Source organism: Camelus bactrianus, chromosome 3 (genome assembly GCF_048773025.1).
Source record: "Camelus bactrianus isolate YW-2024 breed Bactrian camel chromosome 3, ASM4877302v1, whole genome shotgun sequence".
NCBI classification, from domain to species: Eukaryota; Metazoa; Chordata; class Mammalia; order Artiodactyla; family Camelidae; genus Camelus; species Camelus bactrianus.
Genome location: NC_133541.1, coordinates 24,320,749 through 24,464,927, shown reverse-complemented (window position 1 = coordinate 24,464,927; position 144,179 = coordinate 24,320,749). Strand labels below are relative to the sequence as shown.

Below are 144,179 nucleotides of genomic sequence, written 5' to 3'. Positions count from 1 at the left end.
AACTGACCATCACTGCAGTTCTAAAATCCTACCTGGTGGAATAGGACTAGATTCAAGAGGACTTGAATCAGAGCTCAGGTACGGGTAACCACCTCTAGGGAGCCTCTCTGTTATGGGCTGGACTTGGGGAACCCATGGGTAAATGGGAGGTTCTGCCTTCCACACACCTTCTCCACTCCCATCTCATTCAAGCCCGCGCCACCACTCCAACTCCTGCTGGAGTGCCCCCGTTTCCTCCCCAAGTGATCATAACGCCTGCACAAGCCCCTCCTGCATGAAGGCTTGCTGGGTTTTGTCAGTCATTCAAAGTCAAGAGGGTCGGCTAGACCCTTCGAGTGGTCTAGACCAAAAATCACTGCAGTGCCAAGGTGGGGAGCCGGGAGCTATTCTGGGATGAAGGGGCCTGGATTGGGCTCACTAGCCAAGATAAGTGCAACGTAGCAGAAAGACCATTATTCTGGGAGCAGGGCAACCTGGCCCCAGATTTGTCACTGACAAATATCGATTAAGCATTTTACATCTCTAGGTCTCAGTTTCCTTGTTTGTAAAATGATAGGGTTCAGTCCAGTGATCTGTATGGTCTATTCCAGCTCTAAGTTTCTTCGATTCCATTAGCCCATTGGCATGCGGGCTCTGACTACCAGATGCCCCACCCAGTCCATGGCCAAGCTGACCCATATTGTAGGAGAGAACATTTTGGAAGGCTATTATTCATTTTTCTATCAGTTCATGTATGAATTCAATAAATGTGTGCCTACCCTATGGATAAAAGTCTTCCACGGTATTATGACAGATACAAAGAAATGAAATACAGTATCCCTGCTTCAAGGAAACTAAAATCCAGCTGGAGACCAATTCAGTTAGGATGTATTTGACTGCAAATAACAGAATTCTTGACCCACAGTGGTTTCAGCCTTGTAGATCTTTGTTTCTCTGCAATAGCAAGAGGTCTGGAGGCTCACAGGTCCACAATTGGTTCTGGGGCTCAGTGACACCTGGTGTCATCAAAGAGATAGCCTCTTTCTGAACATCCTTTTGGCTTCTTGTCCTTAGATTTGTCACCTCATGGTCACATGGTGGCTGCTACAACTCTAAGCTCTACATCTTCATGCCCGCGCTCCAAGAATGAAAGTAGAAGACATAAGGAAAAAAAGCTTTTTGCATGATAGGCTCCAGTCTTTTTCTTAAAGGAAAAAAATTTTGCCAGGTGCCCAACAACAGACTTGCCCTTTATCTTCTTAGGGGGAATTGGGTCACAAGCCCAGCCTTAGTCTAACCCTGAGGAAGGGAAGTGGGAGTCCATCAGGATTTATCTCTGGGTATCTCATGATAACTGACCAAAGGAGGAAGAAAATGGCTCACAGGGTGAAAATGTGCGTATCAGTTTAAGAATGGATCAATAATACACTCCTAGAATAAGCCAGAATCAGCCTTGTCGATAGGCCGGCGTCCAGGTCCTGGTCTCCCACGTCTCCTTGTATCCATCTACATGACATTGGTTAGGACATAAGCAAGAGGCCTGGAGTCCTTTTTCTTTCCTCTGTAAAAGTAGCAATGGATGGAGGGCATCTGGGTGAATTCTCCACTCCTTCCTACTTAAAAATAAATTCTGCTCTAGTTCTAGACACTGGGGTAAAAGTATATGATAGCAGATAATTAATGTGTCAAATGTGGGCCTTGGCACTGTCTGTCCTTTATCTCCGAAGGCCAGGCCGGTCCCTCCAGCCCTGCAGCCTCATCCTCTGAATAATAAAGAGGCTTCAGAGTGAGAGGAAGCTCACCTAGGCTTTCCACTCTGGCCTGGAGACACTGGGGAAATCAGTGGGGTGTCCCATTTTCCTGCCGTCTAAGATGCCAGCAATCGTATCTACCTCACAGGGCTACTGGAAAGACTAAATGAAAGAAAACATACAAAGCACTTAGCACTGTTTGGCACATAGTATTTGCTTTAGAAATGTTGCAGTTAAAATTATGATCTTATTTCTCTAAATGGATTATAAGATTGAAGCAAAGACTGCGTTTACTAGCCTGTTTACGTTCTTTCTTTCCTGACAGCCCCCACTCCCCATCCACCTAGTTTGAAATGTCAGATGTCATATGAATGAATGCCATCTCACACCCATTAGGATGTCTATTATCAAAATAATAATAATAATGATGAGTGCTGGAGACATGTAGGTGAAATTGAAACCCTTCTGCAGTATTGGTGGGAATATAAAATGGTGCAGCAGCTATAGAAAACCGTGTGGTGGTTCCTCAAAAAATTAAAGATAGATTACCATCTGATCCAATAATTCCACTTCGAGTATATACTCAAAATAACTGAAAGCAGGGACTTAAATAAATATTCGTACACCCGTATTCGTGGAAGCATTATTCACAATAGCCAAAAGATGGAAGCAACCCACATGTCCGTCAACATGGATGAATGCGTAAACAAAATGTGGTACATAGATACAATGGAATATTATTCAGCTTTTAAAAGGAAGGAAATTTTAACACATGCTACAACATGGATGAACCTGGAGGACAGTATGCTAAGTGAAATAAGCCACTCACAAAAGAATACATACTGGATGATTCCACTTATATAAGGTACCTAGAGTAGGCAGGTCCTTAGAGACAGAAAGCAGAATAGTTTCTCGTAGGTGGTTTCTCCTGGTGGTTGCCAGGAGCTGGGAGGAGGGAAGAATGAAGAGTTGTTGTTTAATAGGTATAGATTTTCAGTTTTGCAAGATGAAAAGTGTTCTGAAGATTGGTTGCACAAACAACATGAAGCTAATTAACAGTACTGAACTACATACTTACAAATGGTTAAGATGGTCAATTTTATGTTATATGTATTTTACGACAATTTTAAAAATTGTTTAATGAATGAACCTTGTAAACATTAGACCAAGTAAAAGAAGCCAGTAACAAAAAACCACGTATTGTCTGATTCTGTTTATCTTAAACGTCCAGAAGAGGCAAGTGCATAGAGGCAGAAAGTAGATAATCGGTTTCCAGGAGTTAAAAAAAAACTACTTAAACTAAAAACTAAAACTATTAAAAACTCTTAAACTGTATTCTTTAAAAGGGTGACTTTTATAATATGAGAATTATATCTCAATAAAGCTATTTTTTAAAAAAAGAATGAACAAATGAGATTCTAATTATATCCAGATCACTGGGATCGTTTTAATTCAGTGTCAATTCCAGAAGGGAGGTTTGTCATGAATAATTTGGGTCAGAAATATGGGTAGCAAGAGGTTCAAATGTACTCTTGGCAAAGCTCAGCCTGGCAGTCCTGTCAGCCTTTGAGATTTGTTGCCTAATGGCCTGGTGAGAGTTGCTAGAATCCCCGGGCTTTAGCAGTTGACCACAGAGCCCTCATTTCCCCGGAGCCACTGGCTGTCTAACCGTGGAGTCTGGTCAGGGCACTAGGTCTACAGAGAGCACATCTATTCCCCCAGAAATGCCCTGCTGGGAATTCAGTTTACTACTTGCCATTATAGCGATGTAATTGCATGCTACTCATTGATAATGTGCAAAACAATCACTAGAGAGTATAAACAAACAGATGGTGAGCAACCTCCCTGCAAAATGCTGAAGGCAAACCTCACAAGGGTTTTTTGTTTCATCGGTTTTGCAGACCTGATGCAGTAATCCCAGATGTGCAGCAGAGCATATGCGGCAGTTCGGAAGTGACAATGACACATTCTGTAGAATGGCACATTGTCAGAACCATTCACGGGAGAACACCCGAAGGCAACCAGGAGCCAGAAAGTGGAATTAAGATTCACTGGCAGGCCTCTATTGCCATCAATGATCCAAACTTTTCATGCTGAAAAACGCCTTCTGTCCCCCTAATGCATTTTCATACAGCATGTAAATTTCAAGTGGCTTCTCCTGAAAATGCTTTCTTCACCCACCCACAAGGAGCCTGTAAGACTTGTTCAAGGAGAGGTACACCATCAAGGCCTGTGTGCCTGTTACCTGTGGGGCTAGTGTGCAGTATGTGGCCTTTGGGGACTGGCTTCTGTCACTTCCTGTGATGTCTTCTAGGTTCATCCATGCTGTTGCATATTTGAGGATTTCATTCCTTTTTTAAATAATATTCCATTGTATGCTAGATCATGTTTTGTCCATCTATTCATCACTTGACGGACATTTGGGTTCTTTCTACTTTTTGGCTACTGTGAATGCTGCCGCTATAAACTTCGGTGGACAGCTTTTGATGGGGACATGGGTCTCGCTTTCTCTTGGATGTATAACCAGGAGTGGACTCGGTGCATCATATGGTGACACTAATGTTTCACTTTTTTGTGAAACTCCCAGACTGTTTCCCACAGCAGCTGCACCATCTTACACCATGTTTGCTCCTTGCTGCATTAGGGGCTGGGCCGCTTCTTGGCCTCTGCATTTTGTGCCCCTCCTGATCTGCAGATCCCTCTTGCAATACATTTCCAGGTACTATGTTCTCATTTCCTCCTCCTACTTTCCCTCTAGATCAGGTAACCTGCCCTCAAGCAAAGGCGAGGGAAAGAGAACAAAAATGCCACAAGGGCCCACAGCGGGCCACGTGCTGTACCCTACGCTTTATGTGCACACAATAAAGCAAGGTGTCTCCACCTGATCGGCCAGGAAACTGAAAGCGTGTGCTCCAATCTGCTTCCCAGGCCGCTGGGGCAATGGTTCTCAAACAATGTGCCACAGAATCTGCTGGTGCTTCAGAGGTTCAGCAGAAAACAGCATTTTCTGCCAAACAATGAATATTTTAAATTCCTGAAAAATCCACTCCTCACTTGGATCTGTTTCATATTTTGAAATTCTAGGAATCCATCAGTGATCTTACCCACTAGGACTTAGAACGATACATGGCATGTAGTAATTGTTCAATAAGTATTTATCTGGTAAATGAATTTTCTGCTAAAAATTTGGCAAATCGTGTGCTAAGGCATTAATTACCAAACCTGGCTGTGTGTCAAAAAATTGCCCAAATAGTATTTTTTTTTAATATAATTCACTGGGCCCCAATGAAGCAGCCTTTCTAGGGTAGGCGTTGGAGTCATTGTTATTAAATTTCCCCAAGTGATGCTGACAGAGCTTTCTGAAGACCCTAGTCTGGGTGCCACTGCTCTCAGGTACTGTTTTTGTCCAGCCGCAGGGTCAGTGACTTCCTTGGTTACCCTCCCAGGTCTAGAGGATCTCACTCTGGTCCAGAGCCCCTGGTCAGTAATCACATGAATGAAGTCTCTTTCTAGATCCATTGGCATTACAGTCCATTGGCCACTGCTGGCTTCATACCAACCATTAGATCATCCAATGTGAGTGATGATTCTCCACGTCTAGAGTGCTCCCATGGTCAGTCTTTCCCTATACATCTGCTTTAGACCTGCTTTCTTATTATTAAGCAACAGAGATTAATGCCATGCTAGTTTGAACACAAGAAGTTCTCCATGGCTACAGAAAAGAATCTCACCATTTCTTTTTTTGTGGGGGGGGGAAGGTAATTAGGTTTATTTATATATACCTATTTTCATGGAGGTACTGGGGATTGAACCCACGACTTTGTGCATGCTAAGCACGGACTCTGCCACCAAACTCTGCCTCCTTCCTCACCACTTTTTGTATTCCATAACTCTCCCCCAGTCACTCCCTAAGGACTTGAGGGTCAGACATTTGCCATGCAAGCGTATACAGGGTTGGTTCCCCTTTCCCTCCACCTATCAGAAAGCAGCAGGAGTTCCCACAGACTCAGTTCTTCTTTCAAAGTCAAGGCTAGAGTAGACAGTTGTACATTTTTTTTTCTACTGATGATGGACGTAGAGAGAAACAAGAACTCCTAACTCACCTCTATGTGCTTATTCAAGTTTCACATCCCCTTTTCTCCCAGAAGGAAGAAGAACTTTATCATATTAGGCACATTTCAAAATTCTCTAGAGATGTTCAGTTATTTATCTACAGGCAGAGGAGACCCACGGGGTGAGGAAGACCAGGGCATGGCTGTGGAGTTGCCCTTTAAGGCAGAGTAGGGGTGGCAGCTAGGGTGGGAGTAGCACAGCCAGTGAGGGGAGGGAAAGGGGAAGAAGGGGGCCCGAGTGGGACTAGATGACCACCAGGTATACCCCAGTCAACAAAGTATCCATGAGGACAGAGCAATATCCAAACCCAGTTCAAGCAAATCACTGCCACCAGAAACTTGCGAGGTCTCAAGATAGCCTCAAAAAGGTCTGCAAGGGATCAATCAACACCAGCTCTAAAATTCTGCCACTCCAAGTGTGGTCCTCCAACCACCAGAGCATTTGTTACCAATGCAGGATCTGAGGTCCCACCACCCAAATTAACAAGACCCCTGTGTGATATAAACACGAATTAAAATGCTCAGAACAATCTTCGGAGCAAGCACAACCCAGGAGTCTTTATTTTTAGCAAGCACATAAGTGATTCTGATTCCAGATGTTCCAATTGGTTTAGTTCTGGGCAGGTGACGTGAAGTTCCCACCTCCTTGAGGGCAAAATGACATTTTGAAGCCTTAACTAATTTTTTGCATGCATTTTTCTCTTTTGCCCATTCCCCATTTCCAGCAGATGGTCTATTTTGTGCCCGTGGTCATTTGGCAGGGATATGAGAGATAGAAAGCTAAAGAAAATGAGAGAAATGGACAGACTTCTTCCCAACTGTTGCTTCCAAAAGCCTGAAGCCCATCCTGGTACTTAGAGGAGCTGAATGTTTGGAAGTGAGTTTAGGGGAGAAGGAGACTGACCCACACTGGAAAAAAAATTGCTTCATGCTAGGGGAAAGGAGGGACAGGCCGAAGGACAGATGTCACTGTGGCCCAGAGACTAAGGCTCTGTGCCCTAACAGCTGCAGACAGGAAGCACCTGTCTTAGGGGATTCCTATGACCTCATGGAATAGAGTGGGAGAGGTCCTGGGGCTTGAAGGAAACAAGAGGCCCTGGGGCTTAAAGGCCATTCCAGGGGCAACCTGCATGCATTGGTACATTAGAGGGACAGTCTTGGCAAGGCATCTCAGGACAGGTGACTTGAAGATCAAATGGGCTTGTGCTGAAACCGTCACAATGGTGATGACAAGTTCTGCGGATGCAGATTTGAACTCACGTAAATGGCAAGAGCCAAGAGAAGGGGCAGCGTATTCAGCGTGCAGCCCCAGAGGATGAAGATTAGGCCCTTGGAATTAAGTTGTGATTGAAAAGAAAGGAAGCCAGAATGTGCAGTGAAAACTGTACAGGCGACATGGGAAGGCTGGCGGGACTTTAATTCAAGAACAGTCTCCAAAATGTCCTTCTTTGGGGGCCCCTCCTGGGCAGCTGCCCCTCTCACCACTACCTCCAAATTTTCTCATCAGGATCCCCAGCTCTGTCCCCCAAACACCCTATTTTCTTTAGTCTTTCTTTCTTTTATTTATTCTCCTCAACATTGCTCAGCACGAACAACCTTTGTGAGCCTTTAAAATGAAGACCCTTACTAACAGTAAAGAAACAGGGGTTCTCCCTTGACCCCCTCTCCCCTGGGACAGAGAGAAGCCAGCTTTTCCAATCGCACTGCTTCACCTTCCCTCCCAGGAGAGTCAGGGACTGTGTGAATTCCTTCCCAGGTGAGGCTGACCTGAGGCGCGCCTGAACCTGCAGAGAAAGGAGGAGACAGTGCTTCCTCATGGAAACAAGCTTTCCCATGATCCTCTGTTCTTACCATCGCCGTTTTTAAGAAAGTCGAGGTGAAGTAGGTGTTAGCTTTTGGGAGAAATGACAGCTAATGACAGCCAAGATTGCGTCTCCATTTCTACCCCCTCTCACCTTCTCCAATGACGAAGTTCAGCTTTCCTAAAGATTCAGGGCCTTTGCGACCTGAAATGTTGACCCCCCAAAAGACAATTTCTGCTAAAAGCATTTGCCCTGTAATTGGTTCTGGAAGTGAAACTTTTAAACAAGCCAGGAACAACAGTGACCTGCCAGCGGCAACAGCGCCCCAACCTCCTCCTTCCTGAAATGAGACCAGGGTGGAAGTAGAGACGTGCTGAGGGTGAGAGAAAAGCCCACACTCATTCTCCAGTCTCTGTTATTTCTGGGCAGGAACTTTTCCTACTCGATCCAAAAAAACCACAGGTTCTGGCTTTGCGCCATCCCCACGTCTCGACACCTGCCGGGAGCCTCTGCGTGGCAGCCTGAGCCAGTGCTCCCTGGAGAGAGCGGCGGGCGGCTCCTCCCTCCTCCAAACCCAGCAAGGCCTTCGTTCACCCTTTTCCAGGCTCAGAGAAGTGGAACGAGTTGTCTGAAAGCGGGTAGGAGACAGCTCACTTGAATAACTCAGATTACAACCACCACCTCTGCCCGCATCCCCCTCCCCACCACTTCCTCTTCCCTTTCATCATCTCTGAAAGGTACCGGTGGGTGCATTTCAAGCCTCCTACTTTGGCTGTAGCATCTATGTTATAGTATGACCTCATCACACTGTAGTGGGACAGCCTACTGCAGGGGAGCCCATTAGTCGTAGGGCAGCTGGCTTCAGTCATGTGGACAAAGAAGGAGAAAGGGAAAGATGGCATGGAGGGAAGAAATGGTGAAATGGGACAGTGAGAGACGATCAGCCAGTCCTGGCTCCTGATACTTCATGAAGCTTAAGAGTGCTTGGCTTCCATAGAGCATCATTGTGCACCTCCCAGCATCCTGTGTCTCCACCAGAGCAACACCATTCCTTCTCTTAGACTGCCTGTCTCTCCTACAGTGATCCAGGATCTCCTCGACACCAGAGATCTTTTTTTATTCATGTTTGTAACTTTAGCCTGTGATAGAGAACTCGAAGAAGGCCAGAAAGGAGTAGGAGATGGCACAGTTGGCTGGGGTCTAGAAGATGACAAAGACATGACACTTAGAAGATGGACAGGATGATAACTGGGCCTTCAAGAACAATTTATGATAACCAAATATATAACCTTAAAACAGAATGTGTACCTAAATACCCAGAAGCAACCCCCTTTGTAACATGTGTAACCAAAATTAATATGAATGGCATTAATAGTTCTAATGGAGTGGTGGACCCAAGAGCCTTATCAGTGCTAGCCAAATGGCAGAATTCATAGAGTATCAGAGTTGTCCTGCAGGAGCATCAACGCCTAATGGTGTCTAAAGAAAATGTGATACTCCCTCAGCCACCCAATGGACAGTGTTACAGCAATTAATTAAAAAGAAAAGCCACAGGCCCTCCCCTCCCTTCCATTCGATTTAAGCAGTCTTCATTTTTCCACAGTAGTAAATTTTCTAGTTACGTCTTGTAGACCTCAAAATACTGGAAAGGAAGCTACCATTCAAAGGCAATTTATCTTCAGATACTGTAAGTGATACTCATTCTTTGTCCACTTGAAATATTTAAGTTCTGCAAGTAAAAAAAAAAATCATCTTCTCAGTCTGACACAGAGAAGGGGCTTCAAATGTTGGCTGAATGAATAAAAGGACAACTCAGTTATCACACATTGCCCTTGTGTTTCATGATAAAAGTTGTCAGACGTTACGTTTGGTGCTTTGCGTGTGCACACACACACACAAGTATTGAGTATCTTTCCTCCCATCCGTGGTTGACAGTTAAATGGAATGTTATTTTGTAAATACAGTAAACATGATTAACTTCTTGTCACATGTGCTTTTTACTGCTGCCTAGAGACAGGGGCTCCAGGAGGGCGCTCATGCCCATGGAATATCCTGCAAGACTTTCAAGAGTGAGTAGCTGCCTCCCTAGCTGTTATCGTCCCTCTTGGCAGCAGCATCCATGTCCAGCTGTCAGTGTTAAAAGTGCCAAATCAGCAAATTATCAGGATCGTTTGCAGCTAGATCGCAGGCAGGTGACCCAGTCCTGGCTCCAGGGACCTGCTGTGGCTTCTGCTGAGAAGTTCTTGGAAAGCAGGTCCTCCTTAATAACTGCAGAGGCAGGATGGGAACACCCCTGCCATGTTGCTGGAGACAAGGCCTCATGAGGATGTGGAGCTTGGAACACCAAAGTGATTTTAAAAATATGAAGGCATGAAAAAAATGCTTAATATCATTAATTATCAGAGAAACCCAAATCAAAACTACAATGAGTTTATCACCTTACACCAGTCAGAATGGCCATCATTCAAAAGTCCACAAATGATAAAATGCTGGAGAGGGTGTGGAGGAAAGGGAACCCTCATACACCATTGGTGGGAATGTAGTTTGGTGAAGCCACTACGGAGAACAGTATGGAGATTCCTTAAAAAACTAAAAATAGAGTTACCTTGTGATCCAGCAATCCCACTCCTGGCATATTTGAAAAGACATATGTGCCCCAGTGTTCACAGCAGCACTATTTACAATAGCCAAGACATGGAAGCAACTTAATGTCCACTGGCAGATGACTGGATAAAGAAGTTGTGGTGTATACATACAATGAAATACTAGTCAGACATAGAAAAGAAAACATAATGTCATTTGCAGCAACAGGGATGGATCTGGAGATTGTCATGCTAAGTGAAGTAAGCCAGAAAGAGAAAGAAAAATACCATATGATATCACTTATGTGTGATCTAAAAATCTAAAAAAAGGACACAAATGAACCTACTTATAAAACAGAGACAGACTCGCAGACATAGAAAACAAACTTATGGTTACGGGGAGGGGGAAGGGGATGGGGAAGGATAAATTGGGAGTTTAGGATTTGCAGATACTAACTACTATATTTAAAATAGATACACAACAAGGTCCAATTGTATTGCACAGGGAACTATATTCAATATCTAATAATAGTTTATAATGAAAAAGAATATGAAAAGGTATATATATATATATATATACACACACACACACACACACACACACTCATATATATATATAAAACTGAATCACTATGCTGTACACCAGAAATTAACACAACATTGTGAATCCGTTAAACCTCAATTAAAACAGACAAACAAACCATGAAGGGAGGTATCACCAAAACACTGAGAACAACAGAGTAGGAAAATAAAAAATATTACCAAGTCTGGACTCATTCTGCTCTCTACACAAAGGTCAGAGCAAGGAACAACAACTTTCTTCAGAAAGCTAGCAAACTAAGGAGATGGTGAACTAATGTCCTAGAAAACCATCCTCTCCGAGTTTGAATTCAGGCTTCTTTTGTACTGAAAGGGGAAGGGGTAAAGTCCTGGTTCTGGATAGACTCTGGAAGGGAGGTGTTAATTTCTTCCTTCCTGCAGTCACTCACGAATGGACCAAGTAAGGATGTTTCCTGTGGGCTAAACAAAGGTATTTTAGCTTAAAGCTCATTACCTGGGAGGCAGGATTCCCAGAGGTGGGCCATTATGTACAATTGAAGCTTACAGGCAACATCCCTTTAGTGATTAACAAGCAATAGAAGACAAAGGTTAAAGTAAAAGAAACAGATCTAATATAGAGTCAGATATGTTCTTCCCCATTCATTACAAAAAGAGCCTGGGTGCTTAACTGCTGTGGTAGGCTGCGTAAAGACCTCGAAGATATCTGTGATCTAATCCCTAGACCTTGCGAACCTTACCTTGTATGAGGAAGGGGATTTTGCAGAAGTGATTAAGCTATGGATCTTGAGATGAAGAGGTTATCCTGAATTATCTGGGTGGGCCCTACATACAATCACAAGGGTCCTTAAAAAAGGGAGGCAGGGGGAGATTTGACTACAGAAATAGGAAGCCAGAGGTTGGAGTGATTCAAGGAAGGGGTCACGAGCCAAGGGAAACAGGCCTCCAGAAGCTGAAGGAGACAAGGAAAGAGATTCTCTCCTAAAGCCTCCAGAAAAAACCGGCCGTGCCAACTGACCTGAATCCAGAGAAACTGACTTCAGCTTTCTGACCTCCAGAACTGCAAGAGAATAAATTTGATTGCTTTAAGCCACCAAGTTTGTGATGATATGTCATAGTAGCAATTTGTCAGCAACAACCTAACAGCGAACCAACCTGGGAACTCCCTAACTTTTTATTTTCTTGGGGAGCGACATCATTTAAAAAATTCCTATGTTTTTAAGTTACTTTTGAGCAGAAGCTGGTTGTTACCAAGGCATCCTAAATAAAACTTCTAGCATAACCAATGGTAGCGTTGGTAGGGGTATTATAGGATATTGGTTCATTCAGAAAGAATTTAAGAATTTATATATATTTAAATATATAGAGAGAGAGAGAAATTCACGTTCAAGAGCTTTGCGCAGAACCAAGCTTCATCTATTTAGTATATTGGGTACCTCCCACTTAATTTTTTATAGTAGTGGTAAAATAAGTAGCAATATTTTTGAATTACATTAAAGTATGTCTTATTGCTCCATGGTCCCTCACCTCATGGCCCAAGTGGTTGTCACCACTGCAGTGAAAAACCAGCCAAAGAGACGAGGGGCAGGTCCAAGGATGAGGGCACAGTCTGGAAAACTGCACGTCCACCCACAGAGCAATGGTGTGAACTGGCCACAGGGCCATGCCTAAGTGTCATGGAAGCTGCAAGTCTTTATTCCCATGTGCCCAATTAGAAACTCAGAAAAAGAAGGGAGATCACATATCAGGGACGCCACATGGTCTGTGTCAGGAGTTCTGTTGACAGATGAGTATTCAAGTTAAAATCAAGAAGGAGGCATCAACATCTCAGTACAATGGCCTAAAAATCAATCCTACTGATGGAGTCTGAGTCATTCCAGACCTCTCCAGGCCTGCTGCCCTGCTTTATGGTTTTGTTTGTTTTTGTTTGTTTGTTTTATTTTGGGAGCAGCAGAACCTTCTGCATATAAGAAAGATACCAGTGGTAGGGCCCTTCCCCCTTGCCTTTATAATCATCTTGGGAATCTCTTTGGAACATGAGTGTTCTGGGAACACACTTTGAAACAATGCATTTGCTCTAAAAGGAAGCAAAACCATACTGCTAGACACAGTGATGCTTGGGGATTCCCAAGGCTGCTGAGTTTATTTCTCCTGTGAGAAACCCCCCAACCCTTGGTAACGGAGCTGGACGGGTCCTATTTCTGCACTCAGTGCTTGATCTGTTTTAGAGTCACTCACTGCAGGGGAAACAGAAGCTTGAACATTCTGCTCAGCAAGCGAGAAACCATTTTCAATGACACTCCATAGCTCACAGTGCTGTCTGGGGCCAGAGTGAATGCTGGTTGCCATGGCACTGCTTTAAATTATGTCCATGCTGACACACTGTCACATGCTGTTCCCATGCACTGGGGCCATGTCTATCTCTTCCTACTGTTTGCTGATTGATGCTTGAGCTCGGCACCAGGAACAGAGATGTAACAGCAAGAAGGCAAATCCATGGGGTCACCACACCATCTGCCTAAACAATATATAAGATATCAGGGATTGGAAATATTTGAACTAGGAAACTAGAGATCCGGCTTCTGCTCACAGTTCTCCGCTGTGCAGCTTTGGGCCAATCCTTTCATCTCTCCATGCCTTGGATTCCTCACCTGTACAATGAAAGAGATGGAATAGCATGTGTCCAAGGTCTCCTCCTGATGTAACCAGCTCTAGTTCCTGCGTGCTGTTTTGAAGCCGCAGAGATGAGCAGAGTTCTGCAGAGGATGAACATCAAAGTGTGAGTGAGGCAATTCCTGTAAGCTGTTACACAGTCCTCCCCAGGCTGACTGTTTCTGAAACGCCCTTCCAGCGCCTCTGAGCTGCTAGAGATTTGTTTTGAGTCAATTCCCTGGCAAGATGCCACTTGCCAGAGGTCCCTTCTGAGGTACTAAGGGGACTGTTTTCAGTTTGAGTTGAGTCATTATTTGCCTTGGAAATGATTTTTTCTCAGGATGGTCCCTCTTCAATGCTCAGGACTTTGATCCCCCAAATTTTTATCCCCCTGAATAAAGTAAATTTTAAAACTAGAGAAAGATACACATGTGAGGCAAGCCTCTGGACCTTTTTCACAGAGCAGCGTCTCATGGGATCAAAAGAGCTGTGAAGTAGCAGCTCTGATACTTGGCTAACCATTATGCAGCTGGTTTCACAAGGTGTGATTTGAATGAGGTCATTTTTAAATTTCTGCTTCCATTGTCCTGAGCCTTACCCAGCCTTCATCTGTAGATTTTAGGGACAGGGCTCCCACCTTCAAAGTCTCCTCCCTACCCCACCTCAGTTATTTCCGAGAATCCCCAGAGGGTGTCCCATGTATATGCACAAAACAAAAACACAAACTAGGAAACAAGGATTACAATGGGTAAGGGTGTCTTGGTATAAATCAGGGCTGCACATGTCATAGAAAAAAAAAATCTAGGGCCTCAATTAAAAACCACTGTCTTAATAACAAGGATTGAGTACCTTAGTTTGCCTGCCAGGGGGCAAGAGAAAACTCTAAGCAGACTTCATAGAGAAAGTAAAACACTGGCTGACATCTTGAACCGTGGGTGCTAGATCAAACGACAATGGCTTTCAGGGAAGATAAGATGAAGCAGATGTCTACTATCTTGCATCCCAACTGACTGAGCCCTCCCCTTTGCAACTGGAATATTTCTTCATTCATTTGTTGGGTTTTGTAAAAATTGTCCAAAACTTAGGATTAAGGCAAAAAGATAATTGCACATCTTTTCAATGTCATGCTGGAGCAATGCTTAACAGACCTACCCCAGCAGTAGTCCTCTAAAGAATATATCTTTGTTTGATTCATTAATTATCATTAGGGTCCAGATTCTGTGAAGCTACCTGTTAATTTCTAGGTTTTCCTCTCTTAGAAACACAAATGATTCCTATTCAGTGGAAAAGACAACCCCAAAGATGACAGTTTCTTACCCCAAAGGACACTAACCAGATTTATCTCTAACCAAGCTAACACATCTCCACATATCTCCTGACTCTACATAAATCTCTGTTCTTAGAATTTTCCTTGGACCAGCTTGTTTTGCTGGTTCCGTCAATAAATGAGTTAAATAAATATTTGAAACATGCTCACTATATGTTTGATGAGAATCATGTGTTTGACTCGTGGAAAATTATCCTTTGGCATTCATTTAACAAGTGTGTTGAACAACTATTAGAGGTAAGGCAGCGTGCCAGGGGCAGGGAATGTAACAGAGAATAAGACAGATCAGGCCTCTGCCCTCACGAAGCAAACATTCTGGAGGGGAGAAAACCATAAACAAATCAATACCTTACAGATTGTGATTAAGGCAATGAAGAGAAATACATAAGATGCTGGGACAGAGATTAATGGGAGAGGAGGTCAAATGAGGCTGAACGTGACATTTAGCTGAGACTTGAAGGAGAGAAGCCAGCCCTACAGAGAAGCAGAGGAAAGGAGTTCCAAGACAAAGGAAATGACAAGCACAAGGACCCCGCTGTGGGGTCAGGTTCAACGTGTCCTGAGAACTAGAAGCAGCCCATGGTGGCTAGGGTAGAGTTGATCAAAGGAAAGATGGCACAAGATAAGATCAAAGAAGTAACATGGGACTTAGTATTTAGTGTTGAGATGTGTCATTTACTAAGAACTAAGGAAGGAAGAAGGGAAGTGTTCACCATCCAGATGCTGAGTGACCCCCGTGTCTTAGTTATTTCAGTACATCACATTATGGGCTGTCTTTCAGCTTTCTCAATGATAACATCTTACACACCATGGTACAGTTCTCAAAAGTAAGAAATTAACATTGGTACATTACTATTAGCTAAACTACAGTTTATTCACATTTTCCCAGCTTACTACTAAATCATTTCTTCTGTTCCAGGATCCAGTCCAGGGAGCCATGTTGCACCCTTTGTCATGTCTCCTTAGTCTCCTCCAGTCTATGACGGCTCCTCCCTCTTTTCTTGTTTCTCTTGACTTTGACAGTGTTCAGGAGGACCGTATTTTTGTGGAATGTTTCTTAATTTGTGTCTGTTTGATGTCTTCTCGGGATTAGACTGAGGTTATGGGAAAGAACAATAGCAATGAGGTGACATGTTTTCTTTTAACATAGATACAACTCAAGAACCTGGCTGAGAACTGTCCTGTGATACTCCGAGTAGGAGGGGATTTTGTGACACTTGGCGAAGAAGGAGACGTTTCATGAAACTGAGGCTAGGAACAAGAAAATCATGTTATTCCCCAGTGGTGGGGAAACATGATTACAAGTTAGCAAATTCAGAAGGCTGGGTTCAGTAAAAGATGATGATAGAATGACCTGTCAAACGAAACACCGTGCTCAGTAAAATCTTAAAGATCTGAGGCTTTCCTGAGATGTCAATGTTTCCTCCGACTGGCAGCTTAGGTAATCGGAACCTTTGTTGCGGGTTGGTTTCTTCATCAGTAGGCAAGAATGCAGTCATGCATGATTGTGTTTGAATTTTATTCCAAGACTAGTGGGAAGTTAATGAAGGATACTGGGCTGGAGACACATATTCCAAGTTGAGAGGACAGCATCTTTTTTCTTTTGGAGATTTAAAAATATTTTTTAATCTTATTTTTTATTGAAATGTCTATTTACAGTGTTCGTTCCAGGTGTACAGTAAAGCAATTCAGTTATACATATACAAACATACATATTTGTATTTTCAGTTTCTTTTCTGTTACAGCTTTGTACAAGAAATTGAATATAGTTCCTTGTGCTATGCAGTAGGTTCTTGTTGTTTATCAATTTTATATACAGTAATGTGTATCTATTAATCCCAAACTCCTAATCTATCCCTCCCCACCACTCTCCCCCCGCCCCATAACCACAGTTTGTAAATAAAGCTTGTATTTTCTGTTTGTTTTTCAGATTCCACACGTAAGCCACATCATATAATATTGTCTTCCTCTGTCCGACTTAGTTCACTTAACATGATAATCTCTAGGTCCACCCATGTGGCTGCAAATGGCATTATTTCATTCTTTTTTTATGGCTGAGTAAGAGAGAACAGCATCTTGAAAGGCATGAAGGTGTGAGGGAGCACTTGGCACAGTCAGGGAATCAGACTGCCTGGAGGGAAAGGTAAACATAAAAGAACCATGAGAAATACAGTTAGAAAGGAATCAGAGGTCAGAGCAGGAAGGGCCTTATATCTCATTTTAGGGCATTTTTGATCCAATAAATGATTCAGAAGTCGACAGTTGACTTCATTCTGGACCTTGGTTCCAAACCCAACCTATCCTATTATCTTGCAGGTTCAGGGCACTGATTTTAAGGAATCATCAGGCTAACGAGTAGGTGACACGCTACAAATTCATCATCTGCTCAACAACACTCTTTATCACTGAGTCGAGAGTGTTAGCTAAGTGTTATGAAGAACAACACATCACCACCATTAGGAGTGATTGTGCAGCTCAGACATCCGCACTCATCTCCTTACTTTAATTGTGTGGTTACCCTGTTCTCTTTTTCTTTAGATCTACCTGTTGCTTTGTTACTGTCCACTAACCTTTAAATGTTGGTTCTCTCTCAGGTCCTGTTCTCACTCTATGCTCTTTCTCTCTCCTATCACTATCCTGAAAACTCCAAAATCTATACATCTGAATTGTCACTTGATCTTGGCTATATTCCCGCTGTCCCTTGGCCTCTGACCTTTCCATGACACATGCACCTCAAATTCAGCACATCAGAAACAAAACCTCTTCTCTCCCACCATCAATCTGCTCCTCCGTTTGTGTTCCTTACTTTAGCTATTGGGACCATCATCCACCTAATCCCCTGAACTAGAAAACTTAGAGTCATCTTTGACTTTTCCTTTTTTGTTACTTGTTATGCATAGAAATATCCCATGCACATCTAATCTGTTGCTAAATCTTGTCCATTTTTAAACCAGTTTTCTCCCATTTGCCCCAAATACTTTACTTCATATCAGCCCAAACTAAAATTATATTCCATCTTCCTTGTTTAGCCATCCTCTGATTCACTGTCAGAAGCATCACTGGGATTTTTTTAAATGTAAATAAGCAGTGGGTTACCCATGTGTAGAGCTACTGTTCCCCTCACTGCCTTGGTGCCTGGGTGGGGGCTGGGTGAATGGAGCCCTTGGACTGGTCACCCAGCTGTCAGCGATCCCATCTGTTTAAATCTCATCATTCTCTGTTGTCACTTCCTGGCTCAGTGCACACCCTCTCTGCCCAACCCTGCTGCACTCCAGGCCCTGCTGCATATAGACTGTGGTTACTGCCAGAGCAAAAGGAGAAGTAGGGCGTGAAAGAACTCCTACTCCAAGGGAGGGGCTGCCTCCTTAAGACAAAGGAGATACCCCCTCCCGAGGGAGGGAAGGCTCAAACGTTGGGATACAGAAGACTTCCAGGGTTCAGATATTCTTTTTTTTTTAAATTGATCTCCTTGATTTTTCTTACCACTTTAATCTAATCCATTGCTTTTCAACTTTTTGTGTGTGTGTCATGGCGTAATCTAACCCATACAGCCTCCAGGCCATCACACCAAAGAGTGTGCTCTTACCCAGAAGCGCCAAGCTGTCATGTCCTTGGACGCTTACTGTCTGTGCCATTTCCTCTGGATGATGTGTTCTTACCATCAGTTAAGCCCCATAAACACACGGGTACCTACTACACACCAGGCTCAGGCACACTTTCCACCCACCCAGCTGATCAGCCCTGTGTGGCCTTGCCCACGTGTCACCTCCTACACAAGTCTTTCCTTTGACTTTACCCAGGTAGATACGATTTCCTCATTCTCTGTTCCCATGCAGTTTTTAATACATGAAACAAACCCTTGGTATTCATAAATTTAACATTCCTGGTTTAACCAGTTCAAAAGTTACTCCATAATATGAGTCCGTAAACTGTCGTCATTTGTCATTTTGCCAAAGCACAAATGGGAACCATCCTCCCTGAAGAGCTGGGGAATGAGAGCGAGTCACCTCCTCTTGGAGGCTTTTCCTGCTACTCCATCCTGCTCAGGCTCAGGCTGGCGGCCCCTGAATCAGTGGGGATACTTCCCACTCTACGTGAGAATAGGAATAACAACGCTTAGTTACTTCACACAACAGAGCGTCTGAAGGAGGGTGGTTTCCAGGTTTCTCAGCTCCTCAACACTGTCAGGGCTCTGGGTCAGGATTTTTGCCAAGTCACTCGGCCATGTCCACATGGTGACAATATGACAACAGTGACTTCAAACAGCATGTCCTCACCTAACTCCACTCAAAGTGGGATGAAAGGACAGGGCTCCATTGCACTTTTTTTCGAGGAAGCAAAACTTCTTCCTGGAAGAGTCCTCCACAGGCTTTCTCCTTCCCTTCACTGGCCAGAACTTGGTGGTGTGTCCAGCCATAAACCAAACACCAGAACAGGTGAAACAAGTAACCGGGCTTGATTTAGATTTAGTGGTCCTCAGGCTAGCAGCAACAGCATCACCTGGGAACCCGCTAGAAATCCAAATTCTGGGCCCTCACCTAGACTTACTGAATCAGAAACGTTGGGGATGACATTCAGGAGTCTGGATTTTGAAAGCCCTCAATGTGATTCTGATGCAGACCAAAATTTGAGAATCACTGGCTTAGGTCTAACATGGTTCATCCTTGAGCCTGGGGAAGGGTTCACCTACCTGAGCATCTTGCCTCCTCAAACAAAATCAGGGTTCTATGAACTAAGGAAGAAGAGAGGGATGCTGTTGGGCAGGCATCCCCCTTCTCGTATTTCCATTTGAAGATCACTAATTACATTATTTATCCATCAGTTTTCTTGCCTGACTCCCCAGCCAGCTTCTTGAGAGTATGAACTTTGTCTTTTATTAGTGTTTCTATCCCTCGCACAAAAGAAGGCACTCGATTCGTATTTGCTGGACAAACTAATGGATACGAAAGTGACCTCTCCTTCCTAATTGCCCGTCCCCTTAACAGCTGCTTCCTGCTGCCTTCCACTCAAGGAACATTTTCACATTAGCTCATGTCAGTGAGCCAAGAGCAGTCCCTTCCAGGGGATCTGAGAACAATTATTCCTTTGCACGTGGGTGCAAGTGGAAACTCTGGCTTTCTGAATGCATGTTGGGTCTTTATGACATTCATTTTTGTTTGGGGGTGTCCTCAGAGAGCACTGCCATATGATAGCACAGAACTGAATGTGTCAATTGTTCGGCTGAGTTCTGGCTGCCGACTCCTGGCTGGCAATCTTTCTCGGAGGCAGCTGTGTCCTCTGAGTTAAATACGACCTGGAAATAAGCCTGTGAGCTTCATCCTCCATCAGAGCTGCACAGCAAGAGGCGATGGCAGAGCTGTGACATTCAGTTTGTTCTGCCCGGCAGTCACCTCGACAAGCCACTCTCCTGGGCTTTCTGACGCCACTTGTATTAGGTAGGACCCTTTTGGTTGTACATGACAGAAACCCACATGCGAAATGATGAAAATAAAGGGGAAGGAAGAAGGTTGCAGGCTCATACAACTACAAGTCTTAGGGGTAGCATCAGTTTCAGTGCTTCCCCAAGACTTGCAGCATATGCTCCCACAAGGTCCTCAGAACCTTCCGTCTTCATCACACAACTGGGTGTCTTCTACATGGCCTCTGGCTCAGGCAAGATTTCACAGAACAAGCCAGGAGGCACTTCAGGCTCACATCCCCTCCATTCAGCACATGCAGCAGAAAGCAAGCCCCTCTTTCACAGAAGTGATAGCAAATATCCCGGGGTTGACCCTTCCCATCCTAACACAAGCCACCTGGACCTTCCATTAGGATCCCATGACCACTTGCTTACGATGGTATAAGTGCCCAGCCTGAGTCAGATGAGGGTCAGTCCCACTGACCGTATGGACGGGGAATGAGGAAAGATGCCTCCAACGCAAAATCCCAGGGCTGTTACCAGGGGAGTGGGCAATGGCTGCAGCGGAGACAAAATCCACACATGCCCCATCTACCACTGCTCCGTGGGGTGAGTCTCCCAGTGACACTTCATGGAAAAGGCACCCACAGACGTGCAGAGCTGGGCCTCATTTTCTAAAACGAGGCAGGAAATGAAGTGCCCCCTAAAGACAAGGAGAGTGGACTCTTTCTCCTTCCCACTGGCTTGAAATAGCAGGGCTGGGAGGATGGTACCCACAACCTCCTTCTCTGTCATTTAATCTCCGGAACACCTGCCCTGAACATTCAGCTCAGCCAACACCCCCCTCTCCCCATAACGTTTCTTGGCCTGCTTTACCGTCTTTTGTAATCACCCGTTAACATCTGCGATATTTTATGTGTGGCAGGAAAGATTTTTTTTTCCTCCTTTACCCTTCCTCCTGGGGTTAAATACAAAATAGATTAGAATAACAAAATGAGGCACACATGCTTCTTAATGGAATTACCTAAAGATCCCTTAAGCTGGGAAGTGTCAGTGGTTCCCTCTCTCCACTCCCAAGGGCAGGTCCATGTAGAGGCCTCTCCTGTTCTCTTCCCGGCACTCTCCTGGCCTAAAGCCCTGGATCCATGCAGAAAAGAACCAGATGAAGCTGAGGGGGTGAATTCAAACTGAGGGGGAGGGTAAAGGCAGTAAGGGAAGGCAGAGCCACGGTGGGGAGGTAGAGGAGATAAGAAATCCAAGGGGGTAGAAAGTAAAAGCAAGGATTTCTTTACCATCTTCTCGGGGACCAATATTTTTCTATTTGCAAGGAGACAATGCAGCTAGATGCAGAGATACAGTCTTTAAATCAATGATAAAAATCAAGGACTTGCCCCTCCTCCCATCTAGCTTTTACCAGCAAAGGAAGACCCAGCAATTTGGCTCAAACGATTCTAAATGAAGATTTTACATAACAGGGAGGAAAACCAGCAGGGAAGCTGGAAAAATGAAGCAGAGAAACCATCTCCAGAGCTCCAAGCTGCCCCCCGGGGGGGCCCCTAAAGGACATTCTTCCAGACTCTGTGTCTGGGCTTCATCACTGGATCCATTTGTGGCATGGATCAGACAGCTACTTCCTTTCCAACATGGATAAACCGATGGGATCATGTGTTTATTTAGGTCAAAAACATTCAACTAGTACATTGCAAAGCACAACGCATCAGAAGAAGGGATGTTTTGCTGACTGTAAAATCTCCAGTGAATTCATTTCTCAAGTAAATATATTTCTTCTCCTGTACCAGACCTATAACCCTCCCCTACCTGTGTACATTATGAGTTCTTTTCGAGGAACTCATTGCCTTCATGGCAGGTAAGTGAAAACTAACTTCTCTATTTTGTGGTTTCTTCCTTTGGGACCCTTCCTTTCTTCCTACAGACCCCTAAGACTCATTTCATTTTCTTCCTCCCTTCCTCACGGCTGCTGCTTTCTCTGTCTTTTGTGTATGTCTTGGTCAGTGTTGTTTGTGGCCGACAAAAACCCTCTCTAGATAGTTTCTGCAGTAAGGGATTTATTGAAGGGTGTTAGATAGTCTTCTGCACCCTCCCCAGGGGGAAATCCACCTGGGACTAAGGAACCACTCCTATAAGTAACTTCACTATTGCCACACAGGCCACTTGGCATCTCTGACCAGGATTCTCTTTATAATCCCAGGGCTTACTTTTCACATCATAGACATCTTAGATTTGTCTATTACAATTTTCAGCAGATGGTGACTGATTCTAATATTTGTATATACTAATGACAATTTTTAAGCATTTCTTCTTGAGGTATAATCGACATACAACATTATATGAGTTCCAGGAGTATATATGTATACATACATCACAAGTCTAGTTAACATCCATCACCATACATAGTTACAAAAAAATTTTTTAGTGTACTAATGACAATTTTATTTTTACAAAAGGAATTAAAGTGTTTTAGCAGGAATCAGTATCTTTTTCTAATTAATACCAAGCTGCTATATGGGTGAGCAGTAACCATGCCCATGATAGCAGATACTGAACAACAGAAACCTCACCACAGCTGTTCCAGAAGAACTAAAAATGTCCGCGATGGTGCTTTCTGAAACATGCAGTCTCCTCACCTCTCTAGCACCCTGAAGTGTCACCTGGGCGAGTTGTCTGAGGAGCCCTAGCTGCCGAGAAGTCTAGTAATCCTAGGCTTCTCCCGCCCCTGCATACAGGAGCATGTGGAATTTGTATTGTGAACCCTTCTACCGGGCCATCTCTGAGTTCTGCCATCAAGCATATCATGTCTCCCCATTCTCCCATCTTTGCTGCCACTGAAAAACACCACACAGCCTCTGATCTTTAAAAGATTCTACTGATCCCAATGGTGAAACTCTGAGAAGCCATGCAAGAGGGAGAGATTTGGAATCAGCAAAAACATCCCTTTTCATGGTGCATTATGCTTTGCAGTTTACTAGTTGAATGGTGTAGGATATTTACAAAGCTACTGACATCTCAAAAAGCTTTCTCTGAATTCTTTCTTCAGTCTATAAAGAAATGCAAATGGAGCTTCTGTTCCAACTAGGTAATCTGAGCACATATGTTAATCTACCACCTCCCAAACCTGACACCTCATCTGAATGACAGTAAAGAGAGTGGAAGGGAGGCATCCACAACTAAGAGATTTCAGAGGCGTGAAAACGGAAGAAACTGCTGCCTTGAATGTACAGGGAAGGTCTGAGCCCCAGAGAGGATCTGTGTCCAGCAGTCAGGCTGTCCCTAAACAGCAATGAGCACACAGCTGCTGGGTCTGCCTTGCTACACTTCTTAGGCAGTGAGGGAACAAGCAGCCCAGTTACAGAGAGAGTCTATTTATTACTCATGGAGCGGCAGCAGCCGTGTTCGCATCATGCCCACCTGCCCTCCAGTCTCAGGGGTGAAGCAGAGCCGACCAGGGTGAATGCTGCCCACACAGAGATCCACGTCACAGCTGAGGGAAACCCCAATTCTCTAAGGAAACCCCACCTGTGCCCTAGGGGAAGTCAGTGTCTTTATTACACTGCTCGGAAACAAAACTGTCCCCCAAACCAGACAGACTTTATCTCCAGTTTCCAAGGATGTTTGCTACACAAACATTCTTGAAAAGGCTGTCTGGACAAAAACGGTCATAAAATGTGTAGAAATGCCATGGAAAATGTCCTCCCAGCATTCTTGAGGAATGACAGAGGCTGACGGAGAAGTGAGGAGGAGAATGAGTCAGCTGAAGGCCACGGGGGAATGTCTAACCATGGCTCCAGCCCCAGAGGTGGTCAGTGAGGCATCTGAAGCTGGTACCTTGATGCCCCCTCAAATTCCAGGGCCGATGCAGGGCATTTCCCCTGATGAGTTTTAGGGCTGCTTTGGGGGACCTACTGATGTTCCAGGATGTTATGGAATGAGGGTGAGCCATATAGGGATAAGTCAACAAGGGCCTGAGCAAAGGTTTAGGGACAACAGGCGTCACCAGGTTGCAACAACACTGGGTGAGGTGCTGGCTACTGTGGAAGAGAAGTTCTCAAAGCTCAGCCAGCCTAGCCCTTGGGCGCAGGGAGTGACCACTGCCCTGCAGGTGACGACTCAGCTCACACTACTTCCCAGGCCCTTGAATAAAACCCATTTAATGAAAAGCCCCTTCAAGTCCAGCTCTGTCTCAGGGGAACTTCCAAACCTCTCCCCTCATTCCTCTCCTCCCCCAGAGATTTTCACCTTTTAGATTCAAGCTTGATAAAGTATGGAGGAACAAATTACGAAAACAGAATGTAAACCTTCCCAGCCTTGATGGGAAACGGGATAGTAAAGTTACAGGTGTCAGGAACTGGGAAGTGGAGCTTGGAGAGAAGAGTTTAAGGGAAAAGCAAGTGTTTTCGGGTTTTAATAAAGGGAGGTGTCAAGACGATATTGCTTAAAATCATTGGAACAAGAAAGAAAGATTGAAGTCCATTGCTGAATGTTAAAACAGTAACCACCAGAGGAACTGAAAATAACAGTATACCTCTACCAGGAGGGGCACGTGAGAGGGCTACATCCTTATTATTCACAACAGGAAGTCAAGAGATAACGTCTGAAAGTTGATAAGCCAAGAAATAGCAGTGTAAGCATAGTATTTAGACACACAGAAGTAATTACCTAAAAAAACAGAAGCCAAGTAACTGCCTCTGGGTAGCAGAAAATATTCCTGCTCTAGGAGTCCAGTGTTACAGAATTTAATTTTTTTTTAAATCATGTGCCTATATTACTTTGTTTAATACGTTAAGCAATTTTTAAAAATATCAGTGGAATTATACTTGTCTTCCCTCTTCTCCTATGTGGTTCTGTGAATAAAATGTTTCTTAAGCTTCTTTTCTTCTTCTTTTCTTCTTGGGAAGATTCATCAGTCTTCTTCCCGGTTCCTCAAGAGCTGATTTTAAGATTGTTCAGGGTATAAGACATCTTTCAGTGTGAACTAAATGCCTGAGACCCAAATGAGAAATTTCCATAGTATTTATTTATTTGCTTATATGCATATTCATTCATTTATTCTTTCTTTCATTCAGTATGTATTCTGTGACTAGGTAATATGTGCTAGGTACTCCGGCTACAGTGGTGCGTTTCACAGATTAACAGACACTGCCTTCAAGGAGATGACACTCCACTAGGAGAAAAGCCTGAGTAAATAATTATACATATATATTTACTGTGATAACTGATATGAAGTAAAAATAAAAGTAGAGGGAACCCTGAGAGCCAGGGGCAAGGGGAGATGTTGAATGAGAGAGGAATTCTAATTTGGATAAATTACTGTTTCTGTACTACAGGGGACTTACAGCTCAACCTGATCTTAATTAAGACAACTGTCTCAGGTACAACTCTATCAGTGAAGCACATCTTGTAACAGTGAAGCAGAATAGAGAGCCCAGAAATAAACCCACACACCTACCATCAGTTAATCTTTGACAAAGGAGGCAAGAATATACAATGGAGAAAACACAGTCTTTTCAACAAATGGTGTTGGGAAAGCTGGACAGCTGCATGTAAATCAATGAAACTAGAACACTCCCTCACACCACATACAAAAATAAACTCAAAATGACTTAACAACTTGAATGTAAGACATGACACCATAAAATTTTTAGAAGAGAACATAGGCAAAACATTCTCTTACATAAATTGTAGCAATGTTTTCTTAGATCAGTCTCCTGAGGCAATAGAAATAAAAGCAAAAATAAACAAATGGACTTAATCAAATGTATAAGCTTTTGCAGAGCAAAGGAAACCATAAACAAAATGAAAAGACAAGCTGCTGACTGGGAGAAAATATTTGCAAATGATGCGACCAACAAGAGATTAATTTCCAAAATATACGAACAGTTTAAGCAATAACAAAAAAAGCAAACAACCCAATCAAAAAATGGGCAGAAGACCTAAATGGACATTTCTCCAAAGAAGGTTCACAGAGGGCCAATAGGCACATGAAAAGATGTTCAACATTGCTAATTATCAGAGAAATGCAAATCAAAACTACAATGAGGTATAACCTCACACCAGTCAGAATGGCCATGATTAAAAAGTCTACAAATAACAAATGCTGAAGAGGGTGTAGAGACAAGGAAACCCTCCTACACTGTTGGTGGGAATGTAATTTGATGCGACCACTATGGAAAACAGTACGGAGATTCCTTAAAAAACAAAAAAACAGAGTTGCCATGTGATCCAGCAATCCCACTCCTGGGCATATATCCAGAGAAGACTCCAATTTGAAAAGATACATTCACTCCCCAATGTTTATAGCAGCACTATTTACAATAGCCAAGACATGGAAGCAACTTAAGTGTCCCTCAACAAATGAATGGATAAAGATGATGTAACAAGATGTGGTATATACATACATACACACATACACATACAATGAAATACTACTCTGCCATGAAAAAGAATGAAATAATGCTATTTGCAGCAACATTCTAGAGATTATCATACTAATAAAGTAAGTCAGAAAGAGAAAGACAAATATCATATATCACTTATGTGTGGAATCTAAAATATAATACAAATGAACTTATTTATAAAACAAAATTAGACTCACAGACATAGAAAACACAGTCACCAAAGGGGAAAGGGGAGGAGAGAGGGATAAATTAGGAGTTTGAGATTAGCAGATACAAACTACTATATATGAAATAGATGAACAAGGTCCTATTGTATAACCCACAGAACTATATTCAATATCTTATAATAACTTATAATGGAAAAAATATGAAAAAGAATATGTATATGTATAACTGAACCACTTTGCTGTACCAGAAACTAACACAGTATTGTAAATCAACTATACATCAATTGTTTTAAAAATTAAAAAAAGAAAAAGGATACTGTAAATAAATAAATAAATAAATAAGCAAGTCATGGGGATGTAACATACAGCATAGGGCTTATAGTCAATAGCTTTGTACTGCAGATTTGAATGTTGCTAAGAAAATTAATTTTATAAGTTCTCATCACAAGAAAAAATGTGTAACCCTGTATGGTAACTAGATTTACTGTGGTGACCATTTTGCAATGTTCACAAATGTCAGATCATTATTAAGTATGCCTGAAACTAATAGAATGTTATATATCAATTACACCTCAATTTTAAAAATTATTTTTATTTTAACATCACATTAGTCTCATACATAAAATTTATCTTTTTTGTTACATTATTCTGAGTTTTTGTCATTTAAATTTGTGATTATCTGGCGTGTTTAGTAGTTAAGGGATGTTCGCGGTTCTCGGGTTTCTATTTTTCGTGTTTGGTTTTGTTTTGTTTGGATGTTGTCCCTGAAAGTCAGAGAGAGCCTTGTTCCATGAGGGGAAAATCAAATTTAGGAGTGAGCTTATACAGAATGACTTCATGTAACTTTTGCCAAATAAATTATGAGGGGGAAGGAACTCAGTGTCTGAAAGGGCCTAACAGTGCCTGACACTTGAGAGAAATTCGTTTAATATGAATCCAAGGCATGAAAGACAGAAACCATGTTCTGTTCATGCTGGAAATCCAGGAGCCCTCAATACCCTCCTCGATTTCCCTTATTCAATCATTGCCCAGGCCTACTGAGTTTACATGTTCACTCTCTCTTGTATCAGCCTTTCTCTGTCTTCAGCACTACCCCCGACCCCAGTCACCATTATTTCCCACATGGACTATGTGGTAGCCCACAGCCAGGGTTGCTATAGGCCTGATGTAAACAACTCCACCAGACTTACTGGGGAACAAATCCGAGAGATGACAAGGGAGGAGCTGGGGAGATACAGAGCAACCTATGAGTGTGTAAAAAACTAGTGAACAGAAATCTTAATTAAATTGAATCCAGAGACCAGAAGGGGGAGCTCTCATGCCCCATGCTGATAGCAGAGCCCAATAGGAAGAAGAAAGTCTTCCTGTTCTTGCCTGGCAAGAGCTCGGCCAAAGGGAGACTGTCACAACTCAGCCAATGAAAATCCTCTCTGTTTCCTATAGTCCTCCCAACTTCCTTTCCCCCCTCTATAAAAGGGTTCTCCTCTCCATTTTTGCAGAGGTCTTGTACATGGCTCACCATGGTTGCAGACTCCCAATTGCCATTGTTTGCTGATCCCCCCAAAAAAACATTTTTACTGGAGAAATAACTGACAGTCTGTTTTAGGTCCACAGATGCATTGCAACTATGAAATAAACTGTCTTCAGTATTAACCATGTTGCATGACTTCCTGCAATTACCTAGCATGAAGCTCATCCAAGAAAGGGGCCATTTCACATCCAATACAGAAAGATGCGATCACGGCACTTTGGAGAGAAAGAGCCCTAATGTTCTTTGATCTTCAGCATCAGGAGTCAGAGGGAAAATAAAACCCAGAAAAGCAGGGGGAGTAAAATAAAATCTGAGTTGGAAACTTGGAGCTTGGACCAACAGACATTTCAAGGAGCCCTACAATTTACAAAGTGTTGCAAAACACCAAAGCAGCTTGATTCACTGTTGCTCAGGCTCCCGTGCATAGATAGCCGTGTGCTCAGTTAATGCTCTGCGGCCACCACCTTGGAATTCTTAATAATTTTTAAACATAGGCCCTGTATTTTTATTTTGACGAGGCCTCACATAGTAAGTACTGTGTCCTGGCCAGGGCCATTTACGGTAGGGAACCTGAAAGATAGAAGTTCTCAGGAGTCATTTCATGGCTTCAATTTAAGCAGGGAGTAGAGCTCAGGGTAGAACATTTGACTGTAACTTAAGTAAATTCCTTTCTCAAAGGGGAGATTCTCTTTTCCCCTCCTGGGATGGTCTGATTTCACAGTAGGGAATTCACTGGAGGAGAGTCGGAGTGGACATAAGTGCCCGCCCACATCCGTTGGCGCTCCCTGTTGTGCTCTGAGGGCTGCTTACTGCCAACACCCACCTGGAGACTCTTTTCCGGCCACAGGAGGCTGCTTGGGCTGCACGTGGGGCATCCCGAGTGAAGAGGAACGGAGAGTGAGTGGGCATGCGCCTCGCCCTCCTCGCCCCGCAGGAACAGGGATGCTTGCAATGATTCCCAGGCATGGCCACCCTAGTCCCAGAGCCCCTCAGGGAGGGAGGGAGCTCCAGGTGCCGGGGTGGAGACTTTACGTGATGCTCACTTGATAGCTCTCTTCCTCTGCCCTCTTCACTTCACCATCCCCCAATTGGAGGTTCCTGGAATTACCTCCCGTGTCAGCTCTGCATACCCAAATCTTCATCTTCAGGATACTTCTGGGGGAACCCAAAGACAACAAGACATTTCTTCAAAATCCAGCACAGGTTCAATAAGCGACATGAATGATGACTTATTTACAGTTCAGGAACTACTCTCTCCTCGGTTTGTCTCTGAATCGGCAAAGAGGGCAAAGGATACATACTAGGTAAGGAAGTAGGTGAGTGGATGGCTCGTTAGTTCTTCTCTGAACAGTGGGGGTTTTTTTTAATTACTTATATTTTTATTTTCAGAAAAAACGTATTGATAGTTCACTTAAGTATATTTCTCATTAAAACTAAACAACAAAAAAGTATATTTCTCACTAGTTAAATCACAAGTCATTTTATAGTGAAATTATTTCCAAAGACAGTCATTTCCCTGTATCGTTTCATTTTCTTAAAAAGCAAAACACTTTATTTTCAGTAGATATGGGAACCTGCCAGGTCAGAGGCATTTGGAGCTGCAGACTGGTTACCTTTATTTTTAAATTATTATTTTTTTCTTTTTAACTTTTAGAGGGGAGGTAGTTAGGTTTATTTATTTTTTAGTGGGGATACTGGGGATTGAGCCCAGGACCTCATGCATACTAAGCAGGCACTCTACCACTGAGCTACACTCCACCCCTCCAGACTCATTACCTTTTATGCCATTAAGTTGAAGGAGAGGCCTCCTCAGTCTCAAGGACCCACCTCCCACCAGGTAAGGAAATTCTTGTTGTGCTGTCATTACTTCATGTTCTTCAAGTCACAGAAAACCTAGGAATGCAGCTTAAACAAGTAGGAAGTTAATTTATCTTTCCTATAGCAGACTGATGGGAGGTTGTCGAGGACTGGTATGGCACTCATATGTTTTGCTTTACTCTGCATGACCTCCATCTCCAAAGTTTCCTCATTCTCCAGAATGACTGCTCATAGTCCAGCCATCTCATCCATGTCCCAGACAGCAGGGAGGAGAAAATAAGGAACAAAAGCACACCTTCTCCCTGTAAGTCTCCTTGACAAATGTTGTACATATTCTCTTCTGCTTCTATCCCAATAGCCAGAATCTAGTCTCATGACTCTACCAAGGAAGTCTGAGAAATGTAGTCATTACTCTGGACAATATGTGCCCAACTGAAAATTAGGTGTTCCACTTCTATAGAAGAGAAGAACAGACACTGGGGGGCAACTAACAGTCCCTAGCACTCCAGCCTCAAAGAGTTTCTTGGGCCCTAATTTAGCCCAGTAAGGGCAGAATAATTCCCATTTGCCCCAGAGAGGCACAGATGTGGCCACAAAGTACTGGTTCTGCTGATGGAGCCCAGCAAACTGGAACGGGGTGGACAGACAACTGCAGACCAGATGGATGTCTCAGGAGATGCTAACTTGAATAGATGATGACTGCAGTCCAGATGCCCTCCTCTATCATGGTATATGTAAGCCCCTGTACCGTGCCATGGGTGGAACCCAGGAATGAGAGGACCCAGTTTGGCTTAGATTGTATATCTACTGCCTTAGTGAAATGAGGAGTATGGTGGTCATTAAAGCTATTTATAGATATTCTGGTTCTCCTCCTCCTGGGTAGATGGTAGGATTTGCATTTCCCTGCCCCTTTGAAGTTAGCTGTGGTCATGTGATACACTTTGGCCAATGATACATGAGCACAGTAAGATGTCTCCTGACTAGGCTGAAGGTTAAAAGCTCATGATGGTTCATTTTATGTGTCAACTTGGTTAGGTCACAGAACCCGGTTTTTGGTCAAACACCACTCTAGATGTTGCTGTGAAAGTGTTTTTTAGACGTGATTAACATTTAAATCAGTAGACTTTGAGTAAAAGAGATTACCCTCCATTATGTGGGTGGGTCTCATCCAATCAGCTGAAGGCTTTAAGAGAAAATGACTGGGGTCCCCTAGGGAAAAAGGAATTCTGCCTCCAGAATGTCTCTGGACTCATGCTATAACATTAACTCTTCCGTGGGTCTCCAGCTTGCCCTGCGGATTTAGGATTTTCCAGCCCCTGCAATTGTGTGAGCCAGTTCCTTAAGGTAAATTTCTCTGTGTCTGTCTCTCTCCGTACACACACACACACACACACACACACACACACACACTCCATTGGTTTAATTTCTCTGGAGAACCCTGACCAATGTAAAGCCTGTGTACAATTTGTCACATTTTCTTTTTTTTCCCTGCCAAGGTGACCTTGGAAGCACATGAGGAGATGGGGTCTCCAACCTGGATTCTTAAGTGACAAGAGCTAGTAGAGACCCTCTGCCAACCCACAGTGGACAGGTAGCGTAAGCAAGAAAGAGCTTCCATCGTGTTAAGCCACTGAGATGTGGGTACTGCCGTGGATCAAGGCAGGCGGGTACTGCACTTAGTAAGAGAATCTACCAGAAGCAAAGCAAAGTGAAAGAAAAGTTTATTAGATACACTGCTACAGACAACAGTGGGCAGGCAGACGAGAGTTTTCCCTGCGACGAGGACAGACCTTATAGTCTTTTATAAGGAAGGGTCTGACCATCCACGTGCTTTAGGGAAGGGGGTGTGTTGAAGGTTTCCAGACATTAGTTGATCATTATCTTATCTCTAGGAAGAGGTAGGCAGTCTGGTATGCTTGAGAAAAATTTTTGGAGGGAGTTTGTTAGGTCATAACTCAGGGTTGTCAGTTAAGCTAAAACAATTACATGTTGGGAGAGGAGTGTTCTTTGTGTTCTTTTAAATTTATATCTTCCTGACCTGAGTGATCAGGGCGCAGGCAGACATCCTGTGACTGGAGCCCCTTTGGCTCTCTATGGGGCTCCTTACTTGTCCTCAAACCCCACGGGGACTGTTTGTTGTCACACATAATCTAGTCTATGGACCAGTACAGGAAAGCAAAATAGAAATTAAGGTGACACCGAATAATAAGGAAAGCTAAGATCTCCTTCCCTACAATAGGTCCTCACTAGTTCTGATTTCTTCTGGCCAGGATTATCCCAGGGCTCCCCATCCTTCCAGACCAGAAGCGGTTCTTGGAGTTTTCTCTGCTTAGAATGTCCCTGGAATCAGTGTCCTATTCCCACTCTTCCAGCCTTCATTTAAGCTTCCCTGGCTCTAAAATTCCTCTTTCCCTCAATTCAATACAAATGTTCCCTTTTCTTCTCGGTGTGAGAGATCACAATTATGCAACAAGAAGTAATAAGCAAATTCCCTCCACTGTGTGAATAGAAGCTTCATTTTCCCAAGGGGATTTGCATTTGAAAAGGAGATTTAAAAACAAAACAAAAATCCCACACAAATAAAGCAGTACTTGGTGAAATTCCAGGAAGCACGATTAAGGGGGGAGATTTCCTATAGTAAGAGAGGCACTGGGGGACAAGAGGAATTTCTCACAGGTGCTCTGCAGATGGTACCAATATTGTTGACTTTTATTTCTTGGGATTTCTGAGTGCACCTGAGTGTCAGAGAACAGGAGTTCCTCAGGGACGCTTCAGAGCAACTTCCTGTATTGTCCAATCATCCCCATTTCTCCTTCCAAATGCCTCCCAATGACTACCGTAGGCCAGCGCTGCAGCCTCACAGCCTCTCCTGTCCTTCCTCAGGCCACTTCGCTTTCCACAGGGCAGCAGCTTCCTGGGATGTATGACCTTTACCACAGGGTAAGGTCTTAAATCCGATACAGAAATACCCCTGAGTGCCACATCTTCCCCTCTTACTTCACCCATGAGGCTTACCTCCGATCCCAAATATAATGTATATTCATAAGAAACAACTAGGCAACTTGTTTAAAATGCAGATTCTGATTCAGCAGGTTGGGATGCAGCCCAGAAAGCTGTGTTTTCACAAGCCTCCTTCCCCAGGTGGTTCAAATGTAGGTGGTGGGCAGACTACACTTGGAGAAGTAGTGCCAGGGGGAGACAGGGTGAGCTGTTAGCCCAGCCTGCCCTCCTGCATCCCCGGCTCACTCTTTCCTAGTAAGCTCTGACTTTATGTGTTTTTGATGTAGCTGGGCCATCTGCTCACAACCTTAAAACAAAACAAACAGACAAAAAAAAAACACAAAAGATGGAATGTTGTTTCTAGGCGGTTCTGTGCCATTTTTCCCTTTCTGTTTGCAAGGGGATAGGTCTTTTCTGTGATTTAGTCTTTGCTGACAAAAATGAGGGCAAATGGTTGCCTCCTCTCCCACTCAATTTTTGCCATATTTGCAGAGTTAAAAGTTAACATGTAAGAAGGAAGCAACCAGCTCCAAGAGCTCTCAAATGAAAGTTGGGATACTGGAGAGTTAAATGACATTTGTTAATGTGGTGTCTTTATAAACCTGGCTTAGAGCCAATAGCCAGAGAGCAGAAACCAATACTCAAAAAGACAGTCCCTTTAGCCAACTGAAGGGTTAATTTCTATGGCCTCGGGGAAGAGGCCGAAGAGTCCCCCCCACTTGGAAGTAATTATCCCTCCCAACTCCCAACACCACCCCTGCTGCAGCCCAGCCCCAAGCCACATCTCTGACCGAAGTGCGTGTGCCCCCTGGTGGTTTGAAGGTAAACTACAATTTTCCTCGGAAGAAGAAAATCCGGTCCTTGCATTTTATTTCACCACTCAACACCCACACAGAGCTTTTTCAGGGGCAGATCTTCAGGTGCAGAGTCCTCTTCAAAGGTGCATCAGGACTGACAGGTAAGGATACCATAGCTCTGATGGCATCCTCAGACTTTATTCTACACACCTCTAACAGGTGGGTGCTTTGCTACTTCACAAATGCAGACATTTAGCAACACTTATAAGCACAGTTCTTGCCTGGCCCAGCTCTATCCATGGAACCAGGCCAACCCACCAGTGCAAGTCACAGAAAGCAATCAGTAAAAATCAAGCCCCAGGTTGAGTGTGGGCTCTCTCATTCCACCAGCACCCACACTTCAATTCCAGGCCTGCCTGCCTGGCCTCTCCCTCCTTTCCAGTGTCTGTTTTTCTAACCATTCACCCCTCATTATGGACCCCAGAAACTGTTTCCGGAGACAGACCTTGCCTGCACCCTGTGGCCCCTGGCTCCATCTGGTTCGCATGCCCATTCCATCCCCACCACCCTAATATGTGAAACTCTTGACAACTCCTCATCAAGAAGTGATAGAAAAGGGTCTCTGAACCTCCTAAGTGGCTTCGGGCCTTTAGCCAGACACTCTATACACACGCAAGATTCTTTTTATTTTTGACCATAAGTTATACAGATATAGTCTATTGTTTAAAAAAATCAAATACAACACACAGAAGCCATTGTTATTAATTCAGAGCATGCCCTTCCAGAACTTTCTATATGTATTTACGTATATAAGTATATATGGACACATACACAGATTCATAAGCCCGTGGAGCTTTTTTAAAAAAACAAATAGGATCCATCTTCTTTTGCAGAGCGATTTTTTAAGTTAACAGTAAGGTTTCTTTGATTAACAAATCTCTGTGCTTACATATGGAGCCATTACGCTCTTTTTAACTGCTGTGCTCTATTCCATATTACTGGGAGTTTAGAAAGCCAAAATAATACTCCTTTCTTTCATTCCTAAGTCAGGGCTCAATGGAGAGAGAAGGAAGCAGAGGCAGACAGATAAAAATTTAAAAAAGAAAACAGACAGAAATCAAAATATCCATGTTATTAACAAGCAGATTGGAAAACATGGCCTAAAGGCACATCAAGAAGAACTTGCTAATGTTTCACCCCCTGAATGAGTATAGACTGACTTGCTGGCTCACAGACATCCCCAGACACTCAATGTGTCCTCCTGCTTCAGAGCTTGCCACTGAGCACAGCACAGGCTGGAATGCCCTCAGCACAGGCACCTTGCAAGATGGCAATGAACTGGCTGAGCTAACTAAGGTGCCCAGCCCCTTCTACCAAACTCACCAGCTGGGCAAACCAGTCCTTTTCTAATAGGGATGAATGAGGGGTGAGAAGGATGACAGGAGTGTAATCTAGAATCTAACTGAGGCCAGGGAAATGGAGATTCCCCTGAACATTTTCTAGCTTTTTGTTCTTGTAATCCTTTCAGCCCCAAATCCACAGGGACATAACTGTCTCTCCCTTCCCCACTGAAGAAGAGATCAGGCAATTATCAAAGCACTCCTGGTCTCCACCATCATGCTTCCATTCCCTCAACACCAGCTACTTCTCTTTTGTAGATCTGTCTTGTGAATCATTTATATTTTGGCCTCAGAAGACTCTAACATGGGTTAGGACAGTCCACTTGATATTAACTCCTAGACCTTGATGTTGAGTAAACAAAAGTGTGTTCCATATTCTGTTTCTCACCAAAAATATGCCCAATCACAGTGGCCAATGAGAATAACCAATGGTTATATAGCAAAAAGGTACTCCATTCAAAAATGCAATATCTAACACAACAAAGGCCACATATTAAAACCCAGATCTAACATCATACTGAATGATGAAAGACTGTAAATTTTTCTCAAAGACCAAGAACAAGATAAGGATGCATCCTTTTGCCACTTTTATTCAACATATTGAAAGTCCTAGCCAGAGCAATTAGGCATGCAAAAGAAAAGGCAATCAAATCAGAAAGGAAAAAGTAAAACTGTCACTATTTGCAGATGACATGATATTACATATAGAAAACCCTAAAGACGCCACCAAAACACTGTTAGAACTTACAAATGAATTCAGTAAAGTTGTAGGGTATGAAACAGTGCACAAAAATCTGTTGTTTCTTTACACTAAGAAAGAACTATCAGAAAGAGAAATTAAGAAAACAATTCCATTTATGATGCATCAAAAAGAACAAAATACCTAAGAATAAATTTAACCAAGGAGGTGAGACTCAGTACACTAAAAACTATAAGCCATTGATGAAAGAAACTGAAGACACAAATAAATGGAAAAGTAGTCCATGCTCATGAATTGGAAGAATTACAATTGTTAAAATGTTCATCTATAGATTAAATGCAATCCCTATCAAAATTCCAATGGCATTTTTCACAGTAGAACAAAGAATCTCAAGATTTATATGGAAATGCAAAGGACTCTGAACAGCCAAAGCAAACTTGAGAAAGAAAGAACTGGGGACATCATGTGCCCTGATTTCAAACTATATTATAAAGCTATAGTAATCAAAACAGTATGGTATTGACATTAAAAACAGACGCTTCATTCAATGGAGCAGAATAGAAACCTCAGAAACAAACCTGCATATATATGGCCAATTAATTTATAGCAAAGGAGCCAAGAATATACAATGAGGAAAGGATGGTCTTTTCAATAAATGATGTTGGTAAAACTGGACAGACAAATACAAAACAGTGAAACTAGACCACTGTCTTACACCATACACAAAAATTAACTCAAAATGAATTAAAGATTTGATGATAAGATCTGAAACCATAAAACTAGAATAAAACAGTCTCCTTGCTATCATTCTTGGCATTTTTTTTTTTTTTTTTTGGATTTGACACCAAAAGTAAAGGCAACAGGAGCAAAAATAAACAAGTGGGACTACATCAAGCTTCTGCACAGCAAAGGGAACCTTCAACAAAATGAAAAGTTAACTTACCAAATGGGAGAAAATATTTGCAAATGATATGTCCGATAAGGGATTAATATCCAAAATATGTATAAAATTAAACAACTCAATATCAGAAAACCAAACAATCCAATTAAAAAATGGGCAGGGGACTTAAATATACATTTTTCCAAAGAAGATATACAAATGGCCAACAGGTACATGAAAATGCTCAACATCATAATCATCAGGGAAATGCAAATCAAAATCACAATGAGATATCACCTCACATGTTAGGATGGCTATCATCAAAAAGATAAGAAATAACAAAGGTTTGTGAGAATGTGGAGAAAAGCAAACCCTTGTGCCTTTGATGGGAATATAAACTGGTAAAGCTACTATGGAAAACAGTATGGAGGTCCCTCAAAAAAATTAGAAATAGAACTATTATATGATCCAGCAATGCCACTGCTTGGTATTTACCCAAAGGAAATGAAAGTGGCATATCAAAGAGATATCGGCACTCCCATGTTCATTGCAGCATCCTTCATAATAGCCAGTATACGAAAGCAAGCGAAGTATCCATGAACAGATGAATAGATACAGACATATACAATGGAATATTATTAAGTCATGAGACAGAAGGAAATATTGCCATTGGTAACAACATGGATGGACCTTGAGGGAATTATGCTGAGTAAAATAAACCAAACAGAAAAAGACAAATGCTGCAGGGTATCACTTACATGCAGAATCTCAAAAAAAAAAAAAAAAGGGAAAAAAAGCTAAATTTATAGAAACAGAGAGCAGAAACATGGTTGCTAGGAAATAAGGAGAGGTTGGTAAAAGGGTACAAACTTTCAACTACAAGAGGAATAAGATCTGAGGCTCCACTGGAATTTGACTCAACATTATAAAATGACTATACTCAATTAAAAAATGTTTTAAAAAAAAAAGATCTGAGGCTCTAATGTAAAACAGGTGACTATAGTTGAAATATAGTATTGTGTAATTCGTATATAGTATTGTATAAATTGAAATTTGTGAAGAAAGTAGAACATAAATGTTCTCACCAATAAAAGAAAAAGATAAATATATGAGGTTATGGATGTGTTAACTAACAGGATGGGGAGAATCCTTTCACAATGTATCTGTACATCAAATCACCACAATGTATTCTTTAAAGATCTTAAAATTTTATGTGTCAATTATACCTCTATAAAGTGGAAATTTTTTTTAAAAAACTTATTACAAGGCTACAGTAAACAAAAATAGTGTGGCATGGACAAAAAGACAGACTTATAGACCAATGGACCAGAATAGAGAGGGCAGAAATGAACCCTAAAATGTATGATTAAGCAGTTTTCAACAAGGATACCAAGATCATTCAATGGAGAAAGAATGTCTTTTCAACAAATGGTTCTGGAAAAATTGGATATCCACATGCAAAGGAATAAAATTACACCCTTACCTAACACCATGTACAAAAATTAACTCAAGATGGAGCAATTGCCTAAATATAAAGGCAAAATTGTAACACTCTTAGTAGAACACATGGGGAAAGGTGTTAGACATTGCATTTGGCAGCAATTTCTTGGATATGACACTAAAAGCACAGGCAACAACAAAACTAAAAATGGATGTTGGACTTCATCAAAATTAAAAACATTTGTGCATCAAAGGACACTATCAGCAGAGTGAAAAGACAACCTATGGAAATCTCACAAATCATATATCTGATAAGGGATTAATATTCAGAATATACAAAGAACTCCTACAACTCAATAGCAACAACAAAAACAACCCAATTAAAAATGGGCAAAGGACTTTGTGATTGTTAAAGTTATGTGTCAACTTGACTGGGCTAAGGGATACCCAAATAGCTGGTAGAACATTATTTCTGGGTGTGTCTGTGAGGATTTCTTCAGAATAGATTAGCATTCTGGTCAGTAGACTGAGTGACGATCAGCCCTTACCAATGTAGGCTGGAATCATCCAGTTCTTTGAGGGCTGGGAAGTCTGTCTTCTGCCACCAGACATGAGAGCTCCTGGTCCTCAGGTCTTGAAAGTCAGACTGAATTACATCACTGGATTTCCTGGTTTTCCAGCTTGCATATGGTAGATCATGGGATTTCTTGGCCTCCAAAACAGCATGAACCAATTCGAATAATAAATCTCTTCTATGTATCAACCTATCTATAAGATCCTATTGGTTTTTTGTCTAGAGAACCCTAACTAACACAGACTTGAATGGAAATTTCTACAAAGAAGATATAATAAAAGACAAATAAGCACATGAAAAGATGCTCAACATCACTAATCTTTAGGGAAATACAAATCAAAACCACAAAGAGTTACCACCTCACACCCAGTAGGATGGCTATTATAAAAAAAAATTTTTTTCTAAACAGAAAATAAGTGTTGATGAGGACATAGAAAAATTGAGACTTTAGGCATTGCTGGTCAGAATATAAAACGGTGCAGCTGCTATGGAAAACAGCCTGCATTTGCTCAAAAAACTAAAAATAGAACTACCGTATGATCCAGCAATTTCATTTCTTGGTATTCCCAAAAGAATGGAAAGCAGGGATTCAAACAGGTATTTATACACCCAAACTCATAGCGGCATAATACATAATAGCCAAAAGGTGAAAACAACTTTAATATCCATTGGTGGATGAATGGATACACAAAATTTGACATACACATACAATGGAATATTATTCAGCCATAAAAAGGAAGGATATTCTGAAATATGCTACAACACAGATGAATCTTGAAGACATTATACTTACAGAGGAGCTCTGAAGAAATAGGTCTGGAGTAGGGCTGTTGTATTTGTATTTCTTTTTTTTTTTCAATTGAAGTGTCAGTTTACAACGTTGTGTCAATTTCTGGTTACAGCATAATATTTCAGTCACACATATACATACATATATTTGTTTTCATATTCTTTTTCATTACAGGTTACTACAAGATAAGTATCTCTTGTAGTATTCAATTCCCTGTGCTATACAGTATAAACTTATTGTTTATCTACTTTATATATAGTAGTTAGTATCTGCAAATCTCAAACTCCCCACTCTCTTCACCCCCTGGTAACCATAAGTTTTTTTCTATGTCTGTGAGTCTGTTTCTGTTTTGTAAATAAGTTAATTTGTCTTTTTTTAGAGTCATGTAAAATGTATTTGCATTTCTAACAAGGTCCCAGTGATGCTCCTGCTTGTCTGGGGACCACACGTTGAGGCCGCAGCTCGCAGACCTCAACCTTCTCTGAAGGGAATCTCTCTTTATTTTTCTTGTGTTCTTCCACTGCTCCATCCTAAAACATATTTTTCAAACCTACGCCAGTTCCTCCTTGACTCTCTGACTCCTAGGTACAGGCGCTTTAATCGCCGCCTTTGCCTTTTGCTTTACAGTAATTTTACTGAGTTGTTTCTCTGCCTCAAACTGAGAAATTGGCACTATTGCTTATTAATAAAACACATTTCTGTTTCTTGATCTGGTGGTGGATGTGGGTAGTGTTACCTTGTAATCATTCATTGCATTGGTACTCTTAGGATTTGAGCATTTTTTTGCATGCATATTATATTTAAATTTTTTTAATGTTTATTAAACACCCCTCTCCCCTCCACACACACACATTCATTCTGTTAAGGAAGCTGTAATTTTTGATTCTCTAACATTCAAAGTTATGGCCAGAGGTTATATAATTGGTCAACATGGTGGGCTGTGACTCAACTTGTAGACAAGCCAAATGAATCAGAAAAGTTAGTTTCCTGCTTGGCCCTAAAAGCAGATGTAAAAAGTGGCCACATTTCAAACCATATTTCAAACAGCCAAGGACAACCCCCGCACATCCCCTGGCTCAGCCCTTCCTACAGCAACAACAAAGCCTGCCACCAGCTGCCCTGGCCCTGCCAGCAGCATTCTCTCTCCACACATTCTTTCTGTTCTCAGGGCCAGGCCTTTTCTATTGCCCAAGGTTCCATGTGGTTGGGTTTTTAGAAGGCCGCTATATCATAGTTTTTATTCCCATCCCAAAACAGGACCAACTTAAAAAACAAGCAGCAGATCATAGTGTCCACTTTTTTACTGATAAGCATTAGCTTGAACATGGATTCAAATCTTTGGCTAAAAACATTTCAGCCTACATTTAGACAGGGTCAAATTAGATAGGCTCCCTCACTCGATCACAACTAGTCCTAGAGGACTGGAACCTGCCACACTGGAAAACAGGTCAAAATGCAGTGCCCCTGAGAGTCATCAAAAAAGAGAAGAAGGAAAGGACTTAGCTGAGCATGCCCAGTTCCGTCTCCCGAATTCATTAATCCTAGATCTCCCCTCTTCCCGTAGAGAGGTGTGAGTAAGGACATTACTCGAATTTAATGTCCCCTCATTAGAAATATGAAAACAGGAAAAAAAAAATGGAGGCTCCCCCAACATATAGTAAGGCTTTACCAGAGTTTAATGATTCCCCTGGTGATGGATAATTAAGTTGTTTCTAATCTTTCCATAATGAATATCCTCAGGGAAGATCTTGTGTATGTTTCACATAGCACATGTGTGAGTTTTCCTCTAAGCTAGCTACCTGGAAGTGAATATCTAGTTCAAAGTATAAACATGTAAAATTTTAATAAACACTGTCAATTTGCTTTCTAACAAGGCTGTACATGATTTGCTCTTGAGCTGAAATGTGTGCAAATACCTATTTCCCCATATCTTCATCAATATAGGTTATAATTGATCTTTTAAATGTTTGCCAATATGGTAGGTAACAAGGATATCTCTGTTTTGTTTTGCTATATATGATTCTAATTCCTTTTTTTGTTTGTTTTTGGGTGGGGTAGGTTTATTTATTTATTATTTAATGGAGGTACTGGGGATTGAGCCCAAAACCTCATGAATGCTAAGCATATACCCTACCACTGAGCTATACCCTCCCCCTGCTGTATATGATTCTGTCACTGGAAAGAATGAACATCTTTTTATATGTTTGCCAGCCATTTGTACTTCCTCTCTACAGAATTTCTGGTTCATTTCTTTTGCTCATATTTCTATTAGGTTATCTTTTCCTTATTAATTTGTAGGCATTCTTTATGCATTTTGGATACTAATGTTTTGCCTTTTGTATTTGTGGCAACTTTTCTTTCCAGTCTTTTGCTTCCCTTTTAAGTTGAGTGTGTATGTATGGTAGTATAGAAAATTTTATTTTTATGAGGTTGTCAAAATTTATTTTTTTACTTTATTGTGCCTGCATTTTGTTTCTTGGCTAAGAAGGTCTGCATTATTTTAAGATTCTTCCACATTTTATTCAAACCCTTTGTTGTTTCATTTTTGAAAAAATGTAAAAATCCATCTGGAACTTACAAAGGAGTTGTCGACTTAAAGAAAAATGCACAACATGAGAGTTGTGAGTTTAAGTTTTATTCAGGGGCTTACTGAGGACTATAGCCTGGGAAACAGCTCTGAGGAACTGCTTTGAAGAGGTAGGGGAGGAGTCAGTATATATATATGAACTTCTTGGGTGATATCTCAAGTTAATGATTTTAAGTGCTTTCCTACATGTATGAAGATGTAAGAATCTGGGGTCATTGAACTATTTAGGGGCTCATTTATCTGAACTCCTCTCAGGGTGCACTGCCAGTGGGCCACTCTAGTGGATTACAACTTACCCCTTATGTAACTAGTTGATTAGTGATGCTCTTTTGTTCCTTTTTTGTTCACAGAGTTGTTTCATTATTTTTTTCCCAAATGAATGGACAATTTTCTATTTGTTCCCTACTAATTTTTTTTGGTTGGAGGAGGTAATTAGGTTTCCTTATTTATTATTTTTTTAGAGGAGGTGCTGGGGATTGAACCCAGGACCTTGGGCATGAGCTCTGCCACTTGACCTATACCCTCCCCTGTTCCCTACTGATTTAAAATGTCTTTATCAAACACTGTCTTCCCTTACCTACATTGATCTTAACATGTTTCTAATAAAGCTGGATAACTGAATTCCTGTCTACCATTGATTGGAAGCAAGAAAATAAATCGAGGGCTTTTTAAAAAAAAAAAAAGAAACAAATCAAATGATACAAAAGGAAGTGAAAGCTGAATACAAAGAAGAATACAGATAAACAGAGGAGAAAAAAGTATGCTGTCTCGCATAATAATGGACATAACAATAGATATTCTGAATCTTTTTCTTAAAACTCTTTCTTAGAGTTGAATTATGGTAGGCTCGCTTGATTTTTAAGACAGGTAATAAATTATATATTTTAGAACAAATTCTATTTTTAAAAAATGGTAAAAGTAAACACTGTTTTGGCACCTTCCCATTACATGCAAATATCAGTCATGCAGAACATTGATTCCCACCCAACGTCAGGTACATTGAGTGTTGCTATAATTCTTTGGTATAAAAAGAAGTCACTGCAGAACCAGGCTCGTAAATGCAGAGCAAGGAAGATCTTACCTATAATTTTAAATGAACCTGAAGAAGACCCTGGTGCTTCTTTTCCCACGCCAGACCTGGTTGCTGCATTGGACTGCATGGGTGTGCAGCCCTTTATCTCAGAAGTTGCAAGCTCTGTGTACTCAAGTTTTCAGCCTTGTTGCTTCCTGCCAGAGTATAGAAGTTCATGGTTCTGTAATTTGAGCTTCTGCAGGCTTATTGTAAGCCTCGGGGTAAAAATCAAGGAGGCTGAAATTTTAGCCCAGAGGGTGAAAATCGAGGAGTAGGCATCAAAGTAATAGTAACAAAGGAACAATCTTAGGCTTCGTATCCTTACCATTGAGATATCAGTCTTCTGGCTCAAGACGTCTCCATGGTAACTCACTCGTGCCTCCAAACAGTCTTGATGGGCCCTGTGGGAGACTGGGCTACTCCTCCTCCACTCCCTCCCTGCAGTAGAATGAAACATCCTCAGCCTCTGCTTTGTAGCATTGGAGGGTCTCCCACTGCAGTACATTTTCATGCCCATTGATGTGGGGCTTGACTATGCGATTTGCTTGTCAATGGAATATTAATGAATGTCACCTAAGCAGAGCTTATAAACATGCTTGCACGCTCTGGTTTCTTCTTTTTCTTTTATCCTTCCAGTTGTATTGAGATGTAATTGACATACAGCACTCTATAATTTTAAGGTGTACGGCATAATGACTTGACTTATGATTCAACTTCTTGAACCTCTGTCATCCTCCACCAGAAGCTGCTGGTCCTGGCAGGAGAGTTGTGAAGCCACAGCCTAGGCAGAACCACCCTGGCCGAGCTGAAGACCCAGAGTAAGAAACGCAAACGTGGTGCTAATGTTGCTGTAAGCCACTGAAATGGTGGAGGGAGGGTGGTGTTAAATAGAATCAATGCAGTGAAACCTGACTGGTCCGGTTCCCTTCTTTGGCACGCCCCTAGTGTTGACCGTGCAGCTCCCCTGTCATTTCAACAGTGTATCAGACATACACTGTGACTCTGGTGCCTGGGTCTCCACTCTCCCCACTGTGCCTGGTGCCCCAATCATCCCGTGTAATGGCTCCCACATCTCTGGGGTCAAGGGCAAGTTACAGCTCCCCTCAGTTACTAATGAAGTGAAACCCTTTCTTCCAACCTAGGTTAAAATTCATGAAGCCATAAAACAGAACTACCCTGTATTGTTATCAAGAGCTATTAAGCTTGATGAATTTTTTCATTTTAGCACAGGATTCATCTCACCAGGAGTCTGATATAAGACAACTTGGCTAAAGATCATTTTGTGACTCTCCCCAGAGATGCACTGGCTCTTGTTGGGGTGAGTTGCTTTCCTTTTAGAACACCACTGACAAGGTTAAGGTAAAGTCAGTGTTCTCTAATTGGATGTGGATTAGGGTTAGCTGTCAGTCCTGGGGGCCAGCTGTCAGTCCTGGTGCACCAGGCACCAGGCTCTTGCGAGAAAAGAATTCGTGGAATTTCCATGTAGAAAATCACATGAGTTCTATGGCTTCTGCCTGCACTCTGGGGTGCTAAGTAGCATAAGTAGCTGGCAAACAGTATTTTCACTTTCCTATTGTCTAGAGAAGATAAGTGTGTATCAGACTAGTTCCAGAAGACTCATACATTCACTCATGCAGCCAATACTTACTCAAATACTGTGCTAGACACTAGAGATACAAAGGTGAAAGAGACAAAGTTCTTGCCCTCGTGAAGCTTACATTCCTGGGAGGAAGAGGGGAAAGAAACAGAAGATAAAGAAACACTACATATATAACTTTGAGTAGCAATAAGTGATTAAAAAAATGACAAAAAAAAAAAGGAGAGTAAATGGTGGAAAGAGGTAGGGCTCTTTACCTAGGGCAAAATGAAGGCATCTATGAGAGCCTAACATTTAAGTAGACCCCTGAATCAAGGGAGGGAATAAGCCATAAGTTCTAAGAAAGAACAATCTAGAATAGGAAGAACAAATATAATGATCCTGTGGCTGGAGCAAATATCCAAAGGCCATCTTGAAGGCCAGTGGCTAGAGGACTATAAGCTAGGAAAAGTGGGAAACGGTGGGCGGGCAGGAACCAGGTCACAGAGTAGCCTATCTTCCACATAAGGAATTTGAATTTTGTTATAAATGGAAAAGTTGAGCAAGGGAGTGGCTTGAGAAGGGATTCATATCTTGAAAACCCAATCTTCACTGATGTAAAACACAAGGTGGAAACAGCAAGACCAGTTAGAAGGCTACTGCAGTAGCCCAGATGAGAGAGACTCCTGCAGCAAGCCACTCCCCTGCTTCCTCATATTCTATGAGGACTCTGGAAGACAGTTGGCTATGTGAGTCGGGACAAAGGCCAGGGTGGAGGTATGAAACTGGATGCGTTTGAAGCTATGAAATAGGATGAATTCTCAAGGGAGAAAGTGTAGTATGAGAAGGGATCTGAGGACAGAGTCCAATATGTCTGGAATCTCACAATTTGGAAGATGCCTTGAGAAATGTGAATGGTTCTCCCTTTGGATGTAACGGTGGATCCATGTTCTTGAGGGTGGTAGCCATGTCTTAATCATTTTGGTCACCCCTCCAGATTTTGCATAAGCTTGGTGTCTGGCCCCTGTCTAAGTAGCAGCAAGTCTCAACTGAGGCTTCAGCTCTGAACCTGAAGGAACACAGCCAAATCAGTCTTGAGTTACAGCCAGAAACCAGGAGTGAGTTGACAATTTACTTCGAATTGTGTGTGGTTTCATAAGAGTTCTGTGGCCAGGATGTCAATTATGTTGTGTGGGAGGTGGAAAATGGAGATGAAAATTTCTTAACATTTGAAATTTTCAACTATCTTTTGAGTGAACCTCTAAGTTCTTAAAATAAATCTTTCACAATTGTTGGGGCAGAAATAATCACTTATAATTAAATTGTGCTGACCATATAATAGTTTTTTTAACATTTTTTTATTGATGTATAATCATTTTACAATGTTGTGTCAAATTCCAGTGTAGAGCACAATTTCTCAGTTATACATGAACATATATATATTCATTGTCACATTTTTTTCTTTGTGAGCTACTGTTAAGATCTTGTATGTATTTCCCTGTGCTATACAGTATAATCTTGTTTATCTATTCTACATTTTGAAATCCCAGTCTATCCCTTCCCACCCACCACCCCCTTGGCAACCACAAGTTTGTATTCTATGTCTATAAGTCTGTTTCTGTTTTGTATTTATGTTTTGTTTGTTTGTTTGTTTGTCTTTAGATTCCACATATGAGCAATCTCATATGGTATTTTTCTTTCTCTTTCTGGCTTACTTCACTTAGAATGACATTCTCCAGGAGCATCCATGTTGCTGCAAATCATATAATAGTTTTAAAAATCTTTTTACTTATGGAGAATGTCTAACTTACACAAAACTAGACCAAAGAGTATAATGAGCCCATGATGGACCCATCACTCATCCCCAAAACCATCAATCTGCCCCATCCACACTCTGATCCACTTCCTCTCCCCCTAAACGATTTTGAAGCAAATCTCAGACATGACATTATTTCATCCATAAATATTTGAGTATACTTCTTTAAAAGATACATTGAAAAAACATAACCACAATGCAATTATTACACTTAAAAAAAAATCCCTTAGTAGCGTCAAGTGTCCTGTCAGTATTTACATTTGTCTCATAAATGCTATGAATTTTTCTCTTTCATTTTGTGGGGTTTTTTAAAAATGGGATCCACATAATGTTCACACATTGCAAATGGTAGCCATGTTTTTCAAATCTCTTTTAATTATGGGTTTTTCCCTCCACTTCTTTTTATAACACTAGTAACTTATCTGTTGAAGAAACCAGGTTGTTTATCCTGAATAATTTCCAATATTTATAGATTTATCTTACTGCATCATGTGGTTTGTTAAATATCTTCCTCTGCCCTCTGTATGCTCTATAACTGGTAATTGGAATTAGATTTTTTTTTTTTTTTTTTTTTTTTTTTTTTTAGTACAGGCATCCCTCAGTAACTGCAGGGGATTGATTCCAGACCCCTGTAGATACCAAAATCCTCCAACGCTCAAGTCTTTAATATAAAATGACATAGTATTTACTTATAACCATGCACATCCTCCCTTTATACTTTAGATCATCTCTAGATTACTTGTAATAACTAATACAAAGCAAATGCTGTGTAAACAGTTATAAATACAAAGTAAATGTTATGTAAATAGTTGTCTATGTGCAGCAAATTGAAGTTTTGCCTTTTGGAACTTTCTGGAATTTTTTTTTCTTTTTTAAAATATTTTCTATCTGCAGTTAATTGAATCTGTGGATTCAGAACCCTCAGATATGGAAGGTCAACTGTATAGATAATTTGGAAAAGCACACCAAAAAGGGTAATACGGAAGAGCACCAAAAAAAGAAAATACAATTTATTTAATGTTTTACCACTTTTAACCCTCTTTTTGAATAGTAAAAAGTGAAAATGGAAATTCTCCTGTCCTCTCCTGGAATCCCGACCCTCAAGAGTAACCACAAGTCGTAAGAGTTCAAATTAAAAAATAAAGAAAGGTGTGTAAATTAGTTTTTGTGTCAACTTGACTGGGCCATGACGTACCCAAACTTTTGGTCAAAACTTGTTCTGGATATGTCTGCCATGGTGTTTTTGGAAGAGATTAACAATTCAGTGGGAAGGGTATAGCTTAAGTGGTAGGGCTGCATGCTTAGCATGCAAGAGGTCCTGAGTACAATCCTAGTAGCTTCTCCAAAAATAAATAAACCTAATTACCTCCTCCCTCCACCAAAAAATAAAAAGTTAAAAAAAATTCAGTCAGTAGACTGAGTAAAGCAGATCCCTTCCTAATGTGGGTAGGGCCTCATCCAATCAGTTGAAGGCTTTAAATAGAACAAAAAGTTTGACCCTCCCTGGAGCAAAAGGAAAGTCCTCTTGCTTGATTGCTTGCTGGGACAGCTTTTTCCCAGCCTTTGGACCCAAACTGAAACATTGGCTCTTCTTGAGTCTTGAGCTTGCCAGTTTTTGGACTGGAACTTAACACAGTCAGCTCTCCTCGTTCCCAGGCCTTCGGACCTGGCCAGGAGCTACTCATTGGCTCCTCTGGGCCTCTAGCTTGCTGACTGCAGATCTTGGGACTTCTTACCTTCTGTGATTGCATAAGCCAATTCCTCATTGTAAATATATATATTCTGTTCCTATATTCTGATTCTGCTCTCTTGAGAGCCCTGACTAATACAGAAGACTAAGGAAGATGATGGAACTTGAGCTAAACCATGAAGGATCGGTGGCATTTAAATGGTTAAAGACAAGGGGAAAAGGCATGTCAGGAAAGCAAAGTGGGAGAATCTGGAACATGAATCTGTTATGTGGAGCTCAGTGGGGAGACTGGGTAGGCTGCAGCTGAGACTTAGGGTTGTTGGGTTATGCAGAAGTTTGGAGGCCAGGGTAAGAAATATGTACACAGTCTTACAGGCAAAGGAGAACCATTGTCTACTCTCACCAAGATAGGAGGCAGGTGTTGAAGGGGTTTGATGTGTATGTAAAACAGCTCAAAGAAGCAGGATTTGCTGGGCAAGTTCCACTGTGGAATCCTGAAGGAACCCAAGATTCTCATTATCATCCTGGGTGTCAGAAGTCCCATATGGCACCTTTCAAAACCACATTTGGGAGCCCTCCAAAAGGGAGGTGCAACGTACTCAACACAGCCACACCCTGACTCTGACAGTTCCTCCTGCTCTCCATCCTGTTTGACTCTATGGTTCTCCTCCTTGAAATGCACCTGTATCTGCATCTCCTTGACTTTTTTTGATTTTAAGGGAAGTACTGGGGATTGAACCCAGGATGTCATGCATGCTAAGCATCCACTCTACCACTGAGCTACTGCCCCCTCCTTGCCTTCTGATGTATTCTGGTTGCCAGCCCTTGCTCAAAGAGTCTGCTTTGTGTCTATGTTTATCTGCCTGGCTTATGTAAGAGATAATATAAGGTGCAGTATGTATCTCTGGAGCCATATTGCCAACATTTTAATCTTAGCTCTGCCTCTTTAAATAGCTGTGTGACCTGGGGCAAGTGTCCTAAGCTTTCTGAGCTTATTTCCTCATCTGTAAAATGAGGAGAGTAATAGCAATTTACATGAAAGTTATTAGGAGGATTAAATAAGATGGCACACATAAAGAATAGGCCTGGCACAATAGTAATAGCTGTTTCTCATTAAAGCATAAAGCACAAGGTCTCTGCTTCCACTCCTGTAGCCCCTGTTGAGGTCACCAGTGGCCCTGAATGTCAGCCTCTGGACCTCAGAGTTGTGTACTGCATGCTCTCCGAAAGCTCCATCAGGAACACTGGATTTCTACCCTGCTAAGCCCCATGCTGGCTCCTTATCCCTTACCCCAGTTAGTTAAGCACTTTATTGGGAGAAGAGATGCATGAGCCCCTAACTGCTCCTGCTCAGCTGTGGGCCCTGAGGCCCTTTGCCAGCCGCTGAGCTGGCCCTGACCAAGAAGGGAGGTGCGGTGGGAAAACCTGAGCCACAGTAAAAGGGATCTGGAATCCTTCCATGGCTGCCATGAGCCTGATATCTGCTCTCAAGTCCCTAAGCCCCACCCTCCAAGGCTCTGGGCTCTGCCTCCATTTCCCATTTCTGGTCTAGACCAGGAGTCCTCCCTTTGGCAAGCCTGGCTTGTGTCTGACACACTGCCCTGCCCACTCTGCCCCAAAGGGGCTCTCTTCTGTTTTCCTCTAAAGGCTTTATTGATTTTCTTTTCACATTTAAATTTGCAATCCATCCGAAATTGATTCTGCCTCCAGTTTGAATGTTCTGCAGAGAACTAAATTGAAGATGGTTGGTTCTTATTCTTCAGGCGGTGGTGTCTGTCCAGACTGTTCCAATAGCTCCTGCTTCCTTATCCTCCAGTAAGGATGAGTTTGTTCCTGCCCATGCCAAGCCTGATTTTCCAGCCTTCCTGTTAAATATATGAGCATTCTAAAATCTCTTCTAAAGTCCCTTATTAATTGCATCAGCCAGAGTTGGTTTCTATAACTTGCAATCAAAATTCCCTAATTTTTTCACCACAGAGAAGTGCAGACAGCTCAGGTCTAGCTATCTGGGGTAAAGGTGGTGGAAATGAAGAGCTTTGGAGTATGAAAGGAGGAGGTACACAGATTACTATTGATTAAATAGTAATCTGGTGAGGGGTGGTTTAGCTCAGAGGTAGAGCACATGCTTAGCATGCATGAGGTCCTGGGTTCGATCCCAAGTACCTCCATTCAAATAATTAATTAATTAAAAACCTAATTACCTCCCTACCCCAAAAAATTTTTTCAAAAAGTAAATGAATACTAATCTGTCATATTTACTTCCTTAATGCAGGAGACTAGAAATGCACATTTCCAGGCCTTGCCCAGAAATTGGGCAATATGGCTAGCCATAGAGTTGTTTGTGGTGGAGACAGGCCATAGGCAGACAAAGATTGCATGTGTGGGGCATTCAGGAAATTGCCAATAGGCTACTGTACATCTCCACAGATTCTGGACTCTTTGGAATAAACCAGGTCTTGTTCCAATGGAAGCAATGCTCCACCCACACTCGGCCTGCCTTTTGATGGCTGAGATGATCAAGGACACCCTCTGTGCACAGAGCCTAGTGACTAGTCATTTCAGTCTCTAAAGGTCTGTGAGGGAGAATGTGTGACAATGTGTCAGAGCTGAGCGGCTAGAGACACATGATTTCACTGTTACTGAGAGTACCATAATCACATCTTTGGTGTCCCCTGCAATCAACATAATCCCCAGTCGGCTACCCAAGCTGGGACCACCCAATCATCCCACAGAGAAGGTAAGGCAGATATTGTTTATTGCCCACCTGGCAGTTGTTATGGACTGAATGCGTGTATTCCCCCCAAAATTCATATGTCAGAGCCTTAATCCTCCAATGTGATGGTATTTGGAGTTGAGGCCTTTGGGAGGTAATTAGGGTTAGGTGAGGTCAGGAGGGTGGGGCCCTCATGATGGGATTAGTGCCCTTATATGAAGAGACACCAAAGAGCCCACTGTTTTTCAGCTCTTCCACTCTCTCCTAGCACACACCTCAGGAAAGGCCATGTGAGCACACAGCAAGAGGGTGGCCATGTCCAAATAGGAAGAGAGTCGTCACCAGAAGTTGAACCCTGCTGGACCTTGGTATTGGATTTCCCAGCCTCCAGTTTTCTGTTGTTTAAGACACCCAGTCTATGGAATTTTGTTATGGTAGCTCTAGCTGATTAAAACAGTAGCCATTCCCTTTCTTTCCTAACAGAACCATTATTGTATAATGGGTGGAAAGCTCTGGCAACTGAATCCCAGGGGATGAATAATGATTTGCCTAAGACAGTCACTGTAATACCATTCCCCTTTTCCACGAATGGGTTTAAGAGTGGGCATATCAATCAGTTATGGCCAGTGAGAATCAAAAGGAAGTCAGGATAAAAAGCTATAAAAAATCTCTTTTCCTCTACCCATTCCTTTCTCTTGTGCAGTTGGAGCAGCAGCAGCCATCTCGCACCCAGGAGGTAACACACATGAGAAAGAAAAGCTAATACTCTGACAACGGTGAGGCCAATATCATACTTAATGATATTACTGAGCCATTTAACCAGCCCTGGGACTTCATGTTGGGTAAGCAACAAATGTTCTTATTGTCCACACTTACTAGTCAGCTTTCTGTTATTTGAAGCTGACTGCAATAATCTCACTGATACAAGAGGTCACTGGACTTCTCCCCAGGCAGGCTGAATTCTGAAAGGCCTTTAGATAATGGCTGTACCATTTCTCTATATCCAGGGTACAGATTCTGGGCAAAAGGGTGTTCCCCCAGCTTGGAGACAGAATACCGTAAAAGTTAAGAGCTCCAGCTTTGGAATCAGATGCACAGGTTTAAATCCTGCCTTTTAAGCTGATTAACTCTGTGACCCTAGGAATGTTATTTAACCTCTCTGTGTCTTAGTTTCCTTCCCCACTGAAACCTAGGAATATTAGTGACTACCTCATAGAGTTTCTGTGAGAATATAATGAGATAATACCTGTGAAATGCTTAGCACAAAGTTCATATATAGCCTAGGATATAATAATCACTCAAATATTTGCTGTGCTCCATGACAGAAGATGAAGTATAAGGTCTTCAGTATTTAGTAGACAAGAATATCCAGCATTGATTCATGCAACTCTCGATTGTACAGGCTGACTAATCAAGGAGGGCCTCTGTTCTGGAACAGCTGAGGGGTCTTATTTACAAAAGGGAGTGAGGCTCTTAAGGCAGACGTAGGATAAAGCTTGAAATTAAAGGCGTAATTTCCACCTGTTTGTCTATAAACTTTATTCATACCCCTGATGGACCTTTAACTTCAGGCATCAACTATAGAACCCTTGAATCTTCATCAAGCTATGACTCCAAGAAGCCTAATATGGGACAGATCAGCAGTGCAATGAGTAGAGAAGCTTTGAAGACCTGAAAGAGTCTATTCAAATTATTATGCCCATCAAATTATTTTGATCACATAGATCTTCAAGGGTTTCATGAATGAGAACATTAATGGTTTATAGCCAAGAAGTTATCCTCTACACAGATGGTTCTCCACCAAAGTGACACTGTCCCCAGGGGAATATTGGAAGTGTATGGTTGTTGCAATGACACCTCTGACACTTAATGGTCAGGGGCCATGGAGGTTAGACATCCTGTAATGCACAGGACAGTCCTATATGAGAGTGGATTGTCTCAATATCAAATTGGACATTCAGGTACATGTAAAGTGTGTTTATAATGATCCAAGCCTAGAGTTTAAGTTGGCTTTGATATATAAAAGCAAAGTATTTTTGCATAGTTTTAACATGCTCTAGATTTGAAAGCAATGTCATTATTGTGGAAATGGAAGGGTGGTTACATTGCGTTCTGTTTAAAACGTTAGCCCAGATTGTTTACCATTTCAGAAAAATCCCATCACCAGTGCCCTAGTAATTAGCTAGTATGTTACCTGATGCCATCTGCACTTGCAAATGTTGTATTCATAAAGATTTTCACAGTAGGTGCAAGCACCTGTTGTACTCAGGGTCTTCCAGAGAAGTCCTGACCAAATACCAATACTCTGAAATACACATTATTTTATTATAAAGTTTTGCCCTCTTCTTTTTTTCTTTATACTTCTACTAAGGCACTATATTGCTTTTTTTAATTATAAAATTAAAAACTTTCAGAAGAGTACAGAGGATATTACAGAATATTTGTTATAAAAGGGGGGCTTTTGGGTTTGATAAAATGGAGAATTACTGCTCTTATGGGGACTATTTTTTCAAAGTAAATTTTAAAATCAGACAGAGAAAGACAAATATTATATGATATCACTTACAAGTGGAATCTAAAAACAAAAAGATACAAATGAACTTATTTACAAGACGGAAATAGGCTCATAGACATAGAAAACAAACTATTGTTACCGGGGGTGGGGGGAAGTGGTGGGGAGGGATAGATAAGGAGTTTGGGATTAACATATACACTCTACTATATATAAAATAGATAAACAAGGACCTACTGTATAGCACAGGGATCTATAGTCAATGTCTTGTGATAACCTATAATGGAAAATAATCTAAAAAAGAATATTTATATATGTTTATGTATGATGGAATCACTTTGCTGTACACCTGAAACTAATATAATATTGTAAATCAACTATACTTCAATAGAAGCACATAAGTTAATTAAAAGAAAACTAATAAAGTAAACTTTATGAAGTAAATATACATACAGAAAAAATGCACAAATCATGAGTGGACCTCTCAATGAGTTTTTATAAATTACCCATTATTATCTAATTTATATATTCATAAATTAAATTTTTGTAATTACCTATCTCCTCTGATGGACCCTAATATTACCAGCTCCACAGAACTCCCCTCACACCCCTCCCAGTCTCTTCCCACTCAGTATCCTGCCTTATAAAACCAGAAATTAATTTTGACTGTTTTTAAGTAAAACTTCATGTAAAAAATTATAATTATGTGAAGTGATGGATGTGTTAACTAACCTTACTGTGGTAATCATTTCACAATATATATAGTATTCAATAAGTGTATGAAATCATCTAATTGTACACCTTAAACTTACACATGTCAATTATATCTCAATAAAATTGAAAAGAGAAAAAACTTCATGTAAATGACATCATATAATTCTGTACTTATTTATGTCTGTCTTTTTTTTTCTCAACATTATATCTGTGAGAACCATTTATGCCATTGCATGTATCAGTGATTCACTCTCATTGCTGATACTATTATTTTGTACGAATATAATAGAATTTATTTTACCCATTTGACTATTGATGAATAGTTGAGTAATTCCCAATTTTGGACTATATGAATAGTTGTCCCTATGAATATTCTTGTACATATTTGTTATTATATATACACATTCCTGTAGGTGTATCTAGGAGTAGTAATCCTGGAACATACGTATGCATTTGTTGGGCTTTAGTGGATACTGCCAGTTTTCCAAAATGGTTAAAAAAATTGGCACTCCCTCTGTAGTTATGAGTTGCTCCACACTCTCATGTTTAGACATCTAAATATCTTCTTCTAATCCCACCTTACATAGAATCTTGCCCTCAGGGATTTGAGAAACTAGAAAGGTGGGAGGGTGAGCCCCTCAGCATAGAGTCCTCTCTGAATGTACTCAGGACTGTCACTTAGGGGCGTAGTTGGCAAGTGAGTCACAGCCAAGCCCAGCCATCTCCGGCATTTCAGGGGGAGGATGACTCAATTCCAAGGCCCTTTAGGCAGGGAAGGGGTTGTTCCAGTGCTCCTGGCCTCCAGCCTAGCTGGGGTGCTGGAGTAATGGGGAGCTGGCTGCGTAGGTGGAGAGTGGAGTAGGCAGACGAAAGGGAAATGAGGGGGCTGTCTGTCAGCTAGAAGCGGGCTCAAGGTAGGTGGGTGGGAGTAGGGGGAGCCAGGGTACAAATGGCTGTATTTCCAAAATATATGCAAATCAGATGTACTTAGAACCAGGTTTTTAACTGAAAAATTAATTTACTATACAAGGAAAACATTTTTTTCCCACTACCACAAAAGGTCATATAATGAAAAAATGAAAGTCTCTTTTGCCTCTTAGATATAATGAAAAAATGAAAGTCTCTTTTGCCTCTTAGATTGCCAGTCCTCCAGGCGCCTTCCCCAAAGAAAGGCACAGTCCTTTCAGGAGCAGACTGTGCTTACAAAAGATAGACACCGTGGTCTTCAATAAGTCATTCAACTTCTCTGAACTTCATCATCTTCATCATTAGAATGATGGGGCCGGGTATAGTGTTCCCCAAACTTCTCTGCTGATAAGAATCACTTGAGGAAACTTGAACAACAAAAGGCTTCCCAGGCCATGGGTCCCGGGATTCTGATTTAGCAAGATTACACTGGGATTCAAGAAATCTGTATTATTAGAAGACTCTTATCATCAGAAAGTTGAAGGAAGCACTGGATTTAGAGTAATTTTATTGTAATTTTACTTGGTTTGCCTGGGGCAAGGGGGTGGTGGTAATGAAGGGTGCAGACCCTAAAGAGCCACTGTATTTCAGAGCCACCTGAAAAACCATATTTTTCCTGGTATTCCTGACATAAAGCAGAATAAGGGCATTTAATGTATGTGCAAAGTTGTGGTTATATTATTCATACTAACCATTAATAATAAATTTATATGATGACATGAAACTGGCTTTGGACTGAAAGTCAGGAGATGTGTCTGGATACGGCACTGTTGCTAAGGAGCTGTGTGATCTTGGAAAAGTCAGTACCTCTCTAGACCTGTTTCCTTATGTATACAGTGGAAGGGTGGCTTAGGCAATACCTTATTTTAATGATTCTAAGGTACGCGGTTTGGGTGGTTTTTTTTTTTCACATTTTAACTTCTTTGGACTTGGAATGCATCTTATAATCAATGGTGTCTTTCAAATATTATTGGAAGAGTGTTTTTCTTTGCTGTTTTCACAATCTATAGCAAATTTGAATCAATTAAACACCATACCTAGAAATTTACTTCCAGCCTGGGAGGCCTCTGTGCCCTGGTAAAGATTGAACATCTGATCATGGAACATCAATCGACTGTAAGAACTGTTCATCATGAACTGGGTATTACCTCATCCTGCAAACAGTGAAAGTAAATGCATACAGCAGCCTTCCTAATAGAAGTAGCATATATGTATGAGACCAGGCTGGTGCAGTCCAGGAGGCACAAATCAACTATCACAAGCTGTTGGCTCAGAATCCCATGTTACCTGCTCCTATTACCTTGCACTCTCTTCCTCCAGCCATCTTTATAGCCTCATTGGGAATTCCCCTTGACCAGTTAATGAAAGAGGCAAATAAGGGAGAATCAAGGGCTTGAATCTTGGATCGATCTGCATGGCATACCAGTTTCAGCTGAAATTGGACAACTGCTACCCTACTGTCCCACTCAGGGTGACCCTGAAATACAGTGGAAAAGAGAAGTCCTCTGAGAGGGCAGGATTTGGGGTGTACACCTTACTATCTACTTCATATATAAGGAACAATAGACTGAGTACAGATCTATAGTTATTTATGAGCACTCACAGCTGATCAGGGACTGCAAAAGAACAGGCTAGAAAATTGTGACATGAAGGTCTAGGGGAGAGGTACATGGATGGACCTTTCAGAACATCACTGAATGTGAAAATGTTCATATCTCATGTGCAGTGAACACAATGATGGCCCTCAAACCTAATATATGTTCTCTTATATGGCAAGAGGAACTTTGCAGATGTGATTAAGTTAAGGATCTTGACATGGGGAGATTATCCTGGATTACCAAGGTGGGCCACAAGGGTCCAAATAAGAAGAACACAGCAATGTCTGAATCAGAAGGATTTGAAGATCTTCTACTGGTTACTTTGAAGATGAAGGAAAGGACCTTGAGCCAAGGAATGCAGTGACCTCTAGAAACTGGGAGAGGCAAGGAAATGATTTCTCCTCTAGAGCCTTCAGAAAGAATGTGGCCCAGTAGCCACTTTGATTTTAGCCCAATGAGACTTCTGAACTACAGTATTGTGATGTATAAATGTGTTGTTTTAAACCAGGAAGCCTGTGGCAATTTGTTATAGCAGCAATAGGAAACTAATATATCATGTAAATTCTCACCAGAGGGTGCTCCCAGAGGAGGAGGCATTCCATTAATCAGGCAGACAACATGACTCATTTCCAGATGTCGGTCAGCCTCTTTTCCCAGCTACCCTAGTGCTAGCTTGATGGACCCGTGAATAAAGTGTATGTTTAATCATTTAATCATCACCTCAAATTTATCAGGCTAGTACCATTATTATTTTTCCTATTTTATACATGAGGAGACCAAGTCATAAGGAACTTAAGTAAATTGGCCAAAGTCATACAGTCAGTAAATAGTGGAGCCAGGATTTGAACCTAGATCACCTGACTCTAGTACTGCACTATCCAAAATGGTGGTCACCGGCCATATATAGGTATTTAGATTTAAATTAAATAAAATGAAAAGTTTAGTTTCTGTCACACTAGCCATATTTCAAGTGCTCAGTAGCCACATGTGTCTAGTGGCTACCACACTGGAGAGAACAAAGAACATTTCTATCTTTGAAGAAAGTTCTATTGGGCAGTGTTGCTCTAAAGTGTGGGCTCTAAACCAATATGCCCTTCAGTGTCTCTCATTAATGATCATACCAAGCTCTAAACCAGATCACAGTGCAGCTTGGACTCTTCTCCAATCCCTTAAATAGCTGTTCCTTGTCTGCCTCGAGTTCTGCGTGTTCTTGAGATTCTGGAGAATATGTTACTGACACAAAGAAACCCTTACAACACTGGCATTGGCTGCTGAGACTTGGCAGCAGATGACAGGTGCTAGAGTGTCTAGGCGGCTGAGAGGACTAAAATAGGCTGGCATTTGCTCATGTGCCTGGTACCGTGTCAGGCAGCAGATAGAGGAGGGTGGAGGAAGGTACCAGAGATCTATATCAGAAAACCATTGCTCTCAAGAAATGAAGGACACACAACTAAGCTCATCTATCTCACAAACAGTTATTTAGTGCCTGCTGTGTTCTTGCCTTGGTCCTAGGCATTGGGAAACTAGTGGCAGATAAAACAGACATACTTCCTCACTCTGTGAAACTTACATTTTTCCCTCAGGGAAAGAAAAACATTAAGTCAGGAGAATTGAAAATATGTGTCCACATGAAAACTTGTCTTAGTCAGGGTTCTCCAGAGAAAAGAACCCATAAGATATACAGTGATATACACAAGAGATTTATTCTAGGAAATGGCTCATGCTGCTATGGAGGCTGAGAAGTCTCTGGATAAGACATCTGCAAGCTGGAGAACCAGGAAAACTGATGATGAAATTCAGTCTGAGACTGAAGGCCTGAGAATCAAGACCAATAGTGTATATCCCTGTTGGAGCCATAAGGCCCAAGAACCAGGACCTCCAAGTCTGAGGGCAAGAGTAGATTGATGTCTCAGCTCTAGCTGTGAGTGAATTCACCTCAAATATCCATCAACTTGTGAATGATAAACAAGATGTGGTATATCCAAACAATGGAATGTTATTCAGTTGTAAAAAAGGAATGAAGTCCTGATCCAAGCTACAACATAGATGAAACTTGAAAACATACGACTAAGTGAAAGAAGCCAGATACAAAAAGCCACATATTGTATAATTCCATTTATATTAAATGTTTAGTATAGACCAATCCATAAAGACAGAGGAAAAGCACAGGAAATAACTACTAATAGGTATAGGATTTATTACTGGGGTGATGAAAATGTTCTGAAATTAAACAGTGGTGAGAGCTGCACAATTTTGTGAATATACTAAAAATCATAGAACTGAATATTTTAAAAGGGTGAATCTTATAGCATATAAATCATATCTCAAAAAAATTAAATTGAAAAAAATTAGTACAATAGGGTGGCATAGATCAGAGATCTCTGTCTATGCCAAGAGATCCTTTAATATCTATTCTGTCTTGGTGGTAACCAAAAGGATTGCACTGAGCACTTGCCATGTGCCAAGAAATCTTCCAAGAACTTTACACGTTTTAATTCATTCAATGCCCAGAACAATCATATGAACTAAGTATCACTAGTTCCTGAAGAAACAGAGGCCCAGAAAGTTTATATAACTTGCCCTAGATCTACATAACTAGTAAATGGTGCAAGTAGGATTTGAACCCACAAAACCTGGCTCTAGAAGAAACCACTATATCATAAACTCTCTTATTGAGATTAAATACATCATATTCCACATTAAATTTCCTTTCACACCAGTAGCTGTCACTATGTCTATCAAAGATGCATTTTATCTCTGTGGATTGCTCTGCTATCAGATCCTGGGTCACCATTCTCCGTTAGTCCCTTAATTCTTTCAAAGACCTTCACGTATCCATCCATTTATCCACCATCCACCATCCATTGGCCAAAACTCAAGAAAAAACTTCAACTGGATTCTGAGGAATATCTTTCCACTTAGTACATCTCTTAGACCACAGAGTTATTCCTCCAAGGGAGGGGAGGAGGACAACAGGGAGGGGAGGGGAGAGACAGAGAAAAGAAGGGATGGGAAGGGAAGAGTTTAGATGGGCTTGCTTCCTGGTCTTTCACTGTCACACTCCATCAGGAGTTCTTGAACAAAGTCAGTTTTTCCTTTGAACCAGGAGCACTGTCGTACCCCATCTGGTGCTTAGGAACCAATCGGACATCTGGGTCAGCTCCCTAGCCTGGCCCTGTTGTCCTCCATATGCTATCCACCCCACCGCCACCTCCTCCCTGTGCTGGAAGGATCCCAGAATGCCTGCAGTCTGAGTCTCCTTTCCCTTCCTTTATTTATTAGCCCCAAATGCAAGGACTGTAATTGTCTTTCCAGGGAGAGGATCACCAGTTCCACAGGAGATTCCTGGCCTCCAGGACAAATGAGGGAGCGGCAGCTGCCTGTCCCTTGTCTCCCCTCTCATCCCTCCCCATCCAAGTACCTCCCGTTTTCTGCCCTGTGGGCTTGGTCTCCCCTTTCCCCTATAAAAAAAAAAAAAAAATTCCCATCCTTTGGCCCATTTTTGACTGTGACAAGAATGAGTGGTGGCTGGAATAACAGCCAATACTCAAAGAGTCCTTGCAACGAGCCAGGCTCTGATCTAGGAGCTTTACATCTAGGATGCCGTTAAGCCCTACCAACAACCCCCTGCTGTTGACATGACTTTCATCATCTCTATCTACAGAGGAGAAAAGGGAGGCACTAAAAGGTTGTGGCTGAGGTGAGTCACAGCAGTGAGTGCCAGGGCTGAGGTTTGAAGCCAGCTGGGTCCAGCTTGAGAGTCCGTGCTCTTACTATGACATACTTCTCTTGGTATAGGGTAGCTTATGTGTGATCCTTTCTGGCTGACATGTTTATATTTTAAGAAGGCCTTTCAGGACACCAGTTTTTGACTCAACGCTGTGACGAAAGGCCACTAGGTGTACTTCAGGTAAGTTTAGGGGCAGGCTTTCTCAGGCTAGCTCCACTTTGTCTGGGTCTGCCACTTGACATTTCCTCACTTGCCCTCAGATGCTAATTAAGGTTCCTATTGATAACCCTGAGGCACTACAGGTTCCCTAACTGCCTTCTGAATCATCCAAGAAAGATTAAGCTGTGAACAGCCTGGTTCAGTCATTAAATGAGTATTATCACCCGGCACCCAATGTTGCACCCTGCCTTCATCAGGCTGTACTTTGATGGGGGAAATATGTATCACTCAAATAACCACACAATAGGTGTAAGATTGCAACTGTGACAAAGGCAATTAAGTGCTGAAGCACAAGAAGGGTCTGGTCCCTCCAAGGGGGTCAGGGAAGGCTGAGGAGGAATTGACTGAGTGGAGATCTTACAGCATGAGGTGTAAGCACCAGGTGAAGAGAGGAAGGAAGAACAGTCCAGGCGGGGAGAGCATGCAAAGCCCTGGGATGGGACAGAGCATGGTAAACAGGAGGCCAAGGTAGCTGGAACAGAGAGAATAAGGAGGAAGATGTGGAAAAGGTGGGTGGGCCAGACCACACAGGGCTAGTGGGCCATGTGGAAGTTTTGCTTCATCCTAAGAGTGAGGGGAAACACAAATGGGTTTGATCAGATTTGTATTTTGAACCCATCACTCTGGCTGAAATGTGAATGACGGTTGTTTTACAGAAATGCTGTCTCATTTAATCCCCACCACAGTCCTGTGAGGGTTATTGTTACTCCTGTCATACAGGTTCAGAAAGGTTAAATAACATGCCCAGGTCATTCTGCTACCAAATGCCCAGGAAAAGAACCCAAGTCTTCTTGATTCCAAGCCCAAGTCAGGGGCTAGTTGAAGCCATTCCAATAGATTCCCTCTTTGCAGAGTGTACCGTTATAAACAGTTTTCACTGCTGCCACACCTACTCTGACCTCCAGGAACAGTTACCAAAGAGAAGAGGCATGCCTCCCTCTTTCTAGTTACCTGCTTGCTCATTGGGGTGTGCCCACAGTCCTCTTCCATCCTCTAAAGACCTGCCAAGCAATCAAGCATAAAATTGGCTTACAAAGAATCTTCTTGGGCAAGTGATTAGCACCTGTATTTTCTCCTCCAGTTTTTTTCCAAATAGCCTGGTAACAGTGCAAATTTATCAAAGCACTTATCAAGTCAGCACCTTGAAGGCTTGATTGCTCCATGAAGTTCAAGGCAAATTACCTTTAAAATGCAGTTCTAATAGCCTATGTTAGGAGATATTTTTTCCCAGCAGCACACTTGGAGCACAAATAACTCTTCCTGGAGAAATATCAATATTCTCAAAAACAATGGCATTGATTTTTCTCAAATATTCTACATTTTCCCTTTTTTGAAATGAATAAGAGGATAATTCAGACAGGATCCTAGAACTCGTACCTTTGTAGGAGGTATGGGGGAGCAGAGTTGGCACAAATCAGAACTGAGGTATTGTTTCTGCTCTGGCATGAGAAGGTGGGATAAAGCCCTAAACTTCATGACTGAGCTCTGATTCACCCTTTGCATTTCTTTTTAATGCTCATTTCCAACATTGAGAGGCTAGTAGCTGAAGGTCTGGAGGATGGGCGTCGAGAAGGTGAGGAAGAGGTGAAATCGAGCACTTAGGCAGGGATAAGGCAGGAAAGAGGCGACGTGGAAGAAAATAGTCAGTCAGAGGATGGACTACAAGAGGAAAGAAAATGGCTGAAAATGCACAGGGAAAGTAAAGAGGAAATAGCGATAAGCAGGAGGAACAAAGACATGATTGCATAGGAACAGTATCCTTCCGTCCTTACCATGAAACATCTGGCACTCTTTTACCGAGGACTTGATCCAACTCCCTGTCGCTCAACTCCAGACTAACCTCCTGGCTGCTCTTGAGCCCTCCTGCCTTAGGACCCACCATTTGCTGTCTTTCCCCCAACTATCAACCAGGTTTGTCCCCTCACTTCCTCCAGGGCCCCCTACTCGACGGCTGCTCTAACCACACGCTACATAATAGCACCTCCCTCGCTCTCTAACTTCTTTACGCCGCTTTATTCTTAAAGCTGCAATCAACATTCGACATACTCACTATTTACTTGGCTATTGTCTGAATCCCCCTCCCCTTCCCAGAAAGTAAATTCCGAGGGAACAGCGACTTTGTGTCGCTCACTGCTCTATCTTCAATACCCAGAAAAGTGCCTGACGCTTTGTGGGGGCTCCATACACGTAGGAATCAAGGAATGGGTGCGGGTGGGTGAAAGGGGCCGGGAAGAGGTATGTTAGAAAGGGGTGTCCAACGCAATACTACACTTGGCAGTCTTTTCTTCTTTCTCTCCTCCCTGTCTTTCCCGCTCCACTCTTTATAGGCTAAGGACAAGAAGCGGGAATGCTGGAAATAAGGAAGAATACAAATCAGTCCAGCTCAAATCCTGACGAAAAAGTGCACGGGCGAGAAGGACCAAAAGGTAGAGAACAAATGCACACGCAAAAGTGTAAAGTAAGAAAAAAAAGGTTGATGGACGTCGCTCTCTCCGGCCACTCTCCCTGATTGCCCCACTCCCGGCCGGGGGCAGCGGGGCTCGCCTTCGCTACCTCTACGGAGGAGGCCGGTCCCGCCTTTCCGGCAGGCCCCACCCCTCACCCCGGCCGCCTCGGCGGAGGCCTGGCACGCGCCTGCGGGAGCCGCGAAGGCGGCGGGGACTACAGCTCCCAGGGTGCCGAGCGTGGGCGCGCCTGCGCAGTGCGGCGGGAGGCGGCGGTCTGTTCTCCGCTGAGGAGGAGCGGGGCAGAGGAGGGAGGCAGCGGGTGAGAGTTCAGAGTTCAGCAGCAGCAGCCCGAGCCCATGATTCCCATATGCCCTGTAGTTTCTTTCACCTATGGTGAGTATAATGTGTCCCGCCGGGGTCCCCGCCCGACCCCTTCCCCGGCCCGGGTGGTGGGGAGGCGCGGGGGTTGGGGCAGGCTCGGGGGAGGAGGCGGCGGCCGCCACCGGGGCGTGCGAGTGAGTGAGGGAGTGCGAGGCGGGAGGGGGAGGCGGCGCGGCCGCGGCCCCGGCCGGGCGAGGGCGGCTTCTCACGGCGCCTCTCTTTTTTCCCTCCCTCGGCGTCTCTGCCCCTCCGCGCCTCTCCTCCCGCCATGGGACCCGACTCTCCGTGCCCGCCGCAGTGCCCAGCCGGCTGGGGGAAGATGCCAAAATGGCGACCGGCAACTACTTTGGATTCACCCACAGCGGGGCGGCAGCGGCGGCGGCTGCGGCCCAGTATAGGTAACGGCTCCCCGCCCTCTCCCTTCTCTCCCGTGCTTGCCCCTCAGCCCCGATCCCGCCGACGCGATGCCCTCGCGCCCGCCCCCGCCGGTCCCGAATCCTGGCCCGCGGTGGGCCGGGCCCCGCGGCCTCTCCGGCCCGCGGCGGACGGCGGCCCCGGTGGGGGCGGGAGCGAGAGACGGCCGAGGCTGGAGGCCGTGGAGGGCCGCTTGGGCCTTCGCCGGCCCCGCAGCTAAAATGGCCTCCCGCGGCCTCGGAGCGGAGCCTCCACCCCCGCCCGGCGGGTTGAGGGAGGGAGCGAGCCGAGGCCGCGGCCCCCGCGGTCCCCCCGCCCAAGGCCCGCCCGGCCAGTCCCCACCTCTGATCCCCTCCCACTTGGGGATGGAGAGGGTGGGCGAGTGCACCTCGCGGGGAGTGCCGAGTCGCACCGCCCACCGGCCTTCTCCGCGCCGCCTCCGCGCACCAGTCCTCGGACGGTGCTCGGCCCCCTGAGCAGATCCCGTGTCGTTCTCTCGGGTGCCTTCCCCCTCCATCCTGTGGCCTCCCCTGACCCTCCACCCGAGCCCCGCGAACAAACTGCGGGTGTCACTGCATTCATTTGGTTCCTTTAGTTTTCCTTTCAAAGAGAGAGGTAAACATACCAACCACCTGTGAATGGTGTAGTTGGTAGACTGAAAAAGATGGGCGAAGTTTCTCGTGCTGATGAGTCCAAGGCCTTGTTCTAGCTATTGAGTTTAGGCTCCGGGTGGGCCAATAATTCCCCTTGGCTGGTCTTTCTCCTGTGGGGAAAAGAAAAATGCAAGTGAGGTACTGTCTTAAGTGAAACAAGCCATATGAAATCTCTACCTTAAGGGAATCTCTAATTTCTGAAGTGTCTGTAAGTTCATTATACATCTTATCAAAAGAAAGACGCTAGATTTTGTTGTTTTTGTTGCTTTTGAGTCAGTCTGAGACAGTCTCTTTAGATTGAGGCCATAAGTGTACAGGACAAGACCCCTAAGTGATCAGCTTTTTTTTTTTAAGTGTGTACTAGGTAAATTAGCTGTTGGTTAAACCCATGTAGTTTTCTTACCTCATTCACTTCAGGCGGCAGGTTGTCTAATGGAAAGGACACCGTTGGGAAACAGAAAACCTGGGTTCTAGTCTTTTTTGCTCCTGCTTTTATGACATTGGGACATCACTTGTTTGGGCTTTCATTTTCCTCATCTGTAAAATTGGAATTTCTTTTTGGGTTAAAACTTGTAATTCTGAGGAACAGAGTTGCCATATTTCATGGAATTACAAGATGCCGTTTATTGTAAGAGGTATCATTATTTTGTGTTATGGCTGAAAAAAAATCACTACCAGTTAAAATATGACTCAATGCTTAAGACTCTATTGAATTTTAAGAGATGTTAACGTGTATAAATATGTGTTTTGTTGATGAAATTGGTATTTTACTAATTGTTGAATGCCTTGAATACATGTGGCATTTATTACAAGTCTCTTTTACCTTAAAGCTTATTTCCAGAAAAAGGACTGAGGTGACAAATTATTGGGGCAAAACCTTGGGGTTTTTCAAGTATTAAAAAATTCTTTGTTTAGAAGTTGTGATAACGGAACAACCAACAAAGTATCAGCTGCTTTGATAAAGAGCTAGTAATTTTCGTGAAGAGAGAAAAAAATCAAGTCATTTTCTTTTTCTGGGAAACGAGATAGCTAATCAACATCTGTGCCATAAATCTACTGCTACCGAGTACTGTGTGTTCTAGACAAGGCTGTATTTAACCATTTAATCTTTTATTGTTTTACATAGTATTTTTCTGTTATTGTGGGCAGAGTGGTAGATTTGTTGGATTAACTGTTTACTGAAAATGTAGTGGGTTTGTTCTTTGTGGCATTTTGGGGGTATTTTTTTCTAATGAAAACCTGTAGATAGAAATGAGGAGAGGAAATGCTCATTGAAGATACTTAATCATTCTTTGGTAAGATACTTGCATATATGTGTTTTATCCCAATATAGGAAACCATTACAGAATTTCTGTAGTTTTTCTTTGGCTTTGAATTTCAAAGTTTCAGTAAACTGTAACAGCAGTCCAAAGTATTAAGTTATTATGTGTGTGTCTAATGAGAAAAGACTAGTCTTTTGTCATTATTATGGATAAATATTGGCAAAACTAATTGTTAAGATGATCTGTCCTTGTATATAACATAGTACATGGAAATTGTTTGCTTTTAATGGAAAGAAATCAGACCCAATACTAATATTTTGGCTAAAGAAGATGAACAAATGGCAGTAACAGTGAAAACATATGCAAAAAAATGCTCATCTTTCTTCCGGTCTAGAAATCATTAAAATGTAACTTTTTTAGGTATGGAACACCAGGGTTTACTTTGCAAGTTTTTTTTTTTTTTTATTTGAAGGATGTAAATTCAAGGAAATCTTAAGTATTTACATGTGGATTATGTGAATAGTTGCTTCATTTGTCACTGAGTGCAGAGATAACTGAAAATAACTATCCTAGCCTAGATTTAATTCTGATTCTTAGTGTTCTTCATTACAGCTATGTAAGGTATTTGATTAAATTTCTTTTAAATGTAGACTTCTTTTTGCTTGTTAATATTTGAGATTTATAGTGGTATACTAAATATCAAATTTCTTTAAGAGATGTTATAAAGATCTCAAGTTCTGCTACTAATAAGTTTTAGATAAACCAAAGTTTTAATTTGTATAACACATATTAAATATTTTTGTGGTAAGCATTTACTCAGTCCTTGTGCTACACATTCCATCAGCTACTGAGTGTTTTTCTTCTTTGTGTTTTTTTAAGGCAAGTAAATAAACCTGTTATGTCATTTGCCACTCTTGCAAATGTAATCTTTTCATTTTCTTACCTTTCATGTGTTTTTTTCCTCTTGGAAATGAAATCAAAAAATTTTTCAGTATTAATTACTGTGTTTTAATATATGTTTCTGATAGAATGTTAATTTGGGGTGCACAGGACAAAGCAGATCTCAAGCATGATGAAAAAAGTAGGAATGGCTTCATAGCAGAAAGGGAATTTAGTGGATAAGTATCTACTTCAGTAAGGTACCTTTTTTGTTTAAGAAGGTATACTTAAAAACATTTAGGCAGACATCTAATTTTATAATAAATCTTGGAAATAACTAGCCTAACAGTTGTAAGGACTTAGGGTAGGAAAGAATGTGAGAAAGATAATTCTCAGTAGAAAAAACTTTTTAATTAATAGTTTAATAGGTTCGAATCATGTTTTTCCTCTCCATTGGCAGTTATACAGAAATTCTCATAGGTGTTCTGTTTTTGAAGGGGATTTGTGACATAAACAGATACACTATGTATATGTAATATAAGTAAACTAAAGTAATCCCACTATTTTCCACTATTAATAGGACATAACCATTTCTATGGAAATTTTAAATAGCCAGTTTTTCTTATTCTTTAGAAAAGCCTTGGACACACCAGCTCCTTGTCACTTTTTTTTTTCAATTTGCTTTTTGGGGGGAGGAGGTCATTAGGTTTACTTATTTGTTTATTTTTTCAGAGGGGGTACTGGGGATTGAACCCAGGACCTTGTGTATGCTAAGCATGCACTCTGCCACTTGAGCTATTCCCTCCCCTCTCCTTGTCACCTTTTTATCTACTAAAGATACTTGTCTGTTACCTGCATAACCTAAATCTTTAGCTTGTGCTTAAATTAATTTTCTTTGTTTTATCTATAACTTAGTGTATCATTGATATCTGACTGTTATTCTACCTTCAATAAAGTTAGCTATTAAAAATAATCATTTGGTAACTTTTTTTTTTTTTTTACTTTTAATACCTAGAACTTAATTGAGTTCAAAAGACTTTAGGAATGATTGTATAAGGGTGCAAAGTAATTACTTTACCCCCATATTTTTAGAGACTTAGCACATGTTGTTGAATAATGTTTAAGTGGATTGTGATGTCTGGACATTAGTTTAAATTAAGCATCTGCCAGACAAAAGAAGGCATCTCATCTAATGATTCTTGAGATGTCTTTGGGATATCTGTTCCTAAGGATAAGTATCTCTTCATGTCACTAAGGTAACTTGGGTAGGCTGATTAGCCAGCAAATTTTCCTTTTTTTTCTTTTCTTTTTTACTTTTCATTTGAATGTAGAATTAAGAATATTGTGTCTTGAAGGGAAGAGTAAAAGTAACACTAGTAAGGTAGAAAGAAGTAGTCACTGAGATGGTGAAAAGACCAGGTAAACAGGTTTTTGAAATCAGTCTTGGTGATGGAAATTTACTGGCTCTACCAAAAAAAAAATTTTTACTGCAACTGCTAATTATATCAGCTATTCCATTGTTGAATCAGAGAACCTAGGATTCATACTGCATGAATGAATTTGAAATAATGAAAATTTTCTTTCCAAAAGGATTACTGCTGTTATTGTGATATTTTCTGTATGTGTTATTAATAGCTTTAAGAGGGGGGTGAGCCAAAGTAGCCCTGTGTCAACCGTTTAAGATGTATACTTGACTGTGCTTTTGTAATCTGCCTTACAATAAACTAAATAGAAAGGGCATGAGCTACTCAGACTATCCCTTCAGAAGCTTGGCCAGGTCACTTACATCTTTCTACGACTCAGCTTTCCTCACCTATCTTGTTCTGAGGTGAAGATTAAATATAAAACTTCCTAGCCTAGTGCCTGATTTTCAGTAGGCATTTTATGAATACTAGTTTTCCATAGAGATTTGAATAAAATAATACTATAAGGATTTTTCAAGATATCCTTAGTTGGTGTCTATCATATACTTAATATATAGAGTTTCATAATCTCAAAAGTAAAATGTTTTAAAAGTAGGTACGTGGGTATCAATTGGTAGACCTCAGTTTCAGTATCAATAAACATGGAAGGACATTTTTTATTACTTGAAAGCAACGTAATTATAATCAGTAGGCAAATATGAGAAAAATAAGAATTCAGTAAATCTCCTGGGTCTGAGATCAGGAAAATACCAGTACATTATTCTTTCAGCAATGTTGAGTTAGATTATTAAATTTGAAACAATTCTTTATGTATAGCCACAAAACTTACTAAGTACGTAGGAATAAAACTGATGAGATATGCAAAACACTTTAAGGAAGAAATATAACGGGCTATAAAGACCGTAAAAGAAGACAAATAAATGAAGGTGGGCTGTGTTCATGGAGTGGAAAAAAATCAATACTATCAAGTTACCAGTTTTCTCCTAGGTAATCTATGTATTTAATGTAATTCCAATAAAAATCTCAGCAGGCTTTTGGGGGTAACTTGGTAAAGGAATTCTAATGTTGATAGTGAAAAAAGTATTTGTCCAAAAGTAATTGCAACAGTCTTGTAAGATATCATAAGGAAGGTCTTGTATTAGCAGGTACCAAAACTTTATTAAACAGGAAAATGTGTTGTTGGTAGAGGGATAGACAAATAGATCATTGGCTTAAAATAGGTATCCCAGAAATAAAGGTATGTTTATGGGCAGTTGGATTAGAATATATAGCTGTTTAAGTAGAGGTATTTGTCAAAAAAAAAAAAAAAACCAAACAAATCAACCAGTGAATATTCAGAAATACACTATCAGGATAATCAGAAGACAGTCCTTGGGCTTATAAGTGTAGTAATTCACAAAGTATGTTAGAATTAGATAAAAGATGAGGAGTGCACCTACTACTGTGCTTGTCCATATATTGTCCTTGGCATCACTCTTATTAGAATTAGAGTCATTGTTCTGAGTATGACATTTCTTAGTGTTTTATGAAAGCAATGCAGCTCTTAGTTCATCCTTACTAAGAGCAAATTAATAAAGAACATGGGGCTTTTTTTGGTTTTAATATTCCTCTGCTTGTGTAATATGTATCTTAAAACACATTTGTTGGAAATAACTGAAATAATATTTAATGAATACCTACAGTATGCATAGTCCCTGCTCTCATAGTCCCCTACACTTCTAGGGGATGAGAGTAGGGGCAGAAAAACCTACAAGGAACTATGCCATGATAATTATAACTGAGTTTTAATGAAATGCTAAAATGAGGACTTGGAGGATTCTGACTATGGAGTCTGAGGTAGGCTTCATGGTCTTCATCTCTCTTGTTTTTTTTTTTTGGTTTTTTTTTAATTTTATTAGGCTTCATGGTCTTTAATTCTGAAAATCAAGAGAAGGTAATTTTAGACAAAAAAATATTTTAAGCCAAGACAGTAATGAATGAATTGCTTGATATGATTGATGGTGGGTTCTGAAGTCAGGCTACATGAGCTGAATCCTGGCTCCCTCTACTACTTGCCATGTGACTTTAGGCAGTCTTTTGGTACTTAAGTTTCTTTGTCTATAAACTAGATACCTCATAGGATTGAAACTTTTAAAAAAATCTCTGTTGAAGTATAGTATATATAAAAAGAACTGCACGTACAAGAGTGTAGCTTGATGAAACGCCATAAACTGAGTACACCTGTATAACCAGCACCCAGGTCAAAAAAACAGAACTTTGTCAGCATCCCAGTAGGCCTCTCCATGCTCCATTGTGCTTTGAGAATTCAATGAGATAATATTTTTAAAGTGCTCAGAACAGTCCCTGGCATACAGGTGTTACATTGCCATCAATATTAGCTGTTACATTCAGTAGCATTTGGAAATGGAACTCAAAAAGGGATCAGGATTGTAGTGTAAATCTGGATGTCATCAATGTGCTGGTGATCCACCATTATAGCTGTGAGTTTGGATGAAAGCAGAGAAGGTACAGTGCCTGGCATACATCATTTAGTGAACATTGTTTTGAATGAATGAAAGGAAAATAGGAAGAATAGAGCTATAGTTACAAATTTGGAGACCATCTGTGTTTAAGGTAGAGCCAGTGAAAGAAACATCCTGGGCAGGGGTTTGGGGAATGGGCAGAAAGCTGGGAGCATGTTGTGCCATAAAAACCAAAAGAAGATAGGCCAGATAAAGGTTTAATAGTTACCAAATCATTGTTATAATTTTAATGGACAACCAAGGAATCTGATCATTTGGAGCTACAGAAAGACTAGCATAAAATTTTGCATAAAATAGGTTTTGTAGTCTAATTTTGTATTCAAGTAAATTCTTGCAGATCCTAAAGATTAAGTGGGCTTAATGTATTTGGAAGCACTGTGTTTGGAGGTCAATTGAATGAAAATAAAATTTTTAATTCATTTTTTAGTTCTGGGAAGAGATATATAAAATGCATTATATTGGTATAGTAGTCAGCATTAAATGGGCAGAGAAGTTCCTTGAAAAGAGATTTAAAGAAGTCTGACACTCTTGATAGAAAAAACAGTAAGAAAGGCTTTTAAACAAAACACATAGATGAGGGCAAATAATGTGATTTATGAAGATGGGCTTATTGCTTCTCTCAGTCCATACCATCCCAAACCTTTTTTTTTTTTTTTTTTTTTTTACTATTAGAATGGTTACTATAAAATGTAAATTTAATCACAATACTTTTCTGCTTAAAATCCTTCATTTGCTATCCATTACTTTCAGAATATCTGGTTATGCTAACTTTATATTTAGAGAATTTGGGGATCTTATTGTACAGGCTTATAATTTCTTATCCACATTTATGAAATCCAAAAACTTCTGTAAACACTGCTAGTAAGTTTGTAAAAAAAAAAAAAAAACTTGACAGTAAAAACTAATAAGTCGGGGGGAGGCTGTTTTTAGTTCTTTTTTCATCGCAGTGTCAACATTCATACCTTCCTGGAAGAAGTGTTAATGTGTTTGTGATATAATGAAGGATATGTTCCTCTTGAGTACAGAAAGCTATAGAGCACTTTGGTTTAATTAATTTATGGTGTCCATCAGCTTTAATTGTACCCAGTAATTTGTTTCTTTTTTGAGTAATTCTATTTACAGGTAGTTACAAAGATTGATAACTGCATTGTTTTTTTTTCTTAGAGGTCTTCCAAATAAAATGGCTTATTTTTTTTTAATGGAATGAAATTTATTTTATCTTGAAATTACCACGTGGAACCACTTGATCTTTTTTCTAAGTCTGAGATTTAGAGTATGGAATCTTAGGGATCTCAGTGATCTTATGTTTCTGTATCTTAAAACATTTTGCTGTTTCATCAACCTAGGGATTATTTCCTTTTTATTCATCACTTACTCCCAACTATGCTAAAAAGACCAAGACAGTAGGAAAATGGTGTTGGAATCACCTAGGAGGATGGTACAATAATGAAAATAACTAGAGGATATTGCATTGCCCAAAGTATTGCATCATCTTTCAAGGAGGTATGAAAGAAAGGAGGGACACTACGTTTAATAGTTTGCTCTTAGTTTTCCTTCAACACAGTAGAGGAGTCAAAATTATTCATTCCTCATTCATACTGGCAAAGAAAAGAAAGTTAACACAAGAAGATATTTGACAATTATTAGATAAATAAGATGAATGCAAAAACAGCACCACTCTAGACAAATGATAATGGTGGAATTGATTGTGTAAGCAAAATCTCAGACTGAGTCTTCAAATACAGTGTCCTAGATTAATTTTTTCAAACTGAAGAATCAATGAGTGAACAACATACTTCTAAGGATATAAAAGGAAATAAGGTATTCTTACCTAGTTAATAGGAAGGACTTCATTATGTAATAGTCTGTGACAAAATCCAGAACATCTCATTTTGCTAGAAGTATATATATAGCAGAATTCTTTCATTTTTTTGTGATGTTTGTGCAATAAAATTTACTCAGTATGATTCATTAGTGGACAGATGTTTAAGACAGATATAAATACAGAGGTAACTGGAAAGAAATAGATGGTGTAGAAATTAAAACATTCATTAGATCATTCTAAAACAAAAAAATTGATAGTTTGGCAATTAATAGAACAAAGATGACCATCTCTCTTCAACAAAATATGAGCCATCAAATGTTTCAAAACTTTTTAAGCATTGCAGTTTGACAATTCAGGTGTAGGAAGAAGAACCAGAAGTAATGATGAGTTATTAGAGAAGTATTTGAAATGTGAAATCAGCAGTTATGTGATGGACATATTCCAGGTTCATGCATGAAAGTTGGTGAGAACATGATCCATTTTGTGTGTATCTGGAATAAAAGTTTTGGTTTTACTATATCTTAATTCTTATTTAAAAATTTCTCATACTTGTTTTTTTATCAATCCCTTATTCTTACATAAATTGTAAGATGACTTCAAAAATACAGAAAATGTAAAAGATCCAATGGACCCAAATGATAAATGATAATGGCTATTTCTCTTGGCATATTGAGTGTGAAAGGTCCCAAGAAAACTGTTAACAGTTTTCATGTGGCATTTAACCACTCCCCTCCCTGTAGTCTACCAGTCTAGTGAGTTGATACAAATTGTAGGATTGGTTATTTTATTCTAGTTTTTGAGAAGAAATTGAGGCTTGAATTTAAACACCTAAAATTCTATAATGATGCAGTTATTGTTTTAATAGCATTGTGAGAAATGGGAGCATGACATTTTTACAATATCAAGTATACAGAATACTTAAAGGTGGTTTGTCTTTGGGGTGATTTCTGTGAGGAAGTTTAATTTTGCATCATTTTCAACATAACGTATTAAGTCTAATTTAAAGAAGTTAAATTTGTTAGTAATTTTGTAGATATGTAAAGTGCTATAATTTGACCTAGAAATATCCAACGGTGTTGAGCATTAAATTTGGCTTAATGGAAAGTTCAAATTGTTTTGTGTGCCAGGAGAAAGAAAGAAAAAAAAGTTTTATCTGTCAATTACTTCACCATTTTATCTAAAATGGAAACAAATGCACACATACACAGTATGTTTTCTAAGGGAAAAAAGCACATCTAATGTAAGTGACAGAAGCTGTGTACATTTTTTGGATTGAGACTTTTCCCTCATTCCCTTTTCAAGGTCAGAAAGTAAACATTCTGCATCTGTCCTATAGTGATTCCTCTGGAAATTTAGCATGAATATTTCATTTAGACTAACATTAATCATTATCTTTACTCTCCTGAACAGTACCAGAACTTAAAATGCTTTAACTTTGATTAGTCCCCTCATGATTTTTGTACTATTGTTGTACTATATGTTAGATTTTTTTAACCCCACAATCATTGTTGAACACGATTATTATTTAATATAGCCAGTGATTATTTAAATTTGCCTTTATGTTTAACCACTTTTTTTTTTGCTTAACATTCATTCATTCTGAGATCATTTTCATTCTTCCTAAAGTAAATCTTTGAGAATGTTCTTTAATGTGGATCTACTAATTAATAGCAGTTTTATGCTTGTTTTAATCTCCAGATATCTTCAATTCACCCTTCTTGTTATTGAGAAGTCATCACTTGGTCTCTGTAGGGAATTTTTTTCCTCAAGCTGCTTGTATTTCTGTCTTTGGTGTTTACAGTTTCACTTAGAATCATCTTGGTGAGAATTCCTTATTTAATCCTACCTAGTTGGGGTTTGTCAGGGCTCCTGGATCTGAAGATAGTTATGTTTCATTAGTTCTGGAAAATCTCAGACATTCTATTTAAGTGTTTCCTTTCTCCCATTCTTTTTCTTCATTTGCAACTCCAGTGAGTTTTAAGTTACCATTTTTTATTCTTTCCTCCTGGTCTTTTAATCTCTTTAGTATCGTTCATGTCTTTGTGTGCATTCTGGGTAATTTTTATAGTAATACCTTTCTTGAGTTTCTGATTATAATTTTTATATGTTGTATTTCATTTCTGGAAGTTCTGTTTGGCTCTTTTAAAAATTCATCTGGTTACTGGTTGTTTTTGATTGTTTAGTCTTTGGTCTTGGTTTTGATTATCTCTTACTTTAAGTGTACTTATTTTATATTTTGTATCCAATTATTCTAAAATTTGTAGTCTTTAAAATTTTTTTTTTAATTCTGCAAACCTTTGCTCATAGTAACTTCTGTCCTTATGGGTTTTATTGTGATTTTTTATTGAGCTCTCCTGTTTCTTAGAACATTGTAGCATTTCAAGAGGTGTGTGCATTTTGGGATACCTGGAAGCATCAGCCCAGAAATGTAATAAATTACTTAGCTTGGTGTTTTCCTGGTCAGAAAATGTGAATACCAGAGCCCAAGCTAGGAGAATGCTGGCTTGTGGTTAAAAATTGAGGGGAGACTTCTCTCCTTTACCCAGAGCCAAGGCTGAGACAGTAAGATTTCCTTACAGTTCTTCCTTAAAGGGGGAAGTGAGCTTTTTCCTAATTCACCTTCTGTTGGTTTCTTGTGGAAGTTCCAAAGTTCTAAGCCATTGCTTCCCAATGCCTTTCATGTCTCTGCTAACACAGAAAATGATATTTGTAGAGCAGCACACTGGATAAACTAGGAGATTTGGAGCCCTAGATAAGAATACTACAGCTGTAGGCAACAGACTTGGGGCTCTGGTCATTCATGCACTGCTCATTTTACCTGAGAACAAATACTGTTCTCTATTACAAGATAGGAGGAGACATTTTGCTTAAAGGTATAATAAGTAAAGAGCAGGAAAATGAATGGTTAATACCATCACAGACTCTAAGTTAATGCTCTGTATCATAAAATGGTCATTCTCAAACTTTGGTTTGAGGCCCTCCTAATCTCTAATTGCTGAAAACCCCAAAGAACTTTTGTTTATGTGGGTTGTATTAGTATTTACCATACAAGAAAATTTTAAAATATTTATTAAACATTTTAAAAATAGCAGTAAAACCACAAGCTAACCAAAAATATCCTTATGAAAAAATAACTATATTCCTATCCCTCAAAAAATAGATAAGAAGCACTGTTTTACATTTCTGCAAACTTTATGGTATCTCAGTTAAAATGATTGGATTCTCAGATCTGCTTCTGCATTCAGTCTGCTGCAGTACATTGTATAGATATAAAGTATATAAAGGCAATCTATAATTAATAAAAAAGGGAGAACCAACTTTCTGGACCCTCTGAAAGGATCTTCAGGGACCCTTAGCGGTCCTTGGATCACATTTTGAGAACCATTGTTATATAGAAATTACAAGAGGTATAGAAATGTTTTCCCTGTTACCAGACGTCACATACATAGACAAGCCGTTTGTACACGTAAGTTATTTTGATTTCAGTTTGGTAGTGTAACGTAAAGCCAAGTCATATTGATGAAATTTGAAAGCACTTGAGGATGGGTGTAGAGTTGGGTATAGGTTAGGATTAAGGCCAGAAATGTAGAAATTAGAGTCGAGTTGGAATAACTAGAAAGGAGTATTTAAAATTTGGAGTTGGTTTATTAGTCATTCAGGTTGCCAGGCTGAGAATTCTGGTATCTTTATGCTTCCCCTCCCAACACCCCAGTAATGCATGATTTAATTTAATTTAAAATTGTGTAGAAGGGCTTAATGAAAACAGCATTCCCTTATTTTCCTTCTTGTCTCCTAATTCTGCTTCCTAGAGATCCCCAACCTTTAATGCATTTTGGTTTTATTTCTAAGCCCCGTATCACTAAATAATATGCTTCTTTTTTATGTACTAATTTATCAACTTTATGCATTATATTTTGATTTCTTACAGTCATGGTTAAGATTTAACCATGCTTTTCATTTTTCCTCTCATGCTTTTCATTTTTCCTCCCAAATTCGGTGATATGACTGTCTCTGTTCCTTCATACAATATACTCCAATTCTAGTTATAGCAAAGGTAGGCAGTATCTCTAAGAATTTTAAAACTCTTGTGCTTCACTTTCTGTCTTCATCCCATCCCCCAACTTAGCTATAGTTTTCCTTGTGATAACATTTACATCATGTTCTGTAATCATAGTTTATCTTCTGTGATTTAGGTTAATTCTAAAATTTTAAAGCAAAAACTTATTTCATCATTATGACTGTAAATAGTTTTTACTGTGGAGCCAAGTGCTGTTCTGTGATTCTAATTCCTAATGCATTCCATTTTTACAACCTGGTATCACTTAATAGAGAATCTTTCTAGGCTGAAGTTCAAATGGATTTTTCCTTTTTTACACTGTACTAATTGCTCAGCTGTGATCGTGTCTTTCCTAAAGAAGTTTCAGTATTTCCTGAAGTCTTTTCATTACCTTTTTATTTTTTATTTTTTCCCCAAGTCTTGTTGATGCCTTGATTGTATGAGATTTCCCCAGGCTCCTGGTCTGCTATGTATTGTCCAGTCCTCTGTTTTTCTGGACATCTTTCTCCTGGAGATTTCTATCCATTCTTTGATTCCAACCTCATAAATCCATTTCCTTTCTGCGCCTGCTGCATGGCTGCTGACCTGGGTTTCTCTTAGGTTTGAATCCACTGTTTGCAGGATTTCTTTCTTGGTTTATTTTTTGCTGAAGTACATCTTCATGTAGCTTCCTAAGAAAAGGTATTTGGTAGGTAAACTCCTTAAACCTTGAATGTCAAAAAAAAAAAAAAGTTTCTTCTGCTTTAATAGTTTAGCTGGGTACAGAATTCTATTTTAATCATTTTCCCTTGAATTTTGAAAACTTTAGTGTTGTCCAGCCACTAGTGTTATCAATAAGCCTGGATTTTCATTTAGTTGTATGTAGGTGACCTGTTTTTCTTCTCTCTGGAGATTTAAAGGGTTTTTCTGTCTTGAGGTGTTGTGAAATGCCGTGTGTCTCTAGGTGGTATTCTTTCATTCTGTTTTGTACTCTGTAGACCCTTTGAATTTGAAAATATGTGCCTCCCATCAAGAGTGGGAAATTTTATTTCTTAATTGCTTCCATCTGCTTTTTTCCTTGTCTCTAGAGTTCCTTCTTGTTATTCAACCTCCTATATTTGTTCTCTCTTTTCTTTTATAGTTTTCATGCCTTTAACTTGTCTATGTCCCTCAACTTTATCTCCTAACTAGTGTAAAAGTTCTTGTTTTATGGATACAAATTCAAGTTTTTGAAAATTCTTATCTGTTGCTTTGAGATACCCATTTCCCCTAGGGTCATTCTTACTTCTTTTGCACTTTATAATAAGCTTTCTTCAAATATCTGGTGATTTTGGTTGGGTGTTTATTTTGTTAAGACTTCTGGCTGGCTTCATTTTTTAGTAATCAGGTGGGGAGCTGACCATTATTAACCTTCTCAAGTCCAGAAATAGAAAGGGTATTTTTACTCTTTAATATTAGTAATTTCCTAAATACTTTTTCTTTTCCCCCCAAGAGAAATACCCTTCCATTTTATGTCTGATTGTTTCTTAAACTTTCATGCACTTGCTGTTTTTATATGTTTGTTTCATGATTTATTATCTAGTTTGTCCCAGTTTAAAACTGACCAAGGCTGTTATTATATCTAAATAAAAGCTTCTGCTTTACTAGTTGCTTAGTAAATGCAAAATCTCATATTTCACAAATGTATTTTTATGGCATAAGATTTGGGTTTTTATTTTTTGTCATGTTTTACTTAAGAAAGTATTTAAAGACAGTTAAGTCTTACATTTTATGTAGGGGTATAATTTACCACCTTTTATTCTAACACTTCAGACTAGCCAAAAGCCTTGATTTGAACTATTTCAAATTAAAACTAATTTTACATAAACTAAATTGAATTTGATTTGACCTGAATTTTTAAAAATTAGTTTACTTACTTAGATTAGCTACTTGATCTTTAATTGAATTGATATGGTTCAGTCTGCTCGTCTACATCATGTAAAAGGCAGTTTTTCTAAGGAAATTTGAAATTGGAAGAGACTTTTCTAGATGGGTCTAAGATAACAAACCAGAGAATCTTTATTCTGAACATCAGTTCGCTGCTCTAGCCCTTGACCACCTGGGAATTGGGACTGGATCATTATTTTTCATGATGCTTTGGCAGAGGATGTGGTTCCAGCCCAGATGATGGGTAGGGAGCTTGCTATTCAGAGGAGAGTTAGGTTAAGCAGCCCTACAGATGTATATGGTAATTACTAAATGCACTGACATCTTTTTTATATAGTTCCTAGGGTGTGTGACTATAAAATTTATTGTTCAAACTAAGACATGTAAGAAAGAGAAAATACTATTAATTATGCTGGGATAGTAGACATAAACCAGAGCACAAGATCCTTCCTGAATCACATAGATTTTTAAGGATCAGAGGCAGCATAAGTCAATTTGCCTGCCTAGTGTAGTTGACATTCCTATCTCATTCCCACCTTTGCTTTTTATCCTATAGGACACATTTGGGATACCAAGAAATGTGAACAGATATTTGATAAAGAATAGTGGGATCAGTGGAAACAGTATAGGAATTCAAGACTGTCTGAATTATTATGTAACCAAAACCCCTTCTTATGCAGCGCAGTCTGGGTGTGTGAAATCATACCAGTAAATGTTGAATACAAGTTTTGCAGAACTGGTGTATTTATATTTTAAACATAATTCTATTTCTCAGTTCTAGGAATTTTGAAGAAACGATATTGGAATTTTTCTTAAGAATGTGGAATTATCCATAGAAAATGTCAGTCCCCAACCAATTTCCCACTATTACAATTTAAACTTCCCTTTTCCTGTCTTATAATTGGCATATATATAGAAATTGTTAGCTAATTTTACAATCAAAATGTGGGAAACCTCATCCAAATAGAAATTATAAGAGTTTCTTTGGACTCTGTTCTAAGTTTTTGTTTTTTTTTCTTTTTCATATTGGGCTGAAATCTGCCACCCCTCCATCCATTGGTTCTAGTTCTGTTCTCTGGAGCAGCATGGAGTAAGTCTCTTCTATTAGAAGGCAGCTATCATATCTTCCAAAGTCGCCTTTTCTAGACTCAATGTCCCCAGGTCCTCTACTTTTTATATGAAATCATAGCCATACTTACAAGCTTCATATTGATTCCCTTTGAACACATCTTAATTATCAGTGTTTCATAATACAGTTGAAATATGATGGCCCCAAATTTCAATTCTGTGCCCCCTTTTTTATGGTATTGTGCATACCAGTGAAGAATACCCTGTACTATAACCCATGAATCAGACACTCTGGTTTATTAATGCAGCTTCAGCTTATGTCAGGAATTTTTTTTCTTAGCTATTCTTAACCGTTGGCTCATATTAAAACTTATGGTCAGCTAAAACCTGTCCACTAAATAACTGTTGGGGCTCTCCTTTTTTTAGAAGGCATTTCTGCCTTAGTAATATAGCTTTAGCAAGTGATTGTGAGTGTATTACTCAGAAAACCTGAGTTCTAAAACAACAAAGTCATTTTCATATGCTAACATCTGTGGGCCTGGTTTTATGTGACATAAGCTCTCCATTTAGAAATTAAACATTATTCTAAGAGCTTTAGCTGAAAATTCCATTTGATTCATAGTTTTGGAGAATATTTTTGTTTCTTTGAGGTTTAAATGGTTATGAGAGCAAAGCATCTGACTTAGGTCTCCTTTTGCAACATGTGCTACATTTTTAAGAGAAAAATAAATGTGTATAATGAAGTGCTGCCTATAACCTGGAAAATATGTCTAAAATAATAGATATTCCATTGTAAATTCTGTATCCTAGAGGAGGATTTCTCAACCTTAGCACTGTTGACATTCTTTGGATAATTCTTTGTTGTGGATAGCTGTCCTTTGTAGGATATATAACAGTATCACTGGCCTCTACCCACTGAATACCAGTAGCACACATCACCACCTCCTCCTCTGCAGTTTGACCATCAAAAGTATCTCCAGACATGGCCAAACGTCTCCTGGAGGGCAGAATCTCCCCTAGTTGAGAACCACCGCCTTAGAGCATCAGAAGTATTTCTTAAGTCATCTGGATAATAGTTTCTACCTTAAATGGTTTCCATAACTAGAGTTAGAATACAATATTTTTCTTAATATGATTTCTTTGTATAGGTTTTTTAAGACAATGGAACATAATAAAGAACTTTACATACAACAAATACTTTTTAAAATTCCTAGTTTGATCAATTTTTTCTTTTCTTCCTAATCTACTTCTTATCCCAGTTTGTCATGCCTACTTTGTGATATGATCTTTGATCTGAAACATAATATGTGTGACTAATTCACTGAGATTAAGGAATGAAAAATTATACAACATTAAAGATAGGCTATTGATTAGGTGGTTTATTAAGCTCAAATACCTGTTCTTTTGTAGTCTGTGATTAAATTGCTGGAAAATGTGCTTTTGATTTAAGTTGACTAAACTCCTAGATTTTAAAATTAAATTGTGTTATGTTTACTCTTCTACTCCACAATATAGCCAGCAGCCAGCCTCGGGTGTAGCCTACTCTCATCCAACTACAGTTGCTAGCTACACTGTCCATCAGGCTCCAGTAGCTGCTCACACAGTTACTGCTGCCTATGCACCAGCAGCCGCCACAGTTGCAGTTGCCAGGCCTGCTCCAGTAGCTGTTGCAGCTGCTGCAACAGCTGCTGCTTATGGAGGTTACCCCACTGCACACACAGCAACCGACTATGGTTATACCCAGAGGCAACAAGAAGCACCTCCACCACCACCCCCAGCTACTACACAGAACTACCAGGTAAGGAAACTACTGCTTTCAATAGCCTTGTCATACAGGCTTCAGTGGCCTCAGTATTTGATATAATGTTCAAACCAATACTTTTCAAACTTAGATCTTCCAAAGTAGACCTCTAATGATAGAGAAAAGTGAATGTGTATTCCTAGTTAATTTGGGGGCATACTCCAAGCATTGTTTCCTTGCGGTGAATTTTATATTAACAATCCCCTAGTCTATTTTATATCTATGTTTGTTTTAATTTTTTAAAAAATACATTAATTACTGGTTAAATATTTTAATTGTATCCCAAGTTTTTGAGAAAAATTAAGACATGGGATCTCCTGCCCCTCTTTTGTATTCTAGCATTATTTTATCCACTTGTGACACCCGTATGTCTCCTATGTTAAGAACCGTGAGCCTATGGGGACAAATTACTTGCAGGTTTCTTGATGCTTATCTTGATGCTTATCTGTTGACTACATGTACCTTCTTCCCCTCAAGATTTTCTTTCTTAGTATGTAGCAAATCTATCCTGCTCTTAATTCATCTGATTGCTTCTTATTAGGTTTACGGGGATGTAAAGATCTGATTCTCTTTATAATAATATAATTCTCTTTATGTCTACTATGACACTGAATTACTACTTACTTACTTATTTAAATTTGGTCCTAATTCCTTTAGCCCATTTTTTTGTTTGTTTGCTTTTAGGATCAGGTTTTTAAACTTTGGTTCTTCTGGCTTTGCCTGATTTTTTAATTTTCTTTCTAAAGTATAAGGATTTAAGTAAGAAGTTGCTATATGAATCAACAATATTAATATTTTCTGTTAATATTTAGCAAGTTACTAAACTCGGAATTCCTTTGACATGTGTGATTGTTTTCATTATGTCCAGAGACAGAATAATAAATTCCATTGTTTTTAATAGAGTGTATGAAGCCCATCATTTTCTGGGCCCTGTGTACTTCTTCAGCTTTTCCACTGCATACCTTTCCACCCCTCCTCACTATATGCAGTGCCAAAATTCACCCAGCTCACCTTGATCTTCATTGCCTTGGAGATTTATATATAGCGTTTCTTTCTCCTGGAACCTCTGTTGCCTTTCCTCCACTTAGGAGCTCCTAGTCATCATTATGTTAATGAATAGTAGTAAATAAGGAAGAATGAAGAGAAAGCTGGAGCAGTCACAAAGCTTAGAACACCCAGGTGTTCTTTACTGTGGGATCCCTCTTTAAGGCAAATCTGCCATGCATTTTTTAATAAAATTAATTTTTTTAATGCTTATTTTTAAATATTTCAGTGATTTTTCTGATCATAAAAGTTAAGCATGCTTCTCGAAACGATTTTGTCTTTATTCAGTGAAGTCCAAAATGATTCCCATTTGTATCGAATTGGACTCTTCCATCTACCTTCATATATATCAGTTAGGTTTTTGTTCTCCTTTATTGCATTTTTTATGTAATGAAAATGGTTTTTTTTTTTCCTGCCGTCTCACTCACAGAAATTTTCTTTCTCTTTATTTAGGACTCATACTCATATGTAAGATCCACAGCTCCTGCTGTCGCTTATGATAGTAAGCAGTACTACCAGCAACCAACAGCAACTGCTGCTGCTGTAGCTGCTGCCGCCCAGCCCCAGCCTTCTGTTGCCGAGACCTACTATCAGACAGGTGGGTCATATTAAAAACACACTTTCATTGTACACTATTGAAACGTATTATTCAAGGTGTTTTTAAACAGCGATACGCTTTTGAATCCATCTAAATTCATTGTCTTATGTTACCTTAAGAGGCAGGTTATAGCCATATTCTTCTCTTTCTCAGCAGGAATGCCTTTGAATCCCAAAGAAATAAGACCACGGAGGCAATTCATAATCATGCCCTTCTCTCCTGGAAATGTATTTCATTTCTGGTTTTTATTATAGTTCTTTTCCTGCTGAAATAAACTGTACAGAAGAAGTTGCGGCAATAACTTCTGGCTGTCTTCTCTTTGCCAGAAATTATCAGAATACCTGCTGACTGCCTTTAACTAGTGGAGACCCTAGAGTGGTCTCCGTTTTGTGAGCTTATATTTTTAATTCATCTTTCTCTCATTTGTAATGACAGCTGGTTCTGTTACCAGCAACAGATATGACAGTATATATTGATGGTTCAAATGTAGGTGGTGGTTTGTTTGCAAATAAGCCTACATATTTGTAATCTTTAAAAGATGGATTTTTTTCCATAAGAGATTTAATTGCAGACTTTTAAAACAAAGCTCTCTGAATTCTGAAAAGTAGAAATCTTTAATTATTTTTAAAAGATCATGAGAGTGTGCATAGAGCCTTGAATTATGAAAGAGAATTGGTTTCTAGCTCTGACATTACCACTAACATGGACAAGTGGTTTTTACCTTATTTCATTTCTGTTCTTTTATTTGTGAATGGGGTAGTTGACTTAGGTTTTTCTAGGGTACTTTTAATTTGGGGAGGGTGATTAGGTTTATTTATTTATTTTTAGAGGAGGTACTGGGGATTGAACCCACAACCTCATGCATGCTAAGCATGCATCCTACCATTCGAGCTATACCCTCCCCCTTTACGATACTTTTAGTAATAAGATTTTATGAGTTCCTTGAAAAGGGTTTTAAAATATTTTGAATTATAATGACCTTGACTTTTTTTTTATAGTCTCTTTCTTAATTTGTGGGTATAGTGATCTCTAATGAACTTCCTGATTGATTACCAGGGTTAGATAGATTGTGCTTAACAGTACTGAGTTACCTGAGTCAGAAGACCTTGATGTAGTCTAAGCTCTGATACTGACCATGTGACTTTTGTAAATCATTTAGCTCTTGGACATTAGGTTTTTCTTGTAAAATGTTGTCCTCATCTATATGTTGTGTGGATCAAACTTCATACTATATGTAGATAAAAGTTTTTTAATCTCTTTAAGTGCTATTTATTTAAGGTACCTTTATTTAACTAGGCATAAAATGAATTTGGCCCCTGCTATTGAGACCTTTGTCAGAAAATTACATTTGTATGCTTCAGTGATCATCAATAAGGGATTAATTTTTAATTTAGTGATAATAAGGCTCATAAGATTCTTAAAGTATACCTTTGTTTTGAATATGGTGAAAGGCAGCAGAAAGTTTATCAGAGACATTACTGGTATCCACTTAAGAACAGCTGAACTCAAGCTGTTGACATTTGAAGAATTAAGTCAGTAGCACCTTGAGGGTAGTAATTAGATTGAAGTTACTACGGGTAAATCAGTGAACTGCAGTGAATGACACATGGACAAGTTCTGTGTAATTAAACATTGAAAACATTACTGTGTCTTGAATTATACTCTGAGACTCTCTCCTGGTCACAATATTAAGCATAACTCTCAAGTAGACCGACGACTGACTAGCCCAAATACACACACACACGCCCCTTTCCTAAAAACTTTCTTAATAACATGTTTTAAGTAGTACTGGTATTTCAATTAGTGGTAAATTTTTGACATTGAGCCATTTTGGAAATGTGTAAAAACCGTCTAAAAAGGGGTAGTAAATGGATTTATATAGATGTTATATTTTATTCATTTGCTAATAAAAATTTTACCCCTTTTACCAAGAAGAAATTGCTAGCATAAAATTTACGGTTAATGATGTTTACATTTATTTTTCTAATTTTCAAGGATATTGATAACAGTAACAATAGAGGTTCACCCTTCTAATTTTCTGATGTCTCTTTCCCAATTTAGCCCCTAAAGCAGGTTATAGCCAAGGTGCAACTCAGTATACACAAGCCCAGCAAACTCGACAAGTGACAGCCATAAAACCAGCCACACCAAGTCCAGCTACCACTACTTTCTCTATTTATCCTGTATCCTCCACCGTACAGCCAGTAGCAGCTGCAGCTACTGTGGTGCCATCATATACCCAGAGTGCTACTTATAGTACCACGGCAGTTACTTATTCTGGTAAGGCGGATAAACTATTTAAATGAGTAAGCAAATTAGAAAGAGATGCACCAAGAAACTGTCTTGATTTTTTCTGGAGTGATCTTGCTCCCAGTAGCCAGAACTGAAATGATTGATAGTTTAATACAAGTATATGTGCATAATGTGACAAGTGAACCATATTCTAAGTTGTGTGCTTTTTTTTTTTTTTTTTCTTTTAAAGGCAGGAAATTTTAGCAGAATGTAAAATGCCCTTTGGGCATTTGAAAGCTTGGGCCTAGCATTGCCATTAGAGAAAATAACACCTAGTATTTTACAGGGTCATTTCCTATCTGACTTTTCCAAGTGGATTTGAAAAATCAAGGTTAACTTCAGGAAACACCTCTAACAAATTGTTTACATTGTTTATTTCAGCCCTCAAGGAGCTATTTCTTCATATTTATTTATCAAGAAGATATTGGGTGGCCTTTATAAACATCTGTAAAATGATGGTTATATAACACACATCTCTTGGAAGGACAGAATAGCTTTATTTTCCCTAAATAATTTTATATATTTTTCATGGAGAAGAATAATCAGTCACTAAAACTGTGTTGCTGTGCTCACTGCTCTTCCTAATTTCCACTGGAAGTACTTTATAGCATTGCAGTGATAAAAACCACATACTACTTTTTTGAAGACACTTAGCCTTGTACTACTGTACGGTTTGTTGTTGTTTTGCATTTTATTTATTCCTTAAGACAGTGTGTCTTGTTCCACAGAGGATTTAAGGTGACTTAGGCAATTTCAGTTTTTACCTCTTGATGTTTTGTAGTGTCTTGGATATTAGAAGTCTAGCTACTGAATTTTAAAAATATTTTTTTATTTCTCAGAGGTTTGTTTTTGTTTGTTTGTTTGTTTTTTGTCTCTTACCCTGTATCACATGCTGTACTGTATGCTAGGGTACAATGTTGAATCAGGCAGGCATGGAATGTTTGGAATTAGCAGTTTGTTGTGGCTGAAATGCAGGATATATAGGGTAAATATCAGAAGAGGCTGGAAATGTCAGTGTGGAAAGCCTTAGGATCTGCTGTGGTGTCTGTCTGTGTCTTGTGGGCAGACAGGATGCCAAAGAGATCTCAAGAAAGGGAGCAATGAATGCAGGTTTGTAAGTTAAGACAACCACGTGAAAATGAGCTGGAGTCAGATGTTATTATTCCTACATCTGTCATTCAGATTGCCTAGGTACAGCTTTTTTTGCCCCTATCTGATTAACTGGTTACAGCTGTAAACAGAATTATTTCAATGAAATCTGATTGGGCACTTTAAAATAAAAAAAGTCTACATTATCTTTAACAACATAAGGAGTATGGTAATATCCTTTCTTGTTCCTTGTTTCTCTTTTACATGTACTCTTTTTATGTGTCTCTGTCCCTTGCCCTTTGTCTCTCAGTTGCTTGACTATACCTTACACAGAATGAAAATAATTATTTTTATTTACTGCTTTATTACATGAGTAATAAATAATTTTGACTCAAAACTATAGATTAAAAAAGGAGAAAAAATTAAATTACTGGACATCTACCCTCCAAACACTAACTACTATTAACATTTTAGTACATGTCTTTCTATACTTTTCTTCCATGGGAATATGCATATATAAACATCATGATTTCTTTATAAAATTGGATTTGTCTTCTATGTTCTATTGTGTAAACTGCTTTCTTCATTGTGGATGCCTTTTCTTGTCACTAAGTGTAGAGATACACCATTCCTTAGTTCATGTTTTTCCCAACTTTAGAAAATTTTAGTTCTGCAGAAAAGTTGAAAAAAAAATAGTACAACAAATGTCTATAATACCATTTACCTAGATTTACCAATTATTATTTTGTCACATTCACTTTGCTCTCTTAAAACATTTTCAAATGATTCAGCAGTGTAATAAGTTGCAGGTGACATGGTGCTTTGCCTGGAATTCTTCCACATGTATTTCCTAAGAATCGAGACATTCTTTTATATAGCTACAATGCAAATATCATAAAAAGGAATTGGACATGGATATTATCTAATAAGTTTCTCCAGTTCACAAATGTCTCTTATGGCTGGGCTTTCTGTGTGGTTGGTATATTTGTGTTTGGTGCTTTGTTTTAAATTCGGGATCCAGTCAAGGATTATTGGTTGTATTTGGTTGTTAGTTTCAGTTTCCTTTAATGTAGAATAACCCTATTTTTATCTTGTGTCTCATGGTCTTCATGTTTTTGAAATGTTCGGTCCAGTTGAGTTGTAGAATATCCTACAATCTGGATTTATCTGATTTCTTTGTTTAGATTCTGGCAGCTTTTTAATTAATAAAACAGCTTTGTAAACATTCCATTTCATCACATTGGGTGCACATAACAGATGCAGTTTATTCCTTATTGATGATGCCAAGTATAATCACTGATTAAAGTGGTAACTAACAGATTTTTCCATTGTAAAGATAGCTTTTTACATTTGTAATTAACCAAGTAATCTGTGGGCCTGTTACCCAACCACCTTTCTCTCCGTGGTGTTTGATCCTTTGAAAAACTCAGTAACTGAATAAAGTTCTACAATGGTGAATGCAAAATCCTTTTACTAAGAGTCAGTGTAAAAGGATTTGGATTGTTAGGTGATCTTCCCTAAAGAAGAATCCCCTTACTTCTTTTTTTAGTATTAGTATGGGCTCCTTTTTTATTCAGTCTAATATAACCCATTGCTTTCATTTTTCTTTTTGAGATACACAGTGTCCCAAATTTAGCCACTGGGATCCTTTTCAAGCCAGCTCTGGGTCTTTTGAACTTGGCTTCATTAGTTTCTGAGTACTTCTTTCCGTTCCTGTAAAATGACATGTTGCTCTCTCTGATTCACCATTGTATCCCTAGTGCCCAGCATAACATTTGACATAGGGTAAGAGATTAAAAAAATCTCTGAGAAATGAAAAAAGATTTTAAACTCAGTAGCTAGACCTCTAACACCCAAGCTACAGCAAAACATCAAGAAGTAAGAACTGAAATTGTCCATAACACCTCAAATCCTCCATGGAACAAAACATAATTAAGGAATAAATAAAATGCAGAACAATAACAAACCATACACTTCTAGCCTTTCCTGCCCTGGACTCACAATCAGCCAGGTCACAAAGGAGCCATGATTCCCTGTATGGAAGTGCTATTTAGAAACCAAGATCTGTGCTTAGAAAAACATAGTTTTTAATGACTACATACTGTTTTACTGTGTATTTTAAAGTTTCTATTTTAGGACATTTATTTTCATATTAAGGAAAAACTAAAAACAACACTGAGTAAGATAATCCTTTTATGTGAAGATTTGTGTATTTGCCAGTTGTTTCCCTAGGATGAATTCCTAAATTTGAAACTGTTTTATCAAAGAGTATGCATTTTTTTTTAAATATGTGATGCACAATATGAAATTGCCATTCAGAGAGATCATTGTTAGGGCTTTTGAGTTCTATATCTGCAGTTTTATATCAGCTACAGCTTGAGTAGGCTATTCTTTTTATCTCATTGAGTTCTAGAGTTTTGGTACCTATTAAATGGTGACTTGTGGCATGATTTACTGCAAAAATGATAGTTTTTGTTTGGGATATCGTACCTTTAAAAATGATATTTCAACTGTTACAATTAACTAATTTATATGTAATAAAAATAGTTTTTAAGTGAAACTGTTGTAGCATTCAAAAATTGAACTTTTACTTCATTTAGAGACACAACCTTATGTTTATTTTCCCATAATGCTATACAAAAAAATATGTTTGCTAGTAGTCATAGGAGATTTAAAGGTGTTCCTTAGCAGAGTTCTAGAACTTTCAGCCTACCTTCCAGTTTATGCTGTGATTTTTCAAAAAATAAATAGTAAGCTATAAATAAGCTTACCTTTTATTAGTTTTAGACTATGTGTGTGCAAGTGAAGGTTATTATGTACATATTAGCTTAACGTGGTGATTTCTATTGCTTGAATAACTATTTAAAGGACCTTACAATCTCTTAGCCTCAGTTTTCTCACCTGTAAAATAAGTGTAGTAATACCTGCAGAATCTATTTTATAGATCTATCCTGAGACTTCACTGTATCTGGAACCACTGCCTCTCATAGTGTAGATTCTCAATTTTTAAAAAACCTAGAAGTCCTGATTGTCCAGTCTAGTAGGATGCTGCCCCTTATTCTGCTCTATTTTCTTGCCATGTAATTCATAAAGATAAATATAAGAGGCATGCTTATAATTCCTACAACAACTAGTCATTTGGAAAAGTTCAGTTAATGGAGATTTCATGTAAAAACTGTGGTCCTGACCAGTAATAATCCACAAGTAGCTTTGGTATTTTTTAAATTGGCCAATTTTACAGTGTTCAAAGAGCAAAATTTAAACTGTGTGTGTTTCTGCCTGTAAATTTGAAAGCATTTGGCTGTGAGCTTAATTATATTCTTTTATCACATTCTTCAGTAATAGAGGACACTGGTAGTAATGACAAGTAAAGAGTTCAGTGATCTGTAGAATTTTTGTTTTAACCAATTATATCCATTGTTTTCTAATTTTTAAAAATCTGGTCATATGTTTATTATTGATATGTTTACTTGTTTCTTCCTATTTTCATTTTTAGATATTTTCTTCTCTTCCTACATTTTCTATATTCGTATCTTCATGAGCATTTTTATAATTTAATAACCTGACATAAAAATCTAGGAAGGCTTTTCATGAAAATTGCCCAACTACTCTCTTGAATATGTCCAGTTTCAGACCCTTAAGATATATTGGAATCAGTGGGTCATAAGTCTTTACTTTTCAGTATAGTAGTCTAATTTGAGATATCAAGAAGTTAAGTTTTTCTTAAGTAGTTCTTCTGTGCCATCGTGGCAACTAGGAATCCCGCTCTTGAGCCTTACTTGACTCTTTCCCCACTCATTCCACTTTAGAGAAAAAGGATGATAATTAGGGAGTCCAGCAAATTTCCAGAGATCTTAGTTCAGAAGGCAGTAAGTTTTCCAGTATTGAGGTAGGCTAAATCAGCAACTTTGTCAAATATAAAGCTTTTTTAGATTTTTAAATAGATTTTTATAGATTTTTAAATCTATAAACCACTGAACATAAACAGTATGTGTATATTATGTCAATAACTAGCTTAATGTGCTTGTTCATCAAAGACTTTGAACAGTGGAAATGGATAGAATCCATACATTTGATCAGAAAATTCAGTGCTTTTTTCTCTTTTGGAAAATGAGAACCAGTATATTTGGTTTTTTATTCCAGAATCTTTTATTTGATGTTCTGTTCATTCATCTGAATTCCAACCTCACATCGTAGACTTCTACTAAACTTTATTCACTTTGCCTCTTCAAACAGCTTCTGTCAGCTCCTTGCTTTTATTGGTTGTACAACCCATCAGTCAGTTACTGGGATTCAAAGTCTTGGTGTCACCTTGTGTGTTTTCCTCTTTCATATCTTTTATCCTGTAAGCCACCAAACATGTAAAAGCTTACATTCATGACTTTTTTTTTTTTTTCCTATCTAGTAACCTAATTCAAACTCTTCCTCAAAGCCAACACTTCCCAAATGGTATTCAGAGGAATTCTACTTGGGGAAATATAACAGGTTGTGTAGTCAACCATATATGTTTATCAGACACCCTGTCACATTCCTCCACTGAACTATAGCCTTTCGTGAAAACAAGGACCAAATCTTATGCTTTATATCCTCACCACATCTGGCACGTATTGAGTAAACACTTTGTTGATTGATGTAGAAGGAAGATAAATGAGATTTTTTTTTCCTAGGTTTTGTGAGATATACTTTATTTGTCAGTATGGTCATGTAAAGCTGTCTTCATTAGCAGAATTTATTGAGTTTAAATTCAAAACATTTATCTTGGCCTCTTAACAGTTATGTAACATAATCTTTGTTTGATTTTATTTGTAAGGTACGTCTTATTCAGGTTATGAAGCAGCAGTCTATTCGGCTGCGTCCTCCTACTACCAACAGCAGCAGCAGCAACAGAAGCAGGCAGCGGCGGCGGCTGCGGCCGCTGCTGCAACAGCTGCCTGGACAGGGACCACCTTTACTAAAAAAGCACCATTCCAAAATAAACAACTGAAACCAAAACAGCCTCCCAAACCACCCCAAATTCACTATTGTGATGTCTGTAAGATCAGCTGTGCTGGACCACAGGTACTTACGTTGTATGTTTAACCATAAGTCTTATGTGATTATTTTCGATAATTATGTATGGTTAATATTCTAACTCTAAAGCCTACAAAGAAGGCTTACATTTTCTCTCCTGTTAGCTTTTAGTTAACCCATACTTCACTAAATGGTCTTTTTTTTTTTTTAAAGGTGTTTGTATTGAGAGGTAAGAATTCTATTAAGACAAATACTATAAAAATGATTATAATTGTAAATGAAAAATGGACCAATTGAGCTTTTTTTCAGGAAGGATACTTAGATCTTTAAATAAAACTTTAAAGTTAGCTTAAAAGTTTTATATTCAATTTAGTTGGGATTTGAGAGTAAGATTGAAATTTTATTTCTTTTTTGGCACCTCTTACTTGCTTTTGTAAAGCCTTTATGCAAAATTCTTCAGCTTAAGACAATTGGTTACTGATTTTCTTAGCTCTTCTTCCGGATCCGTTTTGAGTGTATGAATAGAATTTTTACAGGCAAAAAGGAAAGACTGTAGAGATAATTCAATTTACATACTTGCATTAAAGATGACAGGGTTCTGTCAAATGTATTATTTTTTGGAGCCTATAAACAAGAGAAGAAAATTGTCTTGCTGGAATATTAAAAATCCCCAAAAGAAGTTATTTTAATCTATAATTTTAGAATAAAATTTCTAATGAGACAATTTTGTATATGCTTTATAGAATGTTACTTATTTCTGTATAATCTCCTCCATGAAGGTACAGAGACTTTGAGAGCAAGAAAGGTGTAAGGAAGTGTCTTTTTCAAAAATGTCAACTAAAGAAGCATGCAGAACCTTTTTATTCCTTTATTTTTTTATTTTGTTTTTTGCTGGTTGCTACACCTTAAAATAAGTGATTTAGGGAAGAGTCTGTTTATAAAATCCAGTGAGTTCAACTTCCATCCCATCTTTGTTAATAATTTCTCTAAGAGTGTCTAGTTTTTATATAAAATTTTGATAGGCAGTTTGGCGGATAAAAGGCGTATTATTTGAAAAGATCAGATTTTTACCCTGTAGTAGTTTCTTCCAGTTATATCTGTCTCCCACCCCTGCCCAACTTGTGTACATTCTTTTTAATTTACTAGATAAGTTTTGTTTCCTTTTAATACTGAATTTTGGGGGTATTTTGAATTAGCAGCATTCCCCAAGTTACACTATGTTAGGGAATATTTTAATGTATGTGGCTAGTAATATAAAACCTTTTTTCCTATTTTGAGTATGATGGAAAACACTTTCATTTTGATTACATGATTGAGGGAGAGAAGACTGGTTAGGAATGTTTGCAGCAACCCAGGATTAAACATGAAAGAGAACAAGGATGTTAGTTTTAGTATATACTACTGAGTAATGACTGGTTAGAGGAGATGATGAGTAGCAAATACAGACCTTAAAAGACTTACTGAAAATGTGGTACCCATATAAATGGACAGAACATGCCTCTAGGGTTAACAGCAGCATTTAAAATGAGTATATTGGCTGACCATTAATTTGGGGGAGCTGGATGGTTACACAAGAACAGGCCAAGGGTACTTTTACAAGTCACAGGCAGTGCCTTAAGGGGTTAATGAGCCTCAGAGAAAAATATTGTGAGGTGGTGAGTTACAGTCTAGGCGTAGGCATAAGGAGGGAGAGTAAGTTGGTTCAGATAATGAGGGGCCATGGTTCCAGTCCTGTCTCAGCCAGACTTGTGGCCATGGGCAAGCTGGATACCTTAACTTCTCTGGGCTTTTGTTTCCTCATTTCTGTGATAAGGACTTGTCCTAAATAATCGAGGCTCAGACTGCTTCATGGAGCCACTTTAGGCTGCTGCAGATAATGAGAGGAGAATCAAATGGCTAGGTCTTAGATCTTCTTTTGTTTCAAAAAACAGAGTAACTCTACTAGTACATAAAATTTCATTTGGAGAAAGGATTCTCTTGTTCAAAATTTAGAAAATCATTGTTTTAGGTACTCTCTAAAAGTCCTGCTCTGAAATTCTGTGCTAATCATGTCTGTCTTAAAAACAATTTTTAAAATAATATATGAAAGAGTAACTGTCTGGCCCCACTCAAGAAAAAACAAACTCCCCAGCAGTCCTTAACCTCCTCCCTTTTTAATAAAGCTGCCTTTTTCAATTGTCTGTATCCAAGACAGTTTTTAATTTCACTATTTTGATGGCTAGTATTGTAATAATACTATTTTTCCTTGCAGAGATACACAGTTTCGCTCACAGAAAAAAAAAGTGACAATGAGTATATGTATGTTCATGTATAACTGAAAAATTGTGCTCTACACTGGAATTTGACACATTGTAAAATGACTATTACTCAATGAAAAAAATGCTAAAAAAAAAAAAAAAAAGATACACAATTTTGGCTATTAAATATTTTAAATGGGCTTTTGTCCAGCGTGACATGGATTCCAGCACAGATACTGTGTGAAAATGCATACTGGGTTTTCTCAGATGCAACTGACTTTTCTAAGTCAGTTTTATAAATAAACATGCCTGTTTATAAAGAGTCTTATTACCAAAGAGTAACTCAGTAACTTTTTTTTTTCTTATATGGCAGACAAATTTTCCCTCCCTCATCTTAATCCTATAGTTAAATAATTTTTTGTGGATTTTTTGTGTGTGTGTGTGGAATTTGTGGAACTCTTATTTTCTATCCAACAATATGCATAAGTAGTAAAAGATACACACTCTTTAAAACTAAGAGCAGTTACCCTATATTGATATTTGGGCTATGTATGAAAGTCCTTTGTAAATCAAAGTATTAGATAAATGTATACTTAAACAAGATACAGACAACCATAGATATATCACATATGTAGGGAAACCACATGCTCCTGTTCAGTTGCTTTTAAAGTTGTTTAGTGCTCATTTGAAAATTAATATTAAAGATTAGAGAATTGAATAATTTCAGATGATGTAGATAGAAAATTAGTGAAGCAAAGTTTATTCTTTTGTTTGAAACAGACTTATAAAGAACATTTAGAAGGACAGAAACATAAAAAAAAAGAAGCCGCATTGAAAGCCTCACAGAATACCAGCAGCAGCAACAACTCTACTCGTGGGACTCAAAATCAGCTACGTTGTGAGCTCTGCGATGTGTCTTGTACAGGAGCAGATGCATATGCTGCCCACATTCGTGGTGCTAAGCATCAGAAAGTAGGTGTTTTTTCCCACACACCCGTATGTCTTAACTCTGTTTTCTTTTCCTTTTTCAATGGGAGGTTTAAAGTAAAGGAGGCTTCAAAATTTGAAAACTTTGCATTATAATCCTTGCTTATATGCCTAATATACATAAAGATAACATCAAATAGTCATTGCTTAAAGAAGGAAAGCTTGGAGACCTTTTTTTAAATTGAACTAGATCACTTATTCCAATTGGAAATTGAGTCATGTGATTGTTTTCCTCGTTTTGTCTTGCTTAAGTCTAGGTTGATATGCCTGTGGCCAAGTCATTTCATCTTTCTTTGCCTTGATTTCCTACCTGGTGGTAGATGGAATACGTATCCATATCTGCTTCACAGATTATTTTGAAAATAATGAGTTTTTATCTTAAAATGTATTACAAAAAATAAAGAAAAATATAGTTACAACTCTCATTTTATAGTGTCTTTTAGACAAGCTTTTTTTAAAAATCTGCACTCTTGAGTTTCCTGACAAATAAATATGCTTTTATTTTGTAGGTGGTTAAATTACACACAAAACTTGGTAAACCCATTCCTTCAACAGAACCAAATGTTGTTAGCCAAGCTACTTCTTCAACAGCTGTGTCTGCTTCAAAACCAACTGCCTCTCCTTCAAGCATTGCAGCAAGCAATTGTACTGTGAATACTTCATCAGTTGCAACTTCTTCAGTGAAAGGTCTTACAACTACAGGAAACTCATCTCTTAATAGCACAGCCAACACTAAAGTATCAGCAGTGCCTGCAAATATGGCTGCCAAGAAAACATCTACACCCAAAATAAACTTTGTTGGCAAGTACTAAAGATTCTCTGTGATCCTCCTAACTGTTAAAGTGATGTTTTTCCTCCATTCCAGTACTAACCCTTCTACTTACAATCTTGTACCAGCTTCTCCTTTTCTGGGGCCTTATTCAGTCACATATCTGTATTTTTCCTTGAATTTTTTCAGTTCTATAATGGTTTCTTCTCTCTTTAGTTTAGTCATCAGGTATACCTGTGTCTTTCATAGTTTTAAATATATATATTCTTATTCTTCAGGCTGTTAACCTAGTTCTTATTTTCTCTACTTCTCTATTTCCTGTCCAGTCTTCAGTCTCTTGTAGTGTTTCAACTTTATACTTTTCTGAAACTGCTTTCAAGATTCCCCGAAGACCTAAATGCCAGATCAGTTAGCCAGTTTTCCATTTCATCCTGTTAACCTCTAACATTTGACACAGTTGACTGCTATACCTTAAAGCTTAAGATGCATCTTTGTCGCACTATTATATGTCCACTCACCCCCTTTTCAGGTATTTTTATTGGTTTCTTGCCTTCATGTTCATTAAATGCTGGTGTTCCTAAGATTCTTATTCTGGCTCTCATCTCACTTTACTTACTCAATATGCTTGAATGGTCTCATCTATTCTACTTTGTGTGAAGTGACTTTAAAATCATTTGGGCAAACTCAAAACTCCCACTTGAGTTCTAGAATCATATTTTAGATATTTCCTGGTCATTATCTATATAGTTCTGTTGATGCCTACCAATGTCTCATTCTAACCTGTTATCTCATCACAAAAGTACCATGAAATAATCTCATAAAATTGCTGCTTTTTCACATTGAAAACTTCACTGACATTATTTCTTCTTACTTACTGCCTCCTCTAGTTATTTACCTAGTCCTTTTGTTTCTATCACTACAATGTTTCTCCAAAACGTGTCCTTTCCTCTTCATGGCCACTGCCTTATTTTTAAGCCTTTAAAGCCTCTTCTTCAGAGCTTTGTCTCTTATTGCATCCAGCCTCTCCAACACCCTTGTCAAAGTCATTTTATTAAAATATGTTTTTATTAAATTGTGTTAGTCTCCTGCTTAAAATTTTTCTGTGGCCTTCTGCTTGCATATAGGGAAAAAAAACTGTATATTCCTTAATTATGTCATCCAGGGCCCTTCATAATTTGACCCCTGCCTCATATATCATCACCTCTACCTGGATAGTAATTCATACTGAATTACTGAGTCGTCTTTGAATTTGCCATAGTCTTTTTAACTCCATGTTGTTATGCTTTTTTTTTTGGACATACTATTTTTTTCTGGTTAGACATGTTCTCTTCTTTCTGCCTAGCCAGTTCATCCTCATTACTCTTCTTTCAAAGCCCAGCTCAAGTGTCACACCCTTGGTGAAGCCTTTTCTAACTGGATCAGGTTAAAGGGTAGTGGCTTCTTTCCTCTACATTTCCACAATACTCTATTATACTTACTGCAGCACTTACCATATTGTTATAATGACTTGTATCTTCCCTTAAATTGTTGGCACCTCAAAGGCAGCTACACTGTCTTATATTACCAGAACTTAGGACAGTGGCCAGTTCCTTGGCAGTGATCCAAGCATGAATTAAGCTTGGACTCTACCATTTCAGGTACTTGCTATTTACTTTTAGGTACTTGATGTTTTAAGAGCCATGGTGAGGACAGAGAGGACCATTGGGTGTTGGGAGGTAGAAAAGGGGAAAAAGATACATATTTCATTAATAGGATGAAAAAGGCAAGTGATGCATGTGGTTCTTCAAAATTTCTGATCCTGTTGTATGTCAAGCAGGGGTTTGACTATTGGTAGTAAAGATCAGAACTTTATCTGAAGTTTTTGTTGTATCAGGTTATACATTGTACAGAGAGAAAATGACTGTAATTCTTTCATGCTCTTTTAGGTGGTAATAAACTGCAGTCAACAGGAAATAAAACAGAAGACTTAAAAGGAACTGAATGTGTTAAAAGCACTCCTGTCACTTCTGTACAGATTCCAGAAGTAAAGCCAGACACAGTGTCAGAATCAGTCACACCTGCATCTCTTGCTGCTTTGCAGAGTGATGTGCAGCCAGTGGGCCATGATTATGTGGAAGAGGTATTGATTTGAAAATACTACGCTATGATATTAGATAAAGGAAAGATGTATATCAGTTTGTTACAAGCATGCTTTACATGTAAAATTAAATTATATTCAATTATATTTTAAATTTAGGGTTATTTATGAAGGAATATCAAAGGAATCTTTGTTGAAGGCCTTTTTAAAAGCCTGCCCTGTAACCTTGCCTAAGTGACATGTTTTTTTGTTTACTTATCTCTTTCCCTGCTGACATCATCACTGTGATGTGAGGTAACTTTCCCTTTATTTGGCAGGCGTTCTTTTAATGTATCCTTCTATCCTGAACATAAAAAGTAAAAAAAAAAAAATTGTGAGCAGCAAAAATGTTGACAAAGGATCAATATTTCTCTTTCTGAACAGTCATGTAGTTTCATTTATAAAATTGGGGTTACTGATTTAACAGATCCTGTTTATTTGATTTCTCAAGCTGATTAGAAAGCTATTCCTGTTGTACAAGTAAAGGAACTCAGTAAATGGAAGATGAGGGAGCATCAGAGGGGCTTGATAAATATTTGCTGTTGGCAGAAAGACGAACATACAATGGTGTAGTCCTTCTCTATTTTCACTGCGTTGTGGAACATAAGTTCTTGGAGCTTCAGTGTGCACATATGTAACTTGGATGTCCAACAAAGTTGTGAAGATTAGATGAAATTAAAGTTCCTAGCACAGTGTCTAGCATACAGTTGATTTTTGACAAATATTTATTTATTCCTTTTTCCCATCAAGAAAAATTACATACTGAGTTCTTTGTTTACAAGATAGAAAACTGGTCACAGTGAAAGAGAATGTAACAGTGAATGTATGTATGTTCATGTATAACTGAAAAATTGTGTTCTACACTGGAATTTGATGCAACATTGTAAAACGACTATAACTCAATAAAAAATGTTAAACTTAAAAAAAAAAAAGATAGAAATCTGGGCTATGTAGTTTGGAAGTAATTCACATGCAATTTTAATTTAAAGTTAAAGCTCTTAAAAGAGTAAGACTTGATTGTCTTAAAAAAAATGTACAGCCAGAACATCTTAATTGCTAATAATACTGGTTAAGTAATCCTTGCCTTCAGAGAATTACATTCAGAGCCAATGTTTAAGACTTGCACAATTTGAACTTAGAATTTGTTGTAGACTTTTTAATAACATCCTAGTCTACTTGTCTTCCTAACTGGTTGTTCAGTGAGAAAGAAATTGACATTGGTTTTCCATAAGGTAATAAAGCTTGGGCTTTCTAGAAATAAACCAGAATAATACCTTTATTCATCTTTATCTCCATTTCCAAGAACAGTACCTGGCCAGTAGCAGGTATTCAGTAAATATTTATTAGAGAATTCAAGGTATCTAATTGCATTTAAATCTAAATGTTTACATGTAAACAGAAGTATTAAAATTAATTACAAAAGCTAAGTACATGCTAACATCCTACGTGCTATAGTTAAAAAATTCTAACCTTTATTTCTATAGATTATCCTTTTTAAAAAGTACCGACATTGCCTCTTTTTTTTTCTCACTCCAAATTCTAGAAGTTATTTACAATTTCAGAGAGAACCTGTGAGGTTTTACGAATGAAATCTTCAGCTGTTAACATTCCTGTTGTGATTCTTGAATTTTTTTCCACGTCAAGGTACGAAATGATGAAGGAAAAGTGATTCGATTCCATTGCAAATTATGTGAGTGCAGCTTTAATGATCCCAATGCTAAGGAGATGCACTTAAAAGGGCGAAGACACAGACTTCAGTATAAAGTGAGTAAAATTTCAGCTTTTTGTGTGTGTGTGTGTGGTTTGAAACATTCTAGATGCAAAAACAAAGTAGGTGAATATAACTCATTAAGTCCATGAGCTCCCACTCTAAGATTGGCTTGTCATATCTCACTGAGATAAATTCAGATGTTTGGGTTTTATTGATTAGTTTGTTATACTTACATGAGAACGATATAATCATATTTCATTATTTCTGGTGACAGTGGCAAAATAAAACTATAACATTGAGCAGTCGTTCAAAAGATAACTGCATCAAATGAAGTGCTTGAAAGAAACATCAGGTCTCCATTCATTTCCTTTGTTTGTTTGTTGTTTGGGGGGAGTAATTAGGTTTATTTAGTTATTTATTGTAACAGAAGTACTAGGGATTGAACCCAGGACCTCCTGCATGCTAAGGATGCACTCTACCACTTGAGCTATACCTTCCCCCCCATTCATTTCCTTTATTTGGCAGAATTCCCACTTAAAATGAATTTTGAGGTGAGGAATTCTTCATTGAAAACACTGCAAATGATAAGTTAAATCTAAATATTGTATTTAAAGTTTTTAAGTTAAGTTGGACTGATGCACTAGATTCATGTTTTCTAAACACAGAAGTGGTAAAAATTTAAAAAGTCTGTTAAAGGGCAATACTTTTATATGAAAAGAAACTTTTTAACCCCACACTCAGACACCTAGAATTGTTTATTTACAAACAAAGGAAAATTAAATATTCATCAGTCCCCTAAGGATTTCTTTTTATTGATTAGCCCTAGGTTATGTACTTTTTACATACTAAGTGTATAACTTTAAACTTGGACGCTTAAGAATTTGGGGGATAGGAAGGAAAAAATGTTTATTAACGTATTCTGAATGTTTCCTCTGATTCAGCTTATTTACTGCTTTTACTCTTATAGTAGGAAATTTGTAGCTAAAAGCCTCTGTAATGAAAGACTGTGGGATTGTATAATTTAAAGATATGTGTGGATTGTTGGAGAGGTTGCTGGTTTATCAAATGTCTTGTCCGTATTAACAGAAAAAAGTAAATCCAGATTTGCAAGTAGAAGTAAAACCCAGTATTCGAGCAAGAAAGATTCAAGAAGAGAAAATGAGGAAGCAAATGCAGAAGGAGGAGTACTGGCGAAGAAGAGAAGAGGAGGAACGCTGGAGAATGGAAATGAGGTAGTATCTTTATTAATACCACGATAAGCAGTTTTAGCTTTTCTAGAAAACCTTAGCTATTCTAAGTGTGTGACTCCCATTCAGAGCAATCCAGATTTCTTTACTGTGCTTTTAGTTTTCACTTCTCAGGAAGGTCTAGGAAATAAATGCATTAGAATTAGGTTATTGGCCATTCTAATATTTGATCATGTCCTTGATCTTAGGAGTTATGTTGGAAAATGGTATCTTATATATATTAAATATATGAAGGAATAGTTCAATATTGTAAATAAATACCTCAGTTTAGAACAAGCAAAATAGAACATTTGGTTACATGATAAAAATATCCTGAATATAAGATTTAATAAATTCTAAACATTAATATTGTGTGGGGTTTTGTTTGTTTTTAAGAAACTTCTATTATAAAAACTTCAGAGGCTACAGGAAAGGAGAAATGAGAGAACATTTCCCAGGAATATATAAATGTTTAGTTTTATTGATACAACTGGCATGTCTTGAAATGGTACACATCATATTTGCAGAGTTGTGCAACCATCACCACAGTCAATTTTAAAACATTTTTGTGATCCACAAAAGAAACCAGAAACCCATTAGCAATCACTCCCTATTTCCCCCTTAACCCCTCTCTCTACCCATAGGCAACCACTAATATACTTTCTGTCTCAGTAAATTTGCCTATTCTAGAGATTTTGTATAAATGGAATCATAAAATATGTGGTCTTTTGCATCTGACTACTTATATTGAATGTAATATTTTCACAGTTCATGCATGTAATGGCATATATCAGTACTTCTTTTATATGGATGAATAATATTCCATTGTAGTAATGTACCACATTTTGTTTATCTATTTGTCAATTGATGGACATTGTGGTGGTGGTTCCACTTTGGGACTACTGTGAATACTGTTGCTATGAGTATTTGTGTGCAAGTTTTAAAATACAACTATGATAATATGAATAGAAACATAATGTATGTGTATTTTATAACCCACTTTTCATTTACATATAAACTTTTTTCAAGAAATTAAGCTGAGGTTAATATTATCTTATTTTCCATGGCAGCATAGTATTCTCTTGGATAAATACAGAATTTTCCTTATAACAAATTTCATATTGTTAGATATTTAGGTTGTTTCCAGTATTTCCCTATTATAATTATTATCCTGACTATCCTTGAGGCTATATCTACAGATCATGATTAGTTGCTAATAATAAAATCCCAGAAACAGAAATGTTTGATTGACAGATACCTATACTTCTGCCTCTGCTGGATTGTATTACTTAGTGATTCTCAAACTTCTTGGTCTCAGGACTTTTTATACTCAATAATTATTGAAGACTCCAAAGAGCTTTTGTGTATGTGGGTTATAACTATCAATATTTACCATATCAGAAATGGAAACAGAAATGTTTAAATATTTATGAATGTGTTTTTAAGTGACATTTAACTATATTTGTTTAAATATAATTGATAATTACAGTATTAGGTCACATATATTTATTAATATAATATGGTGAATAAACATAATATGGTAACTAACTTTCTTCCCCAGAATGATGAGAATGACATTGTTTTACATTTTTGCAAAATTCTTTATAATGTCTGGTTTAAGGTAGCATGATTCTCCTATCTACTTCTGTGTTAAACAGATTGTGAGAACGTGTTTTGCCTATAAGTAACTCCACTATACACTCATAAGAAAATGAGGATGGAGAAGGCAAATGTGTTGATATTATTATCAAAGTAATTTTAATGTCATGAATCCTTCTGAAGATGTCTCAGGGACCACCTGGGGTCTGTGGACCACACTTTGAGAACTGCTGCTATAATTTATTAAAATCTCTGCCAGTGAGAAAGTGAAATATGAAAGCCAGTTTTGTTTCAGTTTAAATTGTTTGTATTATGGGTAAATTAAATTTTTATTTCATGTTTAACCACTTTTCTTCTGTGAAGAATTGCCTATTCATTTTTTTAACTTACCTGTTGTTGATTAACTATTAACTCATTAAGATGTTACCTTTAAGTAGTCTTTATTGTTATTTATGTATTGATTTTTTTTTTAATGTATGAAGTTTCTGTCTTTGTAATGTGCTGGAAATTCTTCTCTATGCCTAGATTATGCAGTTATTTCCTCTTTCCTTGTTATATCAGATATTTTTTAAGCACTTACTGTGTGCCAGGCAGTAGCACATAGAGTGTTACGCACCAAGTATGAATTGGTGAACAATGGATAAAGGTCCCTGCCCTTATTTAACTTAAACATCTTAGTTATAACAAACAATTTGAAACTGGAATGAGCGTGGTTTTCCAGAGCCTTCAAGCTGTTTTCATTCATTTTCTCTTAAGGCCTAAGTAATATAGAAGTTTGGTTCTATCAGTCCTAAGTTGGATGACCTGAAATGCACTGAAGAAGTTGTTGGTTTCTAAGTGCTGCTTGAGAAGCATGGTTCTTTCTTATGTTTTGTATTAAATAAATTGGTCTAGTAAAAACTTAACTGCTATCAAAATTTGCTGTAGAGACATGATTTCCCTTGCGAGTTATTAGTATCCTGGTTTGAAGCTGAAAATGAGGATAGAACCGAGAAGGGAGAGAGTCAGATGGTAAAAAAGAAATTGGATTCTAAAAATGTTAATCATTAAAGCAGAGGCTATGTACTGGCTGCTCATAGTTCAAGTTTAGCCCATGGATGTTTTATTTGATACACATGGTATTTTTTTGATGCCAATATGAACCAACATTTAAAGGTCATAAGATTTCACAAAATCCTGATGACTTTTGGATTACAATCTATATTCCCTTATGGCAGTAATTAATAGCTACATTGGGGCTCTTGTCTCTAGCCAGAACATGCATTTTCTTCTTTACCATAGCTCCCATCACCCTTAATATGTCCCCAAGAGTGAGACCAGATATGAGTTGCTACTTACACAGGCATATGAGTTGTTTTTCCTCATAGTGGAAAAATAGTTTTGTCTTTCCCTGTATCAGATGGGGAAATTGAAGATAGTCTTAACAGGCTCTCCCTAAGAAAAAGATAGGAGAGAGCACATTTCTTTGGAGACATGAAGAAAATTCCTAAATGTGTGCTTTGGGTCTTTTACTCATACACATTATTTGTCTGGATACATCAGGTAGGCATTTAAGCTTACAGTCTCTCTCTTCAAGAGGAAGAGGTTGGAAGGAACTCTGAGGTTTCTGGTGCTTGTTCTTTTAACTTTGTCCTCAGGCTATTAAGTTTTGTTTTGCTTTTCTCTTTTTTCCATCTCTTTTCACTTGGATTCATTTCCATTTATTTCTAGATGAAAGCAAATAAAGGTAATCAGATAAAATAGGGGAAAAGGTGTTAGCTAGACTGATTGAGGGGTTTTTTTTTTGTTTGTTTCTTTGTTTGCTTTTTATATCATTATCGTTGCAAATTCCTGGGGTGTATTTTTCTTGCAGGCTTACAGTATCACTCTCTATGTTTCAGACGTTATGAAGAGGACATGTACTGGAGAAGAATGGAGGAAGAACAGCATCATTGGGATGATCGCCGCCGAATGCCTGATGGGGGCTATCCTCATGGTCCCCCAGGCCCATTAGGCCTTCTGGGAGTCCGACCAGGCATGCCTCCTCAGCCACAGGGGCCCGCAGTGAGTGTCCGCTTTGTTTACACAGGGGATGACAGCATAAGACTGAGTCAGCATTAGAAGGTAACAGTTTGAAGAGATAATTCTTAGACCTAATAATCTCTGAATTTCAGCGTAAGTTTTTCATCTGATTTAGAATTTTCCCTCCTTTTACAGGTTCTCAACTTGTGTCCTGATGTGTAAGGACTTTAGAGAATTTCCATGAATCTTTCTCACTTTCAGTATAAGCTGCAGGAGGAGAGCTTCTTTTGCCAACTGTTCTTTCACATAAGAGATTTTCTTGCCTTTGTTGTTCTTTAGATTATCAAGAATAACTAATTTTGAAAGCAACTGCTTTGCATTTCAAAATTATTCTTATTTTCCCATTACCAGTGGCTTAGAATTTTTTTTTTCCTTCTTCAAATCCAGAGCATCTAAAACCTACCATTACTTGTCAGTTGAGTACAGGGTAAGAGGCAGGTAGTAGTTCAAGATGAGCACACAGTGGATGTATTAGGAAAACTGAGGAAATATCTGCATCTTGAGAATTTGTGTTCTGTGAAAGAGGAGACATTTGGGTTACGAGGAATATTTCCTATAAATTCAGACTACAGAAAACAAGAGGATTTTTTTTTCCTCCTGTTTCTAGAGATCACTTAGAAAGAAACAGCAATTTCTGTTTAACCTATTCTTTCTCATTTGTATTTACGTAGGATAAGCATTTTCAAAACTTGTTTTATTAAAAGCAAAATGCTTCAGAATCACTGGTTTTTAAAGTTGAGTAAAAAGTTATTTTCATAACCTTAGATGGTGGGTTTTATAATTTTATTTGTTTAGAAGCAAAACATGCTTGTATGCATGCATACATGCATACCTGCATACTCACTCTTGTTAGTGTAGCTTTGCATAGTTTACATTTTTGTTTTTACTGAAATGGAAAAAAAGAGAAGATAGCTTTAAATGAGCATTTTGCATAATTGACTTTCTTATTTAAAAGATATGACAAACATATGTATAGCTGAAAATAATAGTTTACTTTTTCTCAGGAAACATTTTTTAAAATGAAGTTACCTGTTTTTCTTCTCCAGCCGTTACGTCGTCCTGACTCATCTGATGATCGTTATGTAATGACAAAACATGCAACCATTTATCCAACTGAAGAGGAATTACAAGCAGTTCAGAAAATTGTTTCTATCACTGAACGTGCTTTAAAACTTGTTTCAGACAGTTTGTCTGAACATGAGAAGAGCAAGAGCAAAGAGGGAGATGATAAGAAAGAGGGAGGTAAAGACAGGTGTGTTTTCAGAAAGTTTTTTACTTTGTATATTTTTGTTTTCCTTTATGTGGACTTCTTATACTTGAAATAAATGTTACAGAGCCTGAAAATTCTCTGATGTCAGTCTGCATGTCTTATCATGCTTGTGTTAGATATTTAATGTATTCAGCGGCTTTTTGCTAGAAAGAAAAATAACGTAATTTCATACAATCTCCAACCTTGTAAATGTATTTGTTTTAATTTAAATTATTTAAAAACTTACATAAAACAAGTCTATTTTCAAAGCAGCCTTTATAGTTTTCCAGTTGCATTCAGCTCCTATTCAGTTTTTATTTATTTGTTGCATCTGCCCCATGTTCATCTCACCCATGTTTTAGCAACTTCTTTTTCGTTAATACATTGACCATAAACATGAATAAGCCCAAGCTTTAGCAACAACTTTCGTATCAAGTTTGTATTACGATCTCATAACTTTTCATTTTCCTTTTACCATTTGGAAATATTTTTGTGTTATATTAAATATGACTTTCCTTATTCTAATTTGTAAAATGAGACACAGAAAAGCATTAATGTCCTTTGCTTTACATTTATTCCTGTGACAACATAGCTCTTAATTTATTAATTTATCCATATTTCTTACCTACGTGAAGGATACTAAAAATATTGAATGTTTTTATACTGTATTTGATGAAAATTTTAATAATATAAAATTATTTCATTTACTATTGTGTGTTGAGAGATTATCATGGTTCTGGTTGAGAAAAGAAATGTCATAATTTGATTTCACTGCAGAGCTTTAAAAGGAGTTTTGCGAGTGGGAGTATTGGCAAAAGGATTACTTCTCCGAGGAGACAGAAATGTCAACCTTGTTTTGCTGTGCTCAGAGAAACCTTCAAAGTCATTATTAAGCCGTATTGCAGAAAACCTACCCAAACAGCTTGCTGTAAGTATTATGGAAATGTTCATTTTTACCCCGTGTCTGGTTCAGAAATTTTTGGCAGGACTAAATGTGCTTCAGCTTACCTAAGCCAGCCTTTTAAAGTTTTGGTTTGAATTTCCAAGTTGAGGTTTTTGCTTGATTGTGCAAATTGGTAGAACTGTTTTCTACTTTGTGTTTTTAGAGTTTATAGTGCTTCTCTTTGGCATGAAGCCATCTTGCTAATTTATTTCAAAATATAAAATTGCAGCACATGTCCTCTTGTTTTTTCCCCAAGATTTGAATCATAAAAGAGAAGACAGTTATTCGGGACAAAAAGTGATTTCTTTTTTTTAAACAAAGCCCATATACAGTGAGCTTAAATTTTTAGAATTCATGAACCTCTTCCCTATTCAGCTGAATACATGTTTTTAATAGAATGTATTAATTAAAATAGAGAATCTTTCAAAATTTGAGTTTCCCCAGTTTTATTTTGATTGCTTTTGATTTTCTACATGTTTTAATGATAGGAATTACTTCTCACTTTCTCTGCCCAGCACATTGTGGCAGTGTACGATTAATAGAATATCTCCTTTTGGTCCTACAGAAACAAACCTTTTGTTTTTTAAGTTTGAATTTTTTTTAATGTTATACAGTATCTTGTCAGAATCGCAGACAGATTTAAAATAAAGATTCCTTGAATAATGTATAAAACTTACTTAGATATTTGAAATCCAAGCGTTGACATTTCATTGGTTATATGTATTTGATAAGTAATGTGAGAATAAATAGTACCTGACCACAGCAGAGCAACTGATAACAAAAGCTTAATTATTAAATTTAAGCCCTGACAATTCTGGCACTTACTGTTGTTTGCTTTATATTACCATCATTCCAGATGTGAAGTTTCTATGAATGAGTCTTTTAAGTCATGAGAATTGTCATTGTGTCTCTGCTTCTTACCCCTCTGTGGAGGCTGCTAGGGCAATGAAGGGGAAGAAGGTTTGAGGACCCTGAGAAAAGTATGTAATTTGCAGGAAACAACTTGGTCCCAAATTGTGGTGCTTAGTGAAACTACAAAGCAGGAAATATTATATCCTAACTAAATAATTAACAATTTATTCAGTAAGTTAAGCAATTAAACTAAAAGCAGAATACTCTTTCCAAATCAGTCTGTACTTGTATAAGTGGATAAGCAAGAGAAATAGCATTAATTCTCATCATCATTGTCATAGTTATAAAGTTTATATAATACTTCCTATTTACCAGGCACTGTTTTAAGTACTTTGTGTAGTTAATTCATTTATTCTTCCAGTAATTCTTCACATTATTAATAAAGTAGCAGAGCTAGGATTTGAACCTAGATACTATGCTATAAATGCACCAGGTAATTTCTGTAGAGTCTTCATTTGTTCATATTAACTGGGGTTTATTACATGTGTATTCAATTGCAATGAATCCTGGTTTTTCTTCTGTTGATCAGGACTTTCTGCTCCCTGATAAAAATGTAGATCTGTTGATTTCACAGACATGGTACAGTGGGAATGGTTGAATTATGATTGCTGTTAGTTTCAGGTATCTATTTTAGTCTCACTCAAATTTTGCAAATATTTGGGTACTTAACCACCAGATGCTATTAGAAAAGTACAGTAATAAATAGGCAGTGTTTCTTTTATCCAGGAATTCATCATCTAAGAGGGACACAGACATATGCAAATAACTCATATGATACAAATAATGGTAAACATTAGTTCAATAAAGAATTCTAAAAGGAAAGAAGAGCAAGAGATTTATAATACTTGTACATGTTACAAGGCTTCTTGGGGGATCTAGTTCTTATAAAATGGTTAAGTTAGTGAGAAAATGTAAGAGCCATAATGAAACTGCCTTATTTGATAATGTTAAAGTTCCATCTAATTTCTTGTACTTTTCATTATATAGGTTATAAGTCCTGAGAAGTATGACATCAAATGTGCTGTTTCTGAAGCGGCAATAATTTTGAATTCATGTGTGGAACCCAAAATGCAAGTCACTATCACCCTGACATCTCCAATTATTCGAGAAGAGAACATGAGGGAAGGAGGTTGGAAAGCCATTACACATTCTACTTTTAATTAGCTTTTTTCCCCCCATTTACCTACTCTTTAAGATGGCATTAAGCCCTAGAAGGCAACATGCTGGCATTACATATGAATTGGATAGATTTGACTTATATAGCAACCAGTTCTACCTAAGATCATTTCCCAGATCTTTCATTGTCTTTTTTGTAATGTACTTTTATATAAAATAACTCATGGTATTACTGATTTTCTTAATTTTTTTTTTTCTTTTCTTGCTAACCTCAGATTTCTGGAAAAAAAGTTCAAAATTGTTAACAGCACAGTTGACCCATGAAAAAATTAAAGAAATGTTGCCAGTAAGGGGCCACAAATTTAACTTTTAAGAAGCTCTTATTCTTGCCTTATCTTAAAAAAAGACAAGAGAATTTCATAAATAAAATTGGTTAAATATCCATAACAGCTTAAGAGACATTGATGTGTATGTAATCATGGATTTGGCTTGTCCTGAGGTAAATATTTCTAGTTCTCTGAGGTTGCTCTTTGGTTTGGAGCACTTTCATAAATGCAGAGCATCCTAATGCACATAGATTTGGGCATCTGACCCCACTATTATAGTAGAGATACTGAAAAATAAATGGTGTCAGCATAGTTAGTAAGTTATAGTACAAGGTTTTTAAACTTACTTCACAATTATAGAATATGAAATCTGCTGGTGCCAGCAATGTTGCTTTAGGGACTGTTCTGTAACATTTTCAAAGCTTCAAAAGCTTTTAAGCAAAAAAGCATGGTCAGTGTCTGCCGTATGTTGGTTCTGTTGTTTTATGGGTCAGATAAAATTTACTTTGTTTCCTTTCATGTTGTTTTTGTACATCTTGATTTGTTGAGTATAGAATTACAGTCTACACTAATATTTCTTTGTGATAAGGATAGAGGAAAAGAGAATACTTAAATTAATTTTGTCTCAAATAACATAAGTAGGCTCTCAATTACTGTCCCTTTAAATTTGTTTTTTTTTTACGACAAATCAGGTTTGTTTTTTTTTAAGGCACTGGGCTTTCCACAACCCAGGAAAAGAACATTTTTATTAAAAATATCATCATTGGGAGATGTGTCTAACCTTGCATACTATGTATATATACCATATCAGGTCTTGTATGTTGTATAACATCTTATGAATAAATGAGGTTTATGTAAAGGATCTTTTATATGAGCATGAGTTTCCACTCAAGGTCTGTCCATGGATATTGCTGGAAAAACAGTTCCTGAGTCAATCTGGTCGATTTATATGCAGCATATGACTCTTAGGATTTGAAAAAGAAATCTTAGAAATTACGTTAAAAATAACAGTTGCTGTACCTTTACTATAAAATTATACTCATATAACCATTTAACTTTATTTCAGAGCATATTTTGTCCAATTATATTTAGACTTAATTAAATTTGTGTGGTATCAAGTCATGTTATTATGTTGCAAAAGTTTGAAGTTAATAGTATGTATTTGTAGTGGTCTTCAATAACCTATCCCTTCTAAAGGAAACAAAATTACATTTTTGTCTGACCCAGATTTGAGTTAGAATTATTATTCTGAATTTGATATATATTATGGTGAGAGAAATGATGAGTTCAAAATTGAAAGATTTTACTTGAAGACACTGAGCTGAAAAGTTGGATGTGCAAAAAATGTAGAAACATTGATAGTGTTCCTTGCTGCAGATATCTGCAGTAAACCATGTCTTTAGCTTCATTGTGAAGATTGCTGCAGAATAACGGTATGTATTCTCTCTCACTGCAGCTCCGAATGCTCTGTGTCTTAAAATCATTTAAAGCCTATAGCTTGCTTTGGGGAGTTAGTAAAGGAGTAAGGAAGGCTTTGCCGGAAGAGCACTTGTAAATCATGAGACTGGCGACTTGCTCATAGTTGTCATAGCCTCTTAATGTGTAATGGTCCTGCTTAATACCAAAAATTATTTAAAGGAGATGATTAAATTGCCCAAATAACTGTTAAACACATGACAGATCTATTTTATGGTACTGTGTTTGACAGTTAAAACATTAAACATTTAATTGACTTGAAGCTTGAAATGTTCAAAATGCTCTAACCCTTGCTACAGAATCTCTTCTGCAGCAAGTCAAGTATTGTGTGTGTTTTTTTCCACCTGTAGCTTATCAGGCCCGGTCTAAAGCCTTCTAGCAGAGGGAATTGATTCCTGTCAGGGGTTGCTGCCAAGACATCGGAAGGATTTTTGACCAAGGTTTTCAAAAGCTCAGTGTCACATCTGCCATTTGATAAAGGAGGGACTTTGGATACAGAGTCTGGCATTTGTCTTTTGTGTGGCTGTTTTGTTCGTTTTGTCTTTGTCTCTTCTAGAATTGAGCAGTGTTCACACTAGTTTTTAAATTGTTGGGTGGATTATACATTTTACATAACCATGTTAATTTAAATTAATATATTCCCATTAACTTTTAATCATAAAATAGTGTGGACACAGCATGTCTTCTAACTGGTGATTAACCCCTTAAAATTTATGAAATATGTTTTTGTAGGGTAAGAATTTGCTTTTTTTTCTTTTAATAAATTAACTGATTTTTGTTAACTGGGTATTAGGAAACAAGGATTATTTTAGTACAGTATATCTAAGGGGTTAATCCACTTGAAATATAAAATGGGTGCAAAAATCCACACTCAAGATTGGACAGAAATTTCCCACTTATAGCTCTTAATTCTTTTATAATTGCAATAGGTGTCTTGGCATCTTTGAATAAATTCTAAAGTTGTGAATGCTTGTGTAGAAAAATAAATTATTTCTTACATATTGGAGGAAATTAAAACGTTGTGAATTAATATTAGAAATTCAGAAACACTTTTTTTAGAAAGAGATTGCACATTGTCACCTATTTGCATTCTAGCTTTAGCAAATGATTAAAATAATAAGGGACATGGAAAGTGTTCTTCAGCATGTTCTGTAGCCCTGCTTTGGGGAGTGGTTTTTTGTTGTTGTTTCTTTTTTCTTTTCTTTCTTCTTTAATAATTAGCTGTGCTTTCCTATGTTCTTTTCCTCTTCTCAGAATAGCCCATTTAGTTCAGTATATTTCTGGATTAAATAGTTGGTCTTGCAGGTTTTGAGATTATTTATTAATTTTTAAAAATTACTGACTTGATAGTTTCTTTTTAGTGCCCAGATTCCTCTTTCAGCGTTCATTTTCAGAATGCCACACAGTGTTCTTTGATTATCTGTAAATCTCCCTTCTAATACGTCTTCTGAAAATCTGTGCCATCTGATTATTTAAGGAGTAAGAACTAAGAATAGAAAGCCCAGACAAGGGATAGAATTCTTCATTGCTTTTAAAATATGCTTTTTTGTTTGTCATCTACTCAAAATAAGGATGAGTATCTTTTAAGATTTCTGAATGCTCATGTAAAAATGTATTATCAAATTAACTTGCCAAGAGTTACAATAGTACTCTTAAAATAAAATCATCTTTAATATTTTTTCATCATATATTTCTTCCCTCATATTCATTTGTTATCATCAGTGATTTATTAAATTACATCCTAAATGCCCCATAATTTTGGTGCTTTTTGTCTAGAAGACTGTTAAATTTAATAGATTACTTGCCTGGTATATAATTTTCCTATATATAGAAAATTTTTTAAAGTCACCAAGAGTTGTGAATTCGATTGACTTACTTAATAGTTTGATTAGCAAATTTGATTAGGAATTTTTATACATGTGTTTAGATGAATATAAAACTGGCCCTCCAACTAATTTTATCAATGTAAACTACTTGCCCTGATTTAGGTTCAGATTTTCTTAAATTTTATATAGCTCATTTATGTTTTAATACAGTAATCTGATTCAAGTTTTAAAGTCAGTTATAACCAATTTTAAAGAATCTACGTATTTATCATCAAATCATTCTGCTTACTGCATCTTTTCTATTTCTGTACTTACTCTGTTTAACCATGCTAGTTCCTATTGCCCCTTTCTACTTCATTCATTATTTTTCTCCAATTATTCTTTGAAATACTTTATGGGAATTTTGAATTCTAAAGGGCATTTTGTATTCCATTACAGCTAAAATTCTCTTTTGGAAGAGAAAGCTTTGAACTCTTCAAAATGCCTGTTTTTTGGCTCTTTTTTTTTTCTATGATTATTACTGCATTAATCATCCCATATTTATCATTAGTTCTTTGCTATATTAGCTCCAGAATAACCTATGATCATTTAAAATGCTGAACAAACTCAGTAGGTTATTGTACATTCTCATTTATTAAAGTGGATTTTTGTGTTCCCTCTTGTCTTGTCTTGTGGTCTCCGTGCTGGTGCACTGTGTCCAGTATTCCTTCCTTTTGATTTTATTTTGGTGGGTAGGGTTTATGTTTGCAGAAATTATTTATTACACCTCTAAATTAAAGAGTTTAATTCTCCTCTTGATCTTCATATTGGATTATGTAAATTTGTTGAAAATAACTCCCTGGGTACTTTAAAGTGCTGATAAACTCTCAAATGGCTCATGTGACACTGATGCTACTTTAAGGAAGTGTCTTGCTTACCTGGTCAAACACCCATTCCTCACTGCATTTTGCCAATTCAATCCATTTTAGATGTAACCTCGGGTATGGTGAAAGACCCACCGGACGTCTTGGACAGGCAAAAATGCCTTGACGCTCTGGCTGCTCTACGCCACGCTAAGTGGTTCCAGGTTCGGAACATCATTTTACTTTTCTCTTGTAGCCTTATGAGAGAGTAGTTCAGTACAACATGTTTAACTGTGTTTAAACATTTCAAAAGATTGCTCAAGCAATACTATTTAAATTAAATATCAGAAAATATGTTGACATAGAAAGCTGGGTATAAAGATCTGCATATTGCAGTTACTATTAATTTGACGATAAACTCAGGTTTGGGGGGTGTTTTGTAGTTCGGGTTTTTTTATTTTTATTTTTAGTGACTATATTTAAAGTTGACTTGTTTAGGAACATCACATGTTTTTGTATATATATTATATTCCATAAGGCTGCAGATAAACTTTGCTTTAAATAATGGAATATGTGTTTAAAGCTTTCTGTATAGTTTTAAGATTTTTCCCCCCTCTTTCTCTAAGTTAATAAGTGTAGGGAATGAAAGGTGAGGAAGCAGCTGTTTGGTTTAGTGACTTTGCAGTCATGCAAAGGCACAGAAGGGAAACCAAACAGATTTCCTTAACCTTTCAGTCCCTAGACAAACTTTTTAGCTCTTTACTTTTTCTTTTATTTCTGATGTAGGCAGACTTTTTTTTAAGTTTACTGTATTGAATGAACACAGGTCAAGGTTCACAGGGGATCAAGAACAATTATTCTTGTATAATCTGTTTACTTTGACCTAAAATATCAGCTTTTAAATACTAACCTTGGTATAAAATATTGCTGTAAATGGCAGCTCATTGAATCCAATTTTAACTGTGGTTATTTTGTTTTATTTTTATCTGAGCTTCCATTGAACAGTGGTATTTTAACTTTTTTTTTCATCAAGGGATATTTTCAGTATTTCTAAGATTAATTCAGTTGGTTTTTGTGTTGCTCTCAAGGCTAGAGCTAACGGTCTGCAGTCCTGTGTGATTATCATACGTATTCTCCGGGACCTCTGTCAGCGAGTTCCAACTTGGTCTGATTTTCCAAGCTGGGTGAGTAGTATGTAACTGAACAGTGTGAAAAATAAACATTAAGGAAATATTTCTACAGCTTTCTTACAGCCTCATCTTGCATTTAGTTATCAACTTCATTTTCATTTCCTAAACATAGTTTCTTTCCTCTTCTAGTGAAGCACTAGGGGGGTCTTAGAGTGTTTTAATTTTCTGAGACTTGCACTTCGTTTTCTTTTTGTATTTTTCTCTCCCCCAGCCCTTTTTTTTTAAACTCTTCTCACAATATTTATTACTTAAAAAAAAATTGGTACAATTATACATAAAGGTACAAAGAAAACTAAAAATAATTACTAATCTCCCTATGTAAGGTTTTTTTTTGACTTTTTTTAAAATGTATAAGTTTAGGAATTTTAAAAATTCAGAAATATACATTCAAAAATGCATAAGTTTAGAAAATTCAAATAATGCAAAAAGGCAAAAAATAAGAAACAAAAGCCTTCTTATTTAAGGGCAAGTTATCTTGACGCAGTTTATGATTTCTTCCAGGAACAAAAATGCATGTGTATGCATCATGTATGTTCCTGTTTTTCATTTATGTACAAATATCCCTTTGATGTTGAGTTACTTTGGTTCCTAAATAGCAAGAATTCAGATAGAGAGGGATTCATTCAAAAATATAACTGAACCTACTGATTCTAGAGTTGTGTTAGGGAGAGTTGAATAGCCAGGGTTGTCTAATTCTTTTTTTTAACACAGGAGTGTGTCATGCTGTTTACTCTGACATGATATTTGCTTCTTTGTTACGTTAGACGTATCAATCTTCTCTTAGTTTACTAAGTAATTTTGAATCAGGAATGGAAATTGAACTTTATCAGATAATTTTTCAAGGTTTATTGATGTGAATGTATAGTATTTCTTCTTCAAACTGTTGCATTTTGTGATTGCGTTTCTCTTAATAAAATACATCTTGGAGCGTTCGGAGAGCTGCATTAACTAAGTGGTGTTCCCTTTGTATGGATATGCCGTATTTTATTTAAATGGTGTCCATTTAATGGACAATTGGGTTGTTTGCAGTCTTTTGCTCACACATGCTTTTTTCTAGAGTTTTTTTCCCCCTAGTCAAATTATATTTTCTGCAAATGTGTGTATATACATAAGTTTATTTTTAATATGTAGCAAAGTTCCTGGAAGGATATATCCCAACTTAAGACAGTGGTTGTCTCTGAGGAGTGAAAGGAAGAGATGGTTAGGTTAGAGATCTGTAATGTTTGGGTTTTAGTAGGATAAAATATACATATATTACTTGTATAATTAGGAATAGATTTAAAAATCATAAATGGGCTAAAGATGGATCCAGTATATGTTTTTCCAGATCAGTTGCCAATTAATACCATTTTATTTAGTAGTGATATTTGTTCTCCCAACCCCCAGTTTGAAATGTCACCATTATCATAAACCAGTGATTCTCAACCAGTGTCAGTTTTGCCCTTCAGGGACATTTGGCAGTGTTTGAAGATATTTTCAGCTGTCAAAACTGTTCATCAGTAGCTCTAAGAATGAGAAACACTGTAATAATCCAAAGTTCCTTTTTTTGTGAGCCTGTTTCTGCAGTCTTCATTCCTCAGTCTTTGTTCTTCTCTAGTGCTAAAACTCTTTTAATTATTAAAACTTCATAGTGTGTTTCAAAATGCTGATTGTCCTCTTCATCACATTTCTCCCTTTCCATTCTGTGCCGCTCACTATAAACACGATGTTACAGCGAAGAATTTTTTTTGGATTTTCTTATATGTTTCTTTTTCAAGTTAAATGAACTTGATAACCATTTTGTTCAGTTTCTCTAACGTTCTCTTGATGATTTTTAAGTAGTAGTGCATTGAATTAATAGATAATTTGTGGACTGTCATCACTTGTATAATACTGACTCTTTAGCTAAGAGTATGGGATATCCTATTTATTGGAATTAATTGTATGTGCTTATTTAGTTTTCAATAGGTTCTGTTTTGTTTATGTTTTGTTGATGATAGTTTGAACCTAAGTATGTATCTTTCAGAGTTTTTTAAATTCCATTTTCTGGTTATTATATATAGTAAATACATTAAATTTTGTAGCCCACCACCTGACTTCACTCCTTTATTTGTACCAGTTTTTTTCATGTGATTCTTCTGGGTTTTCTAGTCTTAGAGCCACATCTGCAAATGATATTTTGCCTCCTTTCCAATATTTTGCCTTCTTTCTCTTCTCTTATTTAATTGATTCTTCTACAATAAATGTATAATAAAAGAAACAATACTTTACATGCATGTTATATTCTGACTGCATTGAAATTACTTCTAGTATGTAAAGTATATTAAGTATGGTGGGTAAAAAAAAGCCTTTTATTTGAGATATTTACTTCTTTGTAATGTTAGAAGTATCATTCTTCTCTTAGTTACTAAGTTTAGACCAGAAATGAAAATTGAATTTTATCAGATAATTTTTCAAGGTTTATTGACATGAGTATATAGTTTTTCTTCAACCTGTTTATACTCTACATTTACAAATAGATTTCCTCATATTGAGCTACCTTTCATTCTAGAGATGATTCTCATATATATAAGGATAATCTTAATGAACTGGTAGTCTACTTAGGAATTTTGCAGTGACATAAAACAAATTTTTGTAGTTTTATTTTTGTCCTCTGTGAATCAATAGCGTGTGCACTTTGTAAAAATAATTTTGAAGCTTTCTTTCTCTAAACTCTGAAACCATTTTTAGTAACATCAAAACTATCTGTTTTTTGATAATTTATTAAATTCATGTAACATCATCAGTTCCCAGTCCCTTTTAAAGGGGGTAGCTCTTTCTTAGTTTCTTTTATTGTGATTAATTGTTTGTTTAATTTTTCTTTCCCCTGGGATTGATTTTGGGAACTTATCTTTTCCCAGAAAAATCAACCAATTCAGCCAGATACTTAGATTTTTATTTAATACAAGTTTTTCTCTCTTAGGGTCTTTTAAATACCCATTTCTTTTGCTTTTAATTCTTTAATTGATTGAATAAACTAGCCAATAATAGCAGTTGCCATATAGGAGCAAAATGACATAGGAGTGTTTCAGTATTTATTTATGATCAGAGTTCACTGAATTATTAATAGGTTTTAAATGTAAAAATTTATGGATGTTATATAACTTTAAATTTTTTAAGTGTATAAAAATATAAGCATTGTACATTATTATTCTACTTCCTTCTTCCTTCAACTTCAGTTCCTTCAGCCAAGGTGCCCTTGAGGATATTTCTGTTGTAGTAAGTGTAAGCATCAGTGCTTTTTTGAGAATGGGCTCTCAGGCCACTGCTGGCAAATCTTGGAGTCTGGAGATCCAGCAATGCAGATGGCCTTGCTCTGCCCTGTACCTTACATTTCCTCTTTATCAGAGAGAGCCATCAACTTCAAGGGGCACTCTCTCCTCTGAGGGTGCAGAACTCTAAGAACTGAGTGGAAAAGAGGAGGATGTACAGGTAAAAGGAATTGGAGGAGCATAGGCCGTAGCAGGGTAATGATGGGAGAATCAAGGAGGGCAAAGCTGCTGGCCAGTCTTTGAAATCATGTACATGTAACATAAAATACACCAGTATTTTGATAGCTTAAAGCACACCAAAATGTCAGTTTTTTGACATTTAAAAATCTCTGTTAGTATTTTATTCTTTAGTCAGTGGTTTATTTCATCTCCTCCCAACCCCTCCTGCCAAGAGCCAGCTCCTTGAATTTAGCTACCAGATCTACTAACTTTATATTTTCATTGGGTTTATTTTCGTTCTTTTACAAACTTCTTGAATTGTACACTTGTTTCATTCACTCTTTAATTATATAGAGATTTTAAAGCTGTAATTTAAGGCTGGACACAGGTTTTTGGCTATATATGTAGTATTTCCTCTTTATTTTCTGTGCAATCTGAAACTCATTTTAATGTTATCTTTAAGCCAAGAGTAGTTTTGAGGGAATCTTTAAATTCTGCGTGACTGGAGAAGGGTTGCTTTTGTTTTTGTAAATAACTTCTACTTTTTGTAGCATGTAATCCAATAAATATATTCCACTATTTGTAATTTTTGGAATTCAAAGTTTTCTTTGTGGTTTAATATGTACAACTAAAACCTATGAGCAAAATATGTTCTCAACGAGGTACGTGTATATATAGCATGTAATATATACCTCTTCAACTTCATCATTTTGTTCATATCTCCCATTTCCTTTTTTTTTTAACTTTTTTTAATTCAGTTATTGTCATTTTACAATGTTGTGTCAAATTCCAGCATAGAGAACATTTTTTCAGTTATACGTGAACATACATACATTCATTGTCACATTCTCTTTTGCTGTGAGCCACCATAAGATCCTGTATATATTTCCCTGTGCTACACAGTACAATCTTGTTTATCTATTCTACATTTTGAAATCCCATTCCCACCCCCACCCCCCCGTCCCCCTGGCAACCACAAGTTTGTATTCTATGTCTATGAGTCTGTTTCTGTTTTGTATTTATGGCTTTTTGTTTTTTGTTTTTTAGATTCTGCATATGAGTGATCTCATAGGGTATTTTTCTTTTCTTTCTTGCTTACTTCACTTAGAATGACATTCTCCAGTAACATCCATGTTGCTGCAAATGGCGTTATGTTCTCGGTTTTTATGGCTGAATAGTATTCCATTGTGTAAATATACCACATCTTCTTTATCCAGTCATCTGTTGATGGACATTTAGGCTGTTTCCATGTCTTGGCTATTGTAAATAGTGCTGCTATGAACATCGGGGTGCAGGTGTCATCCTGAAGTAGGGTTCCTTCTGAATATATGCCCAGGAGTGGGATTCCTGGGTCATATGGTAAGTCTATTCCTAGTCTTTTGAGGAATCTCCATACTGTTTTCCACAGTGGCTGCACCAAACTGCATTCCCACCAGCAGTGGAGGGTTTCCTTTTCTCCACAGCCTCTCCAGCATTTGTCATTTGTGGACTTTTGAATGATGGCCATTCTGACTTGTGTGAGGTGATACCTCATTGTAGTTTTAACTTGCATTTCTCTAATAATTAGTGATATTGAGCATTTTTTCATGTGCCTATTGATCATTTGTATTTCTTCCTTGGAGAATTGCTTGTTTAGGTCTTCTGCCCGTTTTTTGGATTGGGTGTATTTTTTTCTTATTAAGTCATATGAGCTGCTTATATATTCTGGAGATCAAGCCTTTGTCAGTTTCATTTGCAAAACTTTTCTCCCATTCTGTAGGTTGTCTTTTTGTTTTACTTATGATTTCCTTTGCTGTGCAGAAGGTTGTAAGTTTAATTAGGTCCCATTTGTTTATTCTTGCTTTTATTTCTATTTCTTGGGTAGACTGCCCTAGGAGAACATTTTTGAGATGTATGTCAGATAATGTTTTGCCTATATTTTCTTCTAGGAGGTTTATTGTATCTTGTCTTATGTTTAAGTCTTTGATCCATTTTGAGTTGATTTTTGTGTATGGTGTAAGGGAGTGTTCTAGCTTCATTGCTTTACATGTTGCTGTCCAGTTTTCCCAACACCATTTGCTGAAGAGACTGTCTTTATTCCACTGTATATTCTTTTTTTGGGGGGTGGGTAACTAGGTTTATTTATTTTTAGAGGAGGTACTGGGGATTGAACCCAGGACCCCGCGCATGCCAAGCATGCACTCTACCACTTGAGCTATACCCTCCCCTCCACTGTATATTCTTGCCTCCTTTGTCGAAGATTAGTTGACCAACAGTTTGTGGGTTCATTTCTGGGCTCTCTATTCTGTTCCATTGGTCCATATGTCTGGTTTTGTACCAATACCATGCTGTCTTGATGACTGTAGTATTGTCTGAAGTCTGGGAGAGTTATTCCTCCAGCCTCTTTCTTTCTCTTCAGTAATGCTTTGGCAATTCTAGGTCTTTTGTGGTTCCATATAAATTTTATTATGATTTTGTTCTAGTTCTATGAAATATGTCCTGGGTAATTTGATAAGGATTGCATTAAATCTATAGATTGCCTTGGGCAGTATGACCATTTTAACAGTATTGGTTCTTCCAATCCAAGAGCATGAGGTATCTTTCCATTTTTTTAAGTCTTCTTTAATTTCCTTAATCAGTGTTTTATAGTTTTCCGTGTATAAGTCTTTTACCTCCTCAGTTAGATTTATTCCTAGGTATTTTATTACTTTGGGTGCTATTTTAAAGGGAATTGTTTCTTTGCTTTCTTTTTCTGTTGATTCGTCGTTAGTGTAAAGAAATGCAACTGATTTTTGAATGTTAATCTTGTAACCTGCTACCTTGCTGAATTCTTCGATCAGCTCTAGTAGTTTTTGTGTGGACCTTTTAGGGTTTTCTATATATAGTAACATGTTATCAGCATATAGTGACACTTTTACCTCTTCTTTTCCAGTTTGGATCCCTTTTATTTCTGTCTCTTGCCTGACTGCTGTGGCTAGGACTTCCAAGACTGTGTTGAATAGGAATGGTGATAGTGGGCAGCCTTGTCTTGTCCCAGATTTTAGTGGGAAGCTTTTGAGTTTTTCACCGTTGAGTACTATGCCGGCTGTAGGTTTGTCATATATAGCTTTTATTATGTTGAGATATGTTCCTTCTATACCCACTTTGGTGAGAGTTTTTATCATAAATGGGTGTTGAGTTTTATCAAAAGCTTTTTCTGCATCTATTGAGATGATCATGTGGTTTTTGTCCTTTCTCTTGTTGATGTGATGTACACATTGATTTGCGTATATTGAATCATCCTTGTGTCCCTGGGATGAACCCCACTTCATCATGATGTATAATCTTTTTTATGTGCTGTTGGATTCTATTTGCTAGTATTTTGGTAAGGATTTTTGCATCTCTGTTCATCAGTGATAATGGTCTGTAATTCTCTTTTTTGGTGGTGTCTTTGCCTGGTTTTGGTATCAGGGTGATGGTAGTTTCATAGAATGAGTTTGGGAGTATTCCCTCTTTTTCAGTCCTCTGGAAGAGTTTGAGAAGGACTGGTATGAGTTCTTTATATGTTTGGTAGAATTCCCCAGTGAAGCTGTCCGGTCCTGGACTTTTATTTGTAGGGAGGTTTTAAATTGCTATTTCTATTTCATTTCTAGTGATCGGTTTGTTCAAGTGGTCAGTTTCTTCTTTATTCAGTCTTGGTGGACTGTATGTTTCTAGAAACTTGTCCATCTCCTCTAGGTTATCCATTTTGGTTCCATATAGTTTTTCATAATATTCTCATATGATATTCTGTATTTCTATGTTACTTGTTGTGATTTCTCCATTTTCCTTTCTTATTTTGCTTATTTGTGCTGTCTCTTTTTTCTTTGTGAGTTTGGCCAGAGGTTTGTCGATTTTATTTACTCTTTCAAAATTACAGCTTTTGGTTTGATTGATTTTTTTCTGTTGTTTTTTAAACCTCTATTTTATTTCCTCCCTGATCTTTATTATTTCCTTCCTTCTGCTGACTTTTGAGTGTTTTTGCTCTTTTTCTAGTTCTTTTAGCTGGTGGGTTAGATTGTTTATTTGAGATTGTTCTTCTTTTTTTGAGAAAGGCCTGTATCGCTATAAACCTCCCTCTTAGCACTGCCTTTGGTGCATCCCATAAGTTTTGTGTGATTGTGTTTTCATTTTCATTTGTCTGAAGATATTTTTTAATTTCAACTTTGATTTCATCATTGACCCATTGGGGTTTTTTTAATAGCATGTTGTTTAATCTCCATGCTTACCTTTTTTTCTCCTTTGTTTCTCTGTAGTTGATTTCTAGTTTCATAGCATTGTGGTCAGTAAATGCGCTTGAAATACTTCCTATCTTCTTAAAATTGTTGAGGCTTTTTTTGTGCCCAAGTACATGATCAATCCTAGAAAATGTTCCATGTGCACTTGAAAAGAATGTATATCCTATTTTTGGGGTGTGTAATGCTCTGAAAATATCCACCAAATCTAATTTTTCTATTGTATCATTTAATTTCTCTGTTGTCTTGTTTATTTTCTGTCTGGAAGATCTGTCTAGTGATGTTAATGTGATGTTAAAATCTCCAACAATGATTGTATTCCCATCAATTTCCCCTTTATCTCTGTTAGTAGTTGTTTTATGTACTTAGGTGCTCCTATATTGGGTGCATTTATATTGATTATAATATCCTCATCTTGTATTATTCCTTTAATCATTATAAAATGTCCTTCTTTATCTTTCTTTATGGCCCTTGTTTTAAAATCTGTTTTGTCTGAAATCAGTACTGCTACACCTGCTTTTTTGGCTTTTCCATTTGCATGGAATATCTTTTTCCATCCTTTCACTCTCAATCTATATGTGTCCTTCTCCCTAAAGTGGGTCTCTTGTATGCAGCATATTGAAGGTTCTTGCTTTATTATCCAGTCTGCCACTCTGTGTCTTTTGACTGGAGCATTTAGTCCATTAACATTTACAGTAATTAATGATAGATGAGTGTTTATTGCCATTTTGAACTTATTATTGCAGTTGATTTGGTATTTCCTCTTTGGTCCTTTCTTCTTCTTTTTGTGGTTTGGTAATTTTCCTTTGTATTATCTTGGATTGTATTTACTTTTTGTGACTCACTTGTAAGTTTTTGGCTTGTGATTCCCTATTTTGTAAGTCTATTAACCTATTACTATAACTGTTTGTACTAAACAGATAGTAATATAATCTCAAACCCATCCTACTGAGAACAAAAAATTTAAAAAAGAAAGAAAAAAATACTATTTTCTTGCTTCCTTCTCACACTCTTAATGATTTAGATGTCTTCTTTTACAATTTTTTGTTTATTCTATTTGGAATTCATGTAGTTATCACCTTCCAGTTATGAGTTTCTCATTTTTGTAGCATCCTGCTTCTTTTCTATTTATAGTAGACCTGTCAATATTTCTTTTAGCATGGGTTTAGTGTTGCTAAACTCTTTTAGTTTTTGCTTGTCTGTGAAGTTCTTTATCTCTCCTTCTATTCTAAAGGATAGCCTTGCTGGATAGAGTGTCCTAGGCTGCATCTTTTTTTCATTCAGGACTTTGAATTCCCATTTCCTTTCTTTACATATGTTTTGTCTACTTCATCTGTCCATGAACTGACAAAGATGAATTAAATAAAATCTATTTCTGTTGTGTTTTCTACAGATAGTGCTTTACTGTTTTGTTGCAGTAATGTTTTGGACATAAATACTTAGTATAGTTATGTTATTGTGAATTTGAACCCTGTGTCATTGTAAAGGGCATTTAATTAACATTTCTGCCATTAGTTAACATCTTGCCCATTTCTTAGTATCAAAACTCTAGCTTTTTTTAAAAAAAATTAAAACTGACATACAATATTTCTTTCAGGTATACATAGAGTATTTCTTTCTTGTACACCTGAAAAGATTTTACAATTCAGTATTTTTATACATTATGAAATGGTTATTGCAATAAGACCAGTTGCCATCTGTTACCATATGAAGTTATTACAATATTATGTACTATGTTCCCCTGTGTGCACTTAGATCCCTATGAGTTATTTGTCTTTTAGCTAGAAGTTTATACCTCTAAATCCCTTTCACTTATTTTATCTGGACCCCCACCCTCCTAAAATGTGGCTTTTTTTGTTAGCATTTGTCTGATACGATTCTGTTTGTTTCCTTTATTTTCTTCTGTCCTTTACCGTAATTCTTATCCTTTTCTTGTTCTTTGTTGTGTGTGTGTGTTTCTTCTGGTTATTTAGATAATTGGTGTTGCCCTTATAGTTCGATGTGGTATTTGCATTCATCTATTTCTTTAATAATTTTAGATAACATCTATTAACCTGTCATCTATAAAAGCTGAGAAAATTACCACTTCCTTCCTCCACCCCAATCCTGTTTTGAGATTTTTGTTATATTTTCTTTTGTTTCATTCATTTCTTTAAGTAATGTATTTAAACCTGTTTCTTGATTTATCTGTCTTACTCAGTATATACTGATTCTACTGAAGACAAGGAAATTTACACCTAATGCTTTTTTTTAAACTTTAAAAGTGTAAAAATAACTACACTTACCTTCTTTAGTCATATCCCTTTGGTTGTTTAATATTTTGTATTTAAAATGTTTCAGTGCCAACTAGCAGGTCTTTTTCTGGGGATGCTTCTTTTCATTTTTTGATTGCGTTTTATCATCAAATAGTTTTTAATCAAAATGTGTTGTAAGTTTTTTAAAATTTCTTTCATGTTTGAAAATCTTTGCCAATTACCATTATTTTATTGAGAAAATACGTTGTAAGTTCCTCCATTTATTGGTGTTGCTCCATTATTTTCCAGCATTGAGTATTACTAAATCTAAGTCTGGCCTAATATTTTGCCTTTACTTTTTCTTACAGGCTGCTAAAAGAATTCTTTCTTTAATCTTGAATTTCAGTAACTTAGCCAAATTATGTCTTGGAATCTGTTATTTAATAACAGCATTTCATTGAAATTTATGTCCTTTTGTCCTACAGATTCAATCTTTCTTTCAGTTGGGGGGGAAACAGTCTCCTGTTATATCTGGTTAATATGATTCTCTATTTTCAGGGACACCAGTTCTTCTATTGGATTGCCTTTGTCCTACACGTCTGTTATGTTTGTGATTATTTTCATCTTTGTTCTAATTTCTCATGTGTCTCTTTGACAGTAGCTTAGTCTTCAGCTATATCCTAATCTCTGCTATTTATGGCTCATTTATTTGTTCTATAATAATGTTATTTTGCATTTCAGTTTGCTTTATTAGTTTTGTGGTCTTCCTTTTCATCTCAACTTTGAGCTCTTAATTTTATTGGCTTTTTGTATTTATCAAGTGCTCTTATAACATAGAACATTAGGGGATATTCATTCCCTTAAATTAAGAGTCTTTCAGAGTAAATTTTTTTAATAGACATTATTTTTTAAAGCAATTATTGGTTCGCAGCAAAATTGAGCAGAAAGTACAGAGTTCTCATATACTTTGCCCCTACACATGCATAGCCTCCCCCCAACATTCTGCACTAGAGCTACACATTTGTTACACACAATAACAAATTGTCAAAGTCCACAGAGAATAGAGTTTTCATTTCGATTTTTCATGCTGTGTTCTACCCAAATGTGAAGATGTCATGCCTGGTTTTAATTTTTTTCATCTCGTTAGTGCTTAGCATTGTAGTTTCATTGCAGAATCAGCCTTCTATGCCGAGACATCCAAATAAGATTTGTCTTTGAATTTGTCCACACCTTTTTAAATATCTTTTCTTTTTCTTCCTCCATCAGCTCTGCTTTGAGGATTATTTATGAAAAGGAGTAGGGTTTGTCTGTGTGCAGCCTTATTACAGACATGGGCTTTCTCTCTCCTAGTCCTGATTGAGTGTGCCATCACAGTCTGTGAGGAGGATTCCATTGGCATACCTTCAGGCTTCAGGTTGCAAATGCAGATTAGGCTCACAGAGCCTTTGCTTATGCAGAAAATGCTCTGTTTCCTGAGCCTATTCACTATCTCCTTTCAAGAACAGCTTCTGTTTCCCTGACCTAACAGAGGGTATTGGGTATGTAAAGCCACTTTGGGACACCTGTGTTTAGAGTTCACAGCCATCTTTGATACTAATTTTTCCCTACCTATTACTCTTTTGGATGACCTTACCTTACTTATTTTTTCTTTTATCTACATGTTGATCAAATGCCTATTTTATTATTAGAGATGATTAGATATGGATAATTACTATTCTTCTGCTCTTCCTTCCTTGTCTTCCACAAAGAGTTTTCAAGATGGTAAGTTCTATTAACTTTTCCTTTCTCTGGTTGGATGGAAAGTGGTCAGAAGAGGATCTTACGGTTAGAAAATTTTTTCGCTAAACTAATCCCTTCCTCATTCTTTTATTAGAGAGCCAAATTAGGAGCAATAGAAATGTTCTCTCTTCCATTGGCCTTTTATACTGTTTAGTTGAAGCTGTTATTTTTTTTTTGCTTGGGTGGCATTAATGTGCATCATTACATATTTCTTAATCATAATCAGGTTTTGGGGTTAAGAGATCTTGAGATTTGGCTTTGTGCTATCACCTTAAGCAGAATAACTTTTCTTCTTGATTTTCGTAAAAGAAATTTGAAATTCTTATGAACTTAATTTTTTTAATTTATTTATTTTTTGTGGGAGGAGGTAATTAGATCTATTTATTTACTTTAATGGAGGAATTAGAGATTGAACCCAGGACCTTGTACATGCTAAGCAAGCAGTCTGCCACTGAGCTATACCTCCCCCCCTTCTTATGAACTTTATTATCTTCCAATATATTTAGTATTCAGATTACTTACTTGAATAAGTCTTCAGTAACACCTGCATGTAGGCTTTTCCTTTACCACTGCAATAAGTGCTGCTAATGATACTCTGCATTCAAATTAGTTCTGCTTTTGTCCTGAATCTGTGGTGATGAAGTAAAGAAAATAGAGGTTAAAATCTCTTGTAAGATTGGTTTGACATCAGAATTGCTGATGTAGAATCTACACTTCCTTTAGAATGGTATACCTTCTATAAATTACAAAAAGGCATATAGTTAATTTTTTAATGTTTATTATATATTTTATTTCTAAACAGTGTATATTAGGCTGAGGAATATTTTATAAAAGAGAATGATCTGTTATAGCCAGGATGAACCTCTAAAGCATTATGCTAATTTAAGGAAGCCAGACACAAAAGGTCATGCATTATACGATTGCATTTGTATGAAATATCCAGAATAGACAAATCCATACAAACAGAGTGTACATTGGTGGTTGCTAGAGACTTAGGGGAAGGAGGGACTGAGGAAATGAGGAGAAACGTTTAATGGGCCAGAGGGTTTATTTTGGAGTGATCGAAATGTTTTGAACTAGATCTAGGTGGTGTTATACAACATAGTAAATATACTAAATGCACTGGATTGTTTAGCTTTAAAATAGTTATTTTATGTGCATTTTATCTCACTTAAAAAAAAAAATCTGTCAAATGTGAAGAGAAAATCCCCAAAAAAGAGGCTGAGAAAACTGCCATAAATGTATATAAGTGTACTCTGCGCAAATATCAGTTAAAATATATGATTCAGCATTTCTTTCCACATACTTTATGGATTTTTCAGGAGTATAAGTTAATTAGATTTTAGTGATGGTGGCTTGTAGTAAGAGAGCTCCTGTCAGTTTTAGAACCAATGAAGAGGTTTTAACTGATAGGACACAGACATCACAGGGCAAAGAACTAACATTCTTTTAGCTTGCAGAAGAATTAGCAGATGATATTTGGACTGTATCATTTCACTCAATTTAGCTCAAAGATGATAACTTAGCATTTAGCTGTTCCATAACAAAAACCATGCACTGAAGTACATAAACACCCTCAAATCACCAGAAGCTGTGAGTAAACTTTTTTTAAAGAAGACATGACAGTTTTTATTAAGAATTGATGAGTATGAAGTATTCAAATATAAGTACAAAAATGTAACATCCTACTCATGGATTTAGGAATGAGAAGTCTATCATGCACATAAAGATTAAAATTGGTTAGTATATGTAAAGGCTTAGAACAGTGCTTAGTATATATAATAAACAGTAAGTTGGCTACAATGGTAAAGAGGATAACTGCAACTGTTACAGTTAGTTAGCCAGACTTCCTGGTCTTAGATATTTAGATTGTTTCCAGCCCATTAACAGACAAACAGCCACACTGAACACTTTTTGTGGTTTCATTAAGTGTAATAGTCCTATTGTAAGTCTTAAGTACTGACATTGCTGAGTTCATTAGTATGTGCCTTTGAACTTGCCAATTGTGGGATTTTTTTTTTTTTTTAAGATTTTGCATGTTTACACTCCCACTAAGTGAAAGTATCTGTGTTACCAGTCTCCTGAGGGTTTTTTTGGGGGGAGGGGGGTTAGTTTTTTTTGTTTTTTTTGTTTTTTTTTTCCTAAACATGGCCTTTTACCTGTACCAGAATTAGAAACTAACATCCAAGGAAACTAGTTAATGTTACCTGTCTGGATCATTCATTGTAAAGGATATTTATTGGAACAGAGTTGTAGTTTAAAAAAAAACAAAAACTAGGTTTGCATTAAAAGTCAGTTAGACCTGACTGATTCAAATCCTAGCCCTCTTTTAAAGTTTTTTGTTTGTTTAATCTTTAGAATTGTGGTATAATGGCATCTAGTTTGGACAAATTAAATGAAACCATGCATTTAAAGTGTTGAGCATGGTGCCTACTAGTTAGTAAGTGTTGTTCTTATTGCCACTATTAAAGATAAGAAGGAAAAATAATACCTCATGAGTGTTTTTTAAAGCAAATGTTACATAGGTTTCACATCATTTTATATTTAAGAGAACATTTCTCTTTTAATAACACTAGCCACCAAGATCCTTTACAATAAAGCCTAAATATAATTTCCCTAATTTGATTCTGTTCATCTTTGATGTTGCCCTTTTACTTTTGAATGCATACATTTCAGAGTTTATAAACCTCATATATTCTACTTTTGTTGATTTCTTAACTATAGGCATCTCCTTAGACAACAACCATGTTCCATAGAAAATTAATATTTTTAAATTCCTTGCTCCACAGCAGATGATCTCAGAAGGCAGATAATTGACTTAGTTTTATTATGTGATTTAATATATAGACCTTTTGTGTTCCATAAATAATTCCATTTCTTTCTTGGTTTTAGTTAGTTTCTACCTTATTATGCAAGTGTAAATCGCAAATTCCCACTTCTGAGGTCAATTAGTAAGCAGACTTTGAAAAAGCTTTGAATTAACTTGAAACACATTTTATATCTTGATATACCTATATTATTGCTGATTATCTGATACTTATTTTTCTCCAACAGTTTCTAAAAGGATTTATAAATTTGAGATATTTTTGGAAAGTTGCTTAAGACTTGATCAATTTTGTATTTTAGTAGGTTGCTAATTATAACCCGTGATTTCTTCTAATCAGCAGGATTATTTTCACATTCCTTCTAAAAATACTGTTTCATAAATATTTGTTGAGTGTTTTCTATGTGCTGGCTACTAATGCTGGGCAAAGGGGTTCAAAATAAATGACATTTGACAATCTTTATCTTCAAAGATTTCAGTCTTTTGGTGAGGGGAGCATAGAACTCAGTGGTAGAGCTCACACTTAGCATGCAGTCCCCAGTACCTCCATTAAAATAAATAAATAAACCTAATTATCTCCCCCCCAAAAATAAAAAAAAAACCCAAAACAAATTTTTAAAAAAGATTTCAGTCTTTTGGACATCTTGAAATAATACTTGTCTGGAAAGGAGAGAGATTACATATTCATAGAATTGTCTAGATAACTGAAGCTGATTCCTTAAAATACTAAAAATTTTTAATGAAAAATCCTTTAAAAGTGTCTGGAACATCTTCCTGCATTCTTCAACTGAATAAACTGGACCATTTAAATTTTTTGTTGTGATTTACATTTATCATTATTAACATCCTTTCTCAGATTTTTTCCAGTCTTATGCTTTCAGTTATCATTTTTTTGTAGCTGTTAATGTGTACTGTCTCTTTAAATTCCCATCTCTCTTACAGTTTATTCTTTTCTTTTGTATTGAAGTACAATCAGTTATAATGTGTCAATTTCTGATGTACAGTACAATGTCCCGGTCATGCATATACATACATTAGTTTCATTCTTAACTTGTTTGGTACTAGAATCTCCACATGTCCAATCTTTTAAGAATTATTCTTAAGACTGTACTTTCAGGGATCATTTCTATAGTTTGTTACTAGAGAAGTTTCTCTGAACATGTAGAGCACCGGAAACCATAAGGAGGGAGGATAAATAAATAGGAAAAAAAGCGTTATTATTTAAAATATCTGAGTAAGTGGCCTTGGCGTGAATAGGTGGATGTAGTTGTTACCTTGGATTAGATCTTTGAGCTTTTTAAGTATACTTTTTCAGAATGAGTTCTCACTAAGGTATTTTCGGCTTCACTGTCATTTTAAGAATTTCATTCGAGTTCCAATCTATTTAGTTTCTTTGAATTAATCTTGGTGATCTTATTTAAAATTCAAGTAAAAGCTACGTGGGTGAACCTTAAACATTATGCTAAGTGAAAGAAGCCAGACACAAAAAGTCACATATTATAAGGTTCAAGTTGTATGAAATATCTAGAAGAGGCAAATCTATAGAAATAGAAAGTGGTTTAGTGGTTGCCAGAGGTTAGAGAAAAGGGAGAATGGAAAAAGACTGCTTTTGAGGTTGGAGTTTCTTTTGGGGGTGATGAAAATGTTCTGGAATTAGGGAGTGGTTATGGTTGAACAAGTTTGTAAATGTACTAAACACCACTGAATTATATACCTTGAAAGAGTGAATCTTATGTGAATTATATCTCAATTTTTGAAACCTAAATGGAAGCAAATTTTTCTAATAAGATACCCTTTACAACACTTCTAGATCTATATCTATACTTTTACTTTTGTCTTCTAGTCATCAGTTTAGATTTTGAGTCTCTCAAATGCAATTTACAGTGAAAGCATAATTTCCCTTAAGGATAATAGATGTCTAATTGTGCATTCAATGAAAGTTTAGATAACATCCATTGTTTGTAAAGAAAATCCTGATCTAACTCCTTAGTATTACCAGTATGTAAGTATAAGGAACAAATGTATGTGAGCCCTATAAATATCTAAAGAGTTGGAAAGGATAATAATAACTAAAAATAAAAAACAAAAAAACCCTATTAATCTACTTTTTCATTAAGCATAAATTGCAAAATACTTTTAAAATGCAGATTATACATTGCCTTATTAATTTTTGTTTTACTTAATTTTGATTTTATATTATGTAATTTTTATTTTCTTTTTAGTGATTTGTTCTATGTAACTTTTTCAATCTTTAAAATTTTTAATGACAATTTCACAAGCAGTTTGTCATTCTGGTGTTTGAAAATGATTAATTCCTTTGGCTGTAAGCTGTTAAACACATTTTTATGTTTTTATTTTTAGGCTATGGAGTTACTAGTAGAGAAAGCAATCAGTAGTGCTTCTAGTCCTCAGAGCCCTGGAGATGCACTGAGAAGAGTTTTTGAGTGCATTTCTTCAGGGATTATTCTTAAAGGTAAGTTTTAACTTCATTTTTAATGTTTGTGTTTGATGGTTAAATAAGAATTCTTTCTCTTACAAATGGATAATGCTAATTCTTCTTTCTCCCTCTGCTGATTGCTACAGGTAGTCCTGGACTTCTGGATCCTTGTGAGAAGGATCCCTTTGATACCTTGGCAACAATGACTGACCAGCAGCGTGAAGACATCACATCCAGTGCGCAGGTACCAGTGTGTTCCTAATCCCAAAGCTTTGTTCACTGCCCTTAAGGTTTTGGTTTTTTATAATTGTCCTTTAGAAGAAGTCACTGTATAGAATTAATTCTTCTACTTCTTTAGTAAATAAGCCCTTAGAGGGGATATAATTTAAACTAGATTGCATTAATATAATCTTAAATTTTATTGTTTTAACTATGTGTGTATCTTATTAAATGTATTATATAAATACAAAAACACAACAGTATTTTCAGTGTCATTAAATCTGGTTATTACATTATATGTTAGAATCAGTAGAGAAACTATGTCCTCTGGTTGTAGGGGGTAGGGAGGAGTAAATTGGGAGTTCGGGATTTGCAGATAGTAACTACTATGAATAAAATAGATAAACAACAGGTCTTATTGTATAGCATGGGGGACTACATTCAATACCTTGTAATAGTTTATAATGAAAAAGAGTATGAAAAGGAATATATATACACATACACAAAACTGAATCACTCTGCTGTACACCAGAAATTAATACAACATTGTAAATCGACTATACTTGAATTAAAAAAAAAGATCAGTAGAGAAACTATGTCCTCTGGTTGTACAAAAGTGATGTGCTGTGTGGTTTATGGTAATTTTTGCTATTATTTAGCCTTTCCTACCACTGAAAAGGCCATCTAATATAGTAATTAAAACTGGGCTCTGGAGTCACGACTTCTGAGTTTGAATACCAGCTCTTTATCTCATCTATAAGGGGTGAAGCAGTATCTATCTCAAATAGGATTGTTGGGAAGATTAAATGAGTTAAAATTTCAGTCAATCTAGAACTGCTGTAGTTTTCTTTTTTTTGACTCTAGAAGTGTACTAAGAGTAGAAATGGCTACTAGCTGTAAACAATAATAATCCACTGTAAGGCAGTTGAGCTTGATCTGTTCTGGCAAGAATGATTTGGAATTTGGAAGATACCAGGATTAAAGTAAATTGTTATGCTAAAAGTATATTGAGGGTGAGTCAATAGTAATAGAAGATTATGAAATCTAACAGACTGTAGACTTCCAACTCACGTGTGTTAAACAAGCTTTGTTTCGTTTTTATTTCTTTGGGTTTAATTTTCTAAGGAAGAAGAAAGTTACCGTAGGTGTCTTTTCTTTTGTTTCTCCCTTGGTACTTAAAGAAGGAATTATTTATAAATTTTGGCTTAGGAGCAGGGTATTCGAAAACTTAAGAGAATTTGTATTTGAAAGGAAGGCAATTTTCTTTTAATGTCTGTAAAGAAAGTAGTCTGGTTTTAAGAGGTAGTTAGAAATGTCCTAGTTAAAAGTGAAGAAGTTATGATGGAAAAAAGGGAAGTCTTGTACACTACTGGTGGAAAAGTAAATTGGTGCAGCCACTGGAAAACAGTATGGAGGTTTCACAAAAAACTAAAAATAAAACTACCATGTGATACAGCAATTCTGCTTCTGGGTATGTATCTGAAAAAAAAAAAACAAGAACGCTAACTTGAAAAGATACAAGCACCCTGGTCAATGTTCATAGCAGCATTATTGACAGTTGCCAAGATATGGAAGCAACCTAAGTGTCCATCAACATATGAATAGATAAACAAGAGATATATATATATATATAGATACATATACACACACACACATATACATACACAATGGAATACTACTCAGCCATTAAAAAGAATGAAATTTTGCCATTTGCAGCAACGTGGATGGACTTGAAGGGTATTATGCTAAGTGAAGTAAGTCAGACAGAGAAAAACAAATACTGTATGATATTTATATGTGGAATCTAAAAAATACAACAAACTAGTGAATATAGCAAAAAAGAAGCAGACTCACAGATACAGAGAACAAACTAGTGGTTACCAGTGGGGAGGTGGAAGGGGCTATATTGGGACAGGGGATTACAAGGTACAAACTTAGGTATAGAGTAAGCTACAGTGATATATTGTGCAACATGGGGAATATAGCCAATATTTTACAATAACTATAAATGGAGTATAAGCATTAAAAATTGTGAATTACCATATTGTATACCTGTAACTTGTATACTAGTGTACATCAACCATCCTTGAGTAATGAATAAGTGAATGTGGGGAAGTAACATTACTGCATCATTCCGTTTATGTAACAATCATGAAATAACAATTATAGAGATGGAGAACAGATCAGTGGTTCCTAGGAGTTAGGAATATGGGAGAAGGTTGGGTGATACTATAAAGGGAGTCTTGTGGTGATGGTACAGTTTAGTGTCTTGTGTTGGTGGTTATGCCAGGCCAAACACGTGGTAGTTGCAAAACATGTAAACAAGTATATGTATGACTGGTGAAATCTGAATAAGCTCTGTAGATTGTACCCGTGTCAGTTTCAGTTTGGTTTTGGTGGCCTGTAGCACCCATGTCAATAATTCTCTTCCTTTGTCTCTGTCTGGGACTATTCTTTTCCTTCCATAATGTTTACCTTTTTTTTTTTATGACTCTGTATGTACTATTCTCTAGTAACCTTTTCAAATTGCTTCTGCAAGATGTACCTTTGTCATTTATTCACATCCCTTCCTATAGGTGTCCAGTAGAACAATGTACCTTTTAAAAGGCACATTTATAAGGTTAATCCTCCCCCTCATAAAAGGAATTAAATAAACTGTAAGTTTTCTTTGATATTGTTTAAAAACTCCAAAATGACTTTGTATAGGAATAATTTCAGTATTCTCAAGTTTTGTTTGCTGCTAAATAATTGCCAATTACACTAGAATTCTCTCTCTTGTCAGGTGTTAGAAATACTTGCAAACCATATGCAGAACGAAAGCTTATAGAGTGCTCACTCCAGCATCAAATGGCTATCATACTTTTCCTTACTGGAGTATTCTTACATTTAGAAACTCCTAGTATTAGAACAGGCTGATGATCAGTAACAATATCTCTGTAGAAATGTGTTACTATTCATTATAATGCAGTAGATATCTTTGGATATTTTCTTTTCATACAGAAGAAAACATTATTCTGTTTATCTTTGAGAAGGACCTTTTATAAGTCTCTTTAAATAAAGAATGAGTATTTTATTATGATAAATATTCCTGGTTTCACTTCAGAAAGTTAACAGCCTTATAGAATAAATGAGATAGAGAAGCAACCAGTACTGTCAAAAATTCAGAATTGCAGGCGTAAGCAGAATGCAGTATCACGTTCTGAGCACAGATGATTTGGGACTTTTCAAGGTTTAAAAAGCAAATATATGAGGCAAAGTTGTAAATTTAAACTGGAATCATCTGATCTGGAAAAAAGTTTTAGAGCAGTAAATTCTCACTGGATAATTGTAATCAATAATTATATCTCAGCTTAAGAAAACAAACAAGGATTAAAAACAGTCTAAACAGCAGCCACTTTGGAAAAGTTTGGCACTTCCTCAGTAAGTTAAACATATGACCCAGCAGTTTGACTCCTTAGGTATATACCCAAGAGAACTGAAAATGTATGTACATTAAAAATTTTATAGGGGGGAGGGTATAGCTCAGTGGTAGAGAACGAGCTTAGCATGCATGAGATCCTGGGTTCAATCCCCAGTACCTCTATTAAAATGAATTTTAAAAATAAACCCAATTACGCCCCCCCAAAAAAATACTGTATAGACAAATAGCAGCATTGTGCGTAATTGCCAAAAGTAGAAACCACCTAAGTGTCCATCAGCCAGTGAATGGATGGATAAACAAATACAGTATATCCATACAGTGGAAAATTACTCAGCCACTAAAAGGAATGAAGTGCTGATACATGCTACAATATAGGTGAATTCTGAAAATCTTACGCTATGTGAAAAAAGCCAAATACAAAAAGTCATATTGTCTGATTTCATTTATATGAAATGTCCATAGTAGACAAATCTATAGAGATAGAAAAATAGGTTAGTGGTTGTGTGGGCTTTAGGGTAGAGGGATTGAGCAGTGATGGCTATTGCACCATATGGTTTCTTTTTGGGATGATGAAAATGTTCTGGAGTCAAAGACTGATTATGGTTGAAAAACTTTGTAAGTATACTACAAAGCACAGACTTGTACACTTTAAAAGAGTGACACTTAAAATATATGAATTATATTTCAAAAAAATAGTCTAAGCAGTTACATTGAAGGTTTAACCATATAGTGAAAGTTGCCATTTAATCAGATGACTAAAATCTCCTTAAATTAGTTTAAAAGGTATCTATCATATCTCAAAAGTCCCTCTAGTTTCAAAATCATGAGATCTTTTGACATTGATGCCTAACATTCCTATGTATACATAGCCATGTAGTGAAAGTCTTTTCTTAGTTCATGAAGTAACAAGTTGAAGAAGTATGATCCTCATTTTGTAAACCTGGGGAGGTTTGTGTGTGTGCGCATATGAACTCCAGGCCTTGAGCATTTGTGTATGTATGGACATCCACAGAAAAAGTAGGAAAATACATGAATATGAACTAAATAGAGGTTCATTCAGTTAGTGATACACTTTTGCTGTATGTTGTTTTAGGATTTTCTATTTGTTTTTAATGAACATAATACTAATTTTTTTAATTTATATATTAAAAAAACAAAATAGCATGCACACAAAAGAACCTGAAAATAAAAACATCAGAACATATGGAGTATTTCATTTGTGAAACTTAATATTGTTTAATGTGTTTCTTTCCTTAAACATGCTTTCTTATGTTGTTTTATGGGGATAGAAACCTAATAAGAATTAATATTGGTTTTTTAAATTAACTAAATTCTGGCTCTTTTTGTTGCAGTTTGCACTGAGACTCCTTGCATTCCGCCAGATACACAAAGTTCTAGGCATGGATCCACTACCCCAAATGAGCCAACGTTTTAACATCCACAACAACAGGAAACGAAGAAGGGATAGCGATGGAGTTGATGGATTTGAAGCCGAGGGGAAAAAAGACAAAAAAGATTATGATAACTTTTAAAAAGTTTCTGTAAATCTGCAGTGTTAAAAACAAGTGCCCATTCGTTGGCTGTTTTTCATTCATAATAATGTCTACTTTGAAAAAATTATCAAGAATTCAAAGAATTACATGGAAGAACCAAGTTTTTCTATGACATTAAAATCTTAATGTACAGTGTTAGGTATTATGTGAATGGAAAGACACCCCCAAAAAAGTTGTGCTCCGACTAGGGGAAAAACAATGGTTCTGACTTTTTTCCCCTTTGTTTTGGTTTTATTTGCTGGTTGCCCTAGGTCCCTCATATTTGTGTCTTTTATTAACTAGTCCTATTAAATCTTTACTGTATTTAATGCAGTATTTGTTCTTCAGTTGCTATGTGTATTCTGATATTTTTATTTAGAGGTTTTGTTTGCTCTTTGACACTAGTTGTTACTTTGTGTTACAGATATCCTTTATCCCTTAATATTTTACAGCAGTACGTTTTTTTGTAACGTGAGACTGCAGGATTTTTTTCCTTTTGTTTTGTTATTCTGTGTGTGACAGATTACAACACAAAAAAGTTATCCTGCCATTTAAGTGCTCAGAACTGAATGTTTCTGCAGATCTTGTGGCATTTGTATCTCTAGTGTGATATATAAAGGTGTAATTAAGACATATTTCTGTTAATCTAATCAAGTTTGCCGTCAGTTGTGCATTATTAGCAGTATAAAAGCTAATATATACTATATGGTCTTGCAACAGTTTTAAAGCCTCTGCATAATTGATAATAAAAATGCATGAAAGTTTTGTTTTTAATAGACTTTTAAAATTATAATTTTAGGTTTGACACGTAGATCTTTGTACAGTTGACTTTTTGACATAGCAAGGCCAAAAATAACTTTCTGAGTATTTTTTTCTTCTGCATAAGTGGAAAGGGCATTTTTCATATATAAGTGGGCTAACCAATATTTTCAAAAGAACTTTATCATTGTGCAACTAACAACAGTAACTAGCCCTTAATTATGACAGTTCCTTATTGGTGTGTGTGAGATTACTCTAGCAACTGTTACAGTATAACACAGTTGAATGATCCCTGCCCCCTACCCCACACCCCATCGCCCAGATAATTTACAGTTCTATTAACAGTGAGGTTGATAAAGTATTACTGATTTAAAAAATTAAGATTATCTAAAGAAAAAAAACAGAAAATTATTTGGTGTGGCCATCTTACATGCTTACGCGTCCTACAAAAAGCTAAATATTCTAGCAGTGGTGTAATGAAAAGTTACATCTTACTGTTGATATATATATGCTCTGGTACACAAATGTCATTTTGTTGTCACAGCACTACAGTGAAATACACAAATAAAAACTTAAATTCATATAATGACTTAAATGTATTATATGTTAGAATTGACATCATAAACTGCTTTTGCTTTGAAATGACCTTATGCTTCAGTAAAACCATATTCAGATTTATTGGGTACTTACATCTTGTTATTCCTGACAAATGATGTTACCTGAACACATAATTTCCAGGAAATTGTATTATGCAGTACCATATTGGTTCAGTTGCTTTTGGGTCAGAATCATCCCCTGGATTCTTAGAGGACCAGGAGACTGTAGGAGATGACCACTGAGGAAATAGAACAGGAGACTCGGGCTCTTCTCCCAAATTTCTCACGTACTATCTTTGTAACTCAGGCAGACTTCTTTTCTCTTCTCTCTCTTCTCTCTCTTCTTTCTTCCTTCCCTTCCTTTCCTTCCCTTTCCTCTTCCTTCCTTCCTTCTTTCTTTCTTTCCTCCTTCTTTCCTTCCTTCCTTGTAATCTTTCTGGATCTCATTTTACTCTTGAATATTTAGCCACCCAGTAAAAGTTTTGGAATTTTGTTTCTCAAGTTCTCTTAAGAGAGGAGAGAACTGATATTTATCATGCACTGTGGACAGACACCATGCTAGGTCTTCTCATACATTTTCCTGTTTAAAACTATCGTAACAGTAAGAGTAAATGAAGGTGTCATATTTCTTATTTTTCAGATGAGGAAACTGAAGCCCGGAATGGCTGACTAAAGGCAGTACCTGAGTTTAAGTGACGGAGTTGAAATTGAGAGCCAGGTTTCAAAGTTCATTCATGCTCAGAACTTTGCCAGTCTGCTCCCTTCATCTTGCAGTTATGTTCTAAAAATGTTTTCAGCCCAGGTTTCAAATTTTTGCATTTCGTTTGGGTGTCTTCATTCAGATATACAAGTGATACCACTGAATTTTTTTTTTACTAAAATAATTATTTCAGTATTTTTTGCATGGCTTAATTGTTTTCATAACTGAGGCTAGATCTATATTAACCATCTATGAAATAAGTTCGATTGAGTGTTTTTCAGTATTTCTTCTGCTTTGACAATTTTTAAAGAAAACTAAACTCTAGTCAAAAGAAGCATTGGTTATCACCCTGCTAATGCACTCTTCAACCAGTTGTTTTGGTGACTAAACTTTTACTTATCAGTTATTCCCTGCATCTCAGACTGGCTTTTCCTGTTATATAGTGCATGCTTATGTTTCAGTAATGATAACCCAGATAAAATAAGTTGATTCCTCTCAGCCACTCCCCAATACCTGATGCATTCCAAATTAGATTTTTGTCTTCACCACTATTGTTTGTTCTATTTCTTTGAATAAGCTAGTATTAAAAATACAAACTTGCATGAACAGCATAGGAAGAGATCTCAGACTTTTCTAGTTAGTATTTCAAATCATTTTTTCCTGCTTTTTGACAAAAAGCATAAATCTTCTGCATGATCATGCTGTGACCGTCAGTATATGTTGTGAATTTAAGTTATAAAGAGTCACATTATTGAATTCACCGTTTTTTTATACTGAATTTGGCAGAGCCTACTTTAATTGTTTTCCTAATAAAGGTCAACTTTTATAGTGTTGTAGAAAGATATTCATAGCAGTGATCTCACATTTGTTCATGAGAGTCATCTGGGGAACATTCTAAAAATTTAAGATCCTAAGCCCTAATTTCAAAGATTCTGACTGAGGCCAGAAAAGCCTGAGAATGCTTTTTTTTTTTTTTTTTTTTTTTTTTTTTTTTTTTTTTTGAGAATGCATTTTAAGATGACTTTCTCAGTTACTTGTTTGAAAAGATTGTTGGTAACACGTTATAAAAGTGTAGAGTGTATGGCATAAAATATCTTCTGTCTTGTCTTGCTTTCCAGTTAGTGGTTCCCTTTTCCAGAGGCAGTCAGCGTTATCCATTTGTATATCCTTCCACCCCACGTGGTCTGTGCAAATGTCCACATCAACATGTGCACCCCTTTGTTTATACAAATGGCTGTGTGCTGTGCACATTGTTCTGCATCTTGCCTTTTCTCATTTAATATACCTTGGAGTCTTGGAGTCTTCGAGACTGTTCCACATCAGTACACATAGGGGAACTGAATCTTTAACAAGCACTGTAGGATCATTCCAAATTAATTTTTTTTCTTCAATTATAGGTGGTTCTGATGCAAGCTGTACATGGATCATGCTTTAATAAACTTGCTTTATAGTCCAAAGTTATATTTTAGATTTAGTATTAAAGATACTATCAGGCACATAATATAGCAAGTTAATTGTGATAGTCAGGAAATCATAATCTCCCTATTCCTTAAGCAATGTTACTGATTAGTTTTTGTCCAGGTAATTTTAGTAAACTGTAGTCTTGTTAATTTCAGTTCTCCTTTATCTTGCTTAGTAATAGATGTTAAAAAAAATCTGAAAATAGGAAGCAATTTAAAAGCTTTAGTAATATTTTTGAACAATGCTTAAACTGGTCCTATGTTAAATACAAAGCTATTGTATTCACATTATCCTAATGCAATCCCAAGTAAGATAACGGTACCAGAGGTCTTCAGTTTGGAAAGGACTGTTTAATCAGTTCAGTAAGCTAATGTGAAATACTTTAAAAAGAAAGTAATTTGTTGAAAGAAAGTGTGCGAAGGCAGTTAAATTGGTCTCAACTGATTAATCACTCTTAAAATACACAAAATACTAAAAGAGTTCAGAAGTAGAAAGGGAAAATGGCAGAGAACATACCTGGGGCTTGGATCAATGTGAGCCCTATATCAAAGACAGGATAATGCAGTATGACAGGTTCCTGGTGAGAAAAAAAGTCCACGGTGTTGTAATTTACCTTGAGCTTTGCCATAAGCTGTTTAAAAAGAGCAATTTGTACTTCAGTGTGACTTAGTGTGCATTGTGGTATAGACAAAAACAGAAGGCCTGCCTTTTGCTAATACATACTGTGGAGGGCTGGAACTTAAAACCTGCATTACCAATCACAACTCCTTTTGGTGAGATGGCACTGCAAACCTTTTAACAGAGAAGGAGCTTCCTTGTATCCTTTATCTGAGTGATAATCCAAAATGAGAGATATAGTCTTCCTACACTTGGTGTTAGTCGCACCACATCTGGAGTCTGCTGTTCAGTTCTGGGCTTTTGTTTTAATGTGATGTTCAAAAGAGAGAGACCAAGATAGTGAATTTGTTCAAAATCATGGCATGGAGTTGGAAACAGAGCAGGAGATATAAGAGGTGATATAGGAGAAAGGATTGTTAAGTATCTTCTAATATGGATAGCTCTGGAAAAAAAATTGATAAAATAGCTTTTTTAAAACATTAACTGCAACAATAAAATGGATGGGGGTCACTTGCAAAGTTGTTGCCCATGTTCAAAATTATAACCACCTATTTAAGATTCTGGTTAAAGGTCCTAGTACTAGGTATAAGAACATCTTTTCCAAGTTTTAAGTTGCTTTTATACTATTGGTCCATGTACCTAGTAAAGACCATTTGAACAGAACTAAATGGCTAGTTGCTTAAAAAGTTGATAAGAATTATTTCATGGCAGTCAAAATACAGATAGGAATAAGATTAGAAAAATGGGTGCTGGTTTTTCTACACCTCAACTTTTCCCTGTTTTCCTGGGTTTTTTACTCATACCTCTCAACATTCCTCGGCTTCTGCAGCTTCTAAGTACAGTCGACCCTTGACTGCATGGGTTTGAACTGTGCTGGTGCACTTACACGTAGATGTTTTTCAATGGTAAATATCACAGTACTGCACAGTCCGTGGATGCAGAGGATGCGGATGGTCGACGAGTGCAGAGGGTCAGCTCCCCTAACCTCTCCCCACTGCTTTGTTCAAGGGTCAGCTGAAGCACTTCGCATGGTTCTGTCAGCAGCATCTTCTGTATGTGTACGTGCCATTGATGATCTTGTCCGTCTCCCAAGCTTTAGATATTCCTTTTCTTAAATTTATTTCCAAATCCTGTCTCTCTTTATCCAAACTCGCCTTGCTTTTTATCTTTCTGCCTCCAGTCTCTACACTATTCAGCCTACAACCCCCAGATTATTCGTCCTAAAGCAGCAATTGGATCATGCCATCACTACTCAAAAGAACTTAAGGCAACTCCACTTCACTGTGCTAAAATGGTGTATTTGATTTCGTCCTCACAACCTTGCTAGGTAGGTATTCATTATACATGAGCAAACCAGTGTTTGAGGTTAAGTAACTTGTCATAATAAAAGCTTGTTTGAATCTCTCATTTTGTATGTGTCAGATCATCAAAAAGCTACATACTTGGAGAGTCCTGTTGACTTCAAAGCCTGAGCTTTTAATCTTTATGCTACTATATACCTCCTATAGATGTGTCTTTTAGTCAAAACCTCTTTCTACAGAATTTGAATGCTTAAGACATGGTGTACAAATAGATTTTAAGCATCCCAATTTTGGTCTGCTTCAGAGACCTACCCGTCAGCCTTTATTTTACCCTCTTCATTCTAAAGAACTTACAAAGCTATATAGCTCTTTCAGAGGTCAGTGTGTAAGTAAGAATAGGAAAAAAGGAGTGAATTCCATCTCCTTTGCTCTGTATTTTAACCTTTACTGGGCCAAAAGTAAAAAATGGTATCTAATGCACTATGTACAGGATATAGCTGTGTCTCATTTGGTGCAAACACTATTAGGAACACTGAGCCAATAGTAAAGATTTCACACTAAAACCCCAATTTGACTTCCCTTGAAAAATTGGAAGACCTGATGACATAGGGCATGTGTTCCTATGATGAGAGTAATGGCTATTCTCTCTAGAGGACAAGTTTAAGACAAAGCCTATTCCGGACAGTTTACCAAAGCCTCTACTCCCTTATTTTGTCTACCAGACTGGCCCTGTGAGCATTTGGTTTTATTATATTTCAGATCCTAGACATTTTACCTATGGACTCTTCCAATTTTCATGTACAATCACATGTTAAACTGAGGTGAAGACAATCTCTACAATTATTGGCAGTTCCAAAATTCTTCAATTCTGTAATCATGTATTTCCTATGCACTAGGATGCTTGATGTCTCCCACACTTAAGATAAAGGACAGTCATAAAGAAACGTTTAACGCGCTTCCTTCATTGATTGTTTCAAGAGAAGTATCAGGAAGGCCTGAAATTTATGCAAGCTACAGCCTCAAGGGAATCCTTTATTTCAGAGCAGAGATCAAAACCTATGTCCTGAAAATCTGTCACATGGGAGCAGACTGCCTGTCTTCCTGTCTGTTCTTTGGTGGGACTAAGAGAAAGAGAGGGAAGAAAAGGCTGTGGGAATTGAAGACAACAAAGGTGGGCTAAAGGAAAATATGTTCTTGATGGCAAAATTCTTAATTGTATTAGTTCTCAAATTTTTTCTTTTTATGAACTAGTGTACCTCAAAAGGGATGAAAAAGGAGAGGGCTTAGTATATGGTGAAGTGGAGGGGGAGCTACAACTGAATTACTCATTGAAACCAAATGTATGGGTTCCAGTTCCTGAGAAGATGAAGTAAGCACCCTCCTCCCTGTCTCTCTCTCTGAATTCAACTATAAAATCTGGATAAAATGCATAGAAGCAATTTGAGGACCCTGAAACATAGTTAATAGGCAGATTCGAGACGACTAGAACTGAAATATCATCAGACAGTTTTGCCGTATTTCCCCTTCCAGCGGTAGACTCACTGCTTCGCCTTGGACATGAGTGCAGCCATAGAAGTGAGTGGTAGAATGAGATAACTAAAGCCCCAGATTTCTGGCCCTAGGCTTGAGAAGGGAAATCCTAGGGAACAGGAACATTCTGGAAAGATTGGGGAGAGGAAGGAGCTCGGGCAAGTGATTCCATAAAGTTATTTATAAATAATACTATAATAATTATAGTAACTTTTTTTCAGCTTTCAACCCCAACTTATGAGGCCAGTATTACCCTGATACCAAAACTAGGTAGAAATAGTTCAAAGAAAACTTAGACCAATATACCTGATGAAATTAGAATGAAGAATCCTTAACAAAAGATTTATCAAGTCAAATCTAGCAATACATATAAAGAATAATTACCACAACCGGTGGAGTTTATCTGGGAAATGCAAGGCTGGTTCAGTATGAAAATCAACCAACACATGAATTTTAGTATTAAAGATATGAAACTATAAAATTTAAAGACAAATAACTGGGGAAGCTATTACAACATAATTTAGCAAAGAGTTGATATTAATAAAGACATTCAAATCACTTGAATCTGATACCACTAAGAAAAGAATTGGACACAGGCATAAAGATTTACTACCTAAATTGTCAAGAATTGGAAAAATGGGAGATCTGTGTAGTGGGTCATTACAAATAATGATCTGTGTTTATTGACATGCTGAGATCTTCACAAATAATGTATGTAAAACTGGAATCTGTGTAAGAATCCACTTTTGCAATGCATGCATCCATATATGCACACACAGACACACACACATAGAAAAGTCCTAAGTTAAAACTATTAACATTGTTTATCTCTGGATTATTACATTCTGAGTGACTTTTTCCACTGATTCAGGTGATTTGACAATGAGTAGGGATACTTTGGTAATAAATAATAAGATACAAACTTCTTTAAAAGGGTAAGTGAGTAATAAACATGGCTGGGCAATT

The 144,179-nt window shown here is 37.6% G+C and overlaps 1 protein-coding gene and 2 pseudogenes across 3 annotated transcripts; all 3 read left to right on the top strand.

Moving 5' to 3' along the window:
- The first annotated feature begins 8,799 nt into the window (after positions 1–8,799).
- On the top strand, positions 8,800–9,179 carry LOC105069438 (ubiquitin-conjugating enzyme E2 variant 1 pseudogene; annotated as a pseudogene).
- A 54,367-nt stretch (positions 9,180–63,546) lies between these two features.
- On the top strand, positions 63,547–141,789 carry ZFR (zinc finger RNA binding protein). Of its 3 annotated transcripts, XM_074356808.1 has the most exons (21): positions 63,547–63,704; positions 63,991–64,090; positions 79,700–79,723; positions 81,217–81,499; positions 83,000–83,144; positions 85,206–85,424; positions 91,336–91,583; positions 94,553–94,744; positions 95,269–95,560; positions 97,454–97,647; positions 99,289–99,408; positions 100,442–100,587; positions 104,061–104,223; positions 105,288–105,493; positions 106,268–106,418; positions 108,333–108,474; positions 113,058–113,155; positions 114,020–114,115; positions 131,001–131,112; positions 131,223–131,320; positions 136,069–141,789. In XM_074356808.1, the coding sequence occupies exons 1-21, from the start codon at positions 63,668–63,670 to the stop codon at positions 136,246–136,248; spliced, it is 3,246 nt and encodes a 1,081-aa protein (XP_074212909.1). In that variant the 5' UTR covers positions 63,547–63,667; the 3' UTR covers positions 136,249–141,789. The 3 variants fall into 3 exon arrangements, 2 of the variants coding, with proteins under 2 accessions (XP_074212909.1, XP_074212910.1); XM_074356809.1 differs by lacking the exon at positions 79,700–79,723; XR_012503725.1 differs by lacking the exons at positions 113,058–113,155; positions 131,223–131,320; positions 136,069–141,789 and having other exon boundaries at positions 131,001–131,041.
- On the top strand, positions 129,741–129,882 carry LOC123617020 (small nucleolar RNA U3; annotated as a pseudogene).
- Positions 141,790–144,179: the final 2,390 nt, after the last annotated feature.

What these genes read in the sequence shown, in the direction of transcription:
- ZFR (XM_074356808.1), top strand. Translation starts at nt 63,668, where the DNA reads ATGATTCCCATATGCCCTGTAGTTTCTTTCACCTATG. An exon ending in ACCCAAAATAAACTTTGTTG is followed by an intron (nt 95,561 to 97,453) that starts GCAAGTACTAAA and finishes ATGCTCTTTTAG; the next exon opens with GTGGTAATAAACTGCAGTCA. An exon ending in TTCAGGGATTATTCTTAAAG is followed by an intron (nt 131,113 to 131,222) that starts GTAAGTTTTAAC and finishes TGATTGCTACAG; the next exon opens with GTAGTCCTGGACTTCTGGAT.